Below are 117,831 nucleotides of genomic sequence, written 5' to 3'. Positions count from 1 at the left end.
TTATTATCAGCAGTGGCGTGTCATCATATACTACATTCACAGTACACTATAGACTGTATGTACAGTATCTGGTCTTATTCCACTCTTCATTAACAGGGACACCACTTCAGCTTGGAGGGACGGACTGTGGGATATTCATGTTGATGGTAAGTGGTCATATAATTGCTATACCATTGCCTCTGTGTGTGCTAAACACTGCATTTGTTAAAATAACATCAGAGTTTTGATTTTGCATTTCAGTACACCCTGTATGTGACCCTTGCAAAGCGCTTTGATTTTTCAGCTGTGAGTTTTTATCAATTTATGGTTATTTTTTTCAGCAAAAAGGACCGTAAACACAACTAAAATTTTATGATTAAGATTTTCAATTGTCATCGTTTATCAGTCTGACATGCCTGTAATCAGGAGGTGGTGGTGCCATCAGTTACTACAGGCATTTCCTCTGGCAAGGTATGATACTCATAACTATAGTTTGGATGAAGATGTCCATTATGTGCATTCCCAGTATGCAGGTCATTTGTAATAAATAAAAAATAATGCACACTGGAATTTTTATTTATTTTTATTTTTTTACTGTTTTGTCAGTCCAACAGTCAGTCACCAAACAAACAATCTTACTGGAGCTAAACATCATGGAGGTCACCCCATCTGTGTCAGACCTCATGGAGGTCACCTCATCTGTCTTAAATATCATGGAGGTCACCTCATCTGTGTCAGATGAGATGGAGGTCACCCCATCTGTGCCAGACCTCATGGAGGTCACCCCAACACAGAGAATCCATGTATATACAGGGAACGTTTATGTATTGTTTGACTATCGTTTGTTTATGTAATTACCTTTCTTGTTTCATAAAAGTGTTTGAGCAGCACTTGACTAATTACATTTTTATTGAAATGTCTTATCTTTTTGTACAAAGGACTCGGCGGTGATGAAACAGACTCTGCTTGCCTGTGAGTGGGTGGAGGAGAACAGACCCAACTTTGCTGGGAAAGTTCACTTACCACGGATCATGAGGATGAACGAGGATGATGCCTTGTTGGCCATCACAATGCAGGACCTGTTTATCAACACTATTTTTTATGAAAGTGAAATGGACGAAGAGAAAATCCGGGCTCCCTTCCTTTTCACCTTCGAGAGATTAGAGGATATGGAGTTTTTCATGCAGGAAATATACGATAAAAGAAATATTCATGTGTCTTGCTTCACAACCATCACCGCTAACAAGGTTTTGTAAAATGTGTTTGTTTTTTTTTAGTTTTATGGGGGGGAAAAAAGTGTTCTTGAAACCTAATATACTAAAATTTAAGTTTAATTTAAGTATCTTTTATCTTATTATATATAATTTTTTTTCCTAGAGTGAAGACTGATTTTTATGTTAGATGTACATTTTGTTAATGAAGGTGAATAGAAATAAAATAAATTCAGCAACACTTGAAGGCAGTGGAGTATGTGACTAATAAATTGTAAATTATTAACACTCCCAGACTACTACCAAATGTTCCTGGAGTTGGTTGCCTTGCTACCAGTCTCAGACCACACGTGTCCTCTTGTTTTGTTCCTTAGTGTGACACGTGGCTGGGTTCAGACTACAAGACAAGTTGCTTATTACCATTTGATGAAGACAATCACATGTGGACTGAGTCCATCCAAAATTATATTCACATATTTCCATCTAAATTATATTCACAATGATACTCTCGTTGTACATGCATTCATTTTTCTTTCATGAGGTGGAGACCCTAAGTGTACATTTAAAAGCAACAAAAGAGATAAGACAAGCAGATAGGTGATCATTTTATTTATTTATTTTTTATCACACCTGCAAGGGTAACTCAGTTCCCATGTTTAAAAGCAAACAGCATATTAGGAGCACACTTTATTACATTAATGAATCACATGACTGAGAAAATTCACAAATAGCCTACATAGCCTTAATACGTTGGGGGGTGGGGGGTGGGGGGAAGGGGGGGAAGAAGGTAGTCTAGTCATGCAGTTTGTCACAGAAACAGTGCAGAAAAATCATGAAATCATGAAAAATGTTAAAGAAAGATAAGGCAATATTAGCTATGCCAGCATCTCCAGTTCCATGCAAGTCTCATGATTACTTTGACCTAACCTTCGTGCATTAACAATCAACATTTTATCCCCTTTAGGTAAGTTTGATCTAATGAAGGGCTTGCATTAACGTTAACAGCCAGTAGATGGCGAAATGAGCCATAGAGGTGGAACTAGACTACATCCATAGAGGTGGAACTAGACTAGATCCATAGATTACTAGACTAGATCAAGAGAGGTGGAGCTAGACGTCCAGCTCCATCTATTTGGCTCTGCAGTGAGCAGTAGTGATGGGAAGTTCGGACCATTTTACTGACTCGGATCTTTGAATCTCGTTCAGCAAAATGAACAAATCTTTTTTCAAGTCATTTCTTTCATTTCAGCAGAATATTATTAAAATGTTACATGTTAAATTCACCAACACATCTAGTACTTATGCAAACGTTGATCACATTTGGAATAAAAATAAAGTATAGGCTATTGCAGCCAAGGCCAAATTATGAGAAAGAGAAATGATTAATTAATAGCTTAGCATTAGGTCTTCAGGCTATACAGTCTGTTAGTTCACCTCACCTCCCGATCCGAGTCGTTCTTTCTTTTGTCACGTCGCATTTCTCACGTCTGTTCCCTGGAAACAGAAATGATTATTTCAGCTCTTGAGTCCTTGGGTCAGAGTTGTTCGTTCATCACGTTATAGCTCCATGAGCTAAATGCAGTGTTCTCTGTTGCACGGGGAGCTGCTGTTATATAAAAGCTAGATAATAAAATAATGTAAACACCTGAGACTCAGACAGACGCTTCAGCTTCTATCACTCTGTACGGTCTGTTGTCCTCATCAGGGTCAGCTGTAAAATACACACTCATGAACACTTCAAATTAGCCTCTTATTAAATGTCAGGGTTTAATTTTAAGGCTAATGAAGAACACTGTGAGGTCTTACTTCGAGCTCTGTAACATTTCACTGCCAGAATGATGGTCACCAGCACATACGGAGAGGCCGCTACTGCACTGCTGAGGAGCTTCAGTACCGACAGTGGAGCTTTTCCATCTGATAGAACAGGAGGGAAATATACCATGGATAATAAAATTATATAATCATCACAATAATAAATTATAATTAACCATATATAAAGCATACATTTACAGATCATACATTTAAGTTTCATGTGAAGATATGAGTCTGAAAAGTTGTCTGTAACTTAAGATGTTTCTTTAACCACATACATTTAATTGAACATTAGGGCAGTTATATTTGCCTTTATGCTAGTGATAAAGGTGATACTGACATCCAAAAAGTCTCATCTTTCTGTATTCTTTTTTCCTCTTTTTTCTCCTCTGAGTCTGATCTTTGTGTGCAGATGTGTGTATAAACCTCTGTGTCTCAGATCTCTGCAGCCCTGAACACAGCGCTATCTGTTGGTCTTTTGTTAGAATCGACTGAATATAAACATCAAATCTGCGTCACCCTACACAATGCACTCAGTTTCTTTATAACAATATTATAATTTATTTTCACCAATTCAGTAGATTATAAAAGTGTTATCTTTATTCCTGTATATTGTACATCTATTACTGATGAGAACATTGAAGACTCACGGTGCACTGTGATGTTGACAGGATTACTGCGTCCTCCAGATTCAGACATTAAATGTTATTGTTACAAAGGGAATCAAATACTTTGAAAGCTGACTGAAAACACTGTGCATATAAACTTTGTTAATAAAAAGAGAATCAAATAAAAAGAAATTCTCTCAAGGTTTCTCACCTCTGACTGAAACCCAGCTTTTGGGTGACTCTCCTCTCTCGGGGTGTTTACAGTGGTAGAAACCTTCATCTGACTTTGAGACAGTACTGATGGTCATCTCTCCTGTAGTCTTGTTCTGCAGGACTGAACCATCTTTATAGAAATCAACACCAGAAGCTGAGGTATTTGAGTTGCGAGATAAACAATGTAAGGTCAGAGGATGTCCCTCAGTCACAGGATGGACAGGACTGTCCAGGATCACATGACCATCTGTAGGAAAGAGAAAGAAGACACTGAAATCAGAAAGTGTGTAAAATACAGTAATGATTTTAACACAGAGAGCTACAGTAAATCAGTGGTAGATATCAGAGAGAGTGTACACAGTGCAGCGCTCACAGAGTCTTCATGTGTGAAAGAGAAAATGTGCTTAAATGCCAGTTTTATCAGTAACATTCAGATGTGAAAGCAGCTTTCACTGTAATATTCTTAACATCCTGAAACTAAACTAGTCTTCATGAGTTATTCTTATTTCTGTTTATATTCTTATTGTTAAAACATTGTGAGAGGCTTTTTTAGGTTTACCCTCTGCAGCCTGACTTCTATATGGGGATAATAGTTTTATTTATGTAAGTCTAATGTATTTATGCCTCTTCTCTCTCTCTCTCGCTCTCTCTCTCTCACCTGCTTTGTGTGTGTGTGTGTGTGTGTGTGTGTGTGTGTGTGTATGTGTGTGTGTGTGTGAGAGTGTGTCTTGCTCAACTCTGTCTATCTTGTTCTTTATGCTAGTGATAAAGATGATACTGACATCCAAAAAGTCTCATCTATCTGTATTCTTTTTTTTTTTCTCCTCTGAGTCTGATCTTTGTGTGCAGATGTGTGTATAAACCTCTGGGTCTCAGATCTCTGCAGCCCTGAACACAGCGCTATCTGTTGGTCTTTTGTTAGAATCGACTGAATAAAAACATCAAATCTGTGTCACCCTAGACACTGCACTCAGTTTCTTAATAACAATATTATCATTTATTTTCACCAATTCAGTAGATTATAAAAGTGTTATCTTTATTCCTGTATATTGTACATCTATTACTGATGAGAACATTGAAGACTCACGGTGCACTGTGATGTTGACAGGATTACTGCGTCCTCCAGATTCAGACTGACACCAGTAAACTCCAGTGTGTGATGGAGAGAGGGAGCTGATGTTACATGTAGATCCTGAAACTGATGAACAATCAGACACTGCCTCAGTGTGTGTGTATCCTCTCACTGTCCATCCAGTAGAGTCACTCTGGTCCTCACAGCTCAGTGAGAGAGAGTCAGCAGTAAAGTGTTGAGTTCTGCTGGGATTGATGATCAGAGACACTGGAGGAGATTCACCTGAAACACACACATTATAATTCAGATCTTATTCTGAAAATTAACATGTATTTTGATTTTATTATGATGTTAATTTCAGTGTACAGTTTAGTAAACATGTGTAACATTAAAATTACCACAGGACTAATACTTGCTCTGATTACACAATGATATCCGAATAAAAATCTACTATCAGGTGCTTATTCAGCTGCTTTACACATTCCTCACTAAGGAGTTTAAATAAACAGTTATTACACAACACATTAGCACAGATACAACACTTAATATTAATAAATGTACATCTGCTACACTCCAACTCAACTCTATTGTTGATTTATTTACTCACCAGTGATCCACAGTGGCTGTAGGCTTGTGTTAGATGTATTTATAGTAAAGTATTATTCAGATCTGTTTAATAAAATGAAAGGTGATTCATGACATCACATTTTATTCTGTATAATTCCATGTTTTGGTCATTGGTAAGGAAGCAGAGTGGAGCAAAAGAAAAAAAATCCTACAATTACTCGAGATCCTGATGTGATCTGGCTCCAGGTATCTTATGTATGATTTCCAAAGTGATTAGTCAGCACTTATAGAGACGAAGCAGGTGATTTATTTACAGTGTAGCTTTAAGGCCTCTGGTATCAGACACACACTGTACATTCTTTCTATATTGATCATAATTTAATATTCTGTAGTGAGTGTTTCAGCACTAATGTCTGTGTTTCAGTTACAGTTATAAACACCATCATGAGTCTGATTAACATGAGTGCTGTGTAATTATAATTTCCATCTTTCTACTACCATGAGATTTATTATCCCTACATAACACTGATATCTGATAGTCAGTATCTCTTATAACAGAGATTCTCTTCCTGATGAACACACACTCAGCGGTACTTTAACTTTTGCTCTACTGTTCATGAATGACAGGCTTTATAAATATCTAAAATATAATAAGAAATCACTTAAAACATGCAGTGAGAGAGTAGAAAGCATGACGTACCTCTAACTGTAACTGTAACTGGATCACTGAGCTCTGAGTCGTAGTTTCCTCTGCGTGCTTTACACTGATACACTGTTCCTCCTGCATTAGAGACTGTATCATGGAGTGTGTTGGTGTCTTCAGCTACTTGGACTCGATCTTTGTACCAGAGAAAAGTCCATCCATTAGACAGCAGATTACAGTTCAGAGTAACTCTGTCTCCAGTGTAGACGGAGCTCTGAGGATTCACTCTCACAGTCGGTTTGGGTTTTTCTGTTGATATGAAATGATGATGATATTAAAGTTTTCCTCTTTACAACATCAACAAGAGTTTTATCATCTTAATCAGATGATTTGTGTCTAATAATGCATTTATATTCAGCATTTGTTAAACAGTTACAGTTGTGTGACTTTATCACATGGACAACATGGTCTTATAATATCTGTCAGGAACCTCGAGTCGGCACGGAAGCAGGAGCGGGGGCAGGTGTAGAGCGTGGGATCGGGGAGTTCAAGAAACGTAGTCGTAAGACAGGCAAAGGTCAAGCGATCGGACGAACAACACAAAAGGGGTCAGGCAGAGAGCGTAGTCGAAACCGGAAACAGGGGTCGAGGATCACGAGAAGACTCACTAACTAGATCGGCTTGGTAACGCAGAGAAACGAGTTGACTGAACGTAGACTTCACACTGACTCTAGGCGAATGACATCCCTAAGTACTAGCGGGGTGTGTGTGTGTGTGTGTGTGTGTGTGTGTGTGTGTGTGAGATTGGTGCCAGGTGTGTCTGATCAGAACTCCGGGGATGGTGAGCGCATGCGTGCATGAGAAGTGAGTGTTGCATCTTGGGAAATTAAGTTCTGATCTGACTGAGCTGTGACAATATCATTATACTGTATATATACTGTACATGGAATTAATTGAATACATTTTTTCATAACTGAACAAACACACTGGAGATTAAAAGGTTTTTTTTTCAAATGGACTTTATGAGTGGTGCATAAATACACACTCTTAATGAATTCATCTTCATCAGTGTGTTCACTATTATGAATGTTGAACACAGTGAATGTACAACTACACCATTCATCATTACTAGACACAGGATAAGTAACTAAACGTTGTTTTTTTTCCGGATCTGTGACATTTTAAATAAATCTTGTGACTTTAATCCACACTGCATGTAGTGATGTGATGCTGAAGTTAATAAATATTGGTGTGAGAAAGAGATTAACACACACACACACACACACACACACACACACACACACACACACACACACACACACACACACCTGACACAGTGAGTGTAACAGTGTTGCTGGTCTCTGAGGTCTGAGAGTCGCTTCTTCTCCGTCCGCTGCAGGTGTATTTAGCGCTGAGAGACTCTACAGGAGTGAATGAATATGTCCTGCTCTCAGTGTAGGAGGATATTTGGACACCATCTTTATTCCAGTTGTACATCCACTCAGTGTCTGCATGTCCTCGTATTTCACATGTGAAAGTGACTTCCTGTCCACTGAATATCTGTCCATCAGGCTGCAGAGTCAGAACGGCTTTTGGTCTCTCTGTACAGTTACAACAAATACATCAAATCAGTCAAACACACCCTTCTCTGACCATCTGATATTTAATCAGTGTGTTTTGTAATGATTATGTGTATCAGTGCATGTTACAGGAGTGTAAGATCAGACATGTACCTATCACTGAGAGAGTCACTTCATTACTCCCTGTCATGAACCCTCCATCAATAAACCCGTAACATCTGTATCTGTGACTCTGATCTACTTTTATAGTGTAGTAATTTTCAGCAGAACCGTGACTATAAACACCATCTTTGTACCAGTGGTACGGTCCACTCCATCCTGAAATCCTACATGTGAGTGTAACCCTCTCTCCTCTGAATATTTGAGGTGAATTCGGCTCCACAGACAGAACTGGTTTAAACACTGCTGGAAAAATCAAAAAGCAAACACACACTGTCAATGTAAACAACTTACATTCTGCATGACAATGTACAAACAATCTTCTCCACCTTAATACAAATCCAACATGTACACAACATAGGCAATAAAATATGTATAAATCACCTTGAGCTTGTCCGACTCGGATAAGTGAAATAAGCACTAAAAAGGGAAGAGGAACAGAGAATATGATGTAACGCTGACTTGTTTCTTTTCTTTAAGAAGACAAATGAGAACAATGTCATATACTGCAACAAAATATATATTTAGTTTCACTTCAGCTGTAAGAAATGCAGTATATCGACCTGTTTCAGTAATGAATGGAGTTTAGAAAAAGCTATTTTCACTCAGGTCACTATGCTGCTCATTACTGTCTCATGTTTAATGTCACGTCTCGTGACGTAAGGGAGATAGGGACGGATGCAAGTGCAGTAGGAACAGTTTTATTTAATGAGAAACACAGGCAGGTAAATCCAAAACGAGATCCAAAACATGCGAGAGGTCAGGCCATCGGCAAACAGGCCTACACGGGGCAAGGCAGGAAACTATGTCGTGGTCACCGAAAACAGGTCGAGATACAAAACATGACACATAAACTATGACTATGAACTGGGAGCGGAGAAACCAGCGTGAACCACACAAACGAATCTAAACATGAAACCTGACATGAACTATGACACTCTTATCTTATTTTATCTAATGTAATCCAATCCAATCCAATCTAACATTCCGCGCTGTGTGCTGGGAGGTATTTATACACAAACATACTCAGCCTCGTAATGTCTGACGGCTGAGGGTAATTCAGACACACGTGAAACAATAGCCAATGACAGAGCAGGGAGGAGACATAACAAAACATAACAAATGCACGTGTCCAAACGTCACGAATGTCACCAAAGGGAAAGCAGGTGCTCGCGCACCTTGCTCGTCCACGCGCGCTCACATGTTCTAACGCGCGCGCTGCGCTGCGTTTCCTATGAGGAAAAAAACCCGATCTCAGTAGCACGTACAGGTAAATGAACACATTCAGGCTTGGACTGTGCAACGTACTGAAACATTTCTCTGAAAAAATGTCTATGAGGATGACTGTCGAGTGTAAAACTGAAAACTGGCATGGCTTTTAAAGTTCAAAGATGTTCTCTTAAAGCTAAGACAATATAGAAGGTTCATTCAGTCTCCACTTTCTTCTGAAACAGGTGATCCTATCACAGAGCAGGACAGAGTCAAAAGGGAAATGAAGATCTGCAGGGCTGGATTACATGGTCAAAGTAGAAGTAGAAGATCTTGCTGTTGCAGATTCGGCAATCATCAGATTTTCTCAACAAGAAACGCACAAGGGAGAGATTGCTGCCTTGCAAAATGGAAGATCTGGAGTAAAGAGCAGCTGTGATATTCATAACCTTCATCCAGTGTTGATGGATGGTGTGCTCAAAGTTGGTGGAGGACTTAGTAGAGCAGCGATGCCAGAAGAGATGAAACATCCTGTTATCTTGTTAAAGGATCACCATGTATCCAAACTCATCTGGCCACATGTTCATAAAAACTAGGTCATGCTGGAGGAAGCCACATGTCAACACTTCAAAAAAGGTAATGAGTTATAAATTGAAACTCTGCCTGTAGAAATAAATTTTCAGAATGCGTTGTCCGTCAACGTCTACAGGGCAAGATGGGAGAATAAAAAATGGCTGAGACTCATGCATTAAAGTTTGATAATGGCACAAATTTCATTGGAGCAGAAAGAGAGCTCCAGACAGCTTTGAACACACTGGATCATGACTAAATCCTGCGTACATGTTTCTATCTGAGGGACTCAAATGGACTTTAATCCCCCTGCTGCATCGCATCACGGTGGCGTGTGGGAGCGGCTCATTCATCTGGTAAAGAATGTCCTGTACTCCACTCTCCAACAACAATCGTTGGATGATGAGAATTTTCACACCATCCTTTGTGAAATTGAAGCTATTCTTAATGACCTCCCCATCACAAAGCTTCTGATGATTTAAACAACTTGGAAGCTCTTACGCCCAATCACATTTTACAGCTGAGATCAAAACCACCTCTTCCACCAAGGCTTTTTAAAGACAGTGATCTGTACATAAACACGTAAAGAGCGACAAGTCCAATACTTGTCTGATCTTTTTGGAAAAGGTGGGTCAGAGAATTGCTTCCACTGCTTGGTGATATTGTGATCATCATGGATCCAGCAACTCCATGGGGTTCTTGGCTACTTGACAAAATAACTCAAACATATCCTGACAGTAGAGGACTAGTACGAGCTGCACAACTCAAAACTAAAACAGGATTACTGGACAGACCTGTGATTAAAATCTGCCTGTTTTTAGAAGACACTGAGGATTGATCTCTAAAGTAAACATACACACATACATATTCCGGCTCCTTTGATAATTTAATGGATTGTAGTTGCACACCAGCAATTATGGGGTCGGTGTGTAGGAGCCATTGTAGATACAGGTGTATCTAAAAAAAATTTAATATTGTAGAAAAGTTCTCTTTTTTTCTCCATAATTTAATTCAAAAAGTGATATTCATATTTTCTAGATTCATTACACATAAAGTGAAATATTTCAAGCCTTTTTTTCTTTTAATCTCAATGAATACGGCTTACACCTCATGGAAATCAAAAATCCAGTATCTCAGAATATTAGGGAAAAAAAATTATAATACAGAAATTCGAGCATCTGAAAGGTATGTTCATTTATGCACTCAATACACGGCTTTAATCCTTTTGCACAAAATACTGTATCAATGTGCCGTGGCATGGAGGCGATCAGCCTGTGGCACTGCTGAGGTGTTCTGGAAGCCATGGTTTCTTTGATTATTGATTTATAAATTTGTTATTCTAATATTTTGAGATTTTTGATTTCAATGAGCTGTAATCCAAAATTATCGAGATTAAAACAACAGCAAAAAAAGGCTTGAAATATTTCACTTGATGTGTAATGAATCTAGAATATACATATTAAATTATGGCAAAAATAAATTTTTCCACAATGTAACATTTTTTTTTTAGATACACTTGTAAATGCATGTATAATGCATGTATTTTGAGGCTGTCACCACTGGGGGCAGTATATGCATGGAAAGGGGTATAATCAGGTGATTGTATGATATCAGGTATACCCAGCTAACAATTTTTGGTTCTCAGAACATACATTTTTAAGGTTTGTTTTTTGTTAACCAGGAACGTTTTCTTCATGGAAATAGAAAGATGTGTTTTGGAAAGATAGGTTTGCAGTACATTCCCCTAATGTTCTCTTAATGCTCCCATGATGTTTGGTTAAATGTCCCCATAATTTCATGAATGAGAATTGAAAACTACTCAAAGTGTCTGCATAAACTTTCAGAATCTGTTTGTAAAAACCTTCCTGATGGACCTACTTGATATTGAATCACAATTCCCAACTCAGTGGTACAGGTAGTAAAACTTGAGATAAAGTTCTCCAGTTCTCCAGCTCAACATTCTCAACTCAGCTAGTAGCCTATTTTTTATTTATTTATTGAAGGCTGTGGTAATTTACCTGCCAATGTATGACTTGATCAGATAAAAAGTTGGATTTATCATAAAACTTGCCTCAGGTGATTTCATTGTTTGCAGGACTACCAGACCATAAAATATCAAACTTTTTGGCTAACATGAGACTAGGCTAATTTGGTGTCAAGCTAAGCTAACTAAGCTATCATTATATGGGTTTAGCTGCTACAAAACCATGCAGAGTACATTATCTGTCCTTGGGTAGCTGCTCCCAAACTTATTCTTCTGGTCAGATTAAAACATAAGCTTCAACTGATGTTTGTCGTTTCTTTTATTCCATTCCTCCACAACTTAAGGTCATTCAATCACCATCAAACACTCAGTGAAAAACTGAAATAAAGTACATAACACATTCTCACATGAGCATATTGTACATAAGCATGTTCTTAAGAGTCCATGAGTATTCATTCATCTTGCTCACATATTAAACTAGCATTAATGGCCTTAGGAAACATTTGCACTATTACATTACAATACAAACATGAAACGCACAACATCACAAACCAACATACCGTGTGCGCCTTCCGACCAGAAATCTAGGAGAAGCTGTAACGCTTTACTGTTTAATTATTCTCTTCTTTAGCATCTAACTCCGTGTACAGCGTAGCACCAAAAACTGCATGCACATTTTTGCACTGCTATTAGTTAGGCTAATCACATGACCACAGTAGCTTAAATTCAATGCAGCTCACTAGTTTAACCTGTAGGTGTCACTATTTCTGCAACCCTTGTAGAACAAAACTCACATAGGCAAATTATTATTAATATTTACATTGCATTATTGTAATAACAACAACATAACAAATAAATACTTTAAATAAATACTTTTCAAATAGAATGAGTATAAATGAAAAACTCAGTGTTTTCTCTCCCTCTGTATTTTCTCTTTTCTTGGGAGAGGTGGAGTTTAGCTGCCTTTTATCTAGCTGTCACTTCAGACCAGTGTTGCCAACTTAGTGACTTTTCAGACCACTTTAGCAACATTCTTTTTACAAAAAAAGCACCTAGTGACAAATTTAGTGACTTTTTGGACAAACCTTAGCAACTTTAAATTTGTGGCCAGTACTGTCCTGCAAGCGCGAGGTCTTGCTTTCATGCTGCACTCACACCTCCCTCTGAATCTGCTCTGTTCAGTGAGGGGCTGAGAGCCGGAGATTTAACAATGTCATGGATAACGAGACACGCCCTTCTTCCCAATGTGAATGTTTTTAGAATGCGAGACGACTGGAATGCAACATGTTTTACATAGTTCTCTTGTTCAAAGTATTCATAGTATTCAGGAACACTTTATATCATTCATGTTCAATACCTGTCCACTATATAGCTTTATAAATGTCATAAAAGTTATGAAAAGTAATAAAAAAGTACAAAAACACGAAAGCAAAAATAAAATAATCTATCTATCTATCTATCAAAAACATATATATATATATATATATATATATATATATATATATATATATATATATATATATATATCTCACAAAAGTGAGTACACCCCTCACATTTTTGTAAATATTTGATTATATCTTTTCATGTGCCAACACTGAAGAAATGGCACTTTGCTACAATGTAAAGTAGTGAGTGTACAGCTTGTGTAACAGTGTAAATTTGCTGTCCCCTCAAAATAACTCAACACACACTCACTACTTTACATTTTACTTTACTTTACTCACCACTTTTTGTAGCAAAGTGTCATTTCTTCAGTGTTGTCACATTAAAAGATACAATCAAATATTTACAAAAATGTGAGGGGTGTACTCACTTTTGTGAGATACTGTGTATATATATATAATTATACCTGGTCTCCTCTAATATGTGGGGGGTGCCACATGATAGGGAAGGCTTGGGATGGCTTTAGTTACGAAAGGTTGAGAACCTCTGCCATAATGCAACAAGACTGGCACGGACGAGCTGTCAGAATCGGCACCAAGTAGTATGTCCCATTTGTATTCATGCTTACCACTTACTACTGATCAGTACTGTACTGTATCAACGACCGAGCAGTAGGTACTGAATCGAATGTAGCCGGTACTGAATCTAATACAGAAGGTACTGAATCTAATGTAGCAAGTACTGAATCTAATGTAGCAGGTACTGAATCTAATATAGCAGGTACTGAATCTAATGCAGTAGGTACAGAATCTAATGCAGCAGGTACTGAATCTAATGCAGTAGACCTGTCACAGTATGCCATTTCGGATGCAGTCGCAGTTCTTACCACACAAACACGCTCACACACAACTTATCAACACTATCTTTTATTTATTTATTTAAAAGTAACAACATAACACTCTGATCATGTACTCTTCCTTTCATACCTTCTAAGAAACAGAAAATGTTCATCCATGATAAAAGCCCACGAAAATACCATGAACTAAAATCTGATTCACGCTCAGAAAAAAAAACTCCATGCCACCTCAGACACTCTACAACCCAAAATAACACACAAATCCTGAAGATTTTAGATTCTACACATATGCACTAAAATGAACCAAAGCACATTGCAGTCTGTAGTGTGATTAGATTAGATTAGATTGCATTGGATTAGATCCACTACGTACTGTATGTTGAACATTACGAAAATGTTCTAATCACATATTAACCTCATCACACAGGACATTAGACTTCATCTGAACATATTGTTTTAAGCCGCCACTCACTCTAATGAAGACACAAAGAAAACATTTACTCACAGATCATCACACGGAGTGGACGGAGCTCCATCCTGTCACACTGATGAAGGACTGACTGATCAGTGGTCTGTGTTAAAGACACTACACTTCCTGTGTTCTTACACACAGAGAGCAAGAGAGAAAGACTTCCGTTCTGGTCAAAGTTGATGTGCTCTTTTCAGGTGAACCCAGAAATTATAACAATTTGCAGAACATAACTTTATTCAACTCCTGAACTTGTGCAGTTCCTCTGCTACTTCACTCAGGTTCATGACTGATCTCAACAAGACATCCAGTGGACCTTTCTGTAAAGCTTTTTATCTCGTTTGATTGAGTAAGCAAGCTAACTCTTTTAAAAGAACGAGGTCTTTCCTAAATCAAGAAACTTTTCTATTCTGTCAGATTTACTTCAGGTTTTGGGTTTGATGCATACCATAATAATGTCAGAACCTCCTATGAAGCTGGGAGGCAGGGCTTCTGCTAGTCACAAAATGGGGTTCTTAAATGTACAACCTAGATGTGATTTGTGAAAGGGATCCTAAGATTTAGATTTTCAATAAATCTGTGCGTATTTTCATCCATTATATTTGGATAATAATAATAATAATAATAATAATAATAATAATAATAATTCCTTAGATCAATGTAAGGCTTTTCTAGGCACTCAAAGCGTTTTGTATTGTATGGTGTGGGGTGGGGGGGACCTCCTCAACCACTACCAGTGTGTAGCATCCACCTGGATACACCAGAACACGTAATACACCCAGAACACCCAGCTATTGGTGGAGAGGAGAGTGATGTATCCAATTCAGGGATGGAGATTATTAGGGGGCCATGATGGGGGCCAATGGAGGAATTTCACCAGGACACCAGGGTTATACAGAAAAATAAGTGTTCTGGGATTTTTAATGACCATAGGACCTTGGTTTAATGTCTCATACCATAGACTGTGCATTAGGACCCACACTGAGCACCCCACAGAGTGAGCACCCCATGCTCTCTTTGCTGCTTCTAGCAGCAAGCTTAGTTTTCCCCAGAGAGTCTTCCATGAAGGTAATGGCCAAACTCACCCCTGCTTAGCTGAAGTGGGAAACCAGACGAGATCTACAGGGGGATATGGCTCGAGCAAATGATAAGATAACAATCTGTAAAGCTTCATGTGAAAGTAGGAGGTGTTTTTCTGGAGATGAACAAGTACTGAGTAATGCTGATGACAGGTACTGAATAAATAGGCTTGAGAAATAAAATGCTATGGAAATCTAAAAAAGTTTTAAATGAAAACAAATTAAATGGAAAAAGTGAAAAGAGTCTGATATGTACTCTGGTAAAAGTCTGGAAAACCATCACAAAAGAAGGAATTAATAATTTGGTGATGTCAGTGAGCTGCAGGCTTGATGAAGTTATTGCAAGCAAGAGATATGCAACCAAACATTAAGTGTTATTTACTTCAGTTTACTTCAACTTATCTGTTCCTACACTTTTGCTCACCTAAAAATTGTTTGGTCTGATACAAAAGGTTCTATGTTTTATGATGTTTAACACCAAGATGTAAATACCAAGAAATAAAAACTCTAAACTCTTGTCTCATATCCATCTTTTGATATTAAATCCAAAGGTCTACAGGTGTACAGCAGAAACAAATGAATTGGTCTTGCTGTTCCAATAGTTTCAGAGGGGACTGTATGTACTAATCCCATAAACAAGTGTTTAGATCTTTTATATTTATGAATCCGCATCACTAATTCATGTTTAGGTCTTTAATGTATGCTGCAGTGACATCTAGCATTATGTTTATCTTTTATTATTAGCTCAGCTCACTGAGTGCTGTTAGTGTTTGCCACAGAAACTAGAGTGAGAACATGCAGGTGTGACTGTTTTAATTTTGGCATTACTGAGAATTTGAATGGCAGCATTTCCTCATTTCTCACACAGCTCAGCTAGAATAGAAACCAAACCACAATAGTGTTTCATGTCTTACCTGCTAATCATTTAAACTGTGTAATCATTAAAATCATTTAAAATCACATATCTGCTGACGAACAAATAAGAACAAATAAACTCTTTGTGTAATAACGTCAATTAATCACAACATTCATTGCTAGATATAAATGGTTATTTTTTAATGTAAATCAGATCTGAAATGACTGACGTGAGATAATGTGCAGTTGTGTACAGTTTTCAGATAAGACTACACAATGAAGCAGGAAGTCTTAAACTGTATCACTGCTGCCATTTGCAAAAACTTTATCTTCATAGATTAGAGTCTGCACATCTGAGCTCGGCTGTGCTGTGTGAACCTACTGGCTCTACAAGGTACTGCAAGTAAAAACATGATATACACTGCCCTCCACTAATATTGGCACCCTTGGTAAATATGAGCAAAGTAGGCTGTGAAAAACCTTTATATTTTATTCAAAAAATTCACAAAAATTCTCTGGATATCATGTAAAAATATCATGCAAAAAGGAACTCGCTTATCTCCGGACAGAGCTCTCGAAATCTCTGCAGGAATTTACCCCTACTAAACCATCTCACGTCAGTGTGTAGCAGGAGCTCAGAGTGGTCGCAGTCTGCCTTCTCCAGATGCGCACGAACAGCTGTATTTGAAGTGATCTAGCACGTATAGAATCTAGCACGTATCTTTGTTGTCACATCCACGATCTCTTTCATGTTCAGCATTTTTGCGCATAAGGCTTGTTGGTGTATTATGCAGTGGTAGTTCAGGAAGTCAGGGAAAGCATCGTCTTCCCTGCACTTGGCGATGAATCCATTTGCGCTGCTCAACCATTGCGGGCGCACCGTCCGTGGTGACTGATATCAGTTTGCACACTGGGAGCTGGGTTTCGTCAATGAAGTCTTTACAAGACTGAAAAATGTCCTCTCCCCGCGTGTCTTCTTTCATGGGCAGCATCGTTAACAACTCTTCTTTTGCAGTCCTGTCTGTAAACAACATCCGAATAAAAACGCACAACTGGGCTGTATCACTTCCGTCCGTAGACTCGTCCGATTGCAGTGAGAAACACGCGCCGTCTGTGATGTCCTTCCAAAGCTGTTGTGTCAAATCCTCGGCCATGACTTCACAGCGCCGTGGAACTGTACTTCTTGATAGCTGGAGAGCTCTGATTGAAGATAATACTTCGGTTTTGTTTTTAAAGTCCCGAAACAACGAGTCAGCTGCGTCTACGAATGCCTCTTTTATCACCTCTCCGTCTTGGGATGACTTCTTGTGTTTAATGATGGAGTGACTCACCCGGAACGACGCTTCGGTGGCGCCTTAGCATTTGAAGTCAGTCGTGAGAATCGTAGTTTTTATGAACAGTCCTAAAGTGCCGCTCCACATCCCCCTTTTTGGGAATAGCAATGGTAGCTTGGCAGATCAGACAAACGCACTTCGAATATGACATCGTGAAAAAAATCATCCTCCCATTCCGCATGGAAGTGATGAGTCTTCGGTTTCTTGCTTGATCCCGCTACCTCTCTCATTTTGTACCCTTTCTTCAGGAGGAATAAATCGGAAAGTTAACTCAGTGATTTCGCTCGATAGCCTTTAGCGCTGGCGCGTTTGATCGCACACGCATGGTGAGAGAAAAGACGAGATCTCAGACTGGCTGCCCTCTACATCATCCATAACATCTATTTTTATTTTAATGGAGATCTACCAGCACTTCCTTTGAGATCGACCGGACGTATTGGGCACCCTGATCTACCCCTTTTATTTATTACAGTATTTGGTGAGATGAACTTGACTGGTTTATATCTGTGTGAAGCTGCTTCATTCACAATAATATTATATTATCTTTTTCTTATTTCATTATTCATTACAAGTCATCTGGACCTCCCATAGAAGTTTGTGTGACAGAAGACAAGACAGCACTCACACTCCGCCCATCTAGTTAACTTCACATCATCTCCCCACACACGCAGTAGTTTAGTCATTGTCTAGACTGCACACGTGGGTCTGCGCTACAGCTCCATTTCACACACACACACACACACACACACACACACACACACAGGTTTTTATCACACATTACTTCTCCCTGCTGATCCACATCCCCAATAATCACACTACACACACCAGATAAGTTTAAAACAGAACATCTTTATTGACGTGTCTGTATATTTGTATAGTCTGTCTTTGTTTGTGCTGTAGATTGTCCGCGTCCGTCTTCCGGGTCCAGTCCGCCGAGACTACAGCAAGAGGGAGGAGATAAACTCCTGTCCTATTTCTGCACCAGTGTTTATGTGTCTGCGGGAAAAGGGGGACTTTTATTGAAATGAACATGAGGAAGGTGGTTAATATGTGTGTATGTTCACATTATGATCATATTATATGTTCATATCTATATGTTTATGATGATGTATACTTATCTTTATGTGTGAGGTTGTTGTGTTCATACTTACCTGATATTTATTGTTTATAATGGTTCATGCCGAATGGGCGGAGCTTCAGCTTTATAAGCGGGCCGCTTCCCTACATGCGGGGGCTGATGGAAAGTCCGATTCATTTCCACGAACCGGTTCTTTCGGACAGTTTGTTTCAATGAACCGGTTCATCGGTTCCTTTACTTCATCAGACAATGGCGTCACTACACATATCTTTTCTAACAACTCAGTATCATGTTGCATCAATGAAACCTTCAGATAAAGTCATGTGTGTGAACGCATATTGCTGATTATTGCCTTTTATTCACTTAAGTTAATAGTGTTTGTGGTCATTAACCATTAGTATTTCCAAAAAAACACACAAATTAAAAACAAATGTAAAATGTACATTTTCAAAGACATAGAATTTAATAATGCGTAGACTTTTCTAAAATGAATCATACCCAGAAGATGGCACTGTCGTAATCTTTTGACAAGTGCGTAAAGGTAATAAAATGACCCCTTTATACAGAAAACACATGAATGCATTTTTGTTGTTGTTTGTTTTGTTTTTAAATTTGCAATATCTTACAGTAGACTTTATTCACAGTCTGTGTGATGCAGGATTGATAAAATATTTCCTCATCTGAAATTTTTCATGCTCTCTGTTTAGCTTTAGCCACTTTATAAACATAATATTAATGAGAAACAGAGCTGATGATTTCTACTGCAATGCAGGTATTTTTCTTGTAGAGTACAACAATAATGATGCATGAGAATGAATATATGCATTGTTTCATAGGACGTCATCACTTGTAAAGCAACTGGAGGTTAATCAGTGAATAACGCCCCTTAATAAAATACAGCTGCTTTGTATACATGTATATTTTAATGCAGGATATCATTTGTGTGAACTAAAAGTACAACTGTAATTGCTGAAATGCTTACAAATTTAAACCAAAGAAAAAAAAAAAAAATTAAAATACCAAGTAAATAAATTGAGGGATTGCACTGTACTGAGCACCTCTAACTTTACATATACTGATACTGCTTATGTCCACATGGATGGAGATGAGTACAAACGTTTGCTGGAGATAAAACTGTACACTCTATGCACATGACTTTTCTAACAGGCTTGTTACAGTGCGATAAAAATACATTAAAACGATAGTTTCTGGAAGACGTGTGACATTACAGACACATTTGGTGCACACAGTTTAGGACTTGTGATAGATATTCATCTTGTTGTGGTTTGTGATATCTGCACGCATTTATTTAAAGTGTTGCTTAATACAATGAAACCATGAAGTGATATTTGTTATGATGAAATGATACATGATCTTTTTAACTGTAGGCTGGTGATTGTGGTTGTACCGTGTGGTGGAAAATACATCAGTGTATCTCTGTATGTGATCATAACGACTTAGAGTTCTGGTGGTGTGAACTGCACACAGATGACATGATGAAGCCCCTCACATGAGTGAAAAAACATTTTCAAGAATAAAAGTTCAGTCACATTGACTTATTACTCTTACTATTACTACTAAATCCTTTTGCTTTACAACCAGTCCTAATAGTGGCACAAGTAATCAATAAAATACACCCTGTAAATACTTCTTAATGCTGTCCATACACACGTTCTTAATCCCCCCCCACACACATTTTAAACCAAATAAGTGCAAAGAACCTGTACAAAACAACCTCACTCTGATTTTACTGTCACTGCACACATGATGAACTTCTCTCTCTCTTCTCTCTCGTCTGTTCAGTTGTGTATTCACTCCTCCAGCACCTGTAAATGAACATTTACAGCAGTTTTAGATTTTAGTTCCTGAAATGGTTAAACTTTGGTGTTTTAAGCCAACAGCAAATCATTAAGGAACATTTAAAAGGCAATGCAAATTTATATTTCAGTATATTCAGTAATTATTAAATATAAAGCAGTAAATAGTGATGGCTTATTTAAGGAGAAACTGTCATGTATGTTTTTACACTGCAATATTTGCACTTCTTATAGGAGTGTCAGTGTACTATACGAGGAGGAAATTACATGAAAATGCATCAAAGATGTGATTTTAAACCACTTTATCTTTTATGAATAGAAATGTTATTAGGGTATTTTCCCAAAAAATTGGATTGGAAGTAGAGTCAACAATTGATGATTGTTTGATGTCGTCTTGAACAAGAGACACGGGCTTGTTTAATCCACACACTGTATTCCACAGTAACTAATGATACATCAGCAAAAACGAGTCTTTGTGAATGTAAAATTATAGGGCCAGGTAGTGGTGGGAGATATATACATATAGTACAAATAAAAAGTGTATTAAACCCAGTTTCTACTGTGAAAAACTGTGAAGGCAGCTGATTTATTTGTCATAATATGCATTATACGTTCAGCTGTGGGATCTGGTTGCCATAGGGTTGTTTTTTTTTTCTATAGACTGAGGTTTATTTGTTTTCCTAAATTTGTTTAGAAGTTTTCTTTAAAAGTAAAGATCAAGCCCAGGAATTTAAAGTTCTAGAGGACTCTCTCACTTTGTTTACTGAGTGTTTGAGCTGTGAGAGGAACCAGAATGCACATCTCTATTTTCTACTGCTAAGAGCTATAGAGCATTTCTACAGTTGACTCACTTCCGCTGTGATTACATCATGATACCCAGCAGCTGGTAAGACTTGCAGCAACAGGAAGAGAGGACACTGGAGCTGCTTTTTGACATTATTTGCTTTTAGAATTGCTTTAGGTGTAGTAATTTAGAAAGTTGTTAGCAATCTAACTGAGGCTGTAGCATTTATATTACACTATTTATATTTATAACTGTTTATAACTCCAACTGAACTCCTACTGAGCAAGGCACAAAACTTGAACTAGGTTTTCTATACAATTCTAAGATCTCTCCAAGTATTTCTATCTCAATTTGAGATTTGAAAATAGAACAGATTTTGTCTTACCTATGTGTTCTGCTTCAGCTGTGAGTAAACAGTTCCATACTCTACACTGGCCTTCACTAGATGTAAACAAGAAACGCTGAATTAATGTCATTAATGCCATCTCAACTGTTAAATACACATGAACTATATGAATTGGTTAATAAATCAGAAAACAATAAAAAAGTAATGTACATGCAGATTTATATAAATATGTACAGATAGCTTTACCTTGATTTTTCTTTGCTTTTTTCTGTGGCTTGAGTTCAAGCTCAGTGTAAATCACATCACTGGGTCCAGCATCATCATCTGCAGTGACAGTGAACAGAACAAAACAAACACAGATAACATTTTAATCTGAATCAACCTTTGTAAAAAAAAAAAAAAAAAAACAAAGAAAAGAAAAAGAAAAAGAGATCAGTGTGGAGAATTACAGGTGCATGATGGGATGTAACTGAACACAGTTTTAAATGTGGAGCTTATCGTCACTTCTCCTTGTTATGGGTTTGAACAACATGTTCAATTATTATTTTTTTTTTAAACTTGAAAAATTTTGTATGCACATTTACTGATGCTTAGTGTGTGTGTGTGTGTGTGTGTGTATATATATATATATATATATATATATATATATATATATATATATATATATATATATATATATATATATATACACACACACACACACACACACACACACAATGGCACATGTCAGGGGTGGGATATATTAGTCAGGAGGTGAACAATCAGTCCTTGAAGTTGATGTGATGGAGGCGACTTTGACAAGGGCCAAATTGTTATAGCTAGACGACTGGATCAGAGCATCTCCGTAATGCAGTGGGTAGTATCTACCAAAAGTGGTCTAAGGAAGGACAACCAGTGAACCGACGACAGCATCATGGGCACCCAAAGCTCACTGATGCATGTGGGGAGCAAAGGCCAGCCTGCCTATTCTAATCCCACAGAGGAGCTACTGTAGCACAAACTACTGCTGTAAATGTTAATGCTGGCTATGTTAGAAAGGTGTCAGAAAACACAGTGCATCGCAGATTGCTGTGTATAGGGCTGTATAACAGCAGACCAGTCAGAGTGTCATGGAAGAAGGTGGCCTGGTGTGATGAAGCACTTTTTCTTTTACATCATGTGGACGGCCAGGTGCGTGTGCATCGCTTATCTGCGGAGGAGATGGCACCAGGATGCACTATGGGAAGAGCGCAAGCCAGTGGAGGCAGTGTGATGCTCTGGGAAATATTCTGCTGAGAAACCTTGGGTCCTAGCTTTCATGTGTATGTTATGTTGACACATACCACCTACTGAAACATTGTCGCAGACCAAGTACACCTTAATGGCAACGGTATTCCCTAACGTGGCCTCTTTAGGGAAATAAAATAACACAAAAAATAACCGTTATTTCTAATCTTTTCAGTCAAATACTGTGCTGCAAACATCAATGTTAGATTTATCTTGTCAGTACTGGCAAGTGACCATGGTATAACCGCACATCGAGTGGTTCTTTGCCTCCACGTAGTGTATTAAAATCATGTAATGTACACCTAGCCAAGGATTATCCCTTGCACATGTGGTATTATGTAGAATATATTATATAATAAACAGGTTTTAGTAGTTTCTTTCTTTCTGAGGTTTATAGTGGAACTGACACCTAAAATGGGAGGTGCATGCAGATTTTTAGTATAGTAGATGATTGAATGTACTGTAGACTGTAAATATTTTTTATATATAAAATGTGAAGTTGCAGTATAAAAATACTCCACCTTTATTCTTGTGTGACTCCTTTTTCTTCATGACCTGTGCATAAACGGCCCCACTGAGTTCAGCTGCAGCTTCACCTAATCACAGTGCAATGTGATCGTCACTACAGGAGATGTATTTACTGTATGGTGTTAATCTGAGATTTATTCCTTCTAGTGTAAGTGGAAATATTTGACATGAAATAAAGAAATCTCTCTCACTTTTACTTGCGTTCTCCACAGTGGCATAAATGTGCACATCTACAGAAAGGAGTGCAAATAAAGAATAAACAGGAGAAATTTTCAGACAATTCTGAAAACAATTCCACTGAAATGAACATTGTTAAATTAGCTTGTTAGTAAGAACATGATCTTATATTGAATTACTGTATATGTAGTGAGGTGTGCCGTGACTAAAACGTCATCCTTATTAACTACATGGCCAATGGGCTCTCTCCCTACCATAGTATATAAGCTGTTGTTTAGGCCTCACGGAATGCGTCATGATCGAAAACCCACGCCTTCTTTTCGTTGCTACGGACTACAGAGGTATGTGGTTTTAGCTTTATTGCTTAGCTGTTTGATGCTAGCGTTGTCCACTTATCATGCGATTTATTTATTTAGAGTGACGTTAGGCTGCCGAGACTGTGCATGTGTGGTGTGCCGTCAGGGCTCTCAACTGTGTAGCATGGTAGTTTAACGTAGCTCCGGTCGGAGCACCAGCTGTTGCCGTCACAACTATTAAAGACGCTATCATGATTTTCGGATGTTCCATTGTGAGTATCATGTCATCGGATCACAGTAGGTAAATCGTTTAGTTCTATTACTCGAGCTAAACTCTATTGCATGCATTCCTAATTGAGGTTGTAACACCTGTTTGTTCTTAGGGTCCTCGATTTTGCATGCGTTAAGGCGGGCTGAGTGAGATGTGGTCATATCGGTATAACGCCTCCCCCTCATTCGTGAAGCCACGTTGCTGCTTGGTTGCTTTGGGGCTGCTTGCTGTTTGGTTTTGCTGCTTGATGGTCTGATTTGGTTTTATTTTGTTCTGCTTTGTTTCGTTATTTTGTTTTGTGTTGGTTACTGTCACTAATATGAGTTTTCTTTAATTAACTGTGTTGTAACAGTCTTTATCAGTTATGCTGATACTGCTATGTGGTACTAGTGGTTTTGGTCAGTCTTGGTAAACTTGCTACCTGTAATCAGTTTGAGTGTGAGGTTGTGTGTTTTTGTGACAGTAAGTTTGTCTTTGTTTTGTTTTATTCTGTTGTTTGTCAGATTTGAGCGTATTGTAATTGATTTTGTGTGTTTCTGTTATCTCCTTGTAGGAGCTGAGTGCTTCCTGAGGCTGGGAGGAGTTCTTTGCTGCACCTTTGTCTTTACTTAATTAAGGGTCATTATTATTGCTGTGTTTATTCTCGGTGAATTTTGAGGGTATGATTTTGATTAGTGGGGTGCTTTTGCCTTTTGTATAGCTGGTGCTGTCGTACTAGCCTGCCCTTCATACAGGAAGCCTCAGTCCTCCTATGATTATTGTTAACTTCCTCTTGTGACTGTTTTATTTGACCAATGCCTGACTGCGTTGGATGTTGTTTCTTTTAAATAATTCTTGACCAGTCTTTTTAACTTTAAAATAAAATGTATTCTTGTATGGAAACCCATGCCTCTTGCCCGTTCTAAGTGGAACGTACTTGCGTGTCTTTATTTGGGTTATTTTCCCTGTTTTCTCAGTGGCGTAGTTGGTACAAAAACGAAACAAATGAGTCGCATAGCTACACGTGGCGTAGTTGGCAGGATTTATGAGGATCTCCATAGTACAGTTAGTTGTTGCAAAAAAAAGAGCCACATTGCTACATATACATAAGGAAAGTATTCATTATGTGACACATTCTCTGACCGGTCTGAAGTGGAGCGTGTCCTGACTGAGAATCCTCAGCTCCTGACTGACTCGGGTTCTGGCCTGGTGTCTGATTGCTGTTCTGCTGTATGTCTCTGTCCTTTCCTGTATGAGAAGACGGAAATTCTTCATTTGCTCAATTTATAAACCATACAAACTTTATTTTAGAGAATGCTTATAAGTTAGTGTATATGTCGCTGAAATGTACCAACAGTAATTACAAGCCACTAAATGTGTAAGCAACAATTGGTCTCATTTATGAAGCTGGATATGAACAAATTTATTTGAAAATCATTCACAGGAGCCTTTTCATACATAATGTGTTACTCATGAGAATCCAGTTAGTTTAGAAAACAATAGTGTATCCTACAAGAGCTCTTGAGTGCTGAGACGGATGTACTTACAGAATAAAGTTTAATAAAGCAAAACATACACAAATCAATACAGACGAGGCAGGAGAGCATACTTGACAAAGTGGGAGAAACAAAGCCAGACACAGAGTGAGCTGCGAACAGTGACTATATACAGACTGGCACTTATTAACCAGAAAGAGAGTCAGGTGTGGGTGATCATGTGTCTGGTACAGACGTGTGGTGGCTGCTGGGATTTGAAGTCCAGAATGCCTTCTGGGAATTCATATAACACTGTGTCATAAATGCACTTGATTCAATTTACAGCTGATTGGAATTTATCATGCACATGAGTATGAAGAAAAGCAGCAATGCTAAGACTTGTGTAAATCTAGTGGGATTTTTTTTTTTATTAGATTGGCCTACAAAAACATTTAGACACAAGTTGAATTTGATAAAGATTAATAAATGAGCACCAAATTGTGCAATTGTAAGTGCACTGTGTCCCAATTAGTATTCTTTTCCTATTTTTATTAGTTTGGTAACTATTTCTTATTTAATGGAAGCATTGTACGTTAGTTGAATGATAATTAAGGATGTGTAAAATCCTGTGTAACGAGAGTAATTATTGAGTGTCAGATACCAGTCATGGACCATTTTGTTAACGTTTATTTCCATGTTAGTGTAACGTATACTATTTCATGTTTTATAGACTAAGCTTTGTAGAAGTACTGATTATATTATAAGCAATTTAGTGAAAACTAATTATCAGACCTTTGATGGATTTGTGCCACCAACGCAGGATCAGTAAAAGGATGATGAACAGAAAGGCCAAGCTCAGTCCCACAGACACAAATACTATATCAGTACTGGATCCAGACCCTGAGTCTGAGGAAAGAAAGACACAAATGAAAAAACCTGCTGTCATTACAGTTCGCAAAAATACTAGCCTTGACACTAACGTACATTCTAATGATAGTCCAATTTCTAATCTTCCATTTCTGTTCAGACGGTTTTAAAGAGTGTTTACCAGCAATCTCTCTGAGCCTTTCCAATCATATCTACATTCTCTACTCAGACTGCTCTTCAACAGGCCACTCATAATCTACTCCTTTCTGCTGATGCTGGTGCCTTTCCTCTATCAGGATTTCTAGCTTGGTTCATGTTTCCTTTTCTCTCCTGCCCCGTCACACATGATATCCCAGTCCTTGGCCCCCTCCTTTTCACTACAGGTACAGTATATGCATCCACTTGCCCACATATGCATCCACTTTCCACATCATTAACTGTACACATTCATGATCTAAAATAATGGATGGACTCCAACGTTCTTAAATTAAATTAAACTGATAAAACAGACATTTTTCTAGCACCCAAAACTCCACTGTTATGAATTCCAGGTATTTCATTTGATATTGATGGCATTACCGTTACACCTTCTGGAAACGTTCACAATCTAGTTATAATTTTTTGATAACACACTTTCATTTGAACTCTGCATTAGGTCACTCACAACAATCTTTTTTTTTTATCAGCTCTTATTGATCCTTTTTTGCTGTAGTCCTTACTCAAACCAAGCACAGATTAGATTTGTACTCTATCATTAACACTGTTTACCCATCTCACAGAGAATCAAACAAACACACTCTTAATTCTCACACAGTACATGACCTCGCCGTAACTCTCTACACCCTGGAGTCTTGGATCCACCAGTACTGATCTACTAGTGGCTTCTAACGACCAGACTGGCAAGAATGAACAATATATATAGTGCCGTAATCCACCTCTAGGCCTTTAACTGCACCTCCTTAATCCTAAAACATACATTTTTTACTAACACAAAAATGACCTCTTTTTCTTCCTGTTCATCATTTAATTAACAGCCAGTTTCAGTTTTAGGTGCTACGTGCTACAGAATCAAATTTATTATTATTATTATTATTATTATTATTATTATTATTATTATTAGTAGTAGTAGTAGTAGTAGTAGTAGTACTCACTGCACGTTTTAATGTTATTTTTACAAAGGGAATCAAATACTTTGAAAGCTGACTGAAAACACTGTGCATATAAACTTTGTTAATAAAAAGAGAATCAAATAAAAATAAATTCTCTCAAGGTTTCTCACCTCTGACTGAAACCCAGCTTTTGGGTGACTCTCCTCTCTCTGGGTGTTTACAGTGGTAGAAACCTTCATCTGACTTTGAGACAGTACTGATGGTCATCTCTCCTGTAGTCTTGTTCTGCAGGACTGAACCATCTTTATAGAAATCAACACCAGAAGCTGAGGTCTTTGAGTTGCGAGATAAACAATGTAAAGTCAGAGGATGTCCCTCAGTCACAGGATGGACAGGACTGTCCAGGATCACATGACCACCTGTAGGAAAGAGAAAGAAGACACTGAAATCAGAAAGTGTGTAAATTACAGTAATGATTTTAACACAGAGAGCTACAGTAAATCAGTGGTAGATATCAGAGAGAGTGTACACAGTGCAGCGCTCACAGAGTCTTCATGTGTGAAAGAGAAAATGTGCTTAAATGCCAGTTTTATCAGTAACATTCAGATGTGAAAGTAGCTTTCACTGTAATATTCTTAACATCCTGAAACTAAACTAGTCTTCATGAGTTATTCTTATTTCTGTTTATATTCTTATTGTTAAAACATTGTGAGAAGCTTTTTTAGGTTTACCCTCTGCAGTCTAACTTCTATATGGGGATAATAGTTTTATTTACGTAAGTCTAATGTCTTTATGCCTCTATTGCTATCATCTCTTTGTATTTTTCTTCTCTTTTTCTTCTGAGTCTGATCTTTGTGTACAGATGTGTGTATAAACCTCTGTGTCTCAGATCTCTGCAGCCCTGAACACAGCGCTATCTGTTGGTCTTTTGTTAGAATCGACTGAATATAAACATCAAATCTGTGTCACCCTAGACACTGCACTCAGTTTCTTTACAACAATATTATAATTTATTTTCACCAATTCAGTAGATTATAAAAGTGTTATCTTTATTCCTGTATATTGTACATCTATTACTGATGAGAACATTGAAGACTCACGGTGCACTGTGATGTTGACAGGATTACTGCGTCCTCCAGATTCAGACTGACACCAGTAAACTCCAGTGTGTGATGTAGAGAGGGAGCTGATGTTACATGTAGATCCTGAAACTGATGAACAATCAGACACTGCCTCACTGTGTGTGTATCCTCTCACTGTCCATCCAGTAGAGTCACTCTGGTCCTCACAGCTCAGTGAGAGAGAGTCAGCAGTAAAGTGTTGAGTTCTGCTGGGATTGATGATCAGAGACACTGGAGGAGATTCACCTGAAACACACATTATAATTCAGATCTTATTCTGAAAATTAACATGTATTTTGATTTTATTATGATGTTAATTTCAGTGTACAGTTTAGTAAACATGTGTAACATTAAAATTACCACAGGACTAATACTTGCTCTGATTAGACAATGATATCCGAATAAAAATCTACTATCAGGTGCTTATTCAGCTGCTTTACACATTCCTCACTAAGGAGTTTAAATATAAACAGTTATTATACAACACATTAGCACAGATACAACACTTAATATTAATAAATGTACATCTGCTACACTCCAACTCAACACTATTGTTGATTTATTTCCTCACCAGTGATGCACAGTGGCTGTAGGTTACTGTCCCGTGTGTGAAAGACTGGTTCTCCTCTCTCTGCTCTGCACATATAAACTCCTGTGTGCTTCACAGTAACAGGACTGAGAGTGTAGGAGCCTCCAGATCCTCTGCTGCTGTCTGAGAGGAGCGCTGTACTGTACCTGAGGGAACCCTGACTGTCTCTGGAGGGAACCTCTGTGTACCAGCTGAATGTCCAGCCTGTAGAGGAGTGTTTAACCTCACAGCTTAGAGTCACTGAGTCTCCTTCAGTCAGCCAGCGCAGTGGAGACACACTCACTACTGCCTCTGCTGCATCTGATGGACAACAAATGTAAAATAAAATAAAATCAAATCATACAGAGTGGTAATCTTGTTATATATAATTAATGATAAGATAAAACAAACTCACACACTCACCTGATACAGTGAGTGTAACAGCATCACTGATCTCTGAGCTCTGAGAGTCACTTCTCCTCCCTATGCAGGTGTATTCAGCACTGTCATCATTTCTAACTGAGCTGAAGCTGAACTCCTGTGTTGTGCGGGATGAGTAGAGTGTGTTATCTTTCTTATACCAGCTGTATGTCCACTCAGTGTCTCCTCCTCCCTGTATTTCACATCTGAGAGTCACAGTCTCTCCTCTGAACACATGCTTATCAGGCTTTATGGTCACCACAGCTTTAGGACTCTCTGCAGAAACATAATTTTATTATTCATTTTATTATTTTATTTTTGTTTCATTATTAAACCGAATACAAACACACTTCAATAATATACAGTTCTAATACTACAACTGCTGTATATTTAAGTGATTAGTGATGATGCAGTGTTTTGCAACCTGTTTTCACTCACCAGTAACATTTACCCAGAGTGCATCACTGTAGTATGTGTAGTAGACTGGGTTTCCTCTTCCAGCTCTGCACCTGTACTGACCCCCATCAGAGTCTCTAACGGAGCTGATGTTGTAGTAGTCTGTTTCAGTCTCAGTCTCAGTGCTCTGTGTGGGTTTGATCCAGTAAAACTTCCATCCAGCAGACTGCAGCTTCAGTGTACAGGACAGAGTCACGGAGTTTCCTTTCAGTACAGCTCCTTCACGACTTGGTGTGAGTTCAGGTTTAGGTTTTTCTGCAGTTGGAGATGAAACACACAGTTCAGGATGTTAACTGCTCATGTTCTGCTGTCAGAGTGATTAACACACTAATCACTACTACAGACAAACACACTATTACTGATACACTGTAAAGACTCCTGTCATAGTGAAATTATTCATGAATATCTATCAAAATATTTTGTGGTATTTGTGAAAGTAATTTAGTTTTTGTGAGAGTAGATTTAATGTGAAGTACATTGTTCTCTTATTCAAGAAAAAGTGTACAGACAAAATGTACTGCATTATGTTTGACTGTTATTTAAAACATCCTTCAATATGAAATATTTGAATTTTTGTGACTTTAATCCACACTGCATGTAGTGATGTGATGCTGAAGTTAATAAATATTGGTGTGAGGAAGAGATTAACACACACACACACACACACACACACACACACACACACACACACACACACACACGCGCACACACACACCTGACACAGTGAGTGTAACAGTGTTGCTGGTCTCTGAGGTCTGAGAGTCGCTTCTTCTCCGTCCGCTGCAGGTGTATTTAGCGCTGAGAGACTCTACAGGAGTGAATGAATATTTCCTGCTCTCAGTGTAGAAGGATATTTGGACGTCATCTTTATTCCAGTTGTACATCCACTCAGTGTCTGCATGTCCTCGTATTTCACATGTGAAAGTGACTTCCTGTCCACTGAATATCTGTCCATCAGGCTGCAGCGTCAGAACGGCTTTTGGTCTCTCTGTACAGTTACAACAAATACATCAAATCAGTCAAACACACCCTTCTCTGACCATCTGATATTTAATCAGTGTGTTTTGTAATGATTATGTGTATCAGTGCATGTTACAGGAGTGTAAGATCAGACATGTACCCATCACTGAGAGAGTCACTTCATCGCTCCATGCCGTTGACCGTCCATCAATAGACCCGTAACATCTGTATCTGTGACTCTGATCTACTTTTATAGTGTAGTAATTTTCAGCAGAACCGTGACTATAAACACCATCTTTGTACCAGTAGTACGGTCCACTCCATCCTGAAATCCTACATGTGAGTGTAACCGTCTCTCCTCTGAATATTTGAGGTGAATTCGGCTCCACAGACAGAACTGGTGAAAAAGTCAAAAAGCAAACACACACTGTCAATGTAAACAACTTACATTCTGCATGACAATGTACAAACAATCTTCTCCACCTTAATACAAATCCAACATGTACACAACATAGGCAATAAAATATGTATAAATCACCTTGAGCTTGTCCGACTCGGATAAGTGAAATAAGCACTAAAAAGGGAAGAGGAACAGAGAATATGATGTAACGCTGACTTGTTTCTTTTCTTTAAGAAGACAAATGAGAACAATGTCATATACTGCAAAAAATCTATATTTAGTTTCACTTCAGCTGTAAGAAATGCAATATATCGACCTGTTTCAGTAATGAATGGAGTTTAGAAAAAGCTATTTTCACTCAGGTCACTATGCTGCTCATTACTGTCTCATGTTTAATCTGATCCACATCTGCTAATCTGAAACTGGATTACACACTTCCTTCTATGTGTCTCACATGAGAAAGGCGCTCCTGTGCACTAGAGCTGTGGTGTAATACATACAGCCTGCAGGATGATGTCATATATCAGGAAAAACCTGAGCTCAGTAGCACATACAGGATAATGAGCACACACAGGTTAATGAACACACACAGGCTAATGAACACACACAGGATAATGAACACACACAGGCTAATGAACACACACAGGTTAATGAACACACACTGGTTAATGAACACACACAGGATAATGAACACACACAGGATAATGAACACACACAGGATAATGAACACACACAGGTTAATGAACACACACTGGTTAATGAACACACACAGGATAATGAACACACACAGGTTAATGAACACACACAGGTTAATGAACACACACAGGCTAATGAACACACACAGGATAATGAACACACACAGGATAATGAACACACACAGGATAATGAACACACACAGGTTAATGAACACACACAGGCTAATGAACACACACTGGATAATGAACACAAACAGGTTAATGAACACACACAGGCTAATGAACACACACAGTTTAATGAACACACACTGGTTAATGAATACACAGTTTAATGAACACACACTGGTTAATGAACACAAACAGGTTAATGAACACACACTGGTTAATGAACACAAACAGGCTAATGAACACACACAGGCTAATGAACACACACAGTTTAATGAACACACACTGGTTAATGAACACACAGTTTAATGAACACACACTGGTTAATGAACACAAACAGGTTAATGAACACACACAGGCTAATGAACACACACAGGATAATGAACACAAACAGGTTAATGAACACACACAGGCTAATGAACACAAACAGGCTAATGAACACACACAGGTTAATGAACACACACAGGCTAATGAACACACACAGGCTAATGAACACACACAGGATAATGAACACACACAGTTTAATGAACACACACTGGTTAATGAACACACACAGGTTAATGAACACACACAGGCTAATGAGCACACACATGTTAATGAACACACAGTTTAATGAATACACACAGTTTAATGAACACACACAGGATAATGAACACACACATGTTAATGAACACACAGTTTAATGAACACACACAGGTTAATGAACACACACAGGATAATGAACACACACATGTTAATGAACACACACAGGTTAATGAACACACACAGTTTAAGTATCTTATTTAGCGTCTGAAGGGCAGTACTAAATGGAAAAAATAAGATCTTTAAATAAATAAACAATTTAAACTGATCACCCTGTTCAAAAGTTTACACCCCCCTGAATCTTAATGTATCGTGTCACCTTCTCGAGCATCAGTGAGTGTTTTGCACCTTATGTAATAGCTGTGTACGAGTCCCTCAGTCGTCCTCAGTGTGAGAGACAGATCTGAACATCATATAGCCTGTGTTGGAAAGGGCTAAAATATACAGAAGATGCTGGAAAAGCAAAGAATGTGCAGGACCTGGAGGATTTTTATGAAGAACAGGGGGCAGTTTAACTGCTCAGGAGAAACAAGGGACTCATGAACAACTCTCACAAAACATAAACACACTCGTGGATCATCCAGGTAACGACACAGTATTAAGAATCAAGGGTGTGTAAACTTTTGAACGGGGTAATTTTCATAAACTCAGCCATTGTCTTGTGGACTATATGTAAACATATGTTCTGTGAAATAGCTTATTCAGGACAGGACTAAATGAACAACAACATGGGATTTTTATGATCAATCTTATTTTGTTAAAAGTATTAAGATTTTGCAGATTCAGCAAGGGGTATGTAAACTTCCGATCGCAACTGTATGTTCTCTATATGTCTTTTCTTTACAAAAAGTAAATATATTTGTTTAACTTATTTTGTTATTTGTTAATAAATATTCATATTACATTCATATTATATGAATTCATATTGTTCATATTGTATTTTTAATTGTTTATAAAAGTCCTTGATGTTTTTAAGTGGTTGAATTTTTGTGTGCGTGTGTTGGTAGCAGTGTGTGTGTGTGTGTGTGTGTGTGTGTGTGTGTGTGTGTGTGTGTGTGTGTGTGTGTGTGTGTGAGACAGAGAGATAATTTGTTTTTGCCTTTAAATATACTGTAAATATATTTATTTGTTATCTTGTTGTTTTTAAAAGTGTGTTGTTAATAAATGTTCATATTGTAGTGTATTTGTTAATGTTTAATAAAAACCCTTAATCTTATTAAATGGTTGAATTTGAGTTTCCCTACTAAAATGAAGTACATTTAGCAGTTTCTGGGCCACATCTGGCCCGGGGACCAAGCCGACTCTCAGCCAGATCTGTCTTACAGTGCCTGGGGCAGACCCGGGCCAAATAAAACAATATAATTCACTTTACAGTGTGTGGCCGGATCTGGGCCTGAGGAAATTGTGTGTGTCGGTTTGCAGTGTGTGGGCCGGATCTGGGCTGGAGGAAATTGTGTGTGTCGGTTTGCAGTGTGTGGGCCGGTTTTGGCCCGGGGACCCAGGCGTATACTGGGCTAGAACTAAAGCAAGTATGTGGCCCACAAGTGGCCAAACAAATTTTGCTATGTGGGTGAGAGACGGAGATTTAACAATGTCATGGATAAGGCGACGCGCCCTTCGTCCCTATTCGTCCCAATGTGAATGTTTTTAGAATGTAAGACGAATGTAATGCAAGATGTTTTACATGTAAAATAGTCCATGTTATTACAGCCTAGTTCTCTGTTCAAAGTAGTTATAGTGTTCAGAAACATTTCATATCATTCATGTTCAATACCTGTCCGTTATATCTATCTTTTTATTGATCTATCTATCTATCTATCTATCTATCTATCTATCTATCTATCTATCAAAAACAGATTATAGAATATATATATATATATATATATATATATATATATATATATATATATATATATATATATATATATAAAAAATAGATCACTATTATACCTGGTCCCCTCTAATATGGAGGGGGGATGGGGGGCATGCCAAATGATAGGGGAGGCTTGCAGGGGGTTTAGTTACAAAAGGTTGAGAATCCTTCCATAATGCAACGGGACTGGCACAGATGAGCTGTCAGAATCGGTGCCGAGTAGTATGTCTGGTTTGTATTCATGCTTACCACTTACTACTGATCAGTACTGTACTGTATCAACGACAGAGCAGTAGGTACTGAATCTAATGTAGCAGGTACTGAATCTAATGTAACAGGTAGGCTACTGAATCTAATGCAATAGGTACTGAATCTAATGTAGCAGGTACTGAATCTAATGCAATAGGTACTGAATCTAATGTAGCAGGTACTGAATCTAATGTAGCAGGTACTGAATCTAATGCAATAGGTACTGAATCTAATACAGTAGGTACTGAATCTAATGCAATAGGTACTGAATCTAATACAGTAGGTACTGAATCTAATGCAGCAGGTAGGCTACTGAATCTAATGCAGTAGACCTGTCACAGTATGCTTTTTCGGATGCAGCCGCAGTTCTTACCACACACACACTTAAGCACAACTTATCAACACTATCTTTTATTTATTTATTTAAAAGTAACAACATAACATGTTCATGTACTCTTCCTTTCATACCTTCTAAGAAACAGAAAATGTTCATCCATGATAAAAGCCCACGAAAATAACACAAACCAAAATCTGATTCACGCTCAGAAAAAACTCCACGTCACCACATACACTCTACAACCCAAAATAACACACAAATCTTGAAGATGGTAGATTTTAGATTCCAAACATATGCACTAAAATTAACCAAAAGGTCTTCACTGCAGTCTGTAGAGTAGTGACACATTGGATTTTATCCACTACGTACTGCATGTTGTAACACGCATGCACCAACGGCAGACACAGTACATCACTGTTATCCATCTATGGTTAGGGTTGGGGTTAGTGGTAAGGTTAGAACATCCAGTACGTAGTATATCTAATCTAATGTCATTACACTACAGGCTGCAGTGAGGACACACCCAATTAACAGCAATCCACATAAACTATGCTGAAAATAAAAAATATTTAGTCCCCTCTGACACCATTGGAACAGCAGGCCGAGTTATTGTTTTTGCTGTAGACTGAAGACATTTGGGTTTGAGATCAAAAGATGAAAAGGACAAGAGAGGTTAGAATTTCAGCTTCTGTAAATGACATAGAACATAGCACATTTCTTTCAGACACCCAATTGGTAGATTCTAGGAAATAAAAGCTGAAATCCTAAACTCTTGTCTCAATCCATCTTTTGATCACAAACCCAAATGTCTTTGGTGTACAGCAGAAACAAATGAATAGGCCTTGCCGTTCCAATAGTTTCAGAGGGGACTGTACTGTACGCTCCCACTGATATCATTATTAATGCAACTAACTAACACTATTCTACATATAAATGTAACCCTTACCTTAACCTCAGTTACCAAATAATAATAAAAGTTCTCACAAGGGCTCAACTCAAATGAACTAACTCACACAACTGATATGGATGTACACTGATCCAACAATCATATCAGAGATTCTTACGAAAATGTTCTAATCACATATTAACCTCATCACACAGGACATTAGACTTCATCTGAACATATTGTTTTAAGCCGCCACTCACTCTAATGAAGACACAAAGAAAACATTTACTCACAGATCATCACACGGAGTGGACGGAGCTCCATCCTGTCACACTGATGAAGGACTGACTGATCAGTGGTCTGTGTTAAAGACACTACACTTCCTGTGTTCTTACACACAGAGAGAAAGTGAGAAAGACTTCCGTTCTGGTCAAAGTTGATGTGCTCTTTTCAGGTGAACCCAGAAATTATAACAACAATTTGCAGAACATAACTTTATTCAACTCCTGAACTTGTGCAGTTCCTCTGCTACTTCACTCAGGTTCATGATTGATCTCAACAAGACATCCAGTGGACCTTTCTGTAAAGCTTTTTATCTCGTTTGATTGAGTAAGCAAGCTAACTCTTTTAAAAGAACGAGGTCTTTCCTAAATCAAGAAACTTTTCTATTCTGTCAGATTTACTTCAGGTTTTGGGTTTGATGCAGTCCATAAAGATCAGAAAAGTTCACTGGACTTGATGTCAGAACCTCCTATGAAGCTGGGAGGCAGGGCTTCTGCTAGTCACAAAATGGGGTTCTTAAATGTAAAACCTAGATGTGATCAGTGAAAGGGATTCTAAGATTTAGATTTTTCCAATAAATCTGTGTGTATTTTCATCCATTATATTTGGATAATAATGATAATAATAATAATAATAATAATAATAATAATAATAATAATAATAATAATAATTCCTTAGATCAGTGTAAGGCTTTTCTAGGCACTCAAAGTGTTTTGTATTGTATGGGGTGGGGGTGGGGAGGTGCCTCCTCAACCTCTACCAGTGTGTAGCATCCACCTGGATACACCAGAACACCCAGAACAGCCAGAACACCCAGAACAGCCAGAACAGCCAGCTATTGGTGGAGAGGAGAGTGATGTATCCAATTCAGGGATGGGGATTATTAGGGCGCCATGATGGGGGCCAATGGAGGAATTTCACCAGGACACCAGGGTTATACAGAAAAATAAGTGTTCTGGGATTTTAATGACCATAGGACCTTGGTTTAATGTCTCATCCCAAAGACTGTGCATTAGGACCCACACTGAGCACCCCACAGAGTGAGCACCCCATGCTCTCTTTGCTGCTTCCAGCAGCAAGCTTAGTTTTCCCCAGAGAGTCTTCCATGAAGGTAATGGCCAAACTCACCCCTGCTTAGCTGCAGTGGGAAACCAGACGAGATCTACAGGGGGATATGGCTCGAGCAAATGATAAGATAACAATCTGTAAAGCTTCATGTGAAAGTAGGAGGTGTTTTTCTGGAGATGAACAAGTATTGAGTAATGCTGATGACAGGTACTGAATAAATAGGCTTGAGAAATAAAATGCTATTGAAATCTAAAAAAGTTTTAAATGAAAACAAATTAAATGGAAAAAGTGAAAAGAGTCTGATATGTACTCTGGTAAAAGTCTGGAAAAGCAACACAAAAGAGGGAATTAATAATTTGGTGATGTCAGTGAGCTGCAGGCTTGATGAAGTTATTGCAAGCAAGAGATATGCAACCAAACATTAAGTGTTATTTACTTCAGTTTACTTCAACTTATCTGTTCCTTCACTTTTGCTCACCTAAAAACTGTTTGGTCTGATACAAAAGGTTCTATGTTTTATGATGTTTAACACCAAGATGTAAATACCAAGAAATAAAAACTCTAAACTCTTGTCTCATATCCATCTTTTGATATGAAATCCAAAGGTCTACAGGTGTACAGCAGAAACAAATGAATTGGCCTTGCTGTTCCAATAGTTTCAGAGGGGACTGTATGTACTAATCCCATAAACAAGTGTTTAGATCTTTTATATTTATTAATCCCCATAGGTAATGTGTGTTTAGATCTTTTATATTTATTAATCCCCATCACTAATTGATGTTTAGGTCTTTAATGTATGCTGCAGTGACATCTAACATTATGTTCATCTTTTATTATTAGCTCAGCTCACTGAGTGCTGTTAGTGTTTGCCACAGAAACTAGAGTGAGAACATGCAGGTGTGACTGTTTTAATTTTGGCATTACTGAGAATTTGAATGGCAGCATTTCCTCATTTCTCACACAGCTCAACTACAATATAAACCAAACCACAATAATGTTTCATGTCTTAACTGCTAATCATTTAAAATGTGTAAGCATTAAAATCATTTAAAATCACATATCTGCTGACGAACAAATAAGAACAAATAAACTCTTTGTGTAATAACGTCAATTAATCACAACATTCATTGCTAGATATAAATGGTTATTTTTTAATGTAAATCAGATCTGAAATGACTGACGTGAGATAATGTGCAGTTGTGTACAGTTTTCAGATAAGACTACACAATGAAGCAGGAAGTCTTAAACTGTATCACTGCCATTTGCAAAAACTTTATCTTCATAGATTAGAGTCTGCACATCTGAGCTCGTCTGTGCTGTGTGAACCTACTGGCTCTACAAGGTACTGCAAGTAAAAACATGATATACACTGCCCTCCACTAATATTAGCACCCTTGATAAATATGAGCAAAGTAGGCTGTGAAAAACCTTTATATTTTATTCAAAAAATTCACAAAAATTCTCTGGATATCATGTAAAAATATCATGCAAAAAGGAACTCGCTTATCTCCGGACAGAGCTCTCGAAATCTCTGCAGGAATTTACCCCTACTAAGCCATCTCACGTCAGTGTGTAGCAGGAGCTCAGAGTGGTCGCAGTCTGCCTTCTCCAGATGCGCACGAACAGCTGTATTTGAAGTGATCTAGCACGTATAGAATCTAGCACGTATCTTTGTTGTCACATCCACGATCTCTTTCACGTTCAGCATTTTTGCGCATAAGGCTTGTTGGTGTATTATGCAGTGGTAGTTCAGGAAGTCAGGGAAAGCATCGTCTTCCCTGCACTTGGCGATGAATCCATTTGCGCTGCTCAACCATTGCGGGCGCACCGTCCGTGGTGACTGATATCAGTTTGCACACTGGGAGCTGGGTTTCGTCAATGAAGTCTTTACAAGACTGAAAAATGTCCTCTCCCCGCGTGTCTTCTTTCATGGGCAGCATCGTTAACAACTCTTCTTTTGCAGTCCTGTCTGTAAACAACATCCGAATAAAAACGCACAACTGGGCTGTATCACTTCCGTCCGTAGACTCGTCCGATTGCAGTGAGAAACACGCGCCGTCTGTGATGTCCTTCCAAAGCTGTTGTGTCAAATCCTCGGCCATGACTTCACAGCGCCGTGGAACTGTACTTCTTGATAGCTGGAGAGCTCTGATTGAAGATAATACTTCGGTTTTGTTTTTAAAGTCCCGAAACAACGAGTCAGCTGCGTCTACGAATGCCTCTTTTATCACCTCTCCGTCTTGGGATGACTTCTTGTGTTTAATGATGGAGTGACTCACCCGGAACGACGCTTCGGTGGCGCCTTAGCATTTGAAGTCAGTCGTGAGAATCGTAGTTTTTATGAACAGTCCTAAAGTGCCGCTCCACATCCCCCTTTTTGGGAATAGCAATGGTAGCTTGGCAGATCAGACAAACGCACTTCGAATATGACATCGTGAAAAAAATCATCCTCCCATTCCGCATGGAAGTGATGAGTCTTCGGTTTCTTGCTTGATCCCGCTACCTCTCTCATTTTGTACCCTTTCTTCAGGAGGAATAAATCGGAAAGTTAACTCAGTGATTTCGCTCGATAGCCTTTAGCGCTGGCGCGTTTGATCGCACACGCATGGTGAGAGAAAAGACGAGATCTCAGACTGGCTGCCCTCTACATCATCATAACATCTATTTTTATTTTAATGGAGATCTACCAGCACTTCCTTTGAGATCGACCGGACGTATTGGGCACCCTGATCTACCCCTTTTATTTATTACAGTATTTGGTGAGATGAACTTGACTGGTTTATATCTGTGTGAAGCTGCTTCATTCACAATAATATTATATTCTCTTTTTCTTATTTCATTATTCATTACAAGTCATCTGGACCTCCCATAGAAGTTTGTGTGACAGAAGACAAGACAGCACTCACACTCCGCCCATCTAGTTAACTTCACATCATCTCCCCACACACGCAGTAGTTTAGTCATTGTCTAGACTGCACACGTGGGTCTGCGCTACAGCTCCATTTCACACACACACACACACACACACACACACACACACACACACAGGTTTTTATCACACATTACTTCTCCCTGCTGATCCACATCCCCAATAATCACACTACACACACCAGATAAGTGTAAAACAGAACATCTTTATTGACGTGTCTGTATATTTGTATAGTCTGTCTTTGTTTGTGCTGTAGATTGTCCGCGTCCGTCTTCCGGGTCCAGTCCGCCGAGACTACAGCAAGAGGGAGGAGATAAACTCCTGTCCTATTTCTGCACCAGTGTTTATGTGTCTGGGGGAAAAGGGGGACTTTTATTGAAATGAACATGAGGAAGGTGGTTAATATGTGTGTATGTTCACATTATGATCATATTATATGTTCATATCTATATGTTTATGATGATGTATACTTATCTTTATGTGTGAGGTTGTTGTGTTCATACTTACCTGATATTTATTCTTTATAATGGTTCATGCCGAATGGGCGGGGCTTCAGCTTTATAAGTGTGCCGCTACCCTACATGCGGGGGCTGATGGAAAGTCCGATTCATTTCCACGAACCGGTTCTTTCGGACGGTTTGTTACAATGAACCGGTTCATCGGTTCTTTTACGTCATCAGACAATGGCGTCACTACACATATCTTTTCTAACAACTCAGTGTCATGTTGCATCAATGAAACCTTCAGATAAAGTCATGTGTGTGAACGCATATTGCTGATTACTGCCTTTTATTCACTTAAGTTAATGGTGTTTGTGGTCATTAACCATTAGTATTTCTAAAAAACAAAACAAAAAAAAAAAAACACAAATTAAAAACAAATGTAAAATGTACATTTTCAAAGACATATAATTTAATAATGCATAGACTTTTCTAAAATGAATTATACCCAGAAGATGGCACTGCTGTAATCTTTTGACAAGTGCGTAAAGGTGATAAAATGACCACTTTAAAATATTTCCTCATCTGAAATTTTTCATGCTCTCTGTTTAGCTTTAGCCACTTTTTAAACATAATATTAATGAGAAACAGAGCTGATGATTTCTACTGCAATGCAGGTATTTTTCTTGTAGAGTACAACAATAATGATGCATTAGAATGAATATATGCATTGTTTCATAGGACGTCATCACTTGTAAAGCAACTGGAGGTTAATCAGTGAATAACGCCTCTTAATAAAATACAGCTGCTTTGTATACATGTATATTTTAATGCAGGGTATCATTTGTGTGAACTAAAAGTACAACTGTAATTGCTGAAATGCTTACAAATTTAAACCAAAGAATACAATACATGCTTAATACAATGAAACCATGAAGTGATGTTTGTTATGATGAAATGATACATGATCTTTTTAACTGTAGGCTGCAGATTGTGGTTGTACCGTGTGGTGGAAAATACATCAGTGTATCTCTGTATGTGATCATAACGACTTAGAGTTCTGGTGGTGTGAACTGCACACAGATGACATGATGAAGCCCCTCACATGAGTGAAAAAACATTTTCAAGAATAAAAGTTCAGTCACATTGACTTATTACTCTTACTATTACTACTAAATCCTTTTGCTTTACAACCAGTCCTAATAGTGGCACAAGTAATCAATAAAATACACCCTGTAAATACTTCTTAATGCTGTCCATACACACGTTCTTAATACGCCCCACACACATTTTAAACCAAATAAGTGCAAAGAACCTGTACAAAACAATCTCACTCCGATTTTACTGTCACTGCACACATGATGAACTTCTCTCTCTCTTCTCTCTCGTCTGTTCAGTTGTGTATTCACTCCTCCAGCACCTGTAAATGAACATTTACAGCAGTTTTAGATTTTAGTTCCTGAAATGGTTAAACTTTGGTGTTTTAAGCCAACAGCAAATCATTAAGGAACATTTAAAAGGCAATGCAAATTTATATTTCAGTATATACAGTAATTATTAAATATAAAGCAGTAAATAGTGATGGCTTATTTAAGGAGAAACTGTCATGTATGTTATTACACTGCAATATTTGCACTTCTTATAGGAGTGTCAGTGTACTATACGAGGAGGAAATTACATGAAAATGCATCAAAGATGTGATTTTAAACCACTTTATCTTTTATGAATAGAAATGTTATTAGGGTATTTTCCCAAAAAATTGGATTGGAAGTAGAGTCAACAATTGATGATTGTTTGATGTCGTCTTGAACAAGAGACACGGGCTTGTTTAATCCACACACTGTATTCCACAGTAACTAATGATACATCAGCAAAAACGAGTCTTTGTGAATGTAAAATTATAGGGCCAGGTAGTGGTGGGAGATATATACATATAGTACAAATAAAAAGTGTATTAAACCCAGTTTCTACTGTGAAAAACTGTGAAGGCAGCTGATTTATTTGTCATAATATGCATTATACGTTCAGCTGTGGGATCTGGTTGCCATAGGGTTTTTTTTTTTTTTTCTATAGACTGAGGTTTATTTGTTTTCCTAAATTTGTTTAGAAGTTTTCTTTAAAAGTAAAGATCAAGCCCAGGAATTTAAAGTTTTAGAGGACTCTCTCACTTTGTTTACTGAGTGTTTGAGCTGTGAGAGGAACCAGAATGCACATCTCTATTTTCTACTGCTAAGAGCTATAGAGCATTTCTACAGTTGACTCACTTCCGCTGTGATTACATCATGATACCCAGCAGCTGGTAAGGCTTGCAGCAACAGGAAGAGAGGACACTGGAGCTGCTTTTTGACATTATTTGCTTTTAGAATTGCTTTAGGTGTAGTAATTTAGAAAGTTGTTAGCAATCTAACTGAGGCTGTAGCATTTATATTACACTATTTATATTTATAACTGTTTATAACTCCAACTGAACTCCTACTGAGCAAGGCACAAAACTTGAACTAGGTTTTCTATACAATTCTAAGATCTCTCCAAGTATTTCTATCTCAATTTGAGATTTGAAAATAGAACAGATTTTGTCTTACCTATGTGCTCTACTTCAGCTGTGAGTAAACAGTTCCATACTCTACACTGGCCTTCACTAGATGTAAACAAGAAACGCTGAATTAATGTCATTAATGCCATCTCAACTGTTAAATACACATGAACTATATGAATTGGTTAATAAATCAGAAAACAATAAAAAAGTAATGTACATGCAGATTGATATAAATATGTACAGATAGCTTTACCTTGATTTTTCTTTGCTTTTTTCTGTGGCTTGAGTTCAAGCTCAGTGTAAATCACATCACTGGGTCCAGCATCATCATCTGCAGTGACAGTGAACAGAACAAAACAAACACAGATAACATTTTAATCTGAATCAACCTTTGTAAAAAAAAAAAAAAAAAACAAAGAAAAGAAAAAGAAAAAGAGATCAGTGTGGAGAATTACAGGTGCATGATGGGATGTAACTGAACACAGTTTTAAATGTGGAGCTTATCATCACTTCTCCTTGTTATGGGTTTGAACTACATGTTCAATTATTATAATTTTTTTTAAAAACTTGAAACACACACACACAATGGCACCTGTCAGGGGTGGGATATATTAGTCAGGAGGTGAACAATCAGTCCTTGAAGTTGATGTGATGGAGGCAACTTTGACAAGGGCCAAATTGTTATAGCTAGACGACTGGATCAGAGCATCTCCGTAATGCAGTGGGTAGTATCTACCAAAAGTGGTCTAAGGAAGGACAACCAGTGAACCGACGACAGCATCATGGGCACCCAAAGCTCACTGATGCATGTGGGGAGCAAACGCCAGCCTGCCTATTCTAATCCCACAGAGGAGCTACTGTAGCACAAACTACTGCTGTAAATGTTAATGCTGGCTATGTTAGAAAGGTGTCAGAAAACACAGTGCATCGCAGATTGCTGTGTATAGGGCTGTATAACAGCAGACCAGTCAGAGTGTCATGGAAGAAGGTGGCCTGGTGTGATGAAGCACTTTTTCTTTTACATCATGTGGACGGCCAGGTGCGTGTGCATCGCTTATCTGCGGAGGAGATGGCACCAGGATGCACTATGGGAAGAGCGCAAGCCAGTGGAGCCAGTGTGATGCTCTGGGCAATGTTCTGCTGAGAAACCTTGGGTCCTAGCTTTCATGTGGATGTTATGTTGACACATACCACCTACTGAAACATTGTCGCAGACCAAGTACACCTTAATGGCAACGGTATTCCCTAACGTGGCCTCTTTAGGGAAATAAAATAACACAAAAAATAACCGTTATTTCTAATCTTTTCAGTCAAATACTGTGCTGCAAACATCAATGTTAGATTTATCTTGTCAGTACTGGCAAGTGACCATGGTATAACCGCACATCGAGTAGTTCTTTGCCTCCACGTAGTGTATTAAAATCGTGTAATGTACACCTAGCCAAGGATTATCCCTTACACATGTGGTATTATGTAGAATATATTATATAATAAACAGGTTTTAGTAGTTCCTTTCTTTCTGAGGTTTATAGTGGAACTGACACCTAAAATGGGAGGTGCATGCAGATTTTTAGTATAGCAGATGATTGAATGTACTGTAGACTGTAAATATTTTTTATATATAAAATGTGAAGTTGCAGTATAAAAATACTCCACCTTTATTCTTGTGTGACTCCTTTTTCTTCATGACCTGTGCATAAACGGCCCCACTGAGTTCAGCTGCAGCTTCACCTAATCACAGTGCAATGTGATCGTCACTACAGGAGATGTATTTACTGTATGGTGTTAATCTGAGATTTATTCCTTCTAGTGCAAGTGGAAATATCTGACATGAAATAAAGAAATCTCTCTCACTTTTACTTGCGTTCTCCACAGTGGCATAAATGTGCACATCTACAGAAAGGAGTGCAAATAAAGAATAAACAGGAGAAATTTTCAGACAATTCTGAAAACAATTCCACTGAAATGAACATTGTTAAATTAGCTTGTTAGTAAGAACACAATCTTATATTGAATTACTGTATACATAAGGAAAGTATTCATTATGTGACACATTGTCTGACCGGTCTGAAGTGGAGTGTGTCCTGACTGAGAATCCTCAGCTCCTGACTGACTCGGGTTCTGGCCTGGTGTCTGATTGCTGTTCTGCTGTATGTCTCTGTCCTTTCCTGTATGAGAAGACAGGAATTCTTCATTTGCTCAATTTATAAACCATACAAACTTTATTTTAGAGAGCGCTTATACGTTAGTGTATAGCTACAATGTACAAGTAAATAAAGAGAAATTACAAGCTATTAAATTATGTGTAAGCAACAATTTGTCTCATTTATCAAGCTGGATATGAACACATTTATTTGTAAATCATTCACAGGAGCATTTACATACATAATGTGTTATTCATGAATATCCAGTTAGTTTGGAAAACAATAGTGTATCCTATAAGAGCTCTTGAGTGTGGGCTAATTCACTTCTAAGGAGAATCACTAATGTGAACCAATTAGGAGAAGAATAATGGTGCCCCATATTGCAACACATTGTGGTGGTCACTAAATGTAAATCTGCTGTGTCATAAATGCACTTGATGCAATTTACAGCTGATTGGAATTCATCAACATACATGAGTATGAAGAAAATCAGTGATACTAAAACTTGTGTAAATCTAGTGAGAATTATTTTTTGTTTAGTTTGGCCTATGAAAACATTTAGACACAAGTTGATAATGATTAATAAACGAGGACCAAATTATGTAATTGCAAGTACAATGTGTAATAATTAGTATTCTATTCATATTTTTTATTACCTTGTAACTATTTCTTATTTAATAGAAGCTATGTACAGTAGTTGTGTTAAATCATGTGTAATGAGTAATTATTAAAAAAGTATTAGATACAGTGGGGGAAATAAGTATTGAACCTGTCAACATTTTTGTTCAGTAAATATATTTCCAATGAGGCTATTCACGTTAAATTTTCAACAGACATCAGTATTAACTCAAGAAATCCAGAAATATAAAGAATTCACAACAGTAAAGTCCATAAATGAAGTTATGTGTAATAAAGTGGAATAACACAGGAAAATAGTATTGAACACACTAACTGAAATGTATTTAATACTTAGTGGAGAAGTCATATACAAATATATAAATACCAGTCATAGACCATTTTGTTAACATGTTTGTTATTTCCATGTTCGTGTAGCTTATACTATTTCATGTTTTGTACACCATGCTTTGTAGAAGTACTGATTATATTATAAGCAATTTAGTGAAAACTAGTTATCAGACCTTTGTTGGATTTGTGCCACCAACGCAGGATCAGTAAAAGGATGATGAACAGAAAGGCCAAGCTCAGTCCCACAGACACAAATACTATAACAGTATTGTATGTTGAACCTGAGATGGAGGAAAGAAAAAGACACAAATGATAAAAAAAACCTGCTGTCACTAATAATAGCCCAATTTCTAATTCTCCATTTCTGTCCAAACTGTTTTAAAGAGTGTTTACCAGCAATCTCTCTGAGCCTTTCTAATCAGATCCACATTCCCTACTGAGACTGCTCTTCAAGGAGTCACTCATAATCTACTCCTTTCTGCTGATGCTGGTGCCTTTCCTCCATCAGTATTTCTAGCTTGGTTCATGTTTCCTTTTTTGTCCTGTCCCTGACACACAAGGTATCCCTCAATGATCAATCCTTGGCCCTCTCCTTTTAACTACAGGTACAGTATATGCAGCCACTTGCTCAGATCATTCAAAAACATCAGAGTTTCCACTGTTAAGCAGATAACACTGATTTATCTCATCATGAGCTATGTTTTCCACATCATTAACTGTATACATTCATGATCTAGAATAATGGATGGACTCCAACGTTCTTAAATTGAACTCTGATAAAACAGACATTTTATTTGCACCCAAAACTCATTTGTTTTAAAATTCCAGATATTCAGTAGATATTGATGGCATTAACGTTAAACCTTCTACAAATGTAAAAAAATATTTATAATTTTTGAAAACACAGTTTCATTTGAACTCTGTATTAGGTCACTCACAACAATCTCTTTATCAGCTCTGCATGACCCTTACTTAGTTTGAAAGATGTGGAATTTTTGCTGCATGAGTTTCACAGTTAGATTTTTGAAGATCTCTTCATTCTCATTTCTGGTATAACTCTTAATCAACTTCAACATGTTTGAAAAATATGTTTGCTATAGTCTTTACTCATACCAACCACACATTAAATGTGTACTCTATCATGAACACTGGTTACCCATCTCACAGAGAATCAAACAAACTCTTAATTCTCACACAGTACATGACCTCGCTGTAACACTCTACACCCTGGAGTCTTAGATCCACCAGTACTGATCTACTAGCGGCTCCTAACGAGCAGACTGACAAGAATGGGCAGTATATTCAATGCCATAATCCACCACCAGGCCTTTAACTGCACGTCCATGAACTCAAAACACATGCTTTGAACCAACAGTTTTCCTTTTTTTTTTCTTCCTGCTAGTCATTTTCCTACTGTTTTTTTTTTTTTTTTTTTTAACAGTCAGTTTGAGTGTTAGGTGCTACGTGCTACAGAAATTGAATGTATTTGTGTACTCCTTCTTCCTCTTATTATTATTAGTAGTAGGAGTCACAGTCTCTCCTTTGAACACATGTTTATCAGGCTTTATGGTCACCACAGATATAGGAATCTCTACAGAAACAATTTTAACATCCCAGATACAAACACACTTCAATAATATTCAGTTCTACTTCTATTCAATTCAATTCAATTCAATTGTATTTGTATAGCGCTTTTTACAATAGACATTGTCTCAAAGCAGCTTTACAGAAATATCAACACGGTATACAGATATTAAAGGTGTGAATTTATCCCAACTGAGCAAGCCACTGAGTGGCGACGGTGGCAAGGAAAAACTCCCTAAGATGTTTTAAGAGGAAGAAACCTTGAGAGGAACCCGACTCAGAAGGGAACCCATCCTCATCTGGGTAACAACAGATATTGTGAAAAAGTTCATTATGGATTTATATGAAGTCTGTATGGTGTTAAGAGCAGCCGTAGTCCCAGCAGTCTGGAATTAGAGAAGATTTGAGCTCCATCCAGAGGCTGAAAGGATCTGGATCTCTAGTATCTCCATAAATGGTACTCGGCGAAAGGAGAGAGGGAGAAAGTAGAACAGAATCTAGTCAGGGTAGGCTTGAGTAAACAAATACGTTTTAAGCTTAGACTTAAACACTGAGACTGTGTCTGAGTCCCGAACACTAATAGGAAGACTGTTCCATAACTGTGGGGCCCTATAAGAGAAAGCTCTTCCCCCTGCTGTAGCCTTCACTATTCGAGGTACCGTCAGATAACCTGCATCTTTTGATCTAAGTAGGCGTGGCGGATCATATAAAACCAAAAGGTCGCTTAGATATTGTGGCGCGAGACCGTTTAGTGCTTTATAGGTTAATAAGAGTATTTTATAATTAATGCGAGATTTTACTGGGAGCCAATGCAGTATTGATAATATCGGTGTGATATGGTCGTATCTTCTAGTTCTAGTTAGGACTCTAGCAGCTGCATTCTGGACTAATTGGAGCTTTTTTATATTCCTACTGGAACATCCAGACAGTATGGCATTACAATAATCTAATCTAGAGGTGACGAATGCATGAACTAGTATTTCCGCATCATGTAGTGACAATATGTTTCTTATTTTAGAAATATTTCTGAGATGAAAGAAGGCTATCCTAGTAATATTATCTACATGAGCATCAAATGATAGGCTGGAGTCAATAATCACTCCAAGGTCTTTAACTGCTGCACATGATGAAACAGAAAGACCATCCAGAGTAACCATGTGATCAGAAAGGATACTTCTAGCTACACGTGGGCCTAATAAAAGTATTTCTGTTTTTTTAATCCATTTATTTGACATCACATTTTATTCTGTATAATTCCATGTTTTGGTCATTGGTAAGGAAGCAGAGTGGAGCAAAAGAAAGAAAATCCTACAATTACTCGAGATCCTGATGTGATCTGGCTCCAGGTCTCTTATGTATGATTTCCAAAGTGATTAGTCAGCACTTATAGAGACGAAGCAGGTGATTTATTTACAGTGTAGCTTTAAGGCCTCTGGTATCAGACACACACTGTACATTATTTCTATATTGATCATAATTTAATATTCTGTAGTGAGTGTTTCAGCACTAATGTCTGTGTTTCAGTTACAATTATAAACACCATCATGAGTCTGATTAACATGAGTGCTGTGTAATTATAATTTCCATCTTTCTACTACCATGAGATTTATTATCCCTACATAACACTGATATCTGATAGTCTGTATCTCTTATAACAGAGATTCTCTTCCTGATGAACACACACTCAGCGGTACTTTAACTTTTGCTCTACTGTTCATGAATGACAGGCTTTATAAATATCTAAAATATAATAAGAAATAACTTAAAACATGCAGTGAGAGAGTAGAAAGCATGACGTACCTCTAACTGTAAGTGTAACTGTATCACTGAGCTCTGAGTCGTAGTTTCCTCTGCGTGCTTTACACTGATACACTGTTTCTCCTGCATTAGAGACTGTATCATGGAGTGTGTTGGTGTCTTCAGCTACTTGGACTCGATCTTTGTACCAGAGAAAAGTCCATCCATTAGACAGCAGATTACAGTTCAGAGTAACTCTGTCTCCAGTGTAGACGGAGCTCTGAGGATTCACTCTCACAGTCGGTTTGGGTTTTTCTGTTGATATGAAATGATGATGATATTAAAGTTTTCCTCTTTACAACATCAACAAGAGTTTTATCATCTTAATCAGATGATTTGTGTCTAATAATGCATTTATATTCAGCATTTGTTAAACAGTTACAGTTGTGTGACTTTATCACATGGACAACATGGTCTTATAATATCTGTCAGGAACCTCGAGTCGGCACGGAAGCAGGAGCGGGGGCAGGTGTAGAGCGTGGGATCGGGGAGTTCAAGAAACGTAGTCGTAAGACAGGCAAAGGTCAAGCGATCGGACGAACAACACAAACGGGGTCAGGCAGAGAGCGTAGTCGAAACCGGAAACAGGGGTCGAGGATCACGAGAAGACTAACTAACTAGATCGGCTTGGTAACGCAGAGAGACGAGTTGACTGAACGTAGACTTCACATTGACTCTAGGTGAATGACATCCCTAAGTACTAGCGGTGTGTGTGTGTGTATGTGTGTGTGTGTGTGATTGGTGCCAGGTGTGTCTGATCAGAACTCCGGGGATGGTGAGCGCATGCGTGCATGAGAAGTGAGTGTTGCATCTTGGGAAATTAAGTTCTGATCTGACTGAGCTGTGACAATATCATTACACTGTATATATACTGTACATGGAATTAATTGAATACATTTTTTCATAATCAAACAAACACACTGGAGTTTAAAAGGTTTTCATTTTTTTTCAAATGCACTTTATGAGTGGTGCATAAATACACACTCTTAATGAATTCATCTTCATCAGTGTGTTCACTATTATGAATGTTGAACACAGTGAATGTACAACTACACCATTCATCATTACTAGACACAGGATAAGTAACTAAACGTTGTTTTTTTCCGGATCTGTGACATTTTAAATAAATCGTGTGACTTTAATCCACACTGCATGTAGTGATGTGATGCTGAAGTTAATAAATATTGGTGTGAGGTAGAGATTAACACGCACACACACACACACACACACACCTGACACAGTGAGTGTAACAGTGTTGCTGGTCTCTGAGGTCTGAGAGTCGCTTCTTCTCCGTCCGCTGCAGGTGTATTTAGCGCTGAGAGACTCTACAGCAGTGAATGAATATTTCCTGCTCTCAGTGTAGGAGGATATTTGGACACCATCTTTATTCCAGTTGTACATCCACTCAGTGTCTGCATGTCCTCGTATTTCACATGTGAAAGTGACTTCCTGTCCACTGAATATCTGTCCATCAGGCTGCAGAGTCAGAACGGCTTTTGGTCTCTCTGTACAGTTACAACAAATACATCAAATCAGTCAAACACACCCTTCTCTGACCATCTGATATTTAATCAGTGTGTTTTGTAATGATTATGTGTATCAGTGCATGTTACAGGAGTGTAAGATCAGACATGTACCGATCACTGAGAGAGTCACTTCATTACTCCATGCCGTTGACCATCCATCAATAGACCCGTAACATCTGTATCTGTGACTCTGATCTACTTTTATAGTGTAGTAATTTTCAGCAGAACTGTGACTATAAACACGATCTTTGTACCAGTAGTACGGTCCATTTCCTCCTGAAATCCTACATGTGAGTGTAACCGTCTCTCCTCTGAATATTTGAGGTGAATTCGGCTCCACAGACAGAACTGGTTTAAACACTGCTGGAAAAGTCAAAAAGCAAACACACACTGTCAATGTAAACAACTTACATTCTGCATGACAATGTACAAACAATCTTCTCCACCTTAATACAAATCCAACATGTACACAACATAGGCAATAAAATATGTATAAATCACCTTGAGCGTGTCCGACTCGGATAAGTGAAATAAGCACTAAAAAGGGAAGAGGAACAGAGAATATGATGTAACGCTGACTTGTTTCTTTTCTTTAAGAAGACAAATGAGAACAATGTCACATACTGCAAAAAATCTGTATTTAGTTTCACTTCAGCTATAAGAAATGCAATATATCGACCTGTTTCAGTAATGAATGGAGTTTAGATTATGCTTTTTAACCCATACTAATAATTCGATTATGCTTTAGGTAGTACTTCTAAATGTAGGTTACATATTGAATACACTTCATTAAGATATCCAGAAGTGAGTTATACATATTGATTACACGTCATAGATATTTTCTATATATATTTTCTATATATTTTCCTTAGAAGCTCTTATGACCAATCACATTTTATAGCTGAGATCAAAACCACTTCTTCTAGCATGACTTTTTAAAGAAAGTGATCTGTACATCAGACATAAATGGAGACAAGTCCAATACTTGTCTGATCTTTTTTGGAAAAGGTGGATCAGAGAATTCCTTCCACTGCTCCAGGAATATCAGAAGTGGACGAAACCACACAGAAGCTTCGCTGTTGGTGATATTGTGATCATCATGGATCCAGCAGCTCCATGGGGTTCTTGGCTACTTGACAAAATAACTCAAACATATCCTGACAGTAGAGGACTAATACGAACTGCACAACTCAAAACTAAAACAGGATTACTGGACAGACCTGTGATTAAAATCTGCCTGTTTTTAGAAGACACTGAGGACTGATCTCTAAAGTAGACATACACACATACATATTCCGGCTCCTTTGATAATTTAAAGGATTGTAGTTGCACACCAACAATTATGGGGTCGGTGTGTAGGAGCCATTGTAGATACAGGTGTATCTAAAAAATTTGTGGAAAAGTTCTTTTTTTCATAAATTTAATTCAAAAAGTGATGCTTTCATATTTTCTAGATTCATTATACATAAAGTGAAATATTTCAAGCCTTTTTTCTTTTAATCTCAATGATTATGGCTTACATCTCATGGAAATCAAAAATCCAGTATCTCAGAATATTAGAATAAAGAATTTATAATACAGAAACTCGACCGACTGAAAAGTATGTTAATTTATGCACTCAATACTCGGTCAGGGCTTTAATGGTTTTGCACAAATTACTGCATCAATGCTCCGTGGCATGGAGGCAATCAGCCTGTGGCACTGCTGAGGTGTTCTGGAGGCCCAGGTTGCTTTGATAGTGGCTATAGCTCGTCTGTATTGTTGGGTCTGGTGTCTCTCATAGATTCTCTATGGGGTTCAGGTCAGGCGAGTTCGCTGTCCAATCAAGCACAGTAACACCACGGTCAGTAAACCAGTTACTAGTAGTTTTGGCACTCTGGGCAGGTGCCAAGTCCTGCTGGAATAGGAAATCAGCATCTCCATAAAGCTTGTCAGCAAATTGAAGCATGAAGTGTTCTAAAATCTCCTGGTAGGCATCGTATTGACTCTCGACTTGAGAAAACACAGTGGACCAACACCACCAGATGACATGGCACCCCAAATCATCACTGACTGTGGAAACTTCACACTGGACTTTACACTGGACACAGTGGCCTCTCCATTCTTCCTCCAGACTCTGGGACCTTGATTTCCAAATGAAATATGCAATTTACTGTCATCTTCCCATGATTGTGGATGTGTGTACTGAACCAGACTGAGAGATTAAAGGCTCAGGAAACTTTTGCAGGTGTTTTGAGTTAATTATCTGATTATAGCTATTCTCAGGTCTACATTTCTGCATTTTAAATTCTTTATTCTAATATTTTGTGATTTTTGATTTCCATGAGCTGTAAACCAAAATAATTGAGATTAAAACAACAAAAAAATGTGGAAATATGTCACTTCATGTGTAATGAATCTAGAATATACATATTAAATTATGGCAAAAATTGATTTTTCCACAGTATTACATTTTTTCTTTTAGATGCACTTGTAAATGTATATGTAATACATGTATTTGGAGGCTGACACCACTGGGGGGCAGTATATACATGGAAAGGGGAATAATCAGGTGATTATATTATATCAGGTTATATCCAGAACATACATTTTTAAGGTTTGTTTTTTGTTAGCCATTAAAGTTTTCTTTATGGAAACAGAAAGATGTTTATAGGTTTGCAGAACGTTCCCCTAATGTTCTCTTAATGCTCCCATGATGTTTTCTTAATGTCCCCATAATTTCATGAATGAGAATTGAAAACTACTCAAAGTGAATGAGTAATCTGAGTAAACTTTCATAATCTGTTTGTAAAAACCTTGCTGATGGACCTACTTGATATAAATCACAATTCCCAACTCAGTGGTACAGGTAGTAAAACTTGAGATAAAGTTCTCGAGTTCTCCAGCTCAACATTCTCAACTCAGCTAGTAGCCTATTTTTTATTGAAGGCTGTGGTAATTTACCTGTCAATGTATGACTTGATCAGATAAAAAGTTGGATTTATCATAAAACTTGCCTCAGGTGTTTTCATTGTTTGCAGGACTACCAGACCATAAAATATAAAACCATTTGGCTCTCTAACATGAGACTAGGCTAGTTTGGTGTCAAGCTAAGCTAACTAAGCTATCATCGTATGGGTTTAGCTGCTACAGAGCCATGCAGAGTACATTATCTGTCCTTGTGTTCTGCTCATATCATGTTCACGTAAACTGGAACTCATATAGGCATTTACATGTCAGAGGATGTTAGTGATTCAGTTTCAGCGACTTTACTGGTTAAAAATGAATAAAAATCAGTGTATATCCATTTTTCCCCTCACACTGACTGTGTGAGATGGCTTTGGGCAGAATTCAGAGCTGTCAGCAAATAAGACACAAGTATTTCCACATATTTTCCTGTAAACCTTGTCTGATTGGTCTCACCTCCATTTACTGAAGATAAAATTACAACACTTCAGTATTTTACTGATGTTCAGTTACATATTGACAAACTGCTCACTAGGTGAATTATTCACTACTGAGTGATTTGGGGCTAAAGAAAAAATCTTTGGGACTATAGCCCCGAATGCCCAGGCCAGGTACTCTCTTTCTTGTGGGTGGGTCAGTGGGGTGGTGGCGAGGGCGCTGGTGTCGCCCTAAGGACTTAGGATCAGTTGGATCAGTGTACATCCATATCAGTTGTGTGAGTTAGTTCATTTGAGTTGAGCCCTTGTGAGAAGTTTTATTATTATTTGGTTACTGAGGTTAAGGTAAGGGTTACATTCATATATTGAATAGTATTAATTAATTGCATTAATAATGATATCAGTGGGAGCGTACAGTACAGTCCCCTCTGAAACTATTGGAACGGCAAGGCCTATTCATTTGTTTCTGCTGTACACCAAAGACATTTCAATTCAATTCAATTCAATTCAATTTTATTTGTATAGCGCTTTTTACAATAGACATTGTCTCAAAGCAGCTTTACAGAAATATCAACACGGTATACAGATATTAAAGGTGTGAATTTATCCCAACTGAGCAAGCCACTGAGTGGAGACGGTGGCAAGGAAAAACTCCCTAAGATGTTTTAAGAGGAAGAAACCTTGAGAGGAACCCGACTCAGAAGGAACCCATCCTCATCTGGGTAACAACAGTTAGTGTGAAAAAGTTCATTATGGATTTATATGAAGTCTGTATGGCGTTAGGAGCAGCCGTAGTCCCAGCAGTCTGGAATTAGAGAAGATTTGAGCTCCATCCAGAGGCAGAAAGGATCTGGATCTCTAGTATCTCCATAAATTCGTGTGGGGCTCGGCGAAAGGAGAGAGGGAGAAAAAAGATAATTATGACTGCGAAGTAGTAGAACAGAATCTAGTCAGGGTAGGCTTCAGTAAACAAATACGTTTTAAGCCTAGACTTAAACACTGAGACTGTGTCTGAGTCCCAAACACTAATAGGAAGACTGTTCCATAACTGTGGGGCTCTATAAGAGAAAGCTCTTCCCCCTGCTGTAGCCTTCACTATTCGAGGTACCGTCAGATAACCTGCATCTTTTGATCTAAGTAGGCGTGGTGGATCATAGAAAACCAAAAGGTCGCTTAGATATTATGGCGCGAGACCGTTTAGTGCTTTATAGGTTAATAAAAGTATTTTATAGTTAATGTGAGATTTTACTGGGAGCCAATGCAGTACTGATAATATCGGTGTGATATGGTCGTATCTTCTAGTTCTAGTTAGGACTCTAGCAGCTGCATTCTGGACTAACTGGAGCTTATTTATATTCCTACTGGAACATCCAGACAGTAAGGCATTACAGTAATCTAATCTAGAGGTGACGAATGCATGAACTAGTATTTCGGCATCATGTAGTGACAATATATTTCTTAAGTTAGAAATATTTCTGAGATGAAAGAAAGCTATCCTAGTAATATTATCTACATGAGCATCAGATGATAGACTGGAGTCAATAATCACTCCAAGGTCTTTACATGATGAAACAGAAAGACCATCCAGAGTAACCATGTGATCAGAAAGATTACTTCTAGCTACACGTGGGCCTAATAAAAGTATTTCTGTTTTATCAGAATTAAGCAGAAGGAAGTTAGTTAACATCCAACGTCTAATGTCCTTTACACAAAGTGTTTATCTTTTCTTTTTAGCTCAGCTCACTGAGTGCTGTTAGTGTTTGCCACAGAAACTAGAGTGAGAACATGCAGGTGTGACTGTTTTAATTTTGGTTTTACTGAGAATGTGAATGGCAGCATTTCCTCATTTCTCACACAGCTCAGCTAGAATAGAAACCAAACCACAATAATGTTTCATGTCTTAACTGCTAATCATTTAAAATGAAAGTCGCATATCTGCTGAAGAACAAATAAACTCTTTGTATAATAACGTCAATTAATCACATTCATTACTAGATATGAATGTTTTTTTTAATGTAAATCAGATCTGAAATGACTGACGTGAGATAATGTGCAGTTGTGTACAGTTTTCAGATAAGACTACATAATGAAGCAGGAAGTCTGAAACTGTATCACTGCTGCCATTTAAATGAAAACATTCATAGATTAGCATCTGTACATCTGAGCTCGTCTGTGCTGTGTGAACCTACTGGCTCTACAAGGTACTGCAAGTAAAAACATGATATACACTGCCCTCCACTAATATTGGCACCCTTGGTAAATATGAGCAAAGAAGGCTGTGAAAAATTGCATTTATTGTTTAACCTTTTGATATTTTGTTAAAAAAAAAAAAAACACAAAAATTCTCTGCTCTCATGGATATCAAACAATTGTAAACAAAACACAGGTTTATCCAAAATATTTATTTTTTAAATATAGGTGTGTAACAATTATTGGCATGGTATTAGTCTATACTTCCATTAGCCAAGATAACAGCTCTGAGTTTTCTCCTATAGTGTCTGATGAGGTTGGAGAATACACGGCAAGGGATCTTAGGACGTTCCTCTATACAGAATCTCTCCAAATCCTTCAAATTTTGCAGTCCACGTTAGTGGACTCTCCTCTTCAGTTCACCACACAGGTTTTCTATGGGTTTCAAGTCAGGGGACTGGGATGGCCATGGCAGGGCAGTCAGGTTTTCATTTAATATCTGTTGATACTTGATAGAGTCCATGATGCCATGTATCCTAACAAAATGTCCAGGTCCTCTGACAGAAGAACAGCCCAAAACATTAAAGAGCCACCACCATATTTAACCGTGGGCATGAGGTACTTTTCCATACGTCTACCTCTCTGTGTGCTCCAAAACCACCTCTGGTGTTTATTACCAAAAAGCTCTATTTTGGTTTCATCTGACCATAGAACCCGATCCCATTTGAAGTTCCAGTAGTGTCTGGCAAACTGAAGACACTCGAGTTTGTTTTTTGATGAGAGTAGAGGCTTTTTTCTTGAAACCCTTCCAAACAGCTTGTGGTGATGTAGAAGACTTCAGATTGTAGTTTTGGAGACTTTCTGACTCCAAAGACACAACTAACTTCTGCAGCTCTCCAGCTGTGATCCTTGGAGATTTTTTGTCCACTCGAACGATCCTCTTCACAGTGCGTTGAGACGATACAGACACACGTCCTCTTCCAGGTTGATTCATAACATTTCCAGTTGACTGGAACTTATTAATTATTGCTCAGATGGTGGAACTGGAACTTATTAATTATTGCTCAGATGGTGGAAATGGGCATTTTCAATGCTTGTGCTATTTTGTTATAGACACTTCCCATTTTGTGAAGCTCCACAACCTTTTGCTGCACATCCCAGGTATGTTGCTTGGTCTTACCAATTGTTATGAATGACTAATTGAATTTGGCCTATGTGTTACCTCATATTTATCTTGGTTGAACAATTTCCTGTTCGTAGTCACCCAGGTGTACTAAAAATGTAAAACATCAATGGGAATACACTTCACATATCATTTTCTTACATGAATTCATAAGGGTGGCAATAACTGTTGCACACCTATATTTAACACAGATATATTTTGGATAAACCTGTGCTGTGTTTGCAATTGTTTGATATCCATGACAGCAGAGTATTTTCGTGATTTTATTTTTTTAACAAAAGATCAAACGGTTGAAAAATAAAGACAATTGTTCACAGCCTTCTTTGTTCATATTTACCAAGGGTGCCAATATTAATGGAGGGCACTGTAACCGCAATGAATGTGGCTTTACTGAGGTACTGAGCTTCAAATATGAACCGAGAGTTATAATTATGTTTTTTATTAAATATACTATATACTCATGAAGTCATGGTAAATGTGTATGATGTCTAATAATCTAACCCAGGGGTGCCCACACTTTTTTGACTTGCGAGCTACTTGTAACATGACCAGTCACAGAGATCTACCTATGCTAAAAATGCGAAACATATATTTACTCATATATATACTGAGTATACTTCAACGGTATTTGGACTTAATAATGTTCATGTGGGAAAAGGCTGACTCACATAAATAAGTAGAGCCAAATAATGCAGTCAAGGAGGTGGCACATTTCCTCATGTTTGGGTACTTTTCCCCTGTGAGGAAGTTCCAAAACTGTCCATGAGCCCTGGACTTCAGCTGAATGTCAGTCTGTAGTTTCAAAATCTCATCCACCACTTCAGACGAGTTCAGGTGAAACAGCGCTGCAGTTTCCGATGCGAGTGAATCAACCTCAACATTGTCCCTGAATGGGTAGCACATGAATGAAGCGACTGGCTCCAGTAAAGCAAAGTCTTGAAAGCGTCTGTCAAACTCTGACCGACAGCTGTCAATCTGCTCCGTGTAGCGTGCAATGTTCAACTGCGCACAAGCCGCAATTCCACTGCGTCTCCAGATCTGACGCGAGGTTTTGGAAGTTCCCAGAATCATGGCGCTGCAGCTTTGAGGACAGAAGTTACATTTTCCGTTTAAAGGCATTAACAGAGCTGATCATATTGACCACGGTTTTGTCTTTTCCTTGAAGCTCTGAATTAAGCTCATTTAACATGTTGGTCAGATCGGTTAAAAATGCTGGACTTGGGTCCAGCAGCCACTGATCATCATTGAGTTTCAGTGCATTCTGCATGTTCAACAGCAAAAAGAAACTCGCTTATCTCCGGACAGAGCTCTCGAAATCTCTGCAGGAATTTACCCCTACTAAGCCATCTCACGTCAGTGTGTAGCAGGAGCTCAGAGTGGTCGCAGTCTGCCTTCTCCAGATGCGCACGAACAGCTGTATTTGAAGTGATCTAGCACGTATACAACAGGCGATCTTTGTTGCCACATCCACGATCTCTTTCATGTTTAGCATTTTTGCTAAATAATCCACTCTTAACCCGATTAAGACCATACTCTGATTAAGAAACTACCATGTAAACAGCTATTTTTACTTACCTTAATCTAATTAAGGTCACACTCGAATTAAGCTCTAATCGAATTAAAACAGGTGGAGTACTGCTGTTTTAGTCGCATTACGGACGAGTATTACAGACATGTAAACACCTTAATCACATTATGAACGTTGTGTGAGAGTTTTCACCGCATTTTGCGACAGGACACGATCACACACGGCAGTTTTACGTTTTACGGCGAACAAGAGAGATCGGCCGCGTCCCAAACCGCATACTTTCCTACTATAGGCCTGTAATGTATCTCGGCTACTATATAGACGGTAAGTACGCGGTTTGAGACGCAGCCCACGGCTTCAAGCAGTCGTCTATTAGCACGTACAGCATGACAAATAATTAACTGCACTTAAAGCGTTCGTAAAAAAAAAAAAAATGAGATAAAAACAACCAAAACTGTATACGGTACCATAACGAAGACCAACTGTATGTCGATACGTGAAATGTTCTATAACATGTAAAACGGGAACATGACAGGAGTATTCTAAAAGCGATTCACGTAAACACCTTAATCACATTATTATCTTACTCAGAGTAAGGTCAATAATTAGATTACTGCTGTCCATGTAAAAGTAGTCAGTATCGTAGTTTTTATGAACAGTCCTAAAGTGCCGCTCCACATCCCCCTTTTTGGGAATAGCAATGGTAGCTTGGCAGATCAGACAAACGCACTTCGAATATGACATCGTGAAAAAAATCATCCTCCCATTCCGCATGGAAGTGATGAGTCTTCGGTTTCTTGCTTGATCCCGCTACCTCTCTCATTTTGTACCCTTTCTTCAGGAGGAATAAATCGGAAAGTTAACTCAGTGATTTCGCTCGATAGTCTTTAGCGCTGGCGCGTTTGATCGCACACGCATGGTGAGAGAAAAGACGAGATCTCAGACTGGCTGCCCTCTACATCATCCATAACATCTATTTTTATTTTAATGGAGATCTACCAGCACTTCCTTTGAGATCGACCGGACGTATTGGGCACCCCTGATCTACCCCTTTTATTTATTACAGTATTTGGTGAGATGAACTTGACTGGTTTATATCTGTGTGAAGCTGCTTCATTCACAATAATATTATATTCTCTTTTTCTTATTTCATTATTCATTACAAGTCATCTGGACCTCCCATAGAAGTTTGTGTGACAGAAGACAAGACAGCACTCACACTCCGCCCATCTAGTTAACTTCACATCATCTCCCCACACACGCAGTAGTTTAGTCATTGTCTAGACTGCACACGTGGGTCTGCGCTACAGCTCCATTTCACACACACACACACACACACACACAGGTTTTTATCACACATTACTTCTCCCTGCTGATCCACATCCCCAATAATCACACTACACACACCAGATAAGTTTAAAACAGAACATCTTTATTGACGTGTCTGTATATTTGTATAGTCTGTCTTTGTTTGTGCTGTAGATTGTCCGCGTCCGTCTTCCGGGTCCAGTCCGCCGAGACTACAGCAAGAGGGAGGAGATAAACTCCTGTCCTATTTCTGCACCAGTGTTTATGTGTCTGGGGGAAAAGGGGGACTTTTATTGAAATGAACATGAGGAAGGTGGTTGATATGTGTGTATGTTCACATTATGATCATATTATATGTTCATATCTATATGTTTATGATGATGTATACTTATCTTTATGTGTGAGGTTGTTGTGTTCATACTTACCTGATATTTATTGTTTATAATGGTTCATGCCGAATGGGCGGGGCTTCAGCTTTATAAGCGGGCTGCTTCCCTACATGCGGGGGCTGATGGAAAGTCCGATTCATTTCCACGAACCGGTTCTTTCGGACGGTTTGTTACAATGAACCGGTTCATCGGTTCTTTTACGTCATCAGACAATGGCGTCACTACATATATCTTTTCTAACAACTCAGTGTCATGTTGCATCAATGAAACCTTCAGATAAAGTCGTGTGTGTGAACGCATATTGCTGATTACTGCCTTTTATTCACTTAAGTTAATGGTGTTTGTGGTCATTAACCATTAGTATTTCTATAAAAAAAAAAAAAAAAAAAAAAAAAAAAAAAACACAAATTAAAAACAAATGTAAAATGTACATTTTCAAAGACATAGAATTTAATAATGCATAGACTTTTCTAAAATGAATTATACCCAGAAGATGGCACTGCTGTAATCTTTTGACAAGTGTGTAAAGGTGATAAAATGACCACTTTAAAATATTTCCTCATCTGAAATTTTTCATGCTCTCTGTTTAGCTTTAGCCACTTTTTAAACATAATATTAATGAGAAACAGAGCTGATGATTTCTACTGCAATGCAGGTATTTTTCTTGTAGAGTACAACAATAATGATGCATGAGAATGAATATATGCATTGTTTCATAGGACGTCATCACTTGTAAAGCAACTGGAGGTTAATCAGTGAATAACGCCTCTTAATAAAATACAGCTGCTTTGTATACATGTATATTTTAATGCAGGATATCATTTGTGTGAACTAAAAGTACAACTGTAATTGCTGAAATGCTTACAAATTTAAACCAAAGAATACAATACATGCTTAATACAATGAAACCATGAAGTGATATTTGTTATGATGAAATGATACATGATCTTTTTAACTGTAGGCTGCAGATTGTGGTTGTACCGTGTGGTGGAAAATACATCAGTGTATCTCTGTATGTGATCATAACGACTTTCAGTTCTGTAGGTGTGAACTGCACACAGATGACATGATGAAGCCCCTCACATGAGTGAAAAAACATTTTCAAGAATAAAAGTTCAGTCACATTGACTTATTACTCTTACTATTACTACTAAATCCTTTTGCTTTACAACCAGTCCTAATAGTGGCACAAGTAATCAATAAAATACACCCTGTAAATACTTCTTAATGCTGTCCATACACACGTTCTTAATCCCCCCCACACACATTTTAAACCAAATAAGTGCAAAGAACCTGTACAAAACAATCTCACTCTGATTTTACTGTCACTGCACACATGATGAACTTCTCTCTCTCTTCTCTCTCATCTGTTCAGTTGTGTATTCACTCCTCCAGCACCTGTAAATGAACATTTACAGCTGTTTTAGATTTTAGTTCCTGAAATGATTAAACTTTGGTGTTTTAAGCCAACAGCAAATCATTAAGGAACATTTAAAAGGCAATGCAAATTTATATTTCAGTATATACAGTAATTATTAAATATAAAGCAGTAAATAGTGATGGCTTATTTAAGGAGAAACTGTCATGTATGTTATTACACTGCAATATTTGCACTTCTTATAGTAGAATTCTCTTAACTGCACTGACACTATAGGACACCCACATCACTGGGTCCAGCATCATCATCTGAACAGAGCAAAACAAACACAGATACAGCTTTAACCTGAATCAACCTGTGTAAAAAAAAATCAGTGTGGGGAATTACAGGTATATGATGGGATGTAGCTGAACACAAATGTGGAGCTTATAGTCACTTCTACATGTTCCGTCCATCTTCTATACTGCTTATCCTCTTCAGGGTCAAGGGGGAACCTGGAGCCTATCCCAGGGAGCATCGGGCACCAGGCCGGGTACACCCTGGACAGGATGCCAAACCATCACCTTTTACATGTTATGGTTTTGAAATACATGTGTTCTCTTTTTGTTGAAAAATGCTAACTTTATATGCACATTAACTGAAGCTTGATATGTATAGCATTAAAACCACTGACAGGTGAAGGGAGCATTGATTATTTCACCACAATGACATCAAGGGGTGGGAAATATATGGCAGCAAGTGAACAATTAGTTCTTGAAGTCGATGTGTTTAAAGCAGGAAAAATGGGCAAATGTAAGGTCTTGTGGTGTGTTCCCGGAATGCGGTGGTAAGGAGTAGAGATTGACCGATAATCGGTTTAAACGATAATTTTTTGATGCATGTGGGAAGGGAAGGCTAGCTCGTCTGATCTGATCCCACAGAAGAACTACTGTAGTGAAAAACTAATGCTGGCAGTGATAGAAAGGTGTCAGAACACACAGTGTATCACAGCTTGCTGCGTATGGGGCTGCATACTCACAGACCAATCACAGTGCCATGGAAGAAGGTGGGATAAATTACTTTTTCTTTTAGATCATGTGGACGGCCGGGTGCGTGTACGTTGTTTACTTGGGGAAAAGATGGCACCAGGATGCACTATGGAATGAAGGCAAACCAGCAAAGGTAGTGTGATGTGTTGGCCAATGTTCTGCTGTGAAACCAGTAGCAGTATAAAAGTAGTAGCAGTATAAAAATACTCCACCTTTATTCTTGTATGACTCCTTTTTCTTCATGACCTGTGCATAAACGGCCCCACTGAGTTCAGCTGCAGAGTCACCTAATCACAGTGCAATGTGATCGTCACTACAGGAGATGTATTTACTGTATGGTGTTTATCTGAGATTTATTCCTTCTAGTGTAAGTGGAAATATCTGACATGAAATAAAGAAATCTCTCACTTTTACTTGCGTTCTCCACAGTGGCATAAATGTGCACATCTACAGAAAAGAGTGCAAATAAAGAACAAACGAGAAATTTTCAGACAATTTAGAAAACAATTCCACTGAAATGAACATTGTTAAATTAGCTTGTTAGTAAGAACACAATCTTATATTGAATTACTGTATACATAAGGAAAGTATTCATTATGTGACACGTTGTCTGACCGGTCTGAAGTGGAGTGTGTCCTGACTGAGAATCCTCAGCTCCTGACTGACTCGGGTTCTGGCCTGGTGTCTGATTGCTGTTCTGCTGTATGTCTCTGTCCTTTCCTGTATGAGAAGACAGAAATTCTTCATTTGTTCAATTTATAAATCATACAAACTTTATTTTAGAGAACGCTTATACGTTAGTGTATGGCAAAAATGTACCAGTAAATAAAGAGCAATTACAAGCTACTAAATGTGTAAGCAAAAATTAGTCTCATTTATCAAGCTGGATATGAACACATTTATTTGTAAATCATTCACAGGCGCATTTACATACATAATGTGTTATTCATGAATATCCAGTGAGGTTGGAAAACAATAGTGTATCGTATAAGAGCTCTTGAGTGTGGGCTAATTCACTTCTAAGGAGAATCACTAATGTGAACCAATTAGGAGAAGAATAATGGTGCCCCATATTGCAACACATTGTGGTGGTCACTAAATGTAAATCTGCTGTGTCATAAATGCACTTGATGCAATTTACAGCTGATTGGAATTTATCAACATACACGAGTATGAAGAAAATTAGTGATACTAAAACTTGTGTAAATCTAGTGAGAAGTATTTTTTTTTTAGTTTGGCCTTTGAAAACATTTAGACACAAGTTGATAATGATTAATAAACGAGGACCAAATTATGTAATTGCAAGTACAATGTGTAATAATTAGTATTCTATTCATATTTTTTATTACCTTGTAACTATTTCTTATTTAATAGAAGCTATGTACAGTAGTTGTGTGTTAAATCATGTGTAATGAGTAATTATTAAAAAAGTATTAGATACAGTGGGGGAAATAAGTATTGAACGTGTCAACATTTTTGTTCAGTAAATATATTTCCAATGAGGCTATTCACATTAAATTTTCAACAGACATCAGTATTAACTCAAGAAATCCAGAAATATAAAGAATTCACAACATTAAAGGTCATAAATGAAGTTATGTGTAATAAAGTGGAATAACACAGGAAAATAGTATTGAACACGCTAACTGAAATGTATTTAATACTTAGTGGAGAAGTCATATACAAATATATAAATACCAGTCATATACCATTTTGTTAACATGTTTGTTATTTCCATGTTCGTGTAGCTTATACTATTTCATGTTTTGTACACCATGCTTTGTAGAAGTACTGATTATATTATAAGCAATTTAGTGAAAACTAGTTATCAGACCTTTGTTGGATTTGTGCCACCAAAGCAGGATCAGTGAAAGGATGATGAACAGAAAGGCCAAACTCAGTCCCACAGACACAAATACTATAACAGTATTGTATGTTGAACCTGAGACGGAGGAAAGAAAAAGACACAAATGATAAAAAACCTGCGGTCACTAATAATAGCCCAATTTCTAATTCTCCATTTCTGTCCAAACTGTTTTAAAGAGTGTTTACCAGCAATCTCTCTGAGCCTTTCTAATCAGATCCACATTCCCTACTGAGACTGCTCTTCAAGGAGTCACTCATAATCTACTCCTTTCTGCTGATGCTGGTGCCTTTCCTCCATCAGTATTTCTAGCTTGGATCATGTTTCCTTTTTTTGTCCTGTCCCTGACACACAAGGTATCCCTCAATGATCAATCCTTGGCCCCCTCCTTTTAACTACAGGTACAGTATATGCAGCCACTTGCTCAGATCATTCAAAAACATCTGAGTTTCCACTGTTAAGCAGATAACACTGATTTATCTGATCATGAGCTATGTCTTCCACATCATTAACTGTATACATTCATGATCTAGAATAATGGATGGACTCCAACGTTCTTAAATTGAACTCTGATAAAACAGACATTTTATTTGCACCCAAAACTCCTTTGTTTTAAAATTCCAGATATTCAGTAGATATTGATGGCATTAACGTTAAACCTTCTACAAATGTAAAAAAATATTTATCATTTTTGAAAACACAGTTTCATTTGAACTCTGCATTAAGTCACTCACAACAATCTCTTTATCAGCTCTGCATGACCCTTACTTAGTTTGAAAGATGTGGAATTTTTGCTGCATGAGTTTCACAGTTAGATTTTTGAAGATCTCTTCATTCTCATTTCTGGTATAACTCCTAATCAACTTCAACATGTTTGAAAATATGTTTGCTATAGTCTTTACTCATACCAAACACACATTAAATGTGTACTCTATCATGAACACTGGTTACCCATCTCACAGAGAATCAAACACACTCTTAATTCTCACACAGTACATGGCCTCGCTGTAGCACTCTACACCCTGGAGTCTTAGATCCACCAGTACTGATCTACTAGCGGCTCCTAACGAGCAGACTGACAAGAATGGGCAGTATATTCAATGCCATAATCCACCACCAGGCCTTTAACTGCACGTCCATGAACTCAAAACACATGCTTTGTACCAACAGTTTTCCATTTTTTTTTTCTTCCTGCTAGTCATTTTACTACTGTTTTTTTTTTTTTTTTTTTTTTTTTTTTTTAACAGTCAGTTTGAGTGTTAGGTGCTACGTGCTACAGAAATTTAATGTATTTGTGTACTCCTTCTTCCTCTTATTATTATTAGTAATAGGAGTCACAGTCTCTCCTTTGAACACATGTTTATCAGGCTTTATGGTCACCACAGATATAGGAATCTCTACAGAAACAATTTTAACATCCCAGATACAAACACACTTCAATAATATACAGTTCTACTTCTATTAACTGCTATATACCCAAGTGATTAGTGATGATGCAGTTTATACATATTATATACGTGTATTGGATACAAATTGGGCCAAAAGTGTCAATATTTTGTGTTGTCCAGCACAGTCTTAACCCTCTTGGGCATGGAGTTCACCAGAGCTTCACAGGTTGCCACTGGAATCCTCCTCCACTCCTCCATGATGACATCACGGAGCTGGTGGATGTTAGAGACCTTGTGCTCCTCCACCTTCCATTTGAGGATGCCCCACAGATGCTCAAAAGGGTTTAGGTCTGGAGACATGCTTGGCCAGTCCATCACCTTCACCCTCAACTTGTTTAGCAAGGCAGTGGTGGTCTTGAAGGTGTGTTTGGGGTTGTTATCATGCTGGAATACTGCCCTGCGGCCCAGTCCCCGAAGGGAGGGGATCATGCTCTGCTTCAGTATGTCACAGTACATGTTGGCATTCATGGTTCCCTCAGTGAACTGTAGCTCCCCAGTGCCGGCAGCACTCACGCAGCCCCAGACCATGACACTCACACCACCATGCTTGACTGTAGGCAAGACACACTTGTCTTTGTACTCCTCACCTGGTTGCTGCCACACACGATTGACACCATCTGAACCAAATAAGTTTATCTTGGTCTCATCAGACCACAGGACATGGTTCCAGTAATCCATGTGCTTAGTCTGCTTGTCTTCAGCAAACTGTTTGTGGGCTTTCTTGTGCATCATCTTTAGAAGAGGCTTCCTTCTGGGACGACAGCCATGCAGACCAATTTGATGCAGTGTGCGGCGTATGGTCTGAGCACTGACAGGCTGACCTCCCACCCCTTCAACCTCTGCAGCAATGCCGGCAGCACTCATACGTCTATTTCCCAAAAACAACCTCTGGATATGACGCTGAGCACGTGCACTCAACTTCTTTGGTCGACCATGGCGAGGCCTGTTCTGAGTGGAACCTGTCCTGTTAAACCGCTGTATTGTCTTGGCCACCGTGCTGCAGCTCAGTGTCAGGGTCTTGGCAATCTTCTTATAGCCTAGGCCATCTTTATGTACCGCAACAATTCTTTTTTTCAGATCCTCAGAGAGTTCTTTTCCATGAGGTGCCATGTTGAACTTCCAGTGACCAGTTTGAGGGAGTGTGAGAGCGATGACACCAAATTTGACACACCTGCTCCCCAGTCACACCTGAGACCTTGTAACACTAACAAGTTACATGACACTGGGGAAGGAAAATGGCTAATTGGGCCCAATTTGGACATTTTCACTTAGGGGTGTAGTCACTTTTGTTGCCAGCGGTTTAGACATTAATGGTTGTGTGTTGAGTTATTTTGAGGGGACAGCAAATTTACACTGTTACACAAGCTGTACACTCACTACTTTACATTGTAGCACAGTGTCATTTCTTCAGTGTTGGCACATGAAAAGATATAATCAAATATTTACAAAAATGTGAGGGGTGTACTCACTTTTGTAAGATACTGTATTTTTCCATTAGCATTATTTATTATTAGATAAACCTGTGCAGCTCTAATCTACACCAGTACTGAGTGCTGAGGTGAACCTGAGGTTAATGAGTACTGAGGAGATGATCACACTCACCTGATACAGTCAGTGTAACAGCATCACTGGTGTGTGAGGAGTGTGAGCCTCCTCTCTCTCTTCCTCTACAGGTGTATTTACCTGCATGAGATGTTTCAGCACTACTGATTCTGTACTCCTGTTCACTACTGACACCAGAACCATCTTTATTCCAGCTGTAGATCCAGTCAGAGTCCTCTTCATCCTGTATGTCACATCTGAGAGTGACAGTCTCTCCTCTGTACACCTGTTCATCAGGATTTATGGACACCACAGGTTTTGGGAGCGCTGTACAAAGATAGTAAAATATTTCCTGAAATAATTAGTATACTTTTGATTGATTGGTTTTCATGAGTGTAGAAAGTCTAGAAGATTTTGGAGAAGAATGTAACATTACACATGTAAATGTTTGGACAAGTTATAACCACTTGCACCAAAAAGTCCAGCGTCTTCAACAGATCCTGATTCTAATCATTTGGTATTGTGTTAGATGTATTTATAGTAAAGTATTATTCAGATCTGTTTAATAAAATGAAAGGTGACTCATGACATCACATTTTATTCTGTATAATTCCATGTTTTGGTCATTGGTAAGGAAGCAGAGTGGAGCAAAAGAAAAAAAATCCTACAATTACTCGAGATCCTGATGTGATCTGGCTCCAGGTCTCTTATGTATGATTTCCAAAGTGATTAGTCAGCACTTATAGAGACGGAGCAGGTGATTTATTTACAGTGTAGCTTTAAGGCCTCTGGTATCAGACACACACTGTACATTCTTTCTATATTGATCATAATTTAATATTCTGTAGTGAGTGTTTCAGCACTAATGTCTGTGTTTCAGTTACAGTTATAAACACCATTATGAGTCTGATTAACATGAGTGCTGTGTAATTATAATTTCCATCTTTCTACTACCATGAGATTTATTATCCCTACATAACACTGATATCTGATAGTCTGTATCTCTTATAACAGAGATTCTCTTCCTGATGAACACACACTCAGCGGTACTTTAACTTTTGCTCTACTGTTCATGAATGACAGGCTTTATAAATATCTAAAATATAATAAGAAATAGCTTAAAACATGCAGTGAGAGAGTAGAAAGCATGACGTACCTCTAACTGTAACTGTAACTGTATCACTGAGCTCTGAGTCGTAGTTTCCTCTGCGTGCTTTACACTGATACACTGTTCCTCCTGCATTAGAGACTGTATCATGGAGTGTGTTGGTGTCTTCAGCTACTTGGACTCGATCTTTGTACCAGAGAAAAGTCCATCCATTAGACAGCAGATTACAGTTCAGAGTAACTCTGTCTCCAGTGTAGACGGAGCTCTGAGGATTCACTCTCACAGTCGGTTTGGGTTTTTCTGTTGATATGAAATGATGATGATATTAAAGTTTTCCTCTTTACAACATCAACAAGAGTTTTATCATCTTAATCAGATGATTTGTGTCTAATAATGCATTTATATTCAGCATTTGTTAAACAGTTACAGTTGTGTGACTTTATCACATGGACAACATGGTCTTATAATATCTGTCAGGAACCTCGAGTCGGCACGGAAGCAGGAGCGGGGGCAGGTGTAGAGCGTGGGATCGGGGAGTTCAAGAAACATAGTCGTAAGACAGGCAAAGGTCAAGCGATCGGACGAACAACACAAACGGGGTCAGGCAGAGAGCGTAGTCGAAACCGGAAACAGGGGTCGAGGATCACGAGAAGACTAACTAACTAGATCGGCTTGGTAACGCAGAGAAACGAGTTGACTGAACGTAGACTTCACATTGACTCTAGGTGAATGACATCCCTAAGTACTAGCGGTGTGTGTGTGTGTGTGTGTGTGTGTGTGTGTGATTGGTGCCAGGTGTGTCTGATCAGAACTCCGGGGATGGTGAGCGCATGCGTGCATGAGAAGTGAGTGTTGCATCTTGGGAAATTAAGTTCTGATCTGACTGAGCTGTGACAATATCATTATACTGTATATATACTGTACATGGAATTAATTGAATACATTTTTTCATAACTGAACAAACACACTGGAGATTAAAAGGTTTTTCATTTTTGTCTCAAAATGCACTTTATGAGTGGTGCATAAATACACACTATTAATGAGAACATCATTATGATGAAGAGAACATCTTCATCAGTGTGTTCACTATTATGAATGTTGAACACAGTGAATGTACAACTACACCATTCATCATTACTAGACACAGGATAAGTAACTAAACGTCGTTTTTTTCCGGATCTGTGACATTTTAAATAAATCTTGTGACTTTAATCCACACTGCATGTAGTGATGTGATGCTGAAATTAATAAATATTGGTGTGAGAAAGAGATTAACACACACACACACACACACACACACACACACACACACACACACACACACACACACACACACACCTGACACAGTGAGTGTAGCAGTGTTGCTGGTCTCTGAGGTCTGAGAGTCGCTTCTTCTCCGTCCGCTGCAGGTGTATTTAGCGCTGAGAGACTCTACAGCAGTGAATGAATATTTCCTGCTCTCAGTGTAGGAGGATATTTGGACACCATCTTTATTCCAGTTGTACATCCACTCAGTGTCTGCATGTCCTCGTATTTCACATGTGAAAGTGACTTCCTGTCCACTGAATATCTGTCCATCAGGCTGCAGAGTCAGAACGGCTTTTGGTCTCTCTGTACAGTTACAACAAATACATCAAATCAGTCAAACACACCCTTCTCTGACCATCTGATATTTAATCAGTGTGTTTTGTAATGATTATGTGTATCAGTGCATGTTACAGGAGTGTAAGATCAGACATGTACCTATCACTGAGAGAGTCACTTCATTACTCCCTGTCGTGAACCATCCATTAATAGACCCGTAACATCTGTATCTGTGACTCTGATCTACTTTTATAGTGTAGTAATTTTCAGCAGATCTGTGACTATAAACACGATCTTTGTTCCAGTAGTACGGTCCACTCCATCCTGAAATCCTACATGTGAGTGTAACCGTCTCTCCTCTGAATATTTGAGGTGAATTCGGCTCCACAGACAGAACTGGTTTAATCACTGCTGGAAAAGTCAAAAAGCAAACACACACTGTCAATGTAAACAACTTACATTCTGCATGACAATGTACAAACAATCTTCTCCACCTTAATACAAATCCAACATGTACACAACATAGGCAATAAAATATGTATAAATCACCTTGAGCTTGTCCGACTCGGATAAGTGAAATAAGCACTAAAAAGGGAAGAGGAACAGAGAATATGATGTAACGCTGACTTGTTTCTTTTCTTTAAGAAGACAAATGAGAACAATGTCATATACTGCAACAAAATCTGTATTTAGTTTCACTTCAGCTGTAAGAAATGCAGTATATCGACCTGTTTCAGTAATGAATGGAGTTTAGAAAAAGCTATTTTCACTCAGGTCACTATGCTGCTCATTACTGTCTCATGTTTAATCTGATCCACATCTGCTAATCTGAAGCTGGATTACACACTTCCTTCTCTGTGTATCACATGAGAAAGGCGCTCCTGTGCACTAGAGCTGTGGTGTAATACATACAGCTTGCAGGATGATGTCATATATGAGGAAAAACCTGAGCTCAGTAGCACATACAGGATAATGAACACACACAGGTTAATGAACACACACTGGTTAATGAACACACACAGGATAATGAACACACACAGGCTAATGAACACACACAGTTTAATGAACACACACAGGATAATGAACACACACAGGATAATGAACACACACAGGATAATGAACACACACAGGATAATGAACACACACAGTTTAATGAACACACACAGGATAATGAACACACACAGGATAATGAACACACACAGGTTAATGAACACACACAGGATAATGAACACACACAGGTTAATGAACACACACAGGCTAATGAACACACACAGTTTAGGATGATTAGTGTAAATTGTTATTTTGTCTTCTGGGAAACATGCAAGTATCTTATTTAGCGTCTGAAGGGCAGTACTAAATGGAAAAAATAAGATCTTTAAATAAATAAACAATTTAAACTGATCACCCTGTTCAAAAGTTTACACCCCCCTAAATCTTAATGTATCGTGTCACCTTCTCGAGCATCAGTGAATGTTTTGCACCTTATGTAATAGTTGTGTACGAGTCCCTCAGTCGTCCTCAGTGTGAAAAGACAGATCTGAACATCATATAGCCTGTGTTGGAAAGGGCTAAAATATACAGAAGATGCTGGAAAAGCAAAGAATGTGCAGGACCTGGAGGATTTTTCTGAAGAACAGGGGGCAGTTTAACTGCTCAGGAGAAACAAGGGACTCGTGAACAACTCTCACAAAACATAAACACACTCGTGGATCATCCAGGTAACGACACAGTATTAAGAATCAAGGGTGTGTAAACTTTTGAACGGGGTAATTTTCATAAACTCAGCCATTGTGTTGTGGACTATATGTAAACATCTGTTCTGTGAAATAGCTTATTCAGGACAAGACTAAATAAACAACTGTTGGCTCAAATTTAGCCTATTACCCAAAAACATTTAAAATTCAACTTAGAAGCCAATACTCACATCTACCTCTGAGCCCAGTTGGAGATAGAAAAAATACACCAGCCGTGAGTGAGAAGAAGCAAGGGTCCAGCTTTATTGTTCCGTTCCACCACACGAGATCCACACCGATGAGAATTCTCATAGGTGATCCCAATCCCCTGAGCTTAAGCTCCAGTATTTATACTGTATTTACACACTAAATAACCCATATGTTTCAAGAAGACTATGATCTCACTACCAATAGGGTTAAAAAGAGCTCATTTACCTTACTCTTATGTTCCAGAAAAGGGCTATTTCACTTACACATAGAATCGAAACCAGGGGTTTTAATTTACACATAAAATCAGAACCCAGGCATTTCTAATAACCCAGAAAATAAAAACCCAGAGTTTTTAGTTACTCAGAGGATCAGAAACCAGAGTTTTCAGTTACCTTAGGGCATCAGAAACATCAGTTTTCAGTTACCCAGGGCATCAGAAACTTCAGTTTTGATTTACCTAGAGAATAGAAAGTGGAGGAGACTAAACAATCTAATGGGACCTTGGTCTTATTATTATCTCAAGGGGGGGCAGTTTGACCCAGCCACCCTTATAACTGGCTCTCTTCATGGTTCTCTTAAAATTAAGGCCTTCCTTGCGAGACGAGAATCTTCACCATCTGAATCATGAGTAAGTTACATTTTCCTGTATTTCTAGTTTATATTTTATTTTCAGATTTACTCTATATCTCTAATTATATATACTGCTTGAAAAACCGGTTTACTGTACTTCCTACTTCTTAATATCATTATATTACCCTTCTACTGTCCCACATATCCTATTATTCTGTTTTTTTATAAAGAGTATATATATATATATATATATATATATATATATATATATATATATATATATATATATATATATATATATATATATATATATAATTATTATTATTATTATACGATATTACCCTGATAATATGTAAATATTTCTTTTTATTATAAAGTTATAATAGTATGTGTGTGTGAGAGAGATTGTGTGTGTGTGTGTTATGTCTACTTGCCTGCCCTTGACTGTACGAGAGTGTGTGGGTATGTGTGTGTGTGTGTGTGTGCGTGTGGTAGCACTCCTCAGCTCAGCTCGTATATCTCTTTTTGACTTTTTTGACTATTACTGCTCTTAAAGTGTAATTCCAATTTGTCAATGTGTGCCTAATCCCGCTTCTATGTGTCTAGGGCGTCAGTCCTTCCTCTCCCCTTTGCTGGATGCTAGGTCTCCCTTATGTTTATTTTATGACATTTTTTATCCACAACACAACAACATGGGATTTTTATGATCAATCTTATTTTGTTAAAAGTATTAAGATTTTGCAGATTCAGCAAGGGGTATGTAAACTTCCGATCGCAACTGTATGTTCTCTATATGTCTTTTCTTTACAAAAAGTAAATATATTTGTTTAACTTATTTTGTTATTTATTAATAAATATTCATATTATATTCATATGATATGAATTTATATTGTTCATATTGTATTTTTAATTGTTTATAAAAGTCCTTGATGTTTTTAAGTGGTTGAATGTTTGTGTGCGTGAGTTGGTAGTAGTGTGTGTGTGTGTGTGTGTGTGTGTGTGTGTGTGTGGTTGTGTGTGTGTGTGTGTGTGTGAGACAGAGAATTTGTTTTTGCCTTTAAATATACTGTAAATATATGTATTTGTTATTTTGTTGTTTTTAAAAGTGTGTTGTTAATAAATGTTCATATTGTAGTGTATTTGTTAATGTTTAATAAAAGCCCTTAATCTTATTAAATGGTTGAATTTGAGTTTCCCTACTAAAATTAAGTACATTTAGCAGTTTCTGGCCACATCTGGCCCGGGGACCAAGCCGACTCTCAGCCAGATCTGTCTTACAGTGTCTGGGGCAGACCCGGGCCAAATAAAACAATATAATTCACTTTACAGTGTCTGGGCCGGATCTGGGCTGGAGGAAATTGTGTTTGTCGGTTTGCAGTGTGTGGGCCGGATCTGGGCTGGAGGAAATTGTGCGTGTGGTTTGAGCTTCTGTTTCCTGGTATTTATATGTAGACGTGTTAAACGACGTAGAACATAGCACATTTCTTTCAGACCACCCAATTGGTAGATACTAGGAAATAAAAGCTGAAATCCTAAACTCTTGTCTCATATCCATCTTTTGATCACAAACCCAAATGTCTTTGGTGTACAGCAGAAACAAATGAATAAGTCTTGCCGTTCCAGTAGTTTCAGAGGGGACTGTACTGTACGCTCCCACTGATATCATTATTAATGCAACTAACTAACACTATTCTACATATAAATGTAACCCTTACCTTAACCTCAGTAACCAAACAATAAAAAAAGTTCTCACAAGGGCTCAACTCAAATGAACTAACTCACACAACTGATATGGATGTACACTGATCCAACAATCATATCAGAGACTCTTACGAAAATGTTCTAATCACATATTAACTTCATCACACAGGACATTAGACTTCATCTGAACATATTGTTTTAAGCCACCACTCACTCTAATGAAGACACAAAGAAAACATTTACTCACAGATCATCACACGGAGTGGACGGAGCTCCATCCTGTCACTCAGATGAAGGACTGACTGATCAGTGGTCTGTGTTAAAGACACTACACTTCCTGTGTTCTTACACACAGAGAGAAAGACAGAAAGACTTCCGTTCTGGTCAAAGTTGATGTGCTCTTTTCAGGTGAACCCAGAAATTATAACAACAATTTGCAGAACATAACTTTATTCAACTCCTGAACTTGTGCAGTTCCTCTGCTACTTCACTCAGGTTCATGACTGATCTTAACAAGACATCCAGTGGACCTTTCTGTAAAGCTTTTTATCTCGTTTCATTGAGTAAGCAAGCTAACTCTTTTAAAAGAATGAGGTCTTTCCTAAATCAAGAAACTTTTCTATTCTGTCAGATTTACTTCAGGTTTTGGGTTTGATGCATTCCATAAAGATCAGAAAAGTTCACTGGACATGATGTCAGAACCTCCAATGAAGCTGGGAGGCAGGGCTTCTGGGGGGGGTCCTTCTCAACCACCACCAGTGTGTATGATGCAACAGAACACCCACTACACACCATCCATTGGTGGAGAGGAGAGGAGAGTGATATAGCCAATTCAGAGATGGAGATTATTAGGGTGTCATGATAGATAAGGGCCAATGGAGGAATTTTTAATGACCATAGTGAACCAGGACCTTGAGCTCACTGAGTGCTGTTAGTGTTTACCACAGAAACTAGAGTGAGAACATGCAGGTGTGGTTGTTTTAATTTTGGCATTACTGAGAATGTGAATGACCGCATTTCCTCGTGTCTCACACAGCTCAGCTAGAATACAAACCAAACCACAATAATGTTTCATGTCTTAACTGCTAATCATTTAAAATGTGTAGTCATTAAAATCATTTAAAATCACATATCTGCTGACGAACAAATAAGAATAAATAAACTCTTTGTGTAGTAACGTCAATTAATCACAACATTCATTGCTAGATATGAATGGTTATTTTTTTAATGTAAATCAGATCTGAAATGACTGACGTGAGATAATGTGCAGTTGTGTACAGTTTTCAGATAAGACTACACAATGAAGCAGGAAGTCTTAAACTGTATCACTGCTGCCATTTAAATGAAAACATTCATAGATTAGCATCTGTACACCTGAGCTCGTCTGTGCTGTGTGAACCTACTGGCTCTACAAGGTACTGCAACTAAAAACATGATATACAGTGCCCTCCACTAATATTGGCACCCTTGGTAAATATGAGCAAAGTAGGCTGTGAAAAACCTTTATATTTTATTCAAAAAATTCACAAAAATTCTCTGGATATCATGGATAACCAATTGCAGAAAAACATAGGTTTATATAAAAAATATCTTTGTTAAATATAGGTGTGCACCAATTATTGGCACCCTTTAAGTTGATACTTTGTGCTACCTCCTTTGACAAGATAACAGACAAGAGTCTTCTCTTATAACGCCTGATGAGGTTGGAGAATACATGGCAAGGGATCTGAGACCGTTCCTCCATATAGAACCTCTCCAGATCCTTCAAACGCTGGTGGACTCTCCTCTTCAGTTCACCCAATAGGTTTTTTATTTTTTTTTTATGTATGTTTTGGATCATTGTCTTGCTGTAAGATCCAAACACGGCCCATTTGAAGCTTTCTGGCAGGGCAGTCAGGTTTTCATTCAATATTTATTGATATTTGATAGAGTCCATGATGCCATGTATCCTAACTAAATGTCCAGGTTCTCTTACAGAAAAACAGCCCCAAAACATAAAAGAGCCACCACCATATTTAACCGTGGGCATGAGGTACTTTTCCATGTCTACCTCTCTGTGTGCTCCAAAAGAACCTCTGGTGTTTATTACCAAAAACCCGACCATAGAACCCGATCCCATTTGAAGTTCCAGTAGTGTCTGGCAAACTGAAGACACTCGAGTTTGTTTTTTGATGAGAGTAGAGGCTTTTTTCTTGAAACCCTTCCAAACAACTTGTGGTGATGTAGGAGACTTCAGATTGTAGTTTTGGAGACTTTCTGACCCCAAGACGCAACTAACTTCTGCAACTCTCCAGCTGCGATCCTTGGAGATTTTTTGTCCACTCGAACCGTCCTCTTCACAGTGCGTTGAGACGATATAGACGCACGTCCTCTTCCAGGTTGATTCATAACATTTCCAGTTGACTGGAACTTATTAATTATTGCTCAGATGGTGGAAATGGGCATTTTCAATGCTTGTGCTATTTTCTTATAGACACTTCCCATTTTGTGAAGCTCCACAACCTTTTGCCGCACATCCCAGCTATGTTGCTTGGTCTTACCAATTGTTATGAATGACTATTGAATTTGGCCTATGTGTTACCTCATATTTATCTTCGTTGAACAATTTCCTGTTCGTAGTCACCCAGGTGTACTAAAAATGTAAAATATCAATGGGAATACACTTCACATGTCATTTTCTTACATGAATTCATAAGGGTGGCAATAATTGTTGCACACCTATATTTAACACAGATATATTTTGGACAAACTTGGATGGGTGCATTCTGCATGTTTAACAGCAAAAAGAAACTCGCTTATCTCCGGACAGAGCTCTCGAAATCTCTGCAGGAATTTACCCCTACTAAGCCATCTCACGTCAGTGTGTAGCAGGAGCTCAGAGTGGTCGCAGTCTGCCTTCTCCAGATGCGCACGAACAGCTGTATTTGAAGTGATCTAGCACGTATAGAACAGGCGATCTATGTTGCCACATCCACGATCTCTTTCATGTTCAGCATTTTTGCGCATAAGGCTTGTTGGTGTATTATGCAGTGGTAGTTCAGGAAGTCAGGGAAAGCATCGTCTTCCCTGCACTTGGCGATGAATCCATTTGCGCTGCTCAACCATTGCGGGCGCACCGTCCGTGGTGGCTGATATCAGTTTGCACACTGGGAGCTGGGTTTCGTCAATGAAGTCTTTACAAGACTGAAAAATGTCCTCTCCCCGCGTGTCTTCTTTCATGGGCAGCATCGTTAACAACTCTTCTTCTGCAGTCCTGTCTGTAAACAACATCCGAATAAAAACGCACAACTGGGCTGTATCACTTCCGTCCGTAGACTCGTCCGATTGCAGTGAGAAACACGCGCCGTCTGTGATGTCCTTCCAAAGCTGTTGTGTCAAATCCTCGGCCATGACTTCACAGCGCCGTGGAACTGTACTTCTTGATAGCTGGAGAGCTCTGATTGAAGATAATACTTCGGTTTTGTTTTTAAAGTCCCGAAACAACGAGTCAGCTGCGTCTACGAATGCCTCTTTTATCACCTCTCCGTCTTGGGATGACTTCTTGTGTTTAATGATGGAGTGACTCACCCGGAACGACGCTTCGGTGGCGCCTTAGCATTTGAAGTCAGTCGTGAGAATCGTAGTTTTTATGAACAGTCCTAAAGTGCCGCTCCACATCCCCCTTTTTGGGAATAGCAATGGTAGCTTGGCAGATCAGACAAACGCACTTCGAATATGACATCGTGAAAAAAATCATCCTCCCATTCCGCATGGAAGTGATGAGTCTTCGGTTTCTTGCTTGATCCCGCTACCTCTCTCATTTTGTACCCTTTCTTCAGGAGGAATAAATCGGAAAGTTAACTCAGTGATTTCGCTCGATAGCCTTTAGCGCTGGCGCGTTTGATCGCACACGCATGGTGAGAGAAAAGACGAGATCTCAGACTGGCTGCCCTCTACATCATCCATAACATCTATTTTTATTTTAATGGAGATCTACCAGCACTTCCTTTGAGATCGACCGGACGTATTGGGCACCCTGATCTACCCCTTTTATTTATTACAGTATTTGGTGAGATGAACTTGACTGGTTTATATCTGTGTGAAGCTGCTTCATTCACAATAATATTATATTCTCTTTTTCTTATTTCATTATTCATTACAAGTCATCTGGACCTCCCATAGAAGTTTGTGTGACAGAAGACAAGACAGCACTCACACTCCGCCCATCTAGTTAACTTCACATCATCTCCCCACACACGCAGTAGTTTAGTCATTGTCTAGACTGCACACGTGGGTCTGCGCTACAGCTCCATTTCACACACACACACACACACACACACACACACACACACAGGTTTTTATCACATATTACTTCTCCCTGCTGATCCACATCCCCAATAATCACACTACACACACCAGATAAGTTTAAAACAGAACATCTTTATTGACGTGTCTGTATATTTGTATAGTCTGTCTTTGTTTGTGCTGTAGATTGTCCGCGTCCGTCTTCCGGGTCCAGTCCGCCGAGACTACAGCAAGAGGGAGGAGATAAACTCCTGTCCGATTTCTGCACCAGTGTTTATGTGTCTGGGGGAAAAGGGGGACTTTTATTGAAATGAACATGAGGAAGGTGGTTGATATGTGTGTATGTTCACATTATGATCATATTATATGTTCATATCTATATGTTTATGATGTTGTATACTTCTCTTTATGTGTGAGGTTGTTGTGTTCATACTTACCTGATATTTATTGTTTATAATGGTTCATGCCGAATGGGCGGGGCTTCAGCTTTATAAGCGGGCTGCTTCCCTACATGCGGGGGCTGATGGAAAGTCCGATTCATTTCCGCGAACCGGTTCTTTCGGACAGTTTGTTTCAATGAACCGGTTCATCAGTTCCTTTAACGCAGTGGTCGGGAACCTATGGCTCGCGAGCCAGATGTGGCTCTTTTAATGGCTGCATCTGGCTCGCAGACAAATCTTTAATTAAAAAAAATAATAACGTTAAAAATATAAAACGTTCTCATGTATTTCAATCCATTCATTTGCTACCGCTCATGTTCATAGTTGCGGGTGGCTGGAGCCAATCACAGCTGTCCTCCGGGACAACACCAATTTTTTATTGGATAATGCGTAACGCACACGGGTCGTTGTGAGGTCAGGAAGTAAACTTCCCTCCTTTTAATCAAGTAGTCAGCTAGCTAATTTCAGAAACCCTTTTATCGAAGATGATGTCTAAAAGAAAAAAAGATGAGTATCGTACTTTTCAGCAGGAATGGACAGAGGAATTCGCCTTTGTGGAGAGAGCAGCTTCTGCAGTGTGTCTAATATGCAGTGATGAAATTGCATCGATGAAACGGTCAAATATAAAGCAGCACTTCGACACACACCATACTACACAGCGGCTTCACATCTAATCTCCTGCAGTCATTCAAAGCGCGCTTTGGAGAATTTCGTGAGCGCACTCGTCTTTTTAAGTTCATCACCCATCCACACGAGTGTGCAGTGGACAGGCCGACCTGAGTTACAGCCCCGGTGTCTCCGTCAGAGATCCTGAGCTACAAGCTGCTGACCTGAAGGCCTCAGACATGTGGGTGAATAAGTTCAAGTCGCTGGATGAAGATTTGGGAAGACTTGCACGACAGCAAGCAGAGTTGGCGAGCAAACACAAGTGGGGAGAAATGAAAAAACTTCAACCCGCGGACCAGCTGATTGTCAAAACTTGGAACGCGCTTCCCGTCACATAGCACACACTGCAGCGTGTGAGTATTGCTCTACTGACAATGTTTGGCTGTACGTATGCATGTGAGCAGTCTTTCTCACATCTAAAGAACATTAAGACCAACCTACGATCACGTTTAACGGATGGAAGTCTCAACGCCTGCATGAAGCTTAACCTCACCACGTATCAACCAGACTACAAAGCCATCAGAAAACCCTGCAGCACCAGAAGTCGCATTAATGCCAAGAAGTACTTTATTCATCATTGGTAAGAAACAGCACAACAACGTTATTAAAAAGAATTCAGAGACTTATTGTACTTTAAAAGTGTTGGTCTTACATGAAATGCACACATTTACTTGTATTTAGTTTTAAACATATTGTATGGCTCATGGAATTACATTTTAAAATATGTGGCGTTCATGGCTGTCTCAGCCAAAAAGGTTCCCGACCCCTGCTTTAACATCATCAAGCGATGGCGTAGTGCATGTGTCTGTCATGTTGTATCAATGAAACCTTCAAATAAAGTCATTTGTGTGAACGCATATTGCTGATTATTGCCTTTTATTCACTTAAGTTAATGGTGTTCGTGGTCACAGTTTAATTTGCTGATCCTTCATGTAAGACTCGACTGACCAGTATTGAGTAGCCTACATCTTGGACAAGTCTCCTCCATTAAAGTTTTACACCTACAGCATACATAACACACACTGATGTACAAACACAGATATGTTCTACTTGTCTGAAGTATAAGGAAAGAATAAACTAGTCTTATAAACTCCATGATTTAGCTTAACAACTTAAAATATAATCTGCATACACAATAAGCTATAATAAAATTCATTTATATTTCTTGATAGAAAGGATTTTCCATATTTTAATAAGAATGTATTTAATAAAACTAGCCATAAGTACAATTCCAATACGTTTTGTTTGTTATTAAAGAAACTTGCATTTCACATCAGGCTCGTTCAAGTCATGTGCATAGTGTCAGCAACTCACTCGTCTGAATCCTCGCCAATCCTCTGCAAACCTCGACAGTTAGTTGAACCGGCTCATACGGTTCTTTTTGAGTCGGACATGCTGTGGACCGTGCTACTACAGCTGTGCATCTTGCGTCATCAACCCGGAATTAAAGTTAGATTCAGTTTGATTTTGTGAACCACCTTAACTGATTACTTCTGGAGAATCAGCTCAAAAGAACAGTTCATTCAAGAACTGGCCATCACTACATGCAGGGGTTAGTTTGCTGGTCCATGTGGAGTTAGATGTGAGAGTAGTGTTGTCAAAAGTATTAATATTGTGAACTTTTTTGAAAAAAGCAATCCATATATAATTATAGTCAAGATATATATTTTGTCAATATTAATTTATTTTCACCATCATGTAAATATTTTTTTCTTCATTTAGCCTGAGAATGTGAAATGATGGATCAGCAGTGCAAAATCAGTTTAGCACCTCCTCTCTCTTTCTCACTGTTTAACTCACACTGCTGAGAAAAACAAAACACCACAACCGCTTTAAAGCCCAGTGATGATCAGAGTGGGAAATGTTCACTCAGTCTGACAGTCACAGACAATTCAACATAATGGCAGTATGTAAAACTGAACTCTAAAGATAAATTGAACTTTGAGACGCGTGTAAAATGTTTCCATAGCATCAAAAAATGAGAAGCTAAATATAGATAATTTGTGGTTCAGTGACACATTTTAAGTTTTGTTTCAGCTAATGTTAACACTGTATTATAACCGATTCATACGATTGGCATTAAATGTTCTTGGATTTATATTATATATCAATCCTGCATGGAAGGAACGGTTATTCACAGTTTAGTAAATCCGACTACGCCACCCTGGGGAAGAACCAGGGAAATACTCCCAAATAAGTTTTACCGACTGAAGGCAAAGAACATGAGAGTGAGACATGAGTATCAATAAAAGTTACATTTTATTATCACACTTAAGCATCATTAAAACTTATAAATATAAAGTCGCTCTCCCATGAAGCACAATAAGAATTTTAAAACTAAGCAATTCTCCAGGCCCAGGCTTGGTGGGAACAACGCAGGCCAGCTACTTCCTGGGAGGTCATCCAAACCCACGTTAATTAAAACCAAATCATTAAACACTACCTACACCATAAGGAGGTTGTTGTGCCGGGACACTGAGCACGCTGTGAAGCACACACCACCGAATGAAGGCAGCTAGCTTCCCCTGTCCACCAAGACTCACTGGCTCCTGGAGAGAAAGAAAAACACCAATTAACCCAGAATTACACAATACACTAAACAATAAGCAAAGAAAGAAAAACTAAAATATTACAGACACTGTGATGTGGTGGCTAGAACACTCAGGCCCACTGACACCACCACATGAAATAGAGGCAGTTAAACAGCTCCTAAACAGAACCAGAATGATTGTTAACAGTAAATAAAATGAAAAGTATAGCCACTATAGTATGGAGACAATAGGACAAAGCCACAACATACACCCCATCAATAGTGTCACATGTAGCGTCTTCAGCTAGGGATTTGTCTTAGAGGAGATTTAGATGCTCAACTCCCCACTCTCACCTCAACACAAATATCAGAGTCAAACTAAATCTACCAAGTCCCAGTGTGAAAAAGGGAGAGGTGCACTTACTATTGGGTTGAACAAACACCAGACACGAGGTTGTATGATTACGCATGCGCGGCTAATGTTACCGTCACTGAACGCACGCGCGGCTAATGTTACTATCACTGAACGCACGCGCCCCCAGCGCCGCTCCAAAACTATAATAAACAAATTAGCCTTGAGATGTTCACATCATTACACCCTGAGCAAAGCCTCAACGTACCTGAACTGAACCGGGAACTGAAACTGAACCGGAAATGCCAGGAAATGCCAGGGAGCGAGGAACTCTGAATCACCAATATACATATGCGCCTGCCAAAATGAAGGTCCTTAAATCATAGGGTATCTCCGACCTTATTGATCTGCCAAAGCCATACCCCGAGCAGGGTCAATAGGGTAGTTCACTTATCCTGCCACACACACACACACACGCACAGAGACACACAGACACACACACACACACACACACACACACACACTCACGCACACAGTCATTAATTTTGGGAAGACACTGTCAGTATCTGTCTACGCAAGCTCTCTGGAACTGCCTGTGCAGTAACTTTGTGCAGCATCATGGAGGTCACCCCATCTGTGCCAGATCTCATGGAGGTCACCCCATCTGTGCCAGATAGTGTGGTGTCTTAATGCACATCACCTTCTAACCAATCAGAATCCAGTATTGAGACTGACCATGGTATAATACATTATGATCAACTTTGTATTCTGCTTACATGTGACTGCTCCTGAAGATATATTGTTGTATAATAATGAAATGTATTGTATTACTATTTGTTTATGTGATTACCTTTCCTGTTTCATAAAAGTGTTTGAGCAGCACTTGACTAATTACATGATTATTGAAATGTCTTATCTTTTTGTACAAAGGACTCGGCGGTGATGAAACAGACTCTGCTTGCCTGTGAGTGGGTGGAGGAGAACAGACCCCACTTTGCTGGGAAAGTTCACTTACCACGGATCATGAGGATGAACGAGGATGATGCCTTGTTGGCCATCACAATGCAGGACCTGTTTATCAACACTATTTTTTATGAAAGTGAAATGGACGAACAGAAAATCCGGGCTCCCTTCCTTTTCACCTTCGAGAGATTAGAGGATATGGAGTTTTTCATGCAGGAAATATACGATAAGAAATATTCATGTATATAATTCATGTATAAATATTCATGTATAAATATTCATCAATATTGTTTTTACATGTAGTTTTAGGTTTTGTAAAATGTTATTTTTTTTAACCCATTAAAGTTTTGTGGGGAAAAAATGTGTTCTTGAAACCTAATATACTAAAATTTTATTTTGTATCTTATCTTATTATATATTTTTTTCCTAGAGTGAAGACTGATTTTTATGTTAGATGTACATTTTGTTAATGAAGGTGAATAGAAATAAAATAAATTCAGCAACACTTGAGGGCAGTGGAGTATGTGACTAATAAATTGTAAATTATTAACACTCCCAGTCTACTACCAAATGTTCATGGAGTTGGTTGCCTTGCTACCAGTCTCAGACCACACGTGTCCTCTTGTTTTGTTCTTTAGTGTGACACGTGGCTGGGTTCACACTACAAGACAAGTTGCTAATTACCATTTGATGAAGACAATCACTTGTGGACTGAGTCCATCCAAAATTATATTCACATATTTCCATCTAAATTATATTCACAATGATACTCTCGTTGTACATGCATTCATTTTTCTTTCATGAGGTGGAGACCCTAAGTGTACATTTAAAAGCAACAAAAGAGATAAGACAAGCAGATAGGTGATCATTTTATTTATTTATTTATTTATTTATTTATTTATTTATTTTATCACACCTGCAAAGGTAACTCAGTTCCCATGTTTAACAGCAAAGAGCATATTAGGAGCATACTTTATTACATTAATGAATCACATATGACAGAAAATTCACAAATAGCTTACATAGCCTTAATACAGTGGGGGGAAAAAAGAAGGTAGTCTAGTCATGCAGTTTGTCACAGAAACAGTGCAGAAAAATCATGAAATCATGAAAAATGTTAAAGAAAGATGAGGCAATATTAGCTATGCCAGCATCTCCAGTTCCATGCAAGTCTCATGGTTACTTTGACCTAACCTTCGTGCATTAACAATCAACATTTTTTCCCCTTTAGGTAAGTTTGATCTAATGAAGGGCTTGCATTGACGTTAACAGCCAGTAGGTGGCGAAATGAGCCATAGAGGTGGAACTAGACTAGATCAAGAGAGGTGGAGCTAGACGTCCAGCTCCATCTATTTGGCTCTGCAGTGAGCAGTAGTGATGGGAAGTTCGGGCCATTTTACTGACTCGGATCTTTGAATCTCGTTCAGCAAAATGAACAAATCTTTTTTCAAGTCATTTCTTTCATTTCAGCAGAATATAATTAAAATGTTACATGTTAAATTCACCAACACATCTAGTACTTATGCAATGGTTGATCACATTTGGAATAAAAAATAAAGTATAGGCTATTGCAGCCAAGGCCAAATTATGAGAAACAGAAATGATTAATTAATAGCTTAGCATTAGGTCTTCAGGCTATACAGTCTGTTAGTTCACCTCACCTCCCGATCCGAGTCGTTCTTTCTTTTGTCACATCGCATTTCTCACGTCTGTTCCCTGGAAACAGAAATGATTATTTCAGCTCTTGAGTCTTCAGGTCAGAGTCGTTCGTTCATCACGTTACAGCTCCATGAGCTAAATGCAGTGTTCTCTGGTGCACGGGGAGCTGCTGTTATATAAACGCTAGATGATAAAAAATAACGTAAACACCTGAGACTCAGACAGACGTTTCAGCTTCTATCACTCTGTACGGTCTGTTGTCCTCATCAGGGTCAGCTGTAAAATACACACTCATGAACACTTCAAATTAGCCTCTTATTAAATGTCAGGGTTTAATTTTAAGGCTAATGAAGAACACTGTGAGGTCTTACTTCGAGCTCTGTAACATTTCACTGCCAGAATGATGGTCACCAGCACATACGGAGAGGCCACTACTGCACTGCTGAGGAGCTTCAGTACCGACAGTGGAGCTTTTCCATCTGATAGAACAGGAGGGAAAATTCCATGGATAATAAAATAATTATAATCATACTAATAATAAATTATAATTAATCATATATAAAGCATAAATGAACAGGCCATAGATCTAATACATACAAGTTTCATGAGTATTCAAATTTCAAGATATGAGTCTGAGAAGGTGTCTGAAACTTATGTTTCTTTAACCATATACAAGCGTTTCTCTGGAATATTTAATTGAACATTAGGACCGTTATATTTGTGCTTTACTACTGATAATGTAGAAGACATAAAAATAAACATCTAAATAAACACAAAATAAAAATCAGACCGACTTTTGGACAGTGCTGTATTGTTTAGCATGAACTGATAAGCTAGTTGATAACATTATTAACACTGCAAATACAAATATACTTCAATAATGTAGAGTTCTATAATACTATAACTGCTTTATATTTAAGTAATTAGTGATGATGCAGTGTACACGTATGTAATAATATATAAAATCTGTTAAGAAGTGCCAACCTTTTTCACTCACCAGTAACATTTACCCAGAGTGCATCACTGTAGTGTGTGTAGTAGACTGGGTTTCCTCTACCAGCTCTGCACCTGTACTGACCTCCATCAGAGACTCTAACTGATCTGAAGATGTAGTGGTGTGTTTCAGTCTCAGTCTCAGTCTCAGTGCTCTGTGTGGGTTTGATCCAGTAAAACTTCCATCCAGCAGACTGCAGCTTCAGTGTACAGGACAGAGTCACGGAGTTTCCTTTCAGTACAGCTCCTTCACGACTTGCTGTGAGTTCAGGTTTAGGTTTTTCTGCAGTTGGAGATGAAACACACAGTTCAGGATGTTAACTGTTCATGTTCTGCTCTCAGAGTGATTAACAGACTAATCACTACTACAGACAAACACACTATTACTGATACACTGTAAAGACTCCTGTCATAGTGAAATTATTCATGAATATCTATCAAACTATTTTGTGGTATTTATGAAAGTAATTTAGTTTTTGTGAGAGTAGATTTAATGTGAAGTACATTGTTCTCTTATTCAAGAAAAAGTGTAAAGACAAAATGTACTGCATTATGTTTGACTGTTATTTAAAACATCCTTCAATATAAAATGTTTGAACCAGCAGAATGCATTTTATTATTTCATTTTACACTTAATGCAGTAATAATAAAAGAAGATATATTTTGCCATTAATATTATTTATTATTGGATAAACCTGGGACATTTTCATGCTCAGCATTTTGCAGCACATTGAGTCAGCAAATAAATAAAAATCACATCTTTAGTCTTCATCGACTGCATTTCACATCATCATCTCAAAGTCCAACATCTTTACTGCATATCACACTTTGTATGCATATTGTGCAGCTCTAATGTACACCAGTACTGAGTGCTGAGGTGAACCTGAGGTTAATGAGTACTGAGGAGATGATCACACTCACCTGATACAGTCAGTGTAACAGCATCACTGGTGTGTGAGGAGTGTGAGCCTCCTCTCTCTCTTCCTCTACAGGTGTATTTACCTGCATGAGATGTTTCAGCACTACTGATTCTGTACTCCTGTTCACTACTGACACCAGAACCATCTTTATTCCAGCTGTAGATCCAGTCAGAGTCCTCTTCCTCCTGTAGGTCACATCTGAGAGTGACAGTCTCTCCTCTGTACACCTGTTCATCAGGATTTATGGACACCACAGGTTTTGGGAGCACTGTACAAAGATAGTAAAATATTTCCTGAAATAATTAGTATACTTTTGATTGATTGGTTTTCATGAGTGTAGAGAGTTTAGGAGATTTTGGAGAAGAATGTAACATTACACATGTAAATGTTTTGGACAAGTTATAACCACTTGCACCAAAAAGTCCAGCGTCTTCAACAGATCCTGATTCTAATCATTCGGTATTGTGTTAGATGTATTTATAGTAAAGTATTATTCAGATCTGTTTAATAAAATGAAAGGTGACTCATGACATCACATTTTATTCTGTATAATTCCATGTTTTGGTCATTGGTAAGGAAGCAGAGTGGAGCAAAAGAAAAAAAATCCTACAATTACTCGAGATCCTGATGTGATCTGGCTCCAGGTCTCTTATGTACGATTTCCAAAGTGATTAGTCAGCACTTATAGAGACGAAGCAGGTGATTTATTTACAGTGTAGCTTTAAGGCCTCTGGTATCAGACACACACTGTACATTCTTTCTATATTGATCATAATTTAATATTCTGTAGTGAGTGTTTCAGCACTAATGTCTGTGTTTCAGTTACAGTTATAAACACCATTATGAGTCTGATTAACATGAGTGCTGTGTAATTATGATTTCCATCTTTCTACTACCATGAGATTTATTGTCCCTACATAACACTGATATCTGATAGTCTGTATCTTTTATAACAGAGATTCTCGTCCTGATGAACACACACTCAGCGGTACTTTAACTTTTGCTCTACTGTTCATGAATGACAGGCTTTATAAATATCTAAAATATAATAAGAAATAACTTAAAACATGCAGTGAGAGAGTAGAAAGCATGACGTACCTCTAACTGTAACTGTAACTGTATCACTGAGCTCTGAGTCGTAGTTTCCTCTGCGTGCTTTACACTGATACACTGTTTCTCCTGCATTAGAGACTGTATCATGGAGTGTGTTGGTGTCTTCAGCTACTTGGACTCGATCTTTGTACCAGAGAAAAGTCCATCCATTAGACAGCAGATTACAGTTCAGAGTAACTCTGTCTCCAGTGTAGACGGAGCTCTGAGGATTCACTCTCACAGTCGGTTTGGGTTTTTCTGTTGATATGAAATGATGATGATATTAAAGTTTTCCTCTTTACAACATAAACAAGAGTTTTATCATCTTAATCAGATGATTTGTGTCTAATAATGTATTTATATTCAGCATTTGTTAAACAGTTACAGTTGTGCGACTTTATTACATGGACAACATGGTCTTATAATATTATTATACTCTATATATACTGTACATGGAATTAATTGAATACATTTTTCATAACTAAACAAACAATGTGTGTTCACTATTATGAATGTTGAACACAGTGAATGTACAACTACACCATTAATCATTACTAGACACAGGATAAGTAACTAAACATTGTTTTTTTTCAGAATCTGTGACATTTTAAATAAATCTTGTGACTTTAATTCACACTGCATGTAGTGATGTGATGCTGAAGTTAATAAATATTGGTGTGAGGAAGAGATTAACACACACACACAAACACACACACACACACACACACACACACACACACACACACAAACACACCTGACACAATGAGTGTAACAGTGTTGCTGATATTTAATCAGTGTGTTTTGTAATGATTATGTGTATCAGTGCATGTTACAGGAGTGTAAGATCAGACATGTACCTATCACTGAGAGAGTCACTTCATTACTCAATAGCGTTGTCCATCCATCAATAGACCCGTAACAGCTGTATTTGTGACTCTGATCTACATTTATAGTGTAGTAATTTTCAGCAGAACTGTGACTATAAACACGATCTTTGTACCAGTAGTACAGTCCACTCCATCCTGAAATCCTACATGTGAGTGTAACCGCCTCTCCTCTGAATATTTGAGGTAAATTCGGCTCCACAGACAGAACTGGTTTAAACACTGCTGGAAAAGTCAAAAAGCAAACACACACTGTCAATGTAAACAACTTACATTCTGCATGACAATGTACAAACAATCTTCTCCACCTTAATACAAATCCAACATGTACACAACATAGGCAATAAAATATGTATAAATCACCTTGAGCTTGTCCGACTCGGATAAGTGAAATAAGCACTAAAAAGGGAAGAGGAACAGAGAATATGATGTAACGCTGACTTGTTTCTTTTCTTTAAGAAGACAAATAAGAACAATGTCATATACTGCAACAAATTTATATTTAGTTTCACTTCAGCTGTAAGAAATGCAATATATCGACCTGTTTCAGTAATGAATGGTGTTTAGAAAAAGCTATTTTCACTCAGGTCACTATGCTGCTCATTACTGTCTCATGTTTAATCTGATCCACATCTGCTAATCTGAAACTGGATTACACACTTCCTTCTCTGTGTCTCACATGAGAAAGGCGCTCCTGTGCACTAGAGCTGTGGTGTAATACATACAGCCTGCAGGATGATGTCATATATCAGGAAAAACCTGAGCTCAGTAGCACATACAGGATAATGAACACACACAGGCTAATGAACACACACAGGATAATGAACACACACAGGTTAATGAACACACACAGGTTAATGAACACACACTGGTTAATGAACACACACAGGTTAATGAACACACACAGGATAATGAACACACACAGGATAATGAACACACAAAGGATAATGAACACACACAGTTTAATGAACACACACAGGTTAATGAACACACACAGTTTATTATGATCAGTGTAAATTGTTTTTTTGTCTTCTGGGAAACATGCAAGTATCTTATTTAGCGTCTGAAGGGCAGTACTAAATGGAAAAAATAAGATCTTTAAATAAATAAACAATTTAAACTGATCACCCTGTTCAAAAGTTTACACCCCCCTGAATCTTAATGTATCGTGTCACCTTCTCGAGCATCAGTGAATGTTTTGCACCTTATGTAATAGTTGTGTATGAGTCCCTCAGTCGTCCTCAGTGTGAAAAGACAGATCTGAACATCATATAGCCTGTGTTGGAAAGGGCTAAAATATACAGAAGATGCTGGAAACGCAAAGAATGTGCAGGACCTGGAGGATTTTTATGAAGAACAGGGGGCAGTTTAACTGCTCAGGAGAAACAAGGGACTCGTGAACAACTCTCACAAAACATAAACACACTCGTGGATCATCCAGGTAACGACACAGTATTAAGAATCAAGGGTGTGTAAACTTTTGAACGGGGTAATTTTCATATACTCAGCCACTGTCTTGTGGACTATATGTAAACATCTGTTCTGTGAAATAGCTTATTCAGGACAGGACTAAATGAACAACAACGGATCTGGGCCTGAGGAAATTGTGTGTGTCGGTTTGCAGTGTGTGGGCCGGATCTGGGCTGGAGGAAATTGTGTGTGTCGGTTTGCAGTGTGTGGGCCGGTTTTGGGCCGGGGACCCAGGCGTATACTGGACTAGAACTAAAGCAAGTATGTGGCCCACAAGTGGCCAGACAAATTTAGCAATCTGGGTGAGAGACGGAGATTTAACAATGTCATGGATAAGGAGACGCGCCCTTCGTCCCTATTCGTCCCAATGTGAATGTTTTTAGAATGTAAGACGAATGTAATGCAAGATGTTTTACATGTAAAATAGTCCATGTTATTACAGTCTAGTTCTCTGTTCAAAGTAGTTATAGTGTTCAGAAACATTTCATATCATTCAGGTTCAATACCTGTCCGTTATATACTTTTATAAAAGTCATAAAAGTTATTATTTTTTTAAATCATGAAAGTTATGAAAAGTAATAAAAAAGTACAAAAACAAAAGCAAAAAAAAATTATCTATCTATTTATTGATCTATCTATCTTTCTATCTATCTATCTATCTATCAAAAACAGATTATAGAATATATATATATATATATATATATATATATATATATATATATATATATATATATATATATATATATATATAATAGATCATCATTATACCTGGTCCTCTCTAATATGGAGGGGACATGGGGGGCATGCCAAATGATAGGGGAGGCTTGGGGGGGCTTTAGTTACAAAAGGTTGAGAACCTCTGCCATAATGCAACGGGACTGGCACGGAAGAGCTGCCGAGTAGTATGTCTGGTTTGTATTCATGCTTACCACTTACCACAAAAATATCATGAACCAAAATCTGATTCACGCTCAGAAAAAACTCCACGTCACCACAGACACTCTACAACCCAAAATAACACACAAATCCTGAAGATGGTAGATTTTAGATTCTACACATATGCACTAAAATGGACCAAAAGTTCCTCACTGCAGTCTGTAGCGTAGTGACACATTGGATTTTATCCACTAGGTACTGTATGTTGTAACACGCATGCGCCAACGGCAGACACAGTACATCACTGTTATCCATCTATGGTTAGGGTTGGGGTTAGTGTTAAGGTTAGAACATCCAGTACGTAGTATATCTAATCTAATGTCATTACACTACAGGCTGCAGTGAGGACACACCCAATTAACAGCAATCCACATAAACTATGCTGAAAATAAAAAATATTTAGTCCCCTCTGACACCATTGGAACAGCAGGCCAAGTTATTGTTTTTGCTGTAGACTGAAGACATTTGGGTTTGAGATCAAAAGATGAAAAAGAGAAGAGAGGTTAGAATTTCAGCTTCTGTTTCCTGGTATTTATATGTAGACGTGTTAAACGACGTAGAACATAGCACATTTCTTTCAGACCACCCAATTGGTAGATACTAGGAAATAAAAGCTGAAATCCTAAACTCTTGTCTCATATCCATCTTTTGATCACAAACCCAAATGTCTTTGGTGTACAGCAGAAACAAATGAATAGGCCTTGCCGTTCCAATAGTTTCAGAGGGGACTGTACTGTACGCTCCCACTGATATCATTATTAATGCAACTAACTAACACTATTCTACATATAAATGTAACCCTTACCTTAACCTCAGTAACCAAACAATAAAAAAAGTTCTCACAAGGGCTCAACTCAAATGAACTAACTCACACAACTGATATGGATGTACACTGATCCAACAATCATATCAGAGACTCTTACGAAAATGTTCTAATCACATATTAACCTCATCACACAGGACATTAGACGTCATCTGAACATATTGTTTTAAGCCGCCACTCACTCTACTGAAGACACAAAGAAAACATTTACTCACAGATCATCACACGGAGTGGACGGAGCTCCATCCTGTCACTCTGATGAAGGACTGACTGATCAGTGGTCTGTGTTAAAGACACTACACTTCCTGTGTTCTTACACACAGAGAGAAAGACAGAAAGACTTCCGTTCTGGTCAAAGTTGATGTGCTCTTTTCAGGTGAACCCAGAAATTATTACAACAATTTGCAGAACATAACTTTATTCAACTCCTGAACTTGTACAGTTCCTCTGCTACTTCACTCAGGTTCATGACTGATCTCAACAAGACATCCAGTGGACCTTTCTGTAAAGCTTTTTATCTCGTTTGATTGAGTAAGAAAGCTAACTCTTTTAAAAGAACGAGGTCTTTCCTAAATCAAGAAACTTTTCTATTCTGTCAGATTTACTTCAGGTTTTGGGTTTGATGCATTCCATAAAGATCAGAAAAGTTCACTGGACATGATGTCAGAACCTCCTATGAAGCTGGGAGGCAGGGCTTCTGCTAGTCACAAAATGGGGTTCTTAAATCTACAACCTAGATGTGATCAGTGAAAGGGATTCCGATATTTAGATTTTTCCAATAAATCTGTACGTATTTTAATCCGTTTTACAATAATAATAATGATAATAATAATAATAATAATAATAATAATAATAATAATAATAATAATTCCTTAGATGTATGGGGGGGGGTCTTCTCAACCACCACCAGTGTGTATGACGTGACAGAACACCCACTACACACCATCCATTGGTGGAGAGGAGAGGAGAGTGTTGTAGCCAATTCAGAGATGGAGATTATTAGGGGGCCATGATAGATAAGGGCCAATGGAGAAATTTCATCAGGACACCAGGGTTACACCCCTACTCTTTACAAGAAGTGTCCTGGGATTTTAAATGACCATAGTGAACCAGGACCTTGGTTTAATGTCTCATCCCAACGACTGTGCATTTGGACCCACATAGACCATTAAGTGAGCACCCCATACTGGCCTCACTAATAGGTATTTAATGTATAAATTTTATAGTAATCCCCACGAGTATGATAAACAATTAGCTCTTTATTTACTGAATCCCATTAGCTTTCCACAGTTCTACAGGTTCCTGTTGCTGCTGAAGGTCACAGTGAACCTCCACTGAGTCTCAGGATTTTCCTCCTTTTTGCATCTTGCTTGCTGTTAACAATTTTCAACAGACTAGCATATAAAATATCCAGTTTGTGTGAACACACCACTGTACTTAAAGCTTTTATGTTAATTCTTCTTACTGCCTGTTGATGATTCAAGTTATTTACATTCTGAGTTCTCTGTGTTTAGATGCATTTAATGGCAGCACAAAGTAATGTGTTATAAGATGAGATAAGATCTAACATTATGTTCATCTTTTATTATTAGCTCAGCTCACTGAGTGCTGTTAGTGTTTACCACAGAAACTAGAGTGACAACATGCATGTGTGGCTGTTTTAATTTTGGCTTTACTGAGAATGTGAATGACAGCGTTTCCTCATTTCTCACACAGCTCAACTAGAATAGAAACCAAACCACAATAATGTTTCATGTCTTAACTGCTAATCATTTAAACTGTGTAATCATTAAAGTCATTTAAAATGACATATTTGACGACGAACAAATAAGAACAAATAAACGTTTTGTGTAATAATGTCAATTAATCACAACATTCATTGAATGGTTATTTTATTTATTTTTTTGATAAAGGTTTCTTTATTAATATTTTTCAAATTAAACATACAACACCACCCAAACAGACAGACCCCCCCCCCCCCCCCCCCCGTACATTCAGTGGTTGTGTGTAGGAACTCTATAGAGCCTACAGCCCAAGCTCCCACTGACCCCTGGTACGAAAAGTAAATTGAAAAAGTGCATCCTATCACAGTGTAGAAGCATACACCCTATCATAGCTTATATAACAGAAAATAAGACAGCGGAGTTGACCATCTTCCTTGTTACAGTAAAAGTCTGATCAAACAGTTATCATCCAGTCAGAGTTCAGAGTGAATGAATTAGCCGGGGCAACGTTACTCACTCAGCCCTCTACAGTAGTAACGATATTCTTCTTGACGTAGCTCATCGCTTTGCTTGCGTCTATGAACTGCTTTTCTTTTCCGTTGAACGTAATACGGAGACGGGCTGGAAACACGATGCCATACCGGACCCCCTGCCGGTTACGGAGCAACTTCCTGACCTCACTGAAGGCCGCCCTGGCCTTAGCGACACTCGCAGTACAATCCGGAAAGATAGCAATCGTCTCGCTGTTATGCCGGAGCGGCGCTCGAGAGCGCGCCACGCTCAGTACCTCAACGCAGTCCTGGTAGTAGTGGAGTTTGGCTATGATGGCACGTGGTTTCCCATCCTTCCTCACAGGACCCAGGCTTCTATGAGAGCGGTCCACAAGCACATCTTTATCCAGCTGTAGTATTTCTTTCAGTAGCTCTGAGACCGATCTTGTGGAGCTGGATCCATTCGCTTCCGCCACCCCCAGAATTCTGATATTACAACTCCTCAGTCTGCCCTCCATGTCCTCACACCTGTTTCTGAGTCCACTCACCTCCACTGCCAGGTCCTTCACCCTAGTCTGTAAGACTGCCACTTCGTCCGACCAGGCCGTTAGCCCACCTTCCACCTCTTTAATTGCGGCTTTCATCGGGTCTATTTCGGAGTGAATTGCGGCCGTACTGTTCTGTATTTCCGCTTTCATTGCTTGCAACTCGCTCTTAAGAAAGTCGAAGCCTTCAGCAAGTGCACTTTTCAGCTCAGTTTTTTTCACCGCAGCAATGTCAGCCCTAAGTGAAAGTAGGATATCCGTCTTCAATGATTCAGCGTCTAACTCCTGGCTGTTCGGCCGGGGCGGGGGCTCCGAACCCGGAGAGGCAGCAGAACTCGCAGCCGAGACGGTGCTGGGCCTAGATTTGGTTGACTCGGTGAATTTATACTTCCGCAAGTTTGTCGCCATCTGCACGCAAATGTACGCACAATCAAATTGGAAAAATGTGTTAGAAACAGGGTTTGCTAGTATTTAACTATGAAAAAACACTTATTAACTTTAAAAAAAAAAACATAAGTTCGACGGGAGCTCAAACGAAACACTACCTACTCCATTTCCCGCTCGACAGCGCCCCCTGAATGGTTATTTTTAATGTAAATCAGATCTGAAATGAATGATGTGAGCTAATTTGCAGTTGTGTACAGTTTTCAGATAAGACTACATAATGAAGCAGGTAGTCTCAAACTGTATCACTGCTGCCATTTGCAAAAACTTGAACGCTCATAGATTAGCATCTGCACATCTGAGCTCGGCTGTGCTGTGTGAACCTACTGGCTCTACAAGGTACTGCAAGTAAAAACATGAGAGCAAAGTAGGCTGAGAAAAACCTTTATATTTTGTTCAAAAAATTCACAAAAATTCTCTGGATATCATGGATAAACAATTGCAGACAAAACACAGGTTTATAAAAAATATATCTTTGTTAAATATAGGTGTGCACCAATTACTGGCACCCTTTAAGTCGATACATTGGGCTACCTCACTTTGACAAGATAACAGACAAGGATAGGAGAAGGAGAAGACTCTTCTCCTGATGAGTTTGGAGAATACATGGTAAGGGATCTGAGACCATTCCTCCATACAGAATCACACCAGATCCTTCAAACGCTGGTGGATGCTCCTCTTCAGTTCACCCCACAGGTTAATTTTTTGATATTTGCATTGAATCATTGTCCTGCTGGAAGATCCAACCATTGCCCATTTGAAGCTTTCTGGCAGAGGCAGTCAGGTTTTCATTTAATATCTGTTGATATTTGATAGAGTCCATGATGCCATGTATCCTAACAAAATGTGCAAGTCCTCTGACAGAAAAACAGCCCCAAAACATTAAAGAGCCTCCACCATATTTAACCGTGGGCATGAGGCAGTTTTCCAAATGGCTACCTCTCTGTTTGCGCCAAAACCACCTCTGGTGTTTATTACCAAAACACTCTATTTTCTGACATCTGACCATAGAACTCGATCCCATTTGAAGTTCCAGTAGTGTCTGGCAGACTGAACATGCTTGAGTTTGTTTTTGGATGAGAGTAGAGGCTTTTTTCTTTAAACCCTACCAAGCAACTTGAGGTGATGGAGGTGACTTCAGTTTTGGAGACTTTATGACCCCAAGATGCAACTAACTTCTGTAATTCTCCAGCTGTGATCCTTGGAGATTTTTTGGCCACTCAAACCATCCTCTTCACACAAGAGATGATATAGGCACACAACCAATTCTAGGTTGATTCATAACATTTCCAGTTGACTGAAATTTCATAATTATTACCCTGATGGGGGACATGGACATTTTCAATGCTTGTGCTATTTTCTTATAGCCACTTCCCATTTTGTGAAGCTCCACAACCTTTTGCCACACATCCCAGCTATGTTGCTTGGTCTTACCCATTATTATGAATGAGTAAGGGAATTTGGCCTATGTGTTACCTCATATTTATCTTGGTTGAACAATTTCTCCAGGTGTACTAAAAATAAAATATCAATGGGAATATACTTCAAATATAATTTTCTTACATGAATTCATAGGGGTGCCAGTAATTGTTTCACACCTATATTTAACAAAGATATTTTTGGATAAACCTGTGATGTGTTTGCAATTGTTTGATATCCATGAGAACAGAGTAGTTTTGTGATTTTTTTAAACAAAAGATGAAAAGGTTAAACAATAAAGACAACACACAGCCTTTTCACAGCCTTCTTTGCTCATATTTACCAGTGGTGCCAATATTAATGGAGGGCACTATAACTGCAATAAATGTGGCTTCAAATATGAACAGAGAGTTATCGTTATGTTTTTAAAAAAATATATACTATATACTCATGAAGTCAGGGTAAATGTGTATAATGTCTAATAATCTAACCCTTTTATTTATTACAGTATTTGGTGAAATGAACTTGACTGGTTTATATCTGTGTGAAGCTGCTTCATTCACAATAATATTATATTCTCTTTTTCTTATTTCATTATTCATTACAAGTCATCTGGACCTCCCATAGAAGTTTGTGTGACAGAAGACAAGACAGCACTCACACTCCGCCCATCTAGTTAACTTCACATCATCTCCCCACACACGCAGTAGTTTAGTCATTGTCTAGATCAGCGTTTCCCAACCATTTTTCAGTCAAGGCACCCTTTGAAAATTAAAAAAAATATATAGCACCCTACTTTACACAAACAATAATGCTAGACAGCGTTAAACCTGGTTTATACTCGACACATCCACAATAGCACGAGGGAACGTGTGGCAAAAATTATGACGTCGCAGAGTGGGCCATCGAGCGCGTTGAGTGCACGAGGCCTCGTTTCTCATGTCGGTTTGCACGACGTTTTTTGTAACTTGCTGGATCCGAAAATTAATGACTTTGAGGCGACTCTTACCAAAAGGTACAATTGTACAGGCTTCTCTATGATCCATCCATGCAGGACCATAGAGAGAGCCAGAGGGCAAAAAATCCATGGAAAGGTTTTTAAAAATAGTTATTTCAATGTGCTTTGTACATACTGTTGATAGAATAAAGTTAATGTTTTTTTTTTGGGAGTGCACCATGTTTTCATTCATCAGTATCTTCACAAATAAACTCAGTCACTACACTACACCTTCAGACACAGTGATTAAACCTCATTCTCTTGTCTTTATACACAGAGACTTTTAGACTGATGGGTGAACATACAGAGTGATCATTCTGTAATAACTTTCTTTTGTCTCTATAAATAAAGAGACGTTTACACTGATGGGTGAACATAATAATCACCTGATTTTGTAAATATGAGAAATGAAATTAGCAGGATGTTCCCACTTTTTGCTGATATCTACAGTAATTGCTAACATTTACAAAATGAGCCTACAATAAATAATAAATAAGTCTATATAATGAATGTAAAGGTCCATGTTAAATAAAAATCTTAATGAAATGAATAAAAAAAAATTGAGGTTGTTCAATTTAGTTTTATACATGTTCTCATAGTTATAGCTATATATTTTGTTGTAATGTGATGTGATAATCTCAAGGTTTACTGGGTTTTATATGATTCTTATATGATTCTTTGTTCTTTTTTTCACACTGTGGGTTTTAGTGAAGTTTACTGATATCAAACATCAACAACAAACACAACAATTCCTCCTCGGCATTCAGCAACTCCACGCGAGACGCCATGTTTGTAAACGTTGCTATGGTTGTTCAGACAAACTACTTCTTCTCTCACCTACTTCCTGTTGGTTTATAGGACGATTACTCAGAGTCGCCCCCTTTAGGATAAAACACGTAGACTGATGTTGACGTGCTGCTGACAGGTCAGAGAGGGGGAGGGAATTATTATTATTATATATATTTTTTATTATTATTGTTATGCACGTGTGTCTGTCTTATTATTTCAGTGTCTGTGTTATTATTTCAGACATCAGATATTGATCATATATCGGCTATTAAATGTTTTATAGCTACACAATTTAGCATTTTAGAAATGTTTGAAGGATTTGTACACGGCACCCTGCTCTCATCAGATGGTACACCAGTTGGGAAACACTGAAACAGACTGCACACGTGGGTCTGCGCTACAGCTCCATTTCACACACACACACACACACACACACACACAGGTTTTTATCACATATTACTTCTCCCTGCTGATCCACATCCCCAATAATCACACTACACACACCAGATAAGTTTAAAACAGAACATCTTTATTGACGTGTCTGTATATTTGTATAGTCTGTCTTTGTTTGTGCTGTAGATTGTCCGCGTCCGTCTTCCGGGTCCAGTCCGCCGAGACTACAGCAAGAGGGAGGAGATAAACTCCTGTCCGATTTCTGCACCAGTGTTTATGTGTCTGGGGGAAAAGGGGGACTTTTACTGAAATGAACATGAGGAAGGTGGTTAATATGTGTGTATGTTCACATTATGATCATATTATATGTTCATATCTATATGAACTTATCTTTATGTGTGAGGTTGTTGTGTTCATACTTACCTGATATTTATTGTTTATAATTGTTCATGCCGAATGGGCGGGGCTTCAGCTTTATAAGCGGGCTGCTTCCCTACATGCGGGGGCTGATGGAAAGTCCGATTCATTTCCGCGAACCGGTTCTTTCGGACAGTTTGTTTCAATGAACCGGTTCATCAGTTCCTTTAACGCAGTGGTCGGGAATCTATGGCTCGCGAGCCAGATGTGGCTCTTTTAATGGCTGCATCTGGCTCGCAGACAAATCTTTAATTAATAAAATTAATAACGTTAAAAATATAAAACGTTCTCATGTATTTCAATCCATTCATTTGCTACCGCTCATGTTCGTGGTTGCGGGTGGCTGGAGCCAATCACAGCTGTCCTCCGGGACAACACCAATTTTTTATTGGATAATGCGTAACGCACACGGGTCGTTGTGAGGTCAGGAAGTAAACTTCCCTCCTTTTAATCAAGTAGTCAGCTAGCTAATTGCAGAAACCCTTTTATCGAAGAAGATGTCTAAAAGAAAAAAAGATGAGTATCGTACTTTTCAGCAGGAATGGACAGAGGAATTCGCCTTTGTGGAGAGAGCAGCTTCTGCAGTGTGTCTAATATGCAATGATGAAATTGCATCGATGAAACGGTCAAATATAAAGCAGCACTTCGACACACGCCATACTACATAGCGGCTTCACATCTAATCTCCTGCAGTCATTCAAAGCGCGCTTTGGAGAATTTCGTGAGCGCACTCGTCTTTTTAAGTTCATCACCCATCCACACGAGTGTGCAGTGGACAGGCCGACCTGAGTTACAGCCCCGGTGTCTCCGTCAGAGATCCTGAGCTACAAGCTGCTGACCTGAAGGCCTCAGACACGTGGGTGAATAAGTTCAAGTCGCTGGATGAAGATTTGGGAAGACTTGCACGACAGCAAGCAGAGTTGGCGAGCAAACACAAGTGGGGAGAAATGAAAAAACTTCAACCCGCGGACCAGCTGATTGTCAAAACTTGGAACGCGCTTCCCGTCACATAGCACACACTGCAGCGTGTGAGTATTGCTGTACTGACCATGTTTGGCTCTACGTATGCATGTGAGCAGTCTTTCTCACATCTAAAGAACATTAAGACCAACCTACGATCACGTTTAACGGGTGGAAGTCTCAACGCCTGCATGAAGCTTAACCTCACCACGTATCACCCAGACTACAAAGCCATCAGCAAAACCCTGCAGCACCAGAAGTCACATTAATGCCAAGAAGTACTTTATTCATCATTGGTAAGAAACAGCACAACAACGTTATTAAAAAGAATTCAGAGACTTATTGTACTTTAAAAGTGTTGGTCTTACATGAAATGCACACATTTACTTGTATTTAGTTTTAAACATATTGTATGGCTCATGGAATTACATTTTAAAATATGTGGCGTTCATGGCTCTCTCAGCCAAAAAGGTTCCCGACCCCTGCTTTAACATCATCAAGCAATGGCGTAGTGCATGTGTCTGTCATGTTGTATCAATGAAACCTTCAAATAAAGTCATTTGTGTGAACGCATATTGCTGATTATTGCCTTTTATTCACTTAAGTTAATGGTGTTTGTGGTCACAGTTTAATTTGCTGATCCTTCATGTAAGATTCGACTGACCAGTATTGAGTAGCCTACATCTTGGACAAGTCTCCTCCATTAAAGTTTTACACCTACAGCATACATAACACACTGATGTACAAACACAGATATGTTCTACATGTCTAAAGTATAAGGAAAGAATAAACTAGTCTTATAAACTCCATGATTTAGCTTAACAACTTAAAATATAATCTGCATACACAATAAGCTATAATAAAATTCATTTATATTTCTTGTTTCTTGTCAAGAAAATCATTTCTTGATTTTCCATATTTTAATAAGAATGTATTTAATAAAACTAGCCATAAGTATAATTCCAATACGTTTTGTTTGTTATTAAATAAATTTACATTTCACTTCAGGCTCGTTCAAGTCATGTGCATAGTGTCAGCAACTCACTCGTCTGAATCCTCGCTGATCCTCTGCAAACCTCGACAGTTAGTTGAACCGGCTCATACGGTTCTTTTTGAGCCGGACTTGCTGTGGACCGTGCTACTACAGCTGTGCATCTTGCGTCATCAACCCGGAATTAAAGTTAGATTCAGTTTGATTTTGTGAACCAGCTTAACTGATTACTTCTGGAGAATCAGCTCAAAAGAACAGTTCATTCAAGAACTGGCCATCACTACATGCAGGGGTTAGTTTGCTGGTCCATGTGGAGTTAGATGTGAGAGTAGTGTTGTCAAAAGTATTAATATTGTGAACTTTTTTGAAAAAAGCAATCCAGTCTAATTATAAAATTATTATATAATTATAGTCAAGATATATATTTTGTCAATATTAATTTATTTTCACCATCATGTAAATATTTTTTTCTTCATTTAGCCTGAGAATGTGAAATGATGGATCAGCGGTGCAAAATCAGTTTAGCACCTCCTCTCTCTTTCTCACTGTTTAACTCACACTGCTGAAAAAAGCAAAACACCACAACCGCTTTAAAGCCCAGTGATGATCAGAGTGGGAAATGTTGACTCAGTCTGACAGTCACAGACAATTCAACATAATGGCAGTATGTAAAACTGAACTCTAAAGATAAACTGAACTTTGAGACGTGTGTAAAATGTTTCCATAGCATCAAAAAATGAGAAGCTAAATATAGATAATTTGTGGTTCAGTGACACATTTTAAGTTTTGTCTCAGCTAATGTTAACACTGTCTATTATAACCGATTCATACGATTGGCATTAAATGAGCTAGCTAACATCCATCCCATCCCATACCAAAACAGTGGGCGTGAATAACCCGACACATGTGGACATTGCCTTTGGCAACTTTTAGCAAGAGTAGGCAGTGTGTATTATAAGTATAGTCGTATAGTTGCAATCAAAATTATTCAACCCCCATTGCAAATCAGGTTTATTGTCAAAATTTACAGACTTTCAACTGTTTGCAATGAACACATCAAACAAAAGCAATTGAAATAGTTCAACACAATGAATGCATCAAGTGGTTTCCCCAAATTCAACTGAAAATGCAACTTATAATGACTTCTCCAGTCTCAAAATTATTCAACCCCTTCATGGCATTTTTAGTACTTAGTAGAGCACGCTTTTGCTGTTATGACCTGCTGATAACGAGATGCAGAGCTTCTGCCAGCGGTCCTGAGGAATCTCAGCCCATTCCTCATGAGCAGTGGCCTCTAGTTCAGTAATGTCCTTGGATTTATATTATATATCAATCCTGCATGGAAGGAACTGTTATTCACAGTTTAGTAAATCCGACTACGCCACCCTGGGGAAGAACCAGGGAAATACTCCCAAATAAGTTTTACCGACTGAAGGCAAAGAACATGAGAGTGAGACATGAGTATCAATAAAAGTTACATTTTATTATCACACTTAAGCATCATTAAAACTTATAAATATAAAGTCACCCTCCCATGAAGCACAATAAGAATTTTAAAACTAAGCAATTCTCCAGGCCCAGGCTTGGTGGGAACAAGGCAGGCCAGCTACTTCCTGGGAGGTCATCCAAACCCACCTTAATTAAAACCAAATCATTAAACACTACCTACACCACAAGGAAGTTGTTGTGCCGGGACACTGAGCACGCTGAGCACGCTGTGAAGCACACACCACCGAATGAAGGCAGCTAGCTTCCCCTGTCCACCAAGACTCACTGGCTCCTGGAGAGAAAGAAAAACACCAATTAACCCAGAATTACACAATACACTAAACAATAAGCAAAGAAAAACTAAAATATTACAGACACTGTGATGTGGTGGCTAGAACACTCAGGCCCACTGACACCACCACATGAAATAGAGGCAGTTAAACAGCTCCTAAACAGAACCAGAATGATTGTTAACAGTAAATACAATGAAAAGTATAGCCACTATAGTATGGAGACAATAGGACAAATCCACAACATACACCCCATCAATAGTGTCACATGTAGCGTCTTCAGCTAGGGATTTGTCTTAGAGGAGATTTAGATGCTCAACTCCCCACTCTCACCTCAACACAAATATCAGAGTCAAACTAAATCTACCAAGTCCCAGTGTGAAAAAGGGAGAGGTGCACTTACTATTGGGTTGAACAAACACCAGACACGAAGTTGTATGATTACGCACGCGCGGCTAATGTTACTATCACTGAACGCACGCGCCCCCAGCGCCGCTCCAAAACTATAATAAACAAATTAGCCTTGAGATGTTCACCTCATTACACCCTGAGCAAAGCCTCAACGTACCTGAACTGAACCGGGAACTGAAACTGAACCGGTAATGCCAGGAAATGCCAGGGAGCGAGGAACTCTGAATCACCAATACACATATGCGCCTGCCAAAATAAAGGTCCTTAAATCATAGCGTATCTCCGACCTTATTGATCTGCCAAAGCCATACCCCGAGCAGGGTCAATAGGGTAGTTCACTTATCCTGCCACACACACACACACACACGCACAGAGACACACAGACACACAGACACACACACTCACACTCACGCACACAGTCATTAATTTTGGGAAGACACTGTCAGTATCTGTCTACGCAAACTCTCTGGAACTGCCTCTGGAGTAACTTTGTGCAGCATCATGGAGGTCACCCCATCTGTGCTAGATCTCATGGAGGTCACCCCATCTGTGCCAGATAGTGTGGTGTCTTAATGCACATCACCTTCTAACCAATCAGAATCCAGTATTGAGACTGACCATGGTATAATACATTATGATCAACTTTGTATTCTGCTTACATGTGACTGCTCCAGAAGATATACTGTTGTATAATAATGAAATGTATTGTATTACTATTTGTTTATGTGATTACCTTTCCTGTTTCATAAAAGTGTATGAGCAGCACTTGACTAATTACATGATTATTGAAATGTCTTATCTTTTTGTACAAAGGACTCGGCGGTGATGAAACAGACTCTGCTGGCCTGTGAGTGGGTGGAGGAGAACAGACCCCACTTTGCTGGGAAAGTTCACTTACCACGGATCATGAGGATGAACGAGGATGATGCCTTGTTGGCCATCACAATGCAGGACCTGTTTATCAACACTATTTTTTATGAAAGTGAAATGAAGAGAAAATCCGGGCTCCCTTCCTTTTCACCTTCGAGAGATTAGAGGACATGGAGTTTTTCATGCAGGAAATATACGATAAAAGAAATATTCACGTGTCTTGCCTGCACAACCCTCACCGCTAACAAGCTAATTAGTGGGGTAGATCGGTGAAAATATTGTTTTTACGTGTAGTTTTAGGTTTTGTAAAATGTTAAAGAATTAAAGTTTTGTGGGAAAAAAATGTGTTCTTGAAACCTAATATACTAAAATTTTATTTTGTATCTTATTATATTTTTTTTTCCTAGAGTGAAGAGTGATTTTTATGTTAGATGTACATTTTGTTAATGAAGGTGAATAGAAATAAAATAAATTCAGCAACACTTGAGGGCAGTGGAGTATGTGACTAATAAATTGTAAATTATTAACACTCCCAATCCACTACCAATGTTCATGGAGTTGGTTGCCTTGCTACCAGTCTCAGACCACACGTGTCCTCTTGTTTTGTTCTTTAGTGTGACACGTGGCTGGCTTCAGACTGCAAGACAAGTTGCTTATTACCATTTGATGAAGACAATCACATGTGGACTGAGTCCATCCAAAATTATATTCACATATTTCCATCTAAATTATATTCACAATGATACTCTCGTTGTACATGCATTCATTTTTCTTTCATGAGGTGGAGACCCTAAGTGTACATTTAAAAGCAACAAAAGAGATAAAACAAGCAGATAGGTGATCATTTTATTTATTTATTTATTTATTTATTTTTTTATCACACCTGCAAGGATAACTCAGTTCCCATGTTTAAAAGCAAAGAGCATATTAGGAGCACACTTTATTACATTAATGAATCACATGACTGAGAAAATTCACAAATTGCTTACATAGCCTTAATACAGTGGGGGAAAAAGAAGGTAGTCTAGTCATGCAGTTTGTCACAGAAACAATGTAGAAAAATCATAAAATCATGAAAAATGTTAAAGAAAGGTAAGGCAATATTAGCTATGCCAGCATCTCCAGTTCCATGCAAGTCTCATGGTTACTTTGACCTAACCTTCGTGCATTAACAGTCAACATTTTTTCCCCATTAGGTAAGTTTGATCTAATGAAGGGCTTGCATTGACGTTAACAGCCAGTAGATGGCGAAATGAGCCATACAGGTGGAACTAGACTAGACCCATAGATTACTAGACTAGATCAAGAGAGGTGGAGCTAGACGTCCAGCTCCATCTATTTGGCTCTGCAGTGAGCAGTAGTGATGGGAAGTTCGGACCATTTTACTGACTCGGATCTTTGAATCGCGTTCAGCAAAATGAACAAATCTTTTTTCAAGTCATTTCTTTCATTTCAGCAGAATATAATTAAAATGTTACATGTTAAATTCACCAACACATCTAGTACTTACGCAAATGTTGATCACATTTGGAATAAAAAATAAAATATAGGCTATTGCAGCCAAGGCCAAATTATGAGAAACAGAAATGATTAATTAATAGCTTAGCATTAGGTCTTCAGGCTATACAGTCTGTTAGTTCACCTCACCTCCCGATCCGAGTCGTTCTTTCTTTTGTCACGTCGCATTTCTCACATCTGTTCCCCGGAAACAGAAATTATTAATTCAGCTCTCAAGTCTTCGGGTCAGAGTCGTTCGTTCATCACGTTACAGCTCCATGGGCTAAATGCAGTGTTCTCTGTTGCACGGGGAGCTGCTGTTATATAAAAGCTAGATAATAAAATAATGTAAACACCTGAGACTCAGACAGACGCTTCAGCTTCTATCACTCTGTACGGTCTGTTGTCCTCATCAGGGTCAGCTGTAAAATACACACTCATGAACACTTCAAATTAGACTCTTATTAAATGTCAGGGTTTAATTTTATGGCTAATGAACACTGTGAGGTCTTACTTCGAGCTCTGTAACATTTCACTGCCAGAATGATGGTCACCAGCACATACGGAGAGGCCGCTACTGCACTGCTGAGGAGCTTCAGTACCGACAGTGGAGCTTTTCCATCTGATAGAACTGGAGGGGAAAATACCATGGATAATAAAATAATTATAATCATACTAATAATAAATTATAATTAATCATATATAAAGCATAAAAGAACAGGCCATAGATCTAATATATACAAGTTTCATGAGTATTCAAATCAGAATCAGACCGACTTTTGGACAGTGCTGTATTGTTTAGCATGAACTGATAAGCTAGTTGATAACATTATTAACACTGCAAATACAAATATACTTCAATAATGTACAGTTCTATAATACTATAACTGCTATTTCTTTAAGTAATTAGTGATGATGCAGTGTAGACGTATGTAATAATATATAAAATCTGTTAAGAAGTGCCAACCTTTTTCACTCACCAGTAACATTTACCCAGAATGCATCACTGTAGTGTGTGTAGTAGACTGGGTTTCCTCTTCCAGCTCTGCACCTGTACTGACCTCCATCAGAGACTCTAACGGAGCTGATGTTGTAGTAGTCTGTTTCAGTCTCAGTCTCAGTGCTCTGTGTGGGTTTGATCCAGTAAAACTTCCATCCAGCAGACTGCAGCTTCAGTGTACAGGACAGAGTCACGGAGTTTCCTTTCAGTACAGCTCCTTCACGACTTGATGTGAGTTCAGGTTTAGGTTTTTCTGCAGTTGGAGATGAAACACACAGTTCAGGATGTTAACTGTTCATGTTCTGCTGTCAGAGTGTTTAACACACTAATCACTACTACAGACAAACACACTATTACTGATACACTGTAAAGACTCCTGTCATAGTGAAATTATTCATGAATATCTATCAAACTATTTTGTGGTATTTATGAAAGTAATTTAGTTTTTGTGAGAGTAGATTTAATGTGAAGTACATTGTTCTCTTATTCAAGAAAAAGTGTACAGACAAAATGTACTGCATTATGTTTGACTGTTATTTAAAACATATTTCAATATAAAATGTTTGAACCAGCAGAATGCATTTTATTATTTCATTTTACACTTAATGCAGTAATAATAAAAGAAGAGATATTTTGACATTAATATTATTTATTATTGGATAGACCTGGGACATTTTCATGTTCAGCATTTTGTGGCACATTGAGTCAGCAAATAAATAAAAATCACCTCTGTAGTCTTCATCGACTGCATTTCACATCATCATCTCAAAGTCCAGCATCTTTACTGCATATCACACTTTATGCATATTGTGCAGCTCTAATCTACACCAGTACTGAGTGCTGAGGTGAAGCTGAGGTTAATGAGTACTGAGGAGATGATCACACTCACCTGATACAGTCAGTGTAACAGCATCACTGGTGTGTGAGGAGTGTGAGCCTCCTCTCTCTCTTCCTCTACAGGTGTATTTACCTGCATGAGATGTTTCAGCACTACTGATTCTGTACTCCTGTTCACTACTGACACCAGAACCATCTTTATTCCAGCTGTAGATCCAGTCAGAGTCCTCTTCATCCTGTAGGTCACATCTGAGAGTGACAGTCTCTCCTCTGTACACCTGTTCATCAGGATTTATGGACACCACAGGTTTTGGGAGCGCTGTACAAAGATAGTAAAATATTTCCTGAAATAATTAGTATACTTTTGATTGATTGGTTTTCATGAGTGTAGAGAGTTTAGAAGATTTTGGAGAAGAATGTAACATTACACATGTAAATGTTTTGGACAAGTTATAACCACTTGCACCAAAAAGTCCAGCGTCTTCAACAGATCCTGATTCTAATCATTCGGTATTGTGTTAGATGTATTTATAGTAAAGTATTACTCAGATTTGTTTAATAAAATGAACAGGAGTTTGAGATTTTTCAGATGAACAATTGTTGTTGTTTTTTTAATCCATTTATTTGACATCACATTTTATTCTGTATCCACCATCATCATATTTAATAGTGCAATGTAAAGGGGCCTCCACCTCTGTGCAATCGGGCCACATGTACTGTAACCATGGTTTCCATTCTGCATATCTGTGCCAGAGTTCCGAGTTAGATGGATCGGACATCTCCAACCAGTATACCATCCTCACATTACGGGCGGTGCTAGGTGGTTCGTGCAACAGTAGGTATTGTGTGGATATTGATTTAGGGAATGTCACCCAAATCCCAGTCACCTCGCACTGTATCTGAGCTCCCAGCTTACACAGGGCATCACGTCCCAGTAGCTTAACAGGCACTCCTGGCAAATATAACAGGGGTGCTTGTATTGTCACGCCATCCAGAGTTAGTTCTTGAGGTTCAGTGAATCGTAAGGTCTGTATTTTTCCTGAGAAGCCCATAGTTTGAATTGCCTTACAGGTGAGAGGGAGCTGTGAACCTTCTTTCCCTATGCTTGAATATGTAGCTCCAGTGTCGATCATAAAGGGCGCTCGCAAGGTGTTTCCGATCGTCACTGTAACAGTTGGCTCTTGTTCTGGATGCAGTGTGGTGACGGACTGCATCAGCTCCCCCCCGGGCTTCTCTAGGCCTCCTCAACTCTGGCTGGGTCCCGGCTCCCCATAGGGGCCATACATGGGGCCACCTGGGGGTACTGGGGGTAGCGGTTGCCACTGAGGTGACATTCCATAGCTCTCCGGCGCTCTCAGTCCAAGCACCTGACCTCTTCTTTCGGCCCTATCCACGCGGTCTCCCCAAGTTGGTCGTGGGACACGTGGACAATTTCTCCTGAAGTGGCTAGGGTCGCCGCATCCCCAACACCCTTCAGCTGCCATATTTGGTCTTTGCAGAACTCGACCCCGTCCGTATCCTTGTCCCCTCCCCCAGGCGGGTGGCGTCCCCGGGTACATGGGGGCCCTCATTTGATATATGTAATCCATCTGGGCGGGGTGCAACATAGTATTTATGTGTGGGACTTGCGGTTGCGGGTGGGCCTGGTATCCACTGGCCAGCAGCAAAGGGTCAGCTGCCGTTTGTGAATGGGGCACCATTAATGCCGCTTGTTTAATGTGTTCCGTCCTCCATTCCTTCTCTTCCTGTTTAGTCCTGGTCAGTTCGCTGAGCTGTGCTTTACAGAGTTGGCTCATTAGGGTTTCAGTGGCATCTTTAGCTTCTTTTTTCAGCTTTCTGTGTTGCTCCACGTGATGGGTCACATGTGCCAGAAATGAAGCCCATTCCATTGCGTTGAGCCCCACCACTTCCTCTATCTTCTGCTGCACTTCCCCAGGCAGAGCCTTCTTCAACAGCAGTTTGAACAGTCCCACACTTGCCACCGAATCATCCCATTTGGCACCCGTTTCATCCCTCCATTTGTCTTGAAACTCTTGTATGAAGGTTATCACGTTTTCTTCGTCTTTCAGTTTTATATTTTCGAGCTTCCCAGGGTCCATCTTAGCCAGAAACATGCTCCTCACTGCATCCCATCTTTCAGTGGTGCCTCCAACGGGGGGTGGCCCTTGAGTCCTCTTCCTCACTGACGTCCTGTTCAACTTTTCCTTCGTCATCTGTTTCAATCCCCTCACTCTCAGTCCCTCCTTGTTCGTCCAGATCCATGTCTGAACTCACTTGCTTCATCTTCTGCTGGTGGTATATTAGGCCGTTTGAGTCCTTACTCAGGCTCTTCACATGTTTTCCTACTGTCTGGTTCAGTGCTCTTCTCGACCTCTGTGATTTTGATTCTCCCAATATACCGTCCTCCAGCCGTCGAATCCTGCCCTCCGAAAGGCTTTCGCTCTCGACCGGGGTTCTATCCTCGTATCCGGCAGCTCCTTCTTCCATTTTGGTAGGTTCTCCATCCTCCCGCATGCGATGCCTCATTCTTTGGTATCCGCTGAATGTACCCTGAATGTCCACCTCGGTTTCCTTCCATTCATCTTCTCTGTCCTCCAGTTCTTGCATCATGTAGAGCCTGGCAGGTGGGGGAACTTCTGACAGGTCTCACACAGGGCGGTACTGAGGGTTATATGGGGGCGGGGCCTCGGCCCGTTCTTTCTGAATGGCCTCTTATATTTTTTTTTCTAGGCTTGCTTCCCTTTCTTCTTTCTTCCGTACCACTGCCTCTGCTCGTTCTCTCTGCCGTCTATGCTTCTCCTTCTCCTCCTTCCCTGGGTTCACAAACCAGTCCACTGTCTTCTCTGTCTTCACACCTTTCTCCCTCACTCTCAAGCCTTTTTTCTGTTCATTCTATACAGCTAATCTCTCTTTCATTATCTGGCATAGCTGTTCATATAGAGTACCTTCCTCGGGCCATTTCCACTCAACACTAGTCTTCTCACTCCATTTTTTACAATAATGCCTAATGTCTTTCTCATCTGTACAGTGTTTGCTTATCACCCTCTCTATCGGGCTCATCCCTTTCTTACATTCGACCATAACTCTACTGCAGGTCGTGTCTCACACCTCTCAGCCCTTAGAGTCTTTTGTACATGCCCCCCCTAAAACCCTACGTTATCCCTCACAGCCAAATGTTTTCCTCCTACCTTGTCCTGTTGTTCCGGCCTGCTTAACCTATCTCGTACCGATTTATGCCTGTTTATCCCCTTCCGTCCGTACTCGGTCCAGCTGCCCTAGGGACTCACAAACACTCAGAGTACATACATATCAATGCACACAATTGTGGTCTCAGAGTATAAAGCACTTTCACACCAGCTCCGTATGTATGAAGCGTACAGTCATATAAATTAAATGCAACTTTCTCCAAAACTAATTTTCAAAGCTTATCCAACACACTTATCTCCTTATGTATGGAGCTCATGTTCAGAGCACTAATGAATACATTTTTCCCTGTCTCCAAAACTAAGTTTCAGAGCTTATCGCACATGCATGCACGCTCTCACACCACACTCGTATTATAAGCACACACATTTGTTATTACACATTCATACACCGGGCACGCTGGGTCCGTTCCCTAAGTTGCGTGACCCGGACCTGGGCCCAGGATTTATACCCCTCTCTATCCAGACCTGGACTCAGTCCAGCGGTATTAATGGTCCCCCACCAATGCAGCCGCCACCTCTAGTAGCCGGTATCTGGGGTTTGAGGCCTCACATCCACCTGCTTCCTATCCAGCCCTGGAATTTTTAACCAGTGGTATTGCAGGACTTTCCCTCACACAAGACATACAATTTCATTAAACAGTCTTATGAACCTTATTCATAGCCCTTACACAATTACAATCGGTTCACACTTCTCTTACCTCTTCTCACTCACACAAGGTTCTTTTGGAGACCAACTTTAGTCTTTCTTCCCACCCCGGGGGCTTCCCAATCGTAACAACAGACCACTAAGACAGAGCTTTGAAATAACAGGCGTCTGCAATGCCTTCTTTCTACATGGCCTATCTGTTGCTTGGAGAGTAAAATCCCATGGGAGAGATTACAGACATATAGATCTTAACCCAGTCTCATCTGGGGTGCCAAATGCTGGCCCAAATTTAGCCTATTACACAAAGACACTTAAAATTCAACATAGAAGCAAATACTCACATCTGTGAACCCAGTTGGAGATAGAAAAAAAAGACACCAGCCGTGAGTGAGAAGACGCAAGGGTCCAGATTTATTGGTTCCGTTCCACCACACGAGATCCACACTGATGAGAATTCTCAGAAGTGATCTTACACCTGGAGCTCAAGCTCCAGTATTTATACTGTATTTATACAGTAAATAACCAATATAGATTAGAAAGACTATGATATCAATACCAATAGGGTTAAAAAATAGCTCATCTACATTACCATGATGTTTAAAAAGAGCCTTGTCAAATTTACCATTATGTTTTGAATGAGGACTTTCTGACTACCATTAGGATTGAAAGTGGGAGAGAGAGAAAACAATTTAGAGAGACCTTGGTCTCACTGTTATCTCACGGGAGCAGCTTGACTCAGCTACCCTTCTAAATTGCTCCTCATGGTTTCTCTTAAAATTAAGGCCCCCGTCTACACCACGCCTGACCCTTCCTCGCGAGACAAGAATCTTCACCATCTGAATTATGAGTAAGTTTCTTTTACATTTTTCTGTATTTCTGGTTTATAATTTACTTTCATATTTGCTCTATATCTCTGTTTTATATATGGTTATACTGCTTGCAAATAGTTTACTGTACTCCCTACTTCATAATATTATATTACCCTTCTAATATCCTACATATCCTACTACTCTTTATATTACCCTTATAATATCTTAATACTCCTTTTTATTATTCTTATAATGTTATAATGTTGTGTGTGTGTTTGTGTGTGTGTGTGTGTGTGTGTGTGTGTGAGAGAGAGAGAGAGAGAGAGTGTGTGTGTGTGTGTGTGTGTGTGTGTGTGTGTGTGTGTGTGCGTGTGTGTGTGTGGGTGTTATGTCTGCACGCCTGCCCTTGACTGTACGAGAGTGTGTGTGTTTCTCAGCCTGCACTCATCAGCTCTTATATTTCTCTGTGACTAATAAACCATAGTGTGATACTCTTAAAGATCTTAAAGTGTGAATCCAATTAGTCAATATCCGCCTAATACCGCTTCTGTGTGTCTAGGTGCCTGTCGTCATTTTTCCTTCTCTCCTTTAATGGAGGGGCTGGATTTGGATCTGAACACTCACTATCAGCTCGCGCATCTCACTGCTGACATCATGGTGCTACTTAACGTTCTTCGCAGCACCCCCTCTGGAAATGGAAATGCGGGGTTCCCCCCCCTCAGATACAGAATCCACCCCGTGAATGTGTGTATTGACGCCTCTACACAGACAGACCCTCCGCCTGACCCTCCCTCCAGCTTTCAGTCTGAGGATGATGTCACCTTCTCTGATCTGGGCTCTGACCATTCTTCCCTCTTCTCACCTGTCAGTCTGCCATACTCTCAGTGTTCTCCTTATTTCACCCTTGCTGACTATCCCATGTCCCCAGGACGCACGCCACTTTCTCCCCCCTACCGCTCTCCTCAAGATTACGCACCCACCAGTCCTGTGAATTTTCAATAAAATTACATATTACTCATACTAGGCCTCCCTCATATTTATTTCATGTCATTTTTATCCACAACAAAACCTTCAAATAAAGTCATTTGTGTGAATGCATATTGCTGATTATTGCCTTTTATTCGATTAAGTTGATGGTGTTTGTTTCGCTTAAGTTTTGCTTAAGTTGATGGTGTTTGCAGTTTCATTCGCTGGTCCTTCATATCAGATTCGACAGACCAATATTGAGTAGCGTACATCTTGGACAAGTTTCCTACATTAAAGTTTTACACCTACAGCACAAATTACAGACATTGATAAACAATCATGGATATGTTCTATGTGTCTAAAGTATAAGGAAAGAATAAACTAGTCTTATAAACTCCACAATTTAGCTTCAACTTAGATAGAAAGGTTTTTCCATATTTTAATAAGAATGTATTTAATGTAACTAGTCATAAGCATATTTCCAGTACGTTTTGTTTGTTATTTTAAAAAAAACAACAACTTACATTTCCCATGAGGCTCATTCAAGTCATGTGCATAGTGTCAACAACTCACTCGTCTGAATCCTCTGCAAACTTCAACAGTTAGTTGAACCGGCTCATACGGTACTTTTTGAGTTGAATATAATGAAAAATCAACTCTGCCTGTAGGTTTGATTTGACCTAGCGTAGTCTCCAACTTGTTCATTTCGAACTGGGTCTCAGGCTCGTGGCAGACACACTGGATCGTCATTATAGGCTACTATGTTGGTGTCGATGCATAAAGTGAAGCATCATTGAACAGCATCCATTAAGTCTAATGACAAATGTAATCACAAGTTCACAACTGGAAAACAAATATATTTAGGTTTAATAGGAACGTTGTAGAGTAAAATGCCTACTTCAAATTCTCAAGACCTTAGTTTGCACATATTTTTAAATAATTCAAAAATAACAGAAACAAAGATCTCTCAGTTTATAAATGTTTCATTCCACTACTGCCATTAACGTCACAGCACATAGCGGGTCCTCAGTATTCCTCGGCAAACTTCGACAGTTAGATGAACCTGTTCATTCGGTTCTTTTTGAGTTGGACATGGTGCGGAGCGTGCTACTCCAGCTGTGTCTTCATCATCAAGCCAGAATTAAAGTTCGATTCAGTGAACCGGCTTGACTGATTACTTCTTGAGAACCAGCTCAAAAGAATGATTCTTTCAAGAACTGGCCATCACTACATGCGGGGGTTAGTTTGCTGGTTCATGTGGAGTTAGATGTGAGAGTAGAGTAGTGTTGTCAATAGTAGTGATATTGAGAACTTTTTTGAAAAAGCAATCCAGTCTAATTATAAAATTATTATTATATAATTAGTATTTAATATATATATATATGTATGTATGTATATGTATGTATATGTATATATATATATGTATATGTATGTATATATATATATATATATATATATATATATATATATATGCATATATATGCCCTGCGATGGACTGGCACCCTGTGCCCGATGCTCCCTGGGACAGGCTCCAGGTTCCCCGCGACCCTGAAAACGAGTAAGCGGTAGAAGATGGATTGATGGATGGATATATATATATATATATATATATATATATATATATATATATATATATATATATATATATATATATTAGATATTCATTTTTCTTTTCACCATTGTGTAAATATTATTTTTTTTCTTTGTTTAGCCTGAGAATGTAAAATGATGGATCAGCAGTACAAAATCAGTTTAGCACCTCCTGTCTCTTTCTCACTGTTTAAATCACACTGCTGAGAAAAGCAAAACACCACAACTGCTTTAAAGCCCAGTGATGATCACAGTGGGAAATGTTCACTCAGTCAGAATAGAGGCAGTTAAACAGCTCCTAAACAGAACCAGAATTATTGTTAACAGTAAATAAAATTAAATTAAATTTAAAAATGTCTAGCCACTATAGTATGGAGACAATAGGACAAAGCCACAAAATACACCCAATCAATAGTAAAGTGATTGTGTGGGGAAACGAACCTACAGAGCCCCCTAGTGTCAGGTAAGAAAGAAAAAAAACAGCCATGTGTGAACCGTGCTCTCAGATTCGTAATCCGTGCCCTTATTGGTCTGCCGAAGCCATACCCCGAGCAAAGCCAATAGATTAATTCACTGCCACACACACGCACACACACGCACATGTATATAAGGATGTCACTGATTTTGGGAAGACACTGTCACTGTCTGTCTATGAAGCTCTCTGGAACTACCTGTGCAGTAGTTTTAATCGCACCACCTTCCAACCAATCAGAATCCAGTATTGAGACTGAGAATTTTATAATACAACATGATCAACTTTGTATTCTGCTTACATGGGACTGCTCCAGAAGATATACTGTTGTATAATAATTAAAGTATTAATGTTTTATTATAGAAACTTGGCAAATCAAATTTCACCTGGCCATTGGACTATGTCCTTACTGAGAGACTGTGAGGTACAGCTTTTAACTTCTTTGCATGTAAACCGTTATTATCAGCAGTGCAGTGTCATCATATACTACATTCACAGTACACTATAGACTGTATGTACAGTATATGATCTTATTCCACTCTTCATTAACAGGGACACCACTTCAGCTTGGAGGGACGGACTGTGGGATATTCATGTTGATGGTAAGTGGTCATATAATTGCTATACCATTGCCTCTGTGTGTGCTAAACACTGCATTTGTTAATATAACATCAGAGTTTTGATTTTGTATTTCAGTACACCCTGTATGTGACCCTTGCAAAGCCCTTTGACTTTACAGCTGTGAGTTTTTATCAATTTACGGTTATTTTTTTTTTTCAGCAAAAAGGACCGTAAACACAACTAAAATTTTATGATTAATATTTTCAATTGTCATCGTTTATCAGTCTGACATGCCTGTA

At 38.7% G+C, this 117,831-nt stretch overlaps 3 protein-coding genes, 3 long non-coding RNA genes and 3 pseudogenes across 8 annotated transcripts; 2 read left to right on the top strand and 7 right to left on the bottom strand.

The window, feature by feature from the left end:
- Window positions 1-1,804: 1,804 nt before the first annotated feature.
- LOC128632991 (high affinity immunoglobulin gamma Fc receptor I) lies at window positions 1,805-7,602 on the bottom strand. Its single transcript, XM_053681436.1, has 6 exons — window positions 7,434-7,602; window positions 6,163-6,300; window positions 4,911-5,204; window positions 2,997-4,070; window positions 2,836-2,901; window positions 1,805-2,684 (listed from the first exon to the last, which is right to left on the bottom strand). Exons 1-4 carry the CDS (start codon window positions 7,600-7,602, stop codon window positions 3,808-3,810), a joined length of 864 nt encoding a protein of 287 aa, XP_053537411.1. The 3' UTR covers window positions 1,805-2,684; window positions 2,836-2,901; window positions 2,997-3,807.
- Window positions 7,603-13,949: 6,347 nt separating this feature from the next.
- Window positions 13,950-14,078, bottom strand: LOC124627547 (uncharacterized; annotated as a pseudogene).
- A 4,334-nt stretch (window positions 14,079-18,412) lies between these two features.
- LOC128632968 (obscurin) lies at window positions 18,413-36,612 on the bottom strand. The gene is made up of 16 exons (XM_053681314.1): window positions 36,582-36,612; window positions 31,640-31,675; window positions 31,262-31,528; window positions 30,857-31,129; window positions 30,124-30,396; window positions 29,689-29,961; window positions 29,269-29,586; window positions 28,677-28,943; window positions 27,747-27,995; window positions 26,393-26,506; window positions 25,269-25,373; window positions 23,594-23,632; window positions 23,396-23,470; window positions 21,855-21,932; window positions 21,648-21,703; window positions 18,413-20,487 (listed from the first exon to the last, which is right to left on the bottom strand). Exons 1-15 carry the CDS (start codon window positions 36,610-36,612, stop codon window positions 21,648-21,650), a joined length of 2,454 nt encoding a protein of 817 aa, XP_053537289.1. The 3' UTR covers window positions 18,413-20,487.
- LOC108262147 (uncharacterized) lies at window positions 23,840-25,028 on the top strand. 2 transcript variants are annotated; one of them, XR_008396669.1, is made up of 4 exons: window positions 23,840-23,920; window positions 23,996-24,147; window positions 24,259-24,396; window positions 24,700-25,028. It is a non-coding gene; the product is annotated as an uncharacterized LOC108262147 (long non-coding RNA). The 2 variants fall into 2 exon arrangements; XR_008396668.1 differs by having other exon boundaries at window positions 24,259-25,028.
- A 4,433-nt stretch (window positions 36,613-41,045) lies between the features above and the next one.
- On the bottom strand, window positions 41,046-59,583 carry LOC124628311 (carcinoembryonic antigen-related cell adhesion molecule 5-like; annotated as a pseudogene).
- A 6,300-nt stretch (window positions 59,584-65,883) lies between these two features.
- Window positions 65,884-79,097, bottom strand: LOC100304985 (carcinoembryonic antigen-related cell adhesion molecule 5). The gene is made up of 4 exons (XM_053681435.1): window positions 78,824-79,097; window positions 71,248-71,520; window positions 69,958-70,236; window positions 65,884-69,128 (listed from the first exon to the last, which is right to left on the bottom strand). Exons 1-4 carry the CDS (start codon window positions 79,095-79,097, stop codon window positions 68,830-68,832), a joined length of 1,125 nt encoding a protein of 374 aa, XP_053537410.1. The 3' UTR covers window positions 65,884-68,829.
- A 4,240-nt stretch (window positions 79,098-83,337) lies between these two features.
- On the bottom strand, window positions 83,338-84,305 carry LOC124627647 (uncharacterized). Of its 2 annotated transcripts, none has more exons than XR_008396667.1 (2): window positions 84,248-84,305; window positions 83,338-83,806 (listed from the first exon to the last, which is right to left on the bottom strand). It is a non-coding gene; the product is annotated as an uncharacterized LOC124627647 (long non-coding RNA). The 2 variants fall into 2 exon arrangements; XR_008396666.1 differs by lacking the exon at window positions 84,248-84,305 and adding an exon at window positions 84,052-84,241.
- Window positions 84,306-84,480: 175 nt separating this feature from the next.
- On the top strand, window positions 84,481-85,146 carry LOC128632969 (uncharacterized). The gene is made up of 3 exons (XR_008396670.1): window positions 84,481-84,603; window positions 84,634-84,718; window positions 84,910-85,146. It is a non-coding gene; the product is annotated as an uncharacterized LOC128632969 (long non-coding RNA).
- Window positions 85,147-85,858: 712 nt separating this feature from the next.
- LOC128632988 (carcinoembryonic antigen-related cell adhesion molecule 5-like) lies at window positions 85,859-89,889 on the bottom strand (annotated as a pseudogene).
- Between the last annotated feature and the right edge of the window lie 27,942 nt (window positions 89,890-117,831).

This window comes from Ictalurus punctatus, chromosome 7 (assembly GCF_001660625.3).
Source record: "Ictalurus punctatus breed USDA103 chromosome 7, Coco_2.0, whole genome shotgun sequence".
In the NCBI taxonomy this organism is placed as follows: Eukaryota; Metazoa; Chordata; class Actinopteri; order Siluriformes; family Ictaluridae; genus Ictalurus; species Ictalurus punctatus.
This window is presented reverse-complemented; position numbering and strand designations above follow the sequence as displayed.

What these genes read in the sequence shown, in the direction of transcription:
- LOC128632991 (XM_053681436.1), bottom strand. Translation starts at nt 7,602, where the DNA reads ATGTACAACTGGAATAAAGATGGTGTCCAAATATCCTCCTACACTGAG. An exon ending in TGTTACACTCACTGTGTCAG is followed by an intron (nt 6,301 to 7,433) that starts GTGTGTGTGTGT and finishes TCTGGTACAAAG; the next exon opens with ATCGAGTCCAAGTAGCTGAA. An exon ending in TGTCAACATCACAGTGCACC is followed by an intron (nt 4,071 to 4,910) that starts GTGAGTCTTCAA and finishes TCTTTCCTACAG; the next exon opens with ATGGTCATGTGATCCTGGAC.
- LOC128632968 (XM_053681314.1), bottom strand. Translation starts at nt 36,612, where the DNA reads ATGGAGCTCCGTCCACTCCGTGTGATGATCT. An exon ending in TCCACTCCGTGTGATGATCT is followed by an intron (nt 31,676 to 36,581) that starts GTGAGTAAATGT and finishes TTCCCTTTTTAG; the next exon opens with TGCTTATTTCACTTATCCGA. An exon ending in AAGCTGGGTTTCAGTCAGAG is followed by an intron (nt 26,507 to 27,746) that starts GTGAGAAACCTT and finishes TTCTTTCCTCAG; the next exon opens with ACTCAGGGTCTGGATCCAGT.
- LOC100304985 (XM_053681435.1), bottom strand. Translation starts at nt 79,097, where the DNA reads ATGGCCGAGGATTTGACACAACAGCTTTGGAAGGACATCACAGACGGC. An exon ending in TGCTACACTCACTGTGTCAG is followed by an intron (nt 70,237 to 71,247) that starts GTGTGTGTGTGT and finishes GAGGAAAACTTT; the next exon opens with AATATCATCATCATTTCATA. An exon ending in AGTTACAGTTACAGTTAGAG is followed by an intron (nt 69,129 to 69,957) that starts GTACGTCATGCT and finishes ATCTTTGTACAG; the next exon opens with CGCTCCCAAAACCTGTGGTG.